At 41.5% G+C, this 123074-nt stretch overlaps 3 protein-coding genes across 3 annotated transcripts; 1 reads left to right on the plus strand and 2 right to left on the minus strand.

Moving 5' to 3' along the window:
- Positions 1–6039: 6039 nt before the first annotated feature.
- Positions 6040–6587, plus strand: LOC133060475 (large ribosomal subunit protein uL23-like). Its single transcript, XM_061147951.1, has one exon. The coding sequence runs from the start codon at positions 6049–6051 to the stop codon at positions 6523–6525; it is 477 nt and encodes a 158-aa protein (XP_061003934.1). The 5' UTR covers positions 6040–6048; the 3' UTR covers positions 6526–6587.
- Positions 6588–17292: 10705 nt separating this feature from the next.
- Positions 17293–87675, minus strand: LOC133060990 (aldehyde oxidase 1). The gene is made up of 35 exons (XM_061149042.1): positions 87531–87675; positions 80635–80692; positions 78338–78434; positions 75090–75198; positions 73373–73499; positions 71132–71193; positions 70062–70151; positions 69354–69434; positions 68651–68795; positions 67863–67955; positions 66638–66789; positions 66340–66433; positions 64564–64673; positions 63411–63595; positions 61911–62073; positions 59792–59884; positions 55733–55902; positions 55260–55386; positions 52722–52844; positions 49276–49372; positions 45816–45940; positions 43705–43838; positions 41658–41745; positions 39615–39701; positions 38594–38785; positions 36433–36660; positions 30315–30410; positions 28322–28450; positions 27554–27628; positions 25947–25999; positions 22797–22911; positions 21977–22042; positions 19591–19779; positions 18930–19097; positions 17293–18044 (listed from the first exon to the last, which is right to left on the minus strand). Exons 1-35 carry the CDS (start codon positions 87573–87575, stop codon positions 17994–17996), a joined length of 4017 nt encoding a protein of 1338 aa, XP_061005025.1. The 5' UTR covers positions 87576–87675; the 3' UTR covers positions 17293–17993.
- Positions 87676–90273: 2598 nt separating this feature from the next.
- Positions 90274–117222, minus strand: SGO2 (shugoshin 2). The gene is made up of 9 exons (XM_061149043.1): positions 117110–117222; positions 110112–110246; positions 107867–108042; positions 106785–106862; positions 105974–106059; positions 102304–102527; positions 98037–101198; positions 95610–95760; positions 90274–92151 (listed from the first exon to the last, which is right to left on the minus strand). The coding sequence occupies exons 2-9, from the start codon at positions 110242–110244 to the stop codon at positions 92136–92138; spliced, it is 4026 nt and encodes a 1341-aa protein (XP_061005026.1). The 5' UTR covers positions 110245–110246; positions 117110–117222; the 3' UTR covers positions 90274–92135.
- Between the last annotated feature and the right edge of the window lie 5852 nt (positions 117223–123074).

Here is a 123074-nt window from a genome sequence, read left to right on the forward strand (position 1 = left end):
TTGGTATGATGCCAAGAATGTAACAGTCTTGTGGAAAATACACTTTACTTCTTGGCTGGGTGCCTCAGTTTCCCCTCATGCTAAAATAGGGATGAAGAATACTGGCCAACACAGCTTGAGTGGCATGGGTCAGAGAGATCAATGAGTCAATCTTTGACGTGTCCTTTGGTCTAATTTGCTCCAGCATCCTGCTCGTCTTGTCAAGGACAGTACTCCTACTGTGTAAGAGGTTCGGGCCTCACCACTGACATGTTTCCCACTGACGGCTCTGTAGCGGGGCTCTGGTTCCTTAGGAGGGTGAAGATGCTCCTCACCATGCCCGAGTGGGCTTCCCAGGTGGTGCTAGTGGTAAAGAATCCACCTGCCAATGAAGGGATGCAAGAGGTGAGGGTTCTATCCCTGGGTCGGGAAAATCCCCCCAGAGAAGGAAACGGCAGCCCACTCCAGCATTCTTGCCTGGGAAATCCCATGGACAAAAGAGCCCGGCCGGCTACAGTCCTTGGGGCCACAGAGTCAGACACGAAAGAAGTGACTTAGAGCACGCATGCAATACCTGAGCTGCAGAACTCACGTTGGGTGCTGTGGCCTTTTGCAACCCTCTTCTAAAGCAGAGAACACAGAGGATACAGCCTGAAAGCTGAGGGGTCAGAAGCTCTCAGAAATGAGGCAGAGGCTCTGACTGGTACAACTAAGGGCCAGCACAGGCCCAGCAGGTATGGGCTGGAAGTGTTGTGGGTATTCACAGGTAAGATGCCAGAGAATGCTTCCTGAGGAGAGAGTCCACTGAGGTCACTGGGGAGGAAGTCCTCAAAGTTAACCCGGGGCGTGACTTCAGAGCTCAGTTTGGATTCAACCAAGACCACAGACCTCGAGAGTATTTGCTATTTATTATTTTGTTCTCCCTCTTATTCTGCTACCACTTGAGGGAAAAAAAACTGAATTGGAGAGATTTGTTGTCAAGTCTTCTGCCCATGTAGACAGCTCCAGCTTTCCTACATCTCATTTCCTATTCTGACATTGGAGGGTCATCTGCTGTTTCATTCACTTTTGGACATTTTTATAATGCAGCTCAGTACTTGAGTTAAAAAATTCCATGCAAACTCGACTTTGAGACTAACACGCCCAGCTGTGTGCCTGTGATGGTGTGGGGGGCTTTGGAGGAAGAAGGACAAGTAGGTGACATTCCTGCTGCCAGCTTCTGGCTCAGTGGTCTGCCAGTGACCTTTACGGCACGTCAGTTTCTTATGGTGTGGGAAGATATTTCTGGCATGAGATAAATCTTTGCCCCCAAAGGGTTTATTATTAATACTGACTCAACATACATAGTCTTGACTAATGACTATTACATAGCATGCCAAATTCAAATATCTAAGTCAAAAAAGCATTTTTTTTTTCTGGCTAGAATTAGCAGGTTGGCTGTTTACGCAGAACAAACATAGAATAGGTAACCTTGTCTTTTTCATTACTTTATAGGAAACGAGATCAATGTGCATTTCCACGTCTTGGTGCACAGGATTCAGATCTTTCCTGGAGGAAGGATTCCTCTGTGAGGCAATTAGATGGTCTGAAGTGACTCAGACAGGGCATCACTGCTCTGGACCATCTTCCCTCTCATTTTTGTGGAAGTGTAATAAGTTCCAAATAGTAATGAAGAAAGCCACAGAAGAAAAAAGAAATTAATAGAATGTTAACATTTCTTTCTACGAAAGGCACAGAGACTTTGACCTGCCATATTTGTCCTCTAAAACTCTAAGCCATGGCCCACACAGCTAAGGGAGGCACCTAAGTCCATATTTATTCCATTTATTCATTAACATCCGCTCTTCCCTGAACTAGATCAATCCTGGCTTTGGTGCTTGCGGTGACTTTTAAGGTGGTGGCAGCAGCCCCATCGACAGAGCAGATGGATACCACGTGGGTGGTGGTGGGGAAGTGACTTGAGAGTTTGCACGGTGAGGCTGAGAAGAATTGGCACAGTGAAAGCAGAGTTTTCCAAAAGAGAAGAGGGAAAATGTGTTTGGGTGATTATAATAGTAATTACTTTAATATATTCATATAATTAGTTGAGCATGTATGAAAGTTGGGACATCATGTAAGTCATTCTGAACTTGACTATAATGACCTAAATATTCTATTACTTGGAACTAAAAAAGCCGTCTCCCCCTCCAAACTATCTTGCTGGAAAATATTTCTGGAGTTGAAATGACCTCTATTTATTCCCAAGTTCCGTTCAGTTTGTCAGTTGTTACGACTGTTTGAATAAACTCATTACCCTTCAAATAATCTCTGGTTATCTGTGATCTTATAAAGACCCAGAGGATATGAAGAAGAAGTTAAAAAGAGACCACCTTGGCGCCAAGTCAGGCTGTAAACTCCGTGAGGGCAGTGCCTAGGATGGGGGAAGCTTGATAAATATTGGTTGGATGAATAATGAGGATAATTGTGCATTCCTCTAAATGTTCAGTCTGCTGAATGCACATGAACTTCATTGTCCCTCTCAAGAGGAGAAGGAGAAAACTTGAGTTTGACCCTGACCATGGTCACCTGTCTGCCGGAGGGTTATTAAGAAGAGGGAAGAGAAGTTTTTCGACCTCTCCTGGAGTCTTTCTTTTACTTTAATTCACACAAAGTCGGGAAAGGGTGAAGTATCTAAAAGACACACAAATCACGTAAAATGGAGATTTTCAAATATAATTAGAGCCTCCCAAGATCACTTCTTTTAAACAAGGAAACATATGATAACTTGAAGAGAATAAGACAACTTTGGGTACCTGACTGACAAAAAAAAGAAAGAAAGAAAGAAAGAAAGAAATCTATAGCTGTTCTTTACCAAATGCCTGAACTTTCACTTCATTCATAAACTGATGATGGAATGAGCAGAAAGGATGTAGTGAACTAGAGCTGATTTTCTGGGTAGATGTGGGACACACCCCAATGCTGTCATGACACCTTTATCCAGTTATATGAATGTGAAAATGTCAAAATGGCAAGAATGCACACAAACAAGGTACTACTGCCCATTACATTTCCAAGGACAATTTTCACATTAAAAAAAGGTTTTTTTTTTGTATTTAAACAGAGCCCTATGTCTTCCAGGGCCCTTCTCTGGATGGTGTCTTTCATTTCTTGCCTGGTTGCAGGCACAGATGTGTTTTTTTGGTCTCCAAATCTGCCCCAGAACCGGTCTACAGGGGGCGCCTGTCTGTACATTGTGATTGAAGTTTAGGAATCAGAACCTCCAAGAAGGCTGACTGTCAGCCACAATTTGGGGCTCTTCTTTGGTGAATTGAGGCTATCTCCGGCTCTCCAGGGCTTGCACCGGTCAACTCTCAGTTTCAAAGAGGGCCTGTGTAGGCAGTGATCACGTGCTCACAGTTGGCCAGGAGGCTGGCCCTGGAGACCAAGGGCCCTCAGCTACATGTGATACTGACCAAGAGGCTTGAGGGTCCCTATAAACATAAGTTTCTCAGAGTGAATCAGGTGTCTGGGAGTGGAGTTCAAAAATTTCATGTTTTAAACAGTATCTCTAGGTCATTATCCTTGCTCAAATTTAGGAAGCATTGTCTTATACCATTCCATTTGTTAGACAAGCCACTTACCTTAATACTATCTATGATGTAAATGTTTTGTAATGAAGCATGATAGGAAGAAACATAACTGTTAATGCAAGTTCATGCACCCAACACACAGTGAAGTCAAACTGAACCATCAGAATCTGCCTGCAATGTTGGGGACTGCCTGTAAGGCAGGAGACCTGGGTTCGATCCCTGGATTAGGAAAATCCCCTGGACAAGGAAATGGCCACCCACTTCAGACAGAGGATGAGATGGTTGGATGGCATCACTGACTCAACCGACATGAGTTTGAGCAAGGTCCGGGAGATGGTGAAGGATGGGGAAACCTGGCGTGCTGCAGTCCATGGGGTCATAAAGAGTCAGACGTGACTGAGCAACTAAACCACCGTCATCATGTAAGGAGATGCCCTGAAAAGACTTGAGCTCCTCAAAGGGATTCAGCAAAGCATTTTTAAAGGCAGGTGAGGGGGCAGTCACAGGGTCTGTGATCGGTGTGGGCACAGTTCTCTGATTGGCCGACGGTGGGGCAGCAGGGTGGTGTCACAGGGGTTAACATTATCAGTCCTTAAGTGCCAGGAGGCCTGGGGCTATGAGCTCATAGTTATCAAGTAGTTCTTCCATTTGTGGCGGGGGGGTGGGGGGCGGGGGGGGGGTTCACATCTGCAAAGTAACTCAGAAAATTTGCATCAAATACTATTATCTATCTTCAGAGAGGAGCTAAAGCAGCGACTATGGAGGAAGGCCTGTCCCTGGAAGGCCCCATAGGATCCTGTTCAGTTACATAAATGCAAAAGAGACTGCAAAGTTTTCACTTTCATATTTGCTTTGATTTCTCAAACAAACAAAATGATACAGTTTTTTTCCCCCCTCAGGTAGAATAATATGTTTACTTCAGGGTCTGGAGTACTTTCAGTGACCACAGCAGAGAAAATGATTGTAAAGATTGAGGCAGTTTCCCTGTAGCTCATTGTTTCTGAATAAAAAGAATATGTTTGTGGATCTTGTTTGCCTGAGTTGATCAAACATCACTGTTGGCAATTATGAAATTATGTAACACTGTATTGTGTTTGGCTTTATTTTGGCAAGACACATATTTGCCTTTGAGAGACTAACCAAGAAGGATTTGCATTTGAAAACAACACTGGTTTCAGGAAAATAATAAAAGATTATGAAATATTGAATATACACTTTTAAAATTCTTGAGTTCACAGAGTCGAATAAAAGGGTTTTAACTCTCATCGCTACCTACAAACCATATTCTTTCTTTGTTCTTCACTCATATTTGAAAAGTTCAAGAAAATAAGACCTTGGCAGCAGGGGACATATAGGATTATGTCCTATAGGACATAATTATGTCCTATAGGACACCCACAGGAAGACATTTGCACAACTCCTACCACTCCCTATTGGTCAGGAGATTCTAGAAGGCTTGCCACCACCTTAGGAGAAGGAACATGGCTGTAGATGTAAAAAATATTCACAGCCTAAAAGTTAAGTTATTGTTGTATAGTCGCTAAGTTGTGTCTGATCCTTTTGCAATCCAGTGGACTATAGTCCTCTGAGAGTTATGTTTTATTTGGAGCAAATTTTTAGGACTTCAAGCCCGGGAGAGGTCATCTCAAATAACCTGAGGGAACTACTCCAAAGAGCTGAAGGGAGGAGCCAGGTTATATAGAAGTTTTGCAAAAGAGGACAGGTAGTCTGAATATCAAGAGATTATTAATGAAAGAAAACCAGATATTCCAGAGGCTACTGGTGGCTCAGCATAAAGAATAGATATCCCAAGATAAAGGGATATTGTCAATATCTGTTGGATCATCGAAAAAGCAAGAGAGTTCCAGAAAAAGATCTACTTCTGCTTTATTGACTACACCAAAGCCTTAGGCTGTGTGGGTCACAACAAACTGTGGAAAATTCTTAAAGAGATAGGACTGTCAGACCACCTGACCTGCCTCCTGAGAAATCTGTATGCAGGTCAAGAAGCAACAGTTAAAACCGGACATGGAACAGCAGATTGATTCCAAATTGGGAAAGGAGAACGCCAAGGTTGTATATTGTCACCCTGCTTGTTTAACTTATATGCAGAGTACATAATGCAAAATGCTGGACTATGAAACACAAGCTGGAATCAAGATTGCTGGGAGAAATATCAGTAACCTCAGATATGCAGAAGACACCACCCTTATGGCAGAAAGCGAAAAGGAACTAAAGAGCCTCTTGATGAAAGTGAAAGAGGAGAGTGAAGAAGTTGGCTTCAAGCTCAACATTCAGAAAACTAAGATCATGGCATCCGGTCCCATCACTTCATGGGAAATAGAAGGGGAAACAGTGGAAAAAGTGGCTGACTTTATTTTTCTGGGCTCCAAAATCACTGCAGATGTTGACTGCAGCCATGAAATTAAAAGACTTACTCCTTGGAAGGAAAGTTATTTCCAACCCAGACAGCATATTAAAAAGCAGAGACAGCCTTTTCATGAAGATGGCGCCGAAGGCGAAGAAGGAAGCCCCTGCCCCTCCTAAAGCTGAAGCCAAAGCAAAGGCTTTGAAGGCCAAGAAAGCAGTGTTGAAAGGTGTCCACAGCCACAAGAAAAAGAAGATCTGGACGTCACCCACCTTCCGGCGGCCCAAAACACTGCGGCTCAGGAGGCAGCCCAAATATCCTCGGAAGAGCGCCCCCAGGAGAAACAAACTTGACCACTATGCCATCATCAAATTCCCCCTCACCACCGAGTCAGCCATGAAGAAAATAGAAGACAACAACACACTGGTATTCATTGTGGATGTCAAGGCCAACAAGCACCAAATTAAACAGGCTGTGAAGAAGCTCTATGACATTGATGTGGCTAAGGTCAATACTCTGATCAGGCCTGATGGAGAGAAGAAGGCATATGTTCGACTGGCTCCTGACTATGATGCTTTGGATGTTGCCAACAAAATTGGGATCATCTAAACTGAGTCCAGCTGGCTAATTCCAAATATAAAAGTTTTCACTATGTAAAAAAAAAAAAAGCAGAGACATCAGTTTGTCAACAGAAGTCTGTCTAGTCAAGGTTATGGTTTTTCCAGTGGTCATGTATGGATGTGAGAGTTGGACTATAAAAAAAGCTGAGTGCTGAAGATTTGATGCTTTTGAACTGTGGTGTTGGAGAAGACTCTTGAGAGTCCCTTGGACTGCAAGGAGATCCAACCAGTCCATTCTAAAGGAAATCAGTCCTGGGTGTTCATTGGAAGGACTGATGTTGAAGCCGAAACTCCAATACTTTGGCCACCTGATGCGGAGAGCTGACTAATTTGAAAAGACCCTGATGCTGGGAGAGATTGAAGGCAGGAGGAGAAGGGGACGACAGAGGATGAGATGGCTGGATGGCATCACCGACTCAATGGACATGAGTTTGGGTGAACTCTGGGAGTTAGTGATGGACAGGGAGGCCTGGCGTGCTGCGGTTCATGGGGTCACAATGAGTTGGACACGACTGAGCGACTGAACTGAACTGAAAGAAATTACAGACTGAAATGTAAACTGTCAACTACAAATTGGCACTTACCAAGAGCATTGCCAAAGACTGAACAGCAAGGCCTTTTGCCATATGCTTCTATGAAGATTTGTGACTTCCTGGTGGTTCAGATGGGAAAGTGTCTGCCTGCAGTGCAGGAGACCCGGGTTCGATCCCTGGGTAGGGAAGATCCCCTGGAGAAGGAAATGGCAACCCACTCCAGAATTCTTGCCTGGAAAACCCCATGGTCAGAGGAGCATGATAGGTTACAGTCCATGGGGTCACAAAGAGTCAGACACTACTATGCAACTTCACTTTCTATGGAGATTGTACCCCATGCTGCCATAGCTTTTGACCTTCAACAACCTCTGAGGGAGTTCAGGGTGGAGTGAGGCACCCTGTGCTCCAGGGAATCTGGTGGGGCAGGTCTTTAGATAGTTGGATGTTTTTATGATTTCAATCTTTGCATCCCTTCATATTTAAAGAAGCACTAAATCCCTTCATAGTGACATTAGATCCTCATGACTAACAAAAAACCTTTTGTAAAATGAGTGCTTAAAAAAAAAAAATGAGTGCTTCATGGTATTGAACTCCCCCTTCACCAACACCTTATATATTGACCTTCCCCCACTGCCTCTTTGGAGCAGTCCCTCAGGGCTATCTGAGATGCTGCCTCCCAGGCTGCAGTCTTCATTTTGCCCCAAATAAAACTTAACTTGCAACTCTCAAGTTGTGCATCTTTTTTTAGTCAACGAAACTAACTGTAGAATTAATCGTAGCTTTCCAAGATGACTTCTCTTCTAGTCCTGCTCGTCAAAAGTTTAGTTAGTTGTAAATGATCTGAAGATTTTACACTGTTAATTTGTGTGTGTTTGAGAGTGGCAGTGGGGTGGTTTAAGGAGACAGAGGGGAGGGAGGAAGTGGGGAGGAAGAGAGAGACACAGAAGATTGTCATAAGGAGAAACTGATGCCTAACACTTGGATGAACACCTGCACAGTTACCAAATGTAGTCATAAGAACTCGATATAACCAAGTGCTTTTCATCTAATAAGCCTAATATTAGGTTGGCCAAACAGTTCACTTGGGTTTTTCTATACCATAGTATGGAAAACTTGAACAAATTTTTGGCCAACCCAAAACATTTTACAAGTAGGTTCCACCTACTTGTATCCAAGAGAACTACAGAGAGATCAAGGTTTATCATGCTCATTGAGTCAATCACCTGTTCACATGAGGGTCACCTAAACCTAATACCTTCCTTCTACCATAGCTCCTTTCTCTTCATAAATTTAGAAGCTCCAATGTGATAAACTTACTTTCCTTCCATTCACAAGGAAAACACATTCATCTGACTCCTTAGAATGAAACATTACACCAGAATAATTGGCTGAATGTTGTGGAGTTACACAGAAAGGCCCTGCTGTGGTGTCCATCTAAGACAGGGGTTGACAATCAAAAAATGGGCCAAAGAACTAAACAGACATTTCTCCAAAGAAGATATACAGATGGCTAACAAACACATGAAAAGATGCTCAACATCACTCATTAGCAGAGAAATGCAAATCAAAACCACAATGAGGTACCATTACACGCCAGTCAGGATGGCTGCTATCCAAAAGTCTACAAGCAATAAATGCTGGAGAGGGTGTGGAGAAAAGGGAACCCTCTTACACTGTTGGTGGGAATGCAAACTAGTACAGCCGCTATGGAGAACAGTGTGGAGATTTCTTAAAAAACTGGAAATAGAACTGCCATATGACCCAGCAATCCCACTTCTGGGCATACACACCAAGGAAACCAGATCTGAAAGAGACACGTGCACCCCAATGTTCATTGCAGCATTGTTTATATTAGCCAGGACATGGAAGCAACCTAGATGCCCATCAGCAGACGAATGGATAAGGAAGCTGTGGTACATATACACCATGGAATATTACTCAGCCATTAAAAAGAATTCATTTGAATCAGTTCTAATGAGATGGAGGAAACTGGATCCCATTATACAGAGTGAAGTAAGCCAGAAAGATAAAGAACATTACAGCATACTAACACATATATATGGAATTTAGAAAGATGGTAACGATAACCCTATATGCAAAACAGAAAAAGAGACACAGAAAGACAGAACAGACTTTTGAACTCTGTGGGAGAATGTGAGGGTGGGATATTTCAAAAGAACAGCATGTATACTATCTATGGTGAAACAGATCACCAGCCCAGGTGGGATGCATGAGACAAGTGCTCGGGCCTGGTGCACTGGGAAGACCCAGAGGAATCGGGTGGAGAGGGAGGTGGGGGGGTGGGGGATCGGGATGGGGAATACGTGTAACTCTATGGCTGATTCATGTCAATGCATGACAAAACCCACTACAATATTGTAAGGTAATTAGCCTCCAACTAATAAAAATAAATGAAAAAAAAAAAAAAGACGGGGGTTGAGGAGGGTCCGTGGAGGATGACCAGCTGAATGGAGGGCGGCCCTCAGGGGTGATACTGGCCTGCTGTCTGCGTGTGTTCCTCCTATCAAGTCCTGTCTGCCTGTGCTCTCAACCATCTTATCATCCCCTTCCTCTGCTACCCTCAGTTTCCTGCTCCCCTCCTTAAGCCAATCTCGAATGTCCATCTCATTCCAGTTCATACACAATGCATACTTCTCCCTGCCATAAGTGATAGCTTATGGTGAGATGTCAGATTCATGATCTCCAAAGAAGATGAATTAGCTTTGGGGCTGGAGACCCTGTCAACCACTCAGAGCTCTTGTGTGACAGAAGTTTTATTACAGTGAAAAGGGAGAGAGAAATCTTCTGACACAGACATTGGAAGCGGGCAGAGAGTGCCCCCTCACTAATCTTAGCAAGGGAGCTATATACTTTTTTAATTGATTATGACAATAAATCAAAAGAGTGTTTCAAGGTTGTAAAGGTCTTACTAGACCTGCTCCCACAATTTACATTTTAAGATGACAGGATTAAAACTAACCATAGAAAGATCTTACCAGACCTACTCCCATAATATACATGTTAAGAAAACAGGATTAGTCAGAAGGTTCTCAAAAGGAGAAACACTGTCCTCAAGCAGGACACAGTGTTATTATATAATCCTTAGTACAGAGTTTAAGCTGAGCTGTTTTGTTGTGTAATCATCAGCCTTGGGCTTAAAGAGAAACAAAAAATTTTATGTGACTAAGACTAAGGACATATCTTTTGGGTGTTAGTTCTAGGTCTTGTAGGTCTTCACAGAACCATTCAATTTCAGCTTCTTCAGCATTACTGGTTGGGGCATAGATTTGGATTACCGTGATATTGAATGGTTTGCCTTGGAAATGAACAGAGATCATTCTGTCGTTTTTGAGCTTGCACATGAGTACTGCATTTTGGACTCTTTGTTGACCATGATGGCTACTCCATTTCTTCTAAGGGATTCTTGCCGACAGTAGTAGATATAATGGTCATCTGAATTGAATTTGCCTGTTCCACTCCATTTAGTTCGCTGATTCCTAAAATGTCGATGTTAACTCTTGCCATCTCCTGTTTGACCACTTCCAATTTGCCTTGATTCATGGACCTAACATTCTAGGTTCCTATTCAATATTGCTCTTTACAGCATTGGACTTCACTTCCAACACCAGTCACATCCACAACTGGGCATTGTTTTTGTTTTGGCTCCGTCTCTTCATTCTTCTGGAGTTATTTCTCCACTGATCTCCAGTAGCATGTTGGGCATATACCGACCTGGATATGATCTTTCAGTATCATATCTTTTTGCTTTTTCATACTGTTCATGGGTTTCTCAAGGCAAGAATACTGAAGCTTATTCTGTTCTCCAGTGGACCATGTTTTGTCAGAACTCTCCACCATGACCCGTCTATCTTGGGTGGCCCTACATGAGCATGGCTCACAGTTTCATTGAGTTAAACAAGGCTGTGGTCGGTTTAATCAGTTTGATTAGTTTTCTCTGATTGTGGTTTTCATTCTGTCTGCCCTTTGATGGATAAGGATAAGAGGCTTATGGGAGCTCCTGATGGGAGAGGCTGACTATGGGGGAAACTGGGTCTTGTTCTGATGGGCAGGGCAATGCTCAGTAAATCTTTAATCCAATTTTCTGTTGATGGGCAGGGCTATGTTCCCTCCCTGTTGTTTGACCTGAGACCAAACTATGGTGGAGGTAATGGAAATAATGGGGGCCTCCTTCAGAAGAAGGTCCCATGCACACAAGGGGTGAATGAAGCACAAGCTGGAATCAGGATTGCCGGGAGAAATATCAGTAACCTCAGACATGCGGATAAAACCTCCTTTATGGCAGAAAGTGAAGAACTAAAGAGCCTCTTGATGAAAGTGAAAGAGGAGAGTGAAGAAGTTGGCTTAAAACTCAACATTCAGAAAACTAAGATCATGGCATCCTGTCTCATCACTTCATGGCAAATAGATGGGGAAACAGTGGCTGACTTTATTTTTCTGGGCTCCAAAATCACTGCAGATGGTGACTGCAGCCATGAAATTAAAAGACTCTTGCTCTTTGGAAGAAAAGCTATGACCAACCTAACAGCATATTAAAAAGCAGAGACATTACTTTGCCAACAAAGGTCCATCTAGTCAAAGCTATGGTTTTTCCAGTGGTCATGTATGGGTGTTGAGAGCTGGACTGCAAAGAAAGCTGAGGGCCGAAGAGTTGATGCTTTTGAACTGTGGTGTTGGAGAAGAGTCTTGAGAGTCCCTTGGACTGCAAGGAGATCCAACCAGTCCATCCTAAAGGAGATCAGTCCTAGGTGTTCATTGGAAGGACTGATGCTGAAGCTGAAACTCCAGTAATTTGGCCACCTGATGCAAAGAACTGACTCAGTGGAAAAGACCCTGATGCTGGGAAAGATTGAGGGCAGAAGGAGAAGGGGACGACAAAAGATGAGATGGTTGGATGGCATCACCATCTCAATGGATATGAGTTTGAGCAAACTGAGAGTTGGTGATGAACAGGGAAGAGTCCATCGGGTCTCAAAGAGTCAGACACAACTAAGCGACTGAACTGAACTGAAGACTAAGGAATGCAGGAGAAAAAATGTTGGTTCTTTTCTTCTCCTTGAGAACTCCAGACCTCTATCTCCTCCTTGAGAGCCCCAGACCCCTCTCTCCTCCTCAGAGACCCCAGACTTGTTATCAATCTACCTAGGAATTGACTCTCTCATAAGGGTGACCTACAGGAAGAAAAATATCTTCTTACAGTCAGCAACAGAAACCTTTGTTCTTCAGCGAAATGCAACTAAATCATGTAGATGTAATGTCTTAAGGTGTGTCTTAGGTGTTAATGTGTGTGCGTGCATGAAGCCCAGTTGAGTCTGACTCTTTGTAATGCCATGGACTTTGGTCTGCCAGGCTCCACTGTCCATGGGATTTTCCAGGCAAGAATAATGGAGTGGGTTTCCATTTCCTATTCCAGAGATGTTAATGTACTTATTTTAAAATTATAAATGTAATGCTTATTTTTTTTTTTAAAAAAAGCAAAACCACAAGATTGTATAAAGTAAGTGTGAAAATTCTCCTTTCCAATTTTCACTTTTCAGAGTTGACTATTACCAGATTTCTCTGTATTCACATAGAATTTTCACATGCATATGTGAAATATATGTACATACATGAATCTAGAAAGTGAAATAAAATTATTCATATTATTTCAACATTTGCTTTTTTTTCAAGTTATGTAGGTGTTATATGCCTCAGTTGCCTCACTTATAAAATGGACAAAATAGTAGCAGTATCTCTCTGGGGATTTCTATGAGGATTCGATCAGTTAATATGTGTAAAGTACTTAGAACAGCACCTAGCACCTAGTAAGTTCTCAATAAATGTTAACTTGTAAAGCTTATTGCCATGATTTATTAAAATGTCCTATTAGTTTGCATTGTTTTCTACTTTTGGCTGTTACAAATAATGCTGCAATGAAAAATCTTGGGCTTTGTCTTTGCACATTTGAGCAAGTGTTTTTGTTGCATAAAGTCTAAGAACTGGAATTCCTGGGTTAAAGGAGATGCATGCTTCTAGGTCCAACTAACTTGGCTTCCAAAAAGTGCACTAATAAAATGAATCCTGTGTGAGAGGGTGGCAATTTCCCAATATCTTTCCTCTGCAGTATTATCCACACTCACCATTTTTCAAATAGCTGGGGGAAATTTCAGTCCATAAGAGGTATTTCTTCTATTATGAGATTTTTCTGTCTTGCTATACATTTAGTATTTGTATTGATTCTTCTGTCCTTTGACTATTTTCTCCTATTAGGTTTTTGACTCTATCAATTTGAAGAGTATTATTATATATGATGGCGTCCCAGGTGGCTCTAGAGGTAAAGAACCCACCTGCCAATGCAGGAAATGCTGGAGATGAGGGTTCCATCCCTAGGTTGGGAAGATCCCTTGGAGGAGGAAATGGCTGCCCACTCCAGTATTCTCGCCTGGAAAATTCCATGGACAGAGAAGCCTGGCAGGCTAGAGTCCATGGGGTCACAAAGACTCAGACATGACTGTGCATGCACACATGCAGGATTATAAACGATGGATACATAATGTGCTATAAATGTCCGGATATTTTATGTCAGTTTGTTAATTGTCCACTGGGGACATCATATATAGCCCTTTAATTTCGAGTATGCTGCACCCACGAGGACGCAGCTCTAGCCTCACAAGCCTCCCAGTTGGCGTTTCACTTGGACCTTCTCTAGGCAGTTCTATTGTCCTATCAGACCAGCTGCTTCTGAGTGGTCCAGATGCGACACGAACAGTGGATCCCATGTCACATGCTTTGCTGAGAGGAACACACTCAGAGGGCAGACCAGAATCACCCTCAGGGCTGCCCTCTGTCTGCTGGTCATCCTCCACGGGATCAGTTTGGCCGTTCTTTCACGCAGACACAGGAAAGGTATGCTTTGTGTACAACTCCACAACATTCGGCCAGTTATTCCCGGTATAACATCTCATCCTAAGGAGTCAGATGAACTTGTTTTGTTTGTGAATGGAAGAAAGATTACATTCTCTACACTGTTATTTTTAGATTTCTTTAGAAGACGGTTCATGTTTTGAACACGTGATATGAAAACCTCCACACGCTGCACCCATTCCCTTCTACCCCTTCCTAAGCCTCTCATCCCTAGTCCTCCAATCTTTCCCCTTCCCTGTTCTACCCAGCTGGCCACACAATCCCCTACTACCCACGAGTCCGAGCAGTCTGCTCTCCCTGCTAAGTGGGTGCTCAAGTGCACCGCCAAGCTCTGCCCGCACCATGTCTGATGCGGGCGTAGTGAAGACAGCACCGCATCTACCTCGCAGGCACAGCCCGAGCCCACCCACTCCCGAACCAAGCTCAGACTTCCTTTTCCGTCAGCTTGTCATAAAGGGTCTCTCACTTCACCACGTAGCCACAGGGGTTTCTGGGAGACATGCTGATGCAACAGCAGTGGGTTAGGTGGTCTGGGTTCCCTGCAGCTGGCTTGTTCCTGCCGTTCCTGCTCGTGCTTGATTCTGGATGTACTACTCCCAGCTTCCCTGACGGCTTCTGGGCTTGCTGGATTGCATATGAACAAGATCATTAAGTTATGGGTGTGCATTTTAAAATTAGAGAAGCACTACTTAGTAGCAGACGGACAAAAGGACGGGTGATAGCACCTTCCAGGCGGAGGTCACAGACAGTCTCCCAAGTGCAAAAGAGAACAGGAGAGGCTCGTAGTAAAAGAGAGGAGTCACGAGATACTGCTGGAGGGATAGGCAGGGAACAACAGGTCCCCAACGGCAGGCTTGCCACCCTAGGGGTCTGGAGCAGTGGTGGGATCAGGTGGGGTGAAAAGGCAGCCATGGCAGAGTTTCAGGCAAGGATGTAACATGGTCATATTGTGTATATGTGTCTGTGTAGCCACACTTTTACATGCAACTTTGGACTTTGGCTTTAATCTGCAGAATGGTTTGGAAGGGAAGCAAAATGAATGCAGGGCAAAGCTGAGGAGAATACTGCAATAGTCAGCTTGAAAATGACGGTGACTTGGAACAACATAGTTGCCATGGGAATAAAGAGTGAGGGGAAGATGTAAGGTACTTCTCCCAGGTGGGCATGACAGGACTCTTGGGCGGAGGGAACAGAGCATCTTGCATCACCCCCAACCCCTACCCTGACCCCATCCCTGCCTCTGGCTTAGCATCTTGTGGATGGCTGCAATGAAGAGATCTGTTTGGGAACGATTCCGTTGGAGGTGATTGTGTGACTTGCAAATGGCAGGGACAGGCAGGTTGGGTTTTCAGAGCTGGACCCTGAGTGAGAGAGGCCACAGGTGTGAAGGCGCCAACAAGGAAGAGGGCATGAGAGACAGGGCTCCCTGGGGAATCCCAGTGTCTGTAGATGGGCTGGAGAAGGGGTTGGCGAAGGTACAACAGGAGAAGAGGAGAAAGCAGAAGAAAGAAAACTCGGGGAAGACTGAGAAGCCTTGAGAGTCATAAGAATGCACCCTCATACGATCTGTGTCATGATACTATCCAGGATGAGCCTTTAAATGTGTCAGTTTAGGTTACTTCTCTTCATTCAGATGAAAAGCCCACGTCCTCACAATGGTCTCCAGGCTCTGCATGTCTGCCCCTCCCCAGGCCTGTTCCAGGCTTGCAGGTGCCATGGTGGTCCACAGGTAGGCAGGCACCCTCCCCCTGCCACTCCCCATGGGGGTAGCACTGTGCCCACAAATGCTGACATTCGCTTCCTCCAGGTACCTGCTTGGCTCAGCCCCTTGCCATCCTCACCTCCGGATGCCTCCAGCTCAGTCTGCCCCAGGTCACCCTCACCACCCATCAGCCTTGACCTGCTCTACTTTCAATATGCCCTCCACACTCGTCTCCTTCGTTCACACGCCATAATTTAATTATATGCCTTGTTTTCTGTTTGTCTCCCTTGACTAGATTATAATCTTCACAAGGGCAAGGATCTTTGTTGACTACATTTACTGCTATGTTTTAGGTGACTAGAGCAGTGCCTGGCACATAGTTGGTGCTCCATGATGATTTGTGGTACAAATGAGGAAATCTGCTCTTTAAAGGGATGTAATGTAACTAAGTGTCACCACAGCAAGAAGGACCTCAGTCTTTAGTCTGAGGCCACTGAAGAAGCTTTGCCATCTTACCTGGCCCTGGGACAAGAGTCAAGAGTTGAGAGTGTGACGGGGAGAAGGTATTACACTCCAGCCTCTAGTCCATACGTCACTGCAGGTGCTTCTGTCTGCCATTAATGGAAATGGGGTTTTTCAATGATACTGTCTTGCTGCTGCTCAGCCTCTTTGAGATTTCCTGTCACTAAAGGCCATTGGGATAAATTTCTTGTGATTCTCACAACTTCTCCATCTTCTCCACATTTTTCTCTTTCCCTTCATATGTGCTTTTTTTTTTGTTTTGTTTTTGAGATGTAATTCACATACCATAAAATTCACTCTTTTAAAGTACATAATTCAGTGGCTTTTAGTAGATTCACAGGCTATACAACCATCATCACCAATTCCAGAACATTGTCATCAGCCAGAAAAGAAACCCTGTACCCATTAACCATCACTGCCCCATCCCCATTTCCCCTTAGGGCCTGGCAACTGCTAATCTATTTCTTGTCTCTATGAATTTGCCTATTCTGGACATTTCATATAGGTGGAACCATACAATATGTGACCTTTAGTGTCTGACTACTCTCGCTTAGATAATGTTTTCAAGGTTCATCTGTGTTGTAGCATGTATCAGAATTTCATTCTTTTGTATGGCTCAGTAATATCCCCTTGTGTGGATATTTTGCTTATCACATTTTGTTATCAGTTAATAGAGTTAGATTGTTTCCACTTTGATTATTATGAATAATGCTGTGAATATTTGTGCACAAGTTTTTTGTGAACATATGTTTTCAATTCTCCTGGGTATATACGTGGGAGTGGTCATACAACAACTACATGTTTAACTTTTTGAGGAAATGCCAAACTGTTTTCCAGAGGACCTGTGCCATTTTCATTTTTCCTGGCAATGGATAAGGGTTCCAGTTGCTTCACATCCTTGCCAACACAAACTATTATCCATCATGTCAGTTATAGCCATCCTAATGTGTATAAAATGATACCTCACTGTGATTTTTACTTCCTTTCTCTTCATGACTGATGAGTTTGAGCATCTTTTCATGTGCTTACTGGCCATTTAGATATCTTTAGAGAAATGTCTATTTAATTCCTTTGCTCGTTTAAAATTTGCATTATCTTTTTATTGTTGTGTTGCAAGTGTTTTGAAATACATTCTGATATTCTGCACACTAGATCTTTATCAAACATATAATTTGCAAGTATTTCCCCATATTCTGTGGTTTGTGTTTTCAATTTCTCACAGTATCTTCTGAAGCTCCAAAGCTTTTAGTTTTGATGAAGTTCAATTTATCTGTTTTTATTTTTGGTTCCACAGACTTCTTACATATAGTACCTACTTGCTATCCATTCTGACAGCAGATGGGGAAAAGCAAATGGGGACAAGAAAATGACAACTTTACATTTCACACTAATAAAATTACTTAGAAAATTGCCTTTTACTAGACAGTATAATCTCTGTTGGTGGATGCAAGGCAACTATGAATCACATACAAATCATCATCTTCCATTCTATTTAGCTGGATGGGTCTAAGTAAGGGACAGAATAATAAAGAATATCATTGTAGAGGAAATCAGTTAGCATTTATGCCATTTAAAATATGGTTTCTAAATTGTTTAAGCATATCTATCAGATTCTAACTAGAACATTTAAAATCAGCATCCTATAAAAGCAATACTCTGTGAAATGATTTCTGAACTGTGAAAATTTGTCTTTCAGACCCATCACCCTAGAGCACTGAGACTGGATGGATTGCTTTGTTGGAAGAATCACCCCATCTTCACCAGAGGTTTGTATTTGATTCATATGGGTACACTCCAAGGAACATAGGATCCAGGTTCATCTCTTGGAATCTGGAATAAAAAGAGAAATTTGGATGTTTGCAACTTGGAAGATGTTTACGACATGTGAAAAAGAGCAGACTTTTTTAAAAACAGGATAAAAACCACCCAGAGGGTGACCAGGACAAGGATAGAGCTGACCATGACTCATGAGAAGCATGGAGGAGCCCAGGAGAGGACCCAGGGTCGGGCTGGGCAGGGCAGCTGGGAGAGTCATCTCAGGCTTGAAGAGGGAACGAGGACAGGTGGGGTCAGCCTCTGCTTCTCCAGATGAAGAGGCGTTCCTGGGGCTTTGGAAGAGCTTTAAGGGGTACCGTGAAGAGCCATCACGAGAGGTTGTATAGAACGGGGCTCTCCCCTCAATATAAGGAATAACATGTTTATAGTCAGAGGGGTCACTCTGAATGGCATGACCTCCTCCCACAGTTAAAAATCCCATCACTGAAAATGTCCATGGAGAGCAGAGATGTTCGCTCGACCAGGGCGTTGCAGGAGGAATTCTTGCTACTGGGAGGAGGGAAAGGATCCGTCCCCCTCTGGGGTTCTGATCCGGAGCTGCACAGACTCCCATGGCTTGGGTAGAGGAAGTTAAGAATGTTGGGGTGGCCCATATTCTTGGCCTGGGTTTCTTGGGTTCAGAGCATAGTTCCTGAACTTCTGACTAATGTGTCCTGGGAAGAGAACAAAACTAAGGAGGAACATACAATTGCTGAATGAAGACTGAACTTTTCTTTTTAAATGATGTAGAAATGACCCCCCTGCAGGCAGGCTGCTGTCTCACTCAATTGTCTTCAGATTCCTGCCACCCTTCTTCCGTGGAAAACCACCATGGTGGGCTAGTGAAACTTAGCTACAAGGACAGGGGAAAAAATGCAGACTTGTTGGAGCAGAACGTACCATTTTTGTGAACTTGTCTTCACAGGCCATCCTAATCTTCTCTGGAGTCAGTGGACTGTTGAGCCTCAGTGGTCCAGGCAGGCCTCTCTCCCGTCGCGCTGCACTTATTGCATCGTGGATGGCGAAAAACACGGAGCACCCCAGGAATATCCCGGACTCTCCCAGACCCTGGCAGGGAAACAAGGCAACTAGATCATGACTCTCTCTCTGTGTATGTGTGTGTGTATGAATGTATGTATCTCATGTACATGCACATCTATGGATACATATGTGCATGTATGCATACATTAAATATTACATATGTAACTTTTTCCTTTAAAAAGCTAATTCACTCTTTTAGCCCAGTATTTCTATTCTGAGGATTCCGGCAGAAGGAAATGACCCCAAAGGGAGAGAGCAGATAGAGGCATGAGGCTGATTACTGGCATGAAGATGAAAAATCAGATGCAGCCTGATGATAATAGTAGTTTGTGTCCACAATCTGGAGTATTTTTTTTTTTAATTTACAATGTTTAATTACTTTAAAGTTAAAATATTTAATCGGGCTTTTCCGCCTATACTCCTGGAAGAAACACCCCAATCAACCAAGAGATTAATGTAGCCCCTCCCTCCCGGCACAGATATCACATAAACACACATTGATTCATGGAGCACAGCTTACCTTAGACGAATACAAGGTATTTGAGTTTTCAGAGGGAGGCAGAAAAGAAATGTGCAGCTCCGTGGGGATGTCACAGATGGCAGGGATTTTATACTGGTTCGGGCCCCGGGTGTACAGGACACCCTGAGGAGAATAATTCAGTTCCTCTATTGTATAAAGTCCCATGCCTTGGATAAATGCGCCTTCAATCTGAGGCAAAAAAGAAAAATTCCATATATGAGAAAATACAGCCAACAGCAGCATTTCAACTTCATGCTGTTTGCCTGAATTTTATAAATGTAGTTTAAGAGGGTCCTCTGCATATTTTGGAGCCTGTCTCTGAAAGTTTACTTACAAGTTCACTTTACAGCATGTCTGAACATCTCCCTGAGTGCTAAGTTCAGTCAAAGATGTGAATTTGAATCTCAGCCTGGCATTAAAGCTGCAGCTCCAGAAGAGCCCTCAGAGAGCCCATAGCCCAAACATCTTGATTTTTTTTTCTGCTTACGAGGCAGGTGAAACACTCTCTGACAGTTTGCCCATAGACCTCAGCACCTCATGGAAAGGTAGCTCCAGTGTTGGCAAAGAGAGGAGAGACTCTCAAGGCTCTGGGGCCCGGGCGGCTCACCCCCTACCCCTCGCTCAGCAGCGGGCTGGCCCCACATCTCTGGACTGTCTCCTCGATCGGAACAGGAAGGGTTTGAGCGGTGTGCTCCTTGAGCTTCCTTTTCAGCTTTAAAAGCCTCCAGTTCTTAGATGTCAGCACATGGATGAAATTACCATTCCATGCAGGCTTCTGATTTCTGGGTCTTCTCTTCCCTTCCTTCCTTCCTGCAGCCACATTTTCTCCATCCTCACTTCTGTCTACTAGCAGAGATGTTCTTCTCTACCACGATGTTAGAACAATCTTCCTAACACTCCAGACCGCTCCCCGGGCCAAGTCCCTTCCACCTGCTGAGTGAAATGCCTGTCTCGGGAGGTTTCTACCAACATGACCTTCTTTCACTCCCTACCTCCAGCCTCACATCCCTGTGACCCAGCTGACCACTGCCATCAGCTTATCCTCACTGCCAGCCCTGAAAACAAGGTGTGCGGAATCTCTGCTCTTTCTTTAGGTTAATTCGCTCCATTTCCCTCCCAGAACACCACTTCCTGCTCATTCTTTGCCCACTTTGACTCCTCCAATCCATAAGTTCTTCCCACTCTCCTGTCAAGGTCCTATTCAGAGGGTCCCTCAGACTACGTTCTCCATTGGAAACAAGAAGCTGAACGGCCCGCTGGTGCCAAGGCAGGTAGAGAAAGTGAGGGAAGCTTCCAGAGAGCGTGTGACTTTCTAAAGACGCAGCCAATAGATTTTTCCTCGTGGAAAGGTAGCTCCAGTGTTGGCAAATTTTCTGTGTATCCAAGAAATGCTAGACAGATGAAAATTCAGGTAAAACAGCTTGTGATTTTTCAATCTCATTAATTATTTCAAATTTAAATTATAAAATATCTGTGGGCAAAATAGGCTACCGTCAGCAGCTGTGCTATAACTATCTGATGTTTGTTATCTCAACCCTGAAGCCAGAGCCCACAACCTTCCCTGGACTCAGCACTAAGTCCTGGATTCTACTTCTGGCCAGCAGGCGTGGGCTTCATGCTGCTACCTCTAGGCTCAGGCCTGCTCTTTCAAGCTCCCCAGTCATAGACTGCACATTTCTTCAAAAACTACCTACAACACCTTTGTCCCCTTCCCTTTTTTAAACAATAAGAGGTTTGAGTTCTATGGCTGTCCTGAAAAGAGAGATTCTGACTAAAGGGAGAGAATAAGAAAATGATGGGTGGGCTTCCCTCGTGGCTCAGTTGGTAAAGAATCTGCCTGCAATGCAGGAGACTACCTGCAGTCCAGGAGACCCGGGTTCGATCCCTGGGTCAGGAAGATCCCCTGGAGCGGGAAATGCAACCCACCCCAGTATTCTTGCCTGGGAAATCCCACGGACAGACGAGGCTGGCGGGCTACCGTCCATGGGGTTGCAAAGAGTCAGACATGACTGAGTGATTCACACACACACACACACACACACACACACACATACACACACACACGCACAGAAGATGATGAACCGGGGACTTCTATGTTGGTCCAGTAGCTGAGACGCCACCCTCCCAATGCAGGGACCCAGGTTTGCTCCCTGGTCAGGGAACTAGATCCTGCATGCTGCAATGAAAGGTCCTACATGCTACAGCTAAGACCTGGCACAGCCAAACAATAAATATTAAAAAATAAACACACACAAAAATATTGAAAACAAACAAATATATATTTTTAAAAAAGAAGATGAATAAGCCAATGGAATGTTTTCCTGGCAGACCCCCCAACAGTGCTGACTTTTATAAACAAGCAGAGAGGCACATTAGTCCCACATACCTGGCCTACGTCAAGGGCTGGATTTATACTGTAGCCAACATCCATGACAATGTCTGTTCTGATGTTCTAGTAATTAAAAACAAGTAAAAATGTTTAGTTTGATGAAGACAACTTGGGAAGACAAAGTTGAGACACATTATATTTCAGGAGAAAGAAGCAACAAAGTTTATTATGTATAACGTCAAAGTTATATAAAGACTCATGCAGCTTAAGTAGTCTTTTTTTTTTTTTGCAAACAATAGGAGGGAAAAATATTTACTTGACTTTGATTCCAGCTGAAGGATGTAACGTATTCGGTTGAATCCACTACAACAAATAGAACACATGCCACAGAAAACAGGAAATGTTTATCGTCCTCCTGATCCTTGTGAAAAACTTCCTGGCCACCACCACACTCTGCCCTCAGAGTCCAGCTGGCTGGGTGAAAGTTTCTGAATCAAGAACTCAGGGTTCATCAGCAAAAACTGCCATTTTAGATTATGCATTTTTAGAGCAGAGGAGAGACTAAATCTAACATTACAACTTGGTAACCAAAAGTTCTCCGATAACCTACAGAGGAGGAAGAGGATAGCAGGCCCAGCCAGGCTGGCAGGGACACCTCTGCCCATTTAAGAGGGCAGGGACATAAAGAAGAGAGGCTGGCAGTTGCTTTCTAACCATTGCACCAAAGTGATTGCTGAGCTCCTATTTCCTTTGGTAATATAGAGAAACCATCCTTAGCCAATTACATGGTGCCTCTCTAGTGCTCAGACAGATGGAATATGTGGAAAATAAATGTATCTAGAGTTCAGCTTGAAGACATTCCCAAATTGGTACTGACCTTATGAGCACCTGTCAGGCAGTCTATCTCAACCTCGGAACAGGCAGCTCCATAAACGAAGTATTCGAAAGGGTGGCCTTCACCTGTCTCCCAGTTTATGTTCGACTCATAACCCCTGGAGGAAACAGAACTTTTGAGGAGTGTTGTTAAACGATCAAGTCCTTTCATTGTAGACCACAATAATGAAACAGACCCATGAGGAGCTGTGCCCAATTTGCACGCCCAGCAAAAAACGAGAGGAGTACACTTTTGATTCAGTGATGTGCAGCACATAATATAAGGAATAAAGCTGTGGAATGAATAAATATTTACTTCTTTCTTATTAAACTTGCTTTGTCTGATAAAAACAGTCTACCATTGACTCCCTAGGCTTGGAAGTTAACTGCTGACCATTTGGATATTCATCCTATTGTTCTTGGTTAATATGGGGTCATGTAATCATGTTGTAATCAGGCTTGGGGAATTCCAAATGGATTTTATACCAAACACTACATCAAAGGTGCACCCTTGCTGGTTTCTCTTTCTGGCCCCAGGATTCAGCCTTCTGTGGGTGGGGTCAGGCCCCCTAGCTCTCGTTCTTTGCCAGTACTCTGGTCTCTCCATCAGGCTCCAAGGACTGCTCTGTTCCTAACTCTTCTTTAAGGACACCAAATGAATGTCATGGCAGAAGAGAAGCATAGGCCAGCAGCTGACCAATACTTTCTACCCTTCTCCTCTCTTCCTAGCCTGGAGGGGCTTATCCCTGTCAGTGCCCTCAGACTCCCACAAGAACTGGCAAAGAGAGAAAATCAGGTGTGACTCTCTGTATCTCTCTGCTCCCTGATGGCTGTCACTCTCCATTAAAATAATTTGATAGGCTGCTTTCCAAAGTTTCTGAGTTCTAGTTGTTCCACATCTTGACAACAAACACATAGATACTGTTAAATTTCTTATTGTTTTTGCCAATCTAGACAATGGTATTTATCTTACTGTAGATTTAATTTGCATCCCTTTTCCTTCATTTCTTAAGTTAAGGAACACAGTGAGTTTTCAACACAACGTCAACCACTTCTTCCTTGGTAACCCCCAAGGAACTCTCTATTACTTCTCACTATGAAGAAAAAGAAATGCAAAAAAGCAAAATGGCTGTCTGAGGAGGCCTTACAAATAGCTATGTAAAGAAGAGAAGCAAAAAGCAAAGGAGAAAAAGAAAGATATATCCATTTGAAGGCAGAGTTCCAAAGAATAGCAAGGAGAGATAAGAGAGCCTTCCTCAGCGATCAATGCAAAGAATAGAGGAAAACAATAGAGTGGGAAAGACTAGAGATCTCTTCAAGAAAATCAGAGATACCAAGGGAACATTTCATGCAACGATGGGCTCAATAAAGGACAGAAATGGTATGGACCTAACAGAAGCAGAAGATACTAAGAAGAGGTGGTAAGAATACACAGAAGAACTGTACAAAAAAGATCCTCACAACCCAGATAATCATGAAGGTGTGATCACTCACACTCACCTCGAGCTGGATATCCTGGAATGTGAAGTCAAGTGGGCCTTAGGAAGCATTACTACAAACAAAGCTAGTGGAGGTAATGGAATTCCAGTTGAGCTATTCAAATCCTAAAAGATGATGTTGTGAAAGTGCTGCACTCAATATGCCAGCAAATTTGGAAAACTCAGCAATGGCCACAGGACTGGAATAGGTCAGTTTTCATTCCAATCCCAAAGAAAGGCAATGCCAAAGAACGCTCAAACTACCACACAATTGCACTCATCTCACACACTAGTAAAGTAATGCTCAAAATTCTCCAAGCCAGGCTTCAGCAATACATGAATCGTGAGCTTCCAGATGTTCAAGCTGGTTTTAGAAAAGGCAGAGGAGATCAAATTGCCAACATCTGCTGGATCATGGAAAAAGCAAGAGAGTTCCAGAAAAACATCTATTTCTGCTTTATTGACTATGCCAAAGCCTTTGGCTGTGTGGATCACAATAAACTGTGGAAAATTCTGAAAGAGATGGGCATACCAGACCACCTGACCTGCCTCTTGAGAAATCTGTATGCAGGTCAGGAAGCAACAGTTAGAACTGGACATGGAACAACAGACTGGTTCCAAATAGGAAAAGGAGTACATCAAGGCTGAATATTGTCAGCCTGCTTATTTAACTTATATGCAGAGTACATCATGAGAAATGCTGGGATGGAAAAAACACAAGCTGGAATCAAGATTGCCTGGAGAAACATCAATAACCTCAGATATGCAGATGACACCACCCTTATGGCAGACAGTGAAGAGGAACTAAAAAGCCTCTTGATGAAAAGTGAAAGAGGAGAGTGAAAAAGTTGGCTTAAAGCTCAACATTCAGAAAACTAAGATCATGGCATCTGATCCCATCACTTCATAGGAAATAGATGGGGAAACAGTGGCAACAGTGTCAGACTTTTTTTTTTGGGCTCCAAAACCACCACAGATGGTGACTGCAGCCATGAAATTAAAAGACGCTTACTCCTTGGAAGGAAAGTTATGACCAACCTAGGCAGCATATTAAAAAGCAGAGACATTACTTTGACAACAAAGGTCCATCTAGTTAAGGCTACGGTTTTTCCAGTGGTCATGTATGGATGTGAGAGTTGGACTGTGAAGAAAGCTGAGCACTGAAGAATTGATGCTTTTGAACTGTGGTGTTGGAGAAGACTCTTGAGAGTCCCTTGGACTGCAAGGAGATCCAACCAGTCCATCCTAAAGGAGATCAGTCCTGGGTGTTCATTGGAAGGACTGATGCTGAAGCTGAAACTCTAGTACTTTGGCCACCTCATGCGAAGGATTGACTCGTTGGAAAGACCCTGATGCTGGGAGGGTTTGGGGGCAGGAGGAGAAGGTGACAACAGAGGATCAGATGGCTGGATGGCATCACTAACTCGATGGGCATGAGTTTGAGTAAACTCTGGGAGTTGGTGATGGACAGGGAGGCCTGGCTGCTGAGATTCATGGGGCCACAAAGAGTCGGACATGACTGAGTGACTGAACTGAACTGAACTGAAATCTTCTTATGACAGTGGGTTAACAGAAGGTACAAAATCATTTTTTGCCAAAAGTACAAACAGAAATGAAACTCTCCTTCCAAATATCGGTGCTGTTTTCCATAGCATAGGATCAAAAGGACTATTTACCTGAAGTATCCAGTAGCTGAGAGACTAATGCTTTCATTAAAAGCAGCCTTCGCCTGGGAAGAAAGAGTACAATGTGATGCAATAAAGATGTTTAAAGTAAGCGTCACTCAAGACTCACACTTTAATTTTACTTTGTGTTAAATAAAGCGATCAGGAGAAAAAACATGGAAGGACCAACATTAATTTATTCCTTTCAGCATTTTCCACCTTCTATAGGTAATTTGTGGTTCAGTGCTTATAGGAACCGCATTTGTTCAATGCATATCACCATAATAAATGACTCTCATGGTATGTTACACTTATAGACTGGACTATAAGCTTGTGAAGAATTTCATCCAGTCACCTGGAAAGACTTAGTCTATTAACAGGGAACATTTTAGGACCAAAAGGTGGTCAGATGTTTAATTTTAATATCAAGTATCCATTTGGGCTTCCCTGGTGGCTCAGCTGGTAAAGAGTCTGCCTGCAATGCAGGAGACCTGGGTTCAGTCCTGGGTTGGGAAGATCCCCTGGAGAAGGAACAGTTACCCACTCGAGTATTCTGGCCTGCAGAATTCCATGGATGGTATAGTCCATGGGGTCTCAAAGAGTCAGAAACAACTGAGCGACTTTCACTTTCACTATCCATAGTAGACTTAGACATGGGTACAATCTTGCTAAATTGTACCATTTACACTAAAAGTTCTCCTGGTTCTGCAGCGTACACAGCTGACTAAGATACAAAATGATGCAATTTAGGTCCAAGTCTCCAAGCCTGAGAAAGAAAAAGGTGAGAAGTGTAACCATCACAGAAGAAAATGGGTTGGAGGAGGGTTGACTTGCTTGCACTCCATCTTTCTCAGACTCTCTCAGGCAGCACTGGGCAGAGGGCAGAAACAAAGATGCCCAGAAAGGACTGAGAGCTCTCATAAATATGAATTACAGAATGAGTCCAACTCTTTGGAATAGCAGGACCATTTCTAAGTAAGATTTCCCAATGTTATTTCTTCCAGACCAGTGCTTTAATGTGACTTAACATCCTAGAACTGTCGGTATGACAAATACCCTCAGTCTCCAGTGGGTATCCATTCCACACCATGGGGTACTTTAAAACCTGTTATTCTGAATAGTTTCCTAGTTGATTTTAGAATGTGTCTTCTTGTCCAACTAGATTGTAAGTAGATCAAAGGGAGCAGTTGACTATATACCCAAATGGCTTGGCTTTCTATTTCTAAATGAGTGCTTATATGACTTTTACTTTTACAGAGTGACTCTCATATTATCTTCCAATTTTAGGAACAGTAGAATCCCCAAAAAAGAGAAAAAACAGATTGACAGCTATTATCAAGAAAACACCTAGATTCCTTAGGAAGAAACATTAATTCTCGCTTAAAACAAGAGGAGCCTTCTTTTCTGTAACAGAGAATTGTCCCAGATGCAGGAGTTCTGCCTTCATCCTATGATAAGATTTCCACACTCTGAGAGCCAAAGGCAAAGGCCTCGGATCATAATGTAAGTGTAATACCTTTTAATGTGCCCTTTCCACTGATATTTGACTAACATATTTCTCTCTCACTCTCCTCTCTACTTTTTTTCCTAACATTATACACAGAAACAGTAATTCTTACCCAATCCTTCCAAGTGCCTCTGGGATTCTTGCTGATGATGGGTTCAAGGCGTTTTAGAAGAGTCTGACAAGCATCCTAGGGATTATTTTTCAGTTAAAATTATGATCATAAACACCAACTTCAAAACCACATGATAAGTGACCTTACATAGGCTTATTTAAGAGGCCCATGGACCATGGAGAAGAGACCAACCCTGTAAGGGGTGATGAGAAAAGTCTCATGGGGGTACGGGTGAAGCACAAGCTAGTCTTAAAGACAGACCACCTAGGATGGGGGCCTTGTACAGCCCTGTTGAGAGCTCAGAACTTAACAGAAAAACTGTTGGCAAACTACCGACCACCATTCGTTAAGCACAGCGTGGTCAGATTTATTTTGTGGGGAAGCTTTCTCTGGCTGCGGGAAGCGAGAGTGAAAGGCAGTGAAACTGGGGTGGACAGACAGAGCCTTGCAATGGGCTTGACAAGAGGCATGAGTCTGAACCAAAGCGGCCATGATACTGCTACCTGGAACCAGAAAGAGAGATTTCCAAGTAGAATGGATTAGGATGTGGGGATCCATGAGTTGTCAGGAGTGAGGGAGAAAGTGGGTGGCATCTTCCACTTGGGAGAGTGGCCAGTGCTGAACACTGATTGAGCCCCCAACCTGGGGGAGGCTCAGTTTTCCCCAAGAGAGTGTGGGAAGGAGACAAGAACTGGATGGATTCTCAACATCTCCTGAGCTCCAGCCTTGATGGATTCATGATTTAGACCCCACTGCAATGATTTTTACCTTTACAGCCAACCCGTTGAGATCTGCCACTACGGACCCTCCAGAGGCATTTGTATTAGGGACGGTTTCTGTGCTTGTTCCCCGGAGGTGGATATTGGACAGTGGCATCCTTAACTCACGACTCACCACCTGGATTTTGGAAGAGATCTTTCACTTTTCTTTGGTTAGGCATAGACCTGTGCATATACCCCATGGTAGCATGTACATGGACCCCTCCACACCCAGCAGAGACCACGAGTCCCTCCAGCCACAAGAAGTCCCTCTTGTCTAAAACCCTGCAGCTGGTCTGGCCCCTGCAGCCCTGAACACACTTTCTTCTTCTTTGACTTTCTTCTGTACCCAATAGAGGAGGTGAGCCCTCCAAAGTCAAGGCAGGAAGAAATGCTTTATAACTTCATCATCACAAAATCAACACCTTTGAGGCCTCTCCTACACCTCTGCACTCTGCACAGTTCTACCAAAGCTGACTTCATCAGAAAGGAGATGCTTTATCCAGATTTCTGGATGCTCCAGAAAGAGAAAGGACAATGGCCTTGTTAAAGCAACAGTGCCAACACGAGATCCCAGAAGTAAATGGTGCCAGCGCCATTGGCCAACACAAGGACTTAGCTGGCCGTTACGTTCTTCCTTTGTGTTTAGTGATGGAGCAAAAATCATACTACGAGTCTCAGCTGGTCCCAGCTTCTCTTTCCCGCCAGCAGTACGGCTCAGTAGAGTCTGCCCACAACTAGGGCAATGGCATAAGTATACAGAGCCCGCCCCGTCACTGGCTCTCAGAGGACTGTCTGCACAAAGTGTATAGGCTTAGAACAGACAGGTTTCTGGTGGCTCAGTAAGGAAAACACTGAAGTCTCACCTCAGAGAGGGAAAAAGCAATGACCAGACAATTCTCAAGCAAGTGAGAACATGAAAGAAAATATATAATCAGCACCCCTATAATCACAAAAGTGCAAATTAAAGCAATAATGAGGTAATTTCATCTATCACATTATCTCGGATTTTTTTTTTTTTTTAAACAATCTGTAACATAGAATGTTGGCTAGTGGTGTAATATGATGGATACTTGCTGGAAAACAATTTGGTAATAAATGCCAAATGATTTAAGACTTATTCTGTGACCCAGTAATTCCATTCCTGAGAACTTATTTTAAAAAACAGTCATTGATTTGATCACAGGCTTGTGGACAAAAGTATCCACTAGAGTGTTTAACAGTTGGAGATGGTTAAGTGAATTATACACACATCCACATGCAACATTAAAAATTATGATTGCAAAAAATTCTTAATGACAGGAGGGAATGCTTCTATATCAAGATAGGTGGAAAAAAACCAAGATACAAAATTATGCAAACAGAATGCTTGTGATTTTTTTGAAAAGGAAAAGTCAAAGTCATTGAAAAAGGAAAAAAGTCAAACTAGAAAACCCACAAAACAGTGATTACTGCTAAGTGGTAAAAGTGTGCAGGGTTTAAAAAAAAGTTTGCTTTTCAAATGTTTTATAATCTGTAATATAATGATTATCAAAATAGAAACAGCTAAAACTTATTCTAAAATAATTGAGCCAAGAGAAAAGTGATAATTTGGTTAGAAATATCAAATGTGTTTTATATCACCAGTTGTTCAGACTCCTACTATAAAAATGGCAAAAAATAATGCAATGCATCAGAATTTACACATCTTTTTATTTCTCAACAAAGGTTCAAAAAAAAAGAAACCCCAACACATTTGTTAATACATTCAAAGGAAAGCAGCAAGTGATCTACAGCGTTCTTTAGCAATAAGACAACCACAGGCTATTCTGCCACATTCTTTTAGGAGGGTTAGTTACAGAACTGGCTTGCTTACCCAGTTTCTGAGAAGAGCTTAGTAGTTGAAGCAGTCAAAGTTAAAGTCTCCTATCCTTTTTATTTTGGAACAGAAAATGTATACCGCTCATTCCTCCCTTATACACACAAGCACACATCCAGCTTCATCCAGTGACTTGCATTCTTACCTGAATCATTTTAGTGTGGACCCCCTGCCCTATTTCAATTCCACCGTGAGTCACCAGCACAGACCCATCCAGATAAACGTGAATCAGGGCAGCAGCCTAAGCAAAAAAAGAAAACAATTGCCATGATCTTTTTGATTGATACTATCATATATCTTATCAAATAGAAGATATTTTCCCTGGAAAGTAACCCCTCCTTTCCATCTCTGCCACAATACACATAGGCGCCTCCCCCATCGCCCTGAGCAGAGCCAGAGCAAGTGGTGCAGGGCAGGGCCGGCCTGCCGCTGGACGGCTGTGACTCTGGGGCAGGTTTATGCTGCTTACGCTACAATTTCCTCTGGAGGGCAACTGAGGCCCTGGTACCTTCCAAGATGCCCCTGACCCAGGGCGGGACAACAATCTAAGTTTAGGGGTTTTGAGGGAGAGGCCATCTGTTTTAAATGCAAAATCATATATAGATTGTTTGGGGGAGAAGGGAAAGACTTGTTTACGTGAACACATATCCCTACAGTTGTAGGTGTGTAATAGAGAAGCAAAAAAAAAAAAAAAAAAAAAATCCAAATAAGATGGGGCAGACAGATACTACTTTTTTTTGCTACAAAATGTGCTGAGCCTGCCTGCAATCATCTTGGCTCAGAATTACAGGGCTTTAGAGTTGGAAAAGAACTTGGAAGTAATATTACCTAACTGCAGAGCTGCCCACAGGGCTCCAGAAGGAAACAAACAGCTAACATAGAATAAAAGGCTGCTATGATCAGAACACCCAGGCTCTAAGCTAAGCATATTTTACAATCAATAGGAATGTGCCTTCTTGCCAAGTCTGCTTGTGCTACACTAGGGGCTATGGAGATGGCTTGGAAGACTGAGAAATCCCAAGAGACAGAAAAAATTGTCAAAGGCTTCTGTCTGAGTCTCCAGAGTAACAGCAATACTAACAGCCACCGGTCCTAGAGAAAATACTTCTTGTGGCTCTACCATGATTCAGGAGGCCTACAAGGCACACCTTGGAGCTGCTCCTTGGGTCAGCTGGGGGTTGGGGGGAGGTGTCACTGAAAGCTTCCAGCTGGATTTCTTAATATCTAAGCTTCTAAGCACAGTGGTATAATGACCTGGGATTTATAAAGGCAAGTCTTCAGAAAATTCTGGTAAACAAGCAAATTTCCATTCAATGAAGCTAAAATTTTACTAAACCTTGCATTACTCATGGGTGTGTGCTAATTTGCTTCAGTCATGTCCAACTCTTTGCGACCCCATGGACTGTAGCCCACCAGGCTCCTCTATTCATGGGGATTCTCCAGGCAAGAATACTGGAGTGGGTTGCCATGCCTTCTTCCAGGGGGTCTTCCTGACCCAAGGATTGAACCCGTGTCTCTTATGTCTCCTGCATTGGCAGGTGGGTCCTCTACCACTCTAAACAACCCTGGTCAAAAGTGAAAGTTGATGAATTGCGTGTCAATCACCGGATATGCCCAAGGAAAGGACTGCATTCCTAGGTGGCTTCTTTGCCCACCAGAAGGACTTTTATAGCCACCTGTGGGCCATGGGCTATCGGGAGAACTGCCTCTTCACTGGCATCTGAAGGTTCACACTACTCCAGTGAACAATGCTCAGAAGGCACCATCATTCCAAGTCGGGCAGTTTGACAGTGAACATGTGCTCTGTCCACCTGATCAGCAGGTGTCAACGAGGGATGTACACAGGAAATGGGGACACGGGAGCACTTTCTCTGAGGACAAAGGCACATACACTCCCCACCCCAGGGGGAAACTCAGAACCTTAGGAAAGGCATCGTTGTCATAATAATCATGGGAGGGCACAACAGAGCAGGTTTTACTGACTGTTGACGGGTCAGTCCTGGAAATACTGTCTTGTGCTCCTGGCCATTTATTCTCAAAACAATAAAGATAAGGAATGATATCCTCTACAGAGTGCCCAGGGCAGGCTTCCCTGGGGGGTTGAGCACCAGACGGCAAGGGTTGGCAGCTGCAGCAGCTGCTCCTGGACTCCACTCTGTGGCACTTCTCTGTACTCTGCTGGAATGTAAAACCCCCCTGGAAGGGAAGCCCAGTGTCCTAAGGCACCCATGCAGAGTAACATAGTACCTCCACTAAAGTTTGATGAATGAATTGGCAATGGTATAGCCATTCAAGCTGTTCCTCAAGCTTGTAAATTCTCTATTTGGCCCCCTTGGCTCTGCAAGCAATTCAGAAGTTGCTTGTGGGTGACATTTGTAGCTGGTACATGTGACTGAGCAACAACTACAGAGGACTCTGCATTTCTTCCCTGTGTGACCCCACGGGCAGGGCAGCCTTTCTCCCTGAGACGGCTGAGTAATTTGTCCCATGCACTGCTGCAGTCTTCTTGGGCCACTTAAAGTATCAAATTTGGTTCAGCTGAGCGGCACCACTGGCTGGTTCACTGTGAGTGCCACAAAGATAATTCCGCCAAGCTGCATCTATGAAATCAGCACAACTGGCGTGCGAGAACAGATGGCTCTCCAATCTCAGCTGGGAACCTAGTCTGTGAAATTTAAGCCATCCAGAAAGAGCTGCTCATGCTGGTGAGATGTGTACTCTGGTAATCCCACAGGTTCCCAAAGGGTCTCAGCCTTTCAAACGTTTGAGTTCCACCTCTGTGCCAGACGGGCTTCCCTGGTGGCTCAGTGGTAAAGTATCCCCCTGCAATGCAGGAGACCCGGGCTCGATCCCTGGATTGGGAAGATCCCCTGGAGGAGGGCATGGCAACCCACTCCAGTATTCTTGCCTGGAGAATGCCATGGACAGAGGATGCCATGGCGGGCTACAGTCCATGAGGTCACAGAGTCGGACACGACTGAGCGAACTAACAGTTCCATTTTTTTTTTCCAGGTGCCGTATATAGGCACTGGGAATACAGAGGTTCATTAGATACTGTGTGCGCGTCAGTGCCCCCATCTACGAAACAAATACATGTAGGTGAGGGGTGTTGGGTACCCTCAGCTGTCGGGAGCACAGTCCTGAAGTCAAGTCCTGGTTCTACCACTTGCTAGTTGGATGTCCTTGGGCAAGATGGTGAACCTCTGTGGGCTTCAGCTCTGCCTTCTATGAAAGAGAACCACACCAGTCAACAGAAAGGAGTCAGCGGTTAAGTGACGTGGGAAATTGCAAATCACTCCACCAAGGGCCGCATATACAGAAGGGGCTCTAGTTCCCTCCCCTGTTTGGTTTTCTTCAGAACAGAGGCTTTCGGTATATGGCTTCCAGGAAGAGCCTGTCTGATCCCAAACTCCTCAGTTCACCTCCGTGATTCAGCCCTGATTTAATGTCTTAAGCACATAAGCTGGTTTTCAGGGAAGGATGGGAGGGGATGGGGGAGGCTGCAGAGCTTCTCAGAAGCCTTTGAGGATGCAACTGTACTGCTGGCAGCTGTCTGATTTTTTCCCAACTGAGCTGAATCCCACTTCAGTTCCCATCAGAAGGTGCTATGGGAACGTGGATGGGGGCCGTGGCAGGGGGAGCTTGATGTAGCTGACCAAGCACAGCTTATGGGACCTCTGAGACCTGAGTTCTAGCCCAAATTCCACCTTTTTCACCAGGTGTGGGACTCTGGGTAAGTTATTGAAGCTCTTGGAGCCTCAGCTTCTCATCATTAAAGTAAAACTACAAATCTTATAGGTTGCCCTTAAGGCTGAATGAAATTAAAATCTAAAAACTTACAACATAGTAGGTGCTCAGTAATTATTGTTATTTTTTTAATCTATTTTTTTGAGAAATTTCTGATAAGGGAAATAAGACAGACCTAAACTATGGAGACCAGATATTAAGTAATGGCAATCAACATCACAGCTGATGGTGACTGCAGTCACGAAATTAAAAGACACTTGCTCCTTCGAAGGAAAGCTATGACAAATGTAGACAATGTATTAAAAAGCATAGACATCAATTTCCCTACAAGGGTCCATCTATCAAAGCTATAGTTTTTCCAGTAGTCATGTACAGATGTGAGAGTTGGAACATAGGAAGGTTGGGTGCCAAAGAATTGGTGCTTTCAAACTGTGGTGGTGGAGAAGACTCGAGAGTCCCTTGGAAAACAAGGAGATCAAACCAGTCAATCCTAAAGGAAATCAACCCTGAATATTCATTGAAAGGACTGATACTGAAGCTGAAGCTTCAATATTTTGGCCACCTGATGGAAACAGCAAGAGAGTTCCAGAAAAACATCTATTTATGCTTTACTGACTATGCCAAAGCCTTCGACTGTGTGGATCACAATAAACTGTGGAAAATTCTGAAAGAGATGGGAATAACAGACCACCTGACCTGCCTCTTGAGAAACCTGTATGCAGGTCAGGAAGCAACAGTTAGAACTGGACATGGAACAACAGACTGGTTCCAAATAGGAAAAGGAGTACGTCAAGGCTGTATATTGTCACCCTGCTTATTTAACTTCTATGCAGAGTACATCATGAGAAACGCTGGGCTGGAAGAAGCACAAGCTGGAATCAAGATTGCTGGGAGAAATATCAATAACCTCAGATATGCAGATGACACCATCCTTATGGCAGAGAGTGAAGAGGAACTAAAAAGCCTCTTGATGAAAGTGAAAGAGGAGAATGAAAAAGTTGGCTTAAAGCTTAACGTTCAGAAAACTTAGATCATGGCATGTGGTCCCATCACTTCATGGGAAATAGATGGGGAAACAGTGGTAACAGTGGCTGACTTTATTTTTCTGGGCTCCAAAATCACTGTGGATGGTGACTGCAGCCATGAAATTAAAAGACGCTTACTCCTTGGAAGGAAAGTTATGACCAACCTAGATAGCATATTAAAAAGCAGAGACATTACTTTGCCAACAAAGGTCCATCTAGTCAAGGCTATGGTTTTTCCAGTGGTCATGTATGGATGTGAGAGTTGGACTGTGAAGAAAGCTGAGCACTGAAGAATTGATGCTTTTGAACTGTGGTGTTGGAGAAGACTCTTGAGAGTCCCTTGGACTGCAAGGAGATCCAACCAGTCCATCCTAAAGGAGATCAGTCCTAGGTGTTCATTGGAAGGACTGATGCTGAAGCTGAAACTCCAATACTTTGGCCACCTCACGTGAAGAACTGACTCATTGGAAAAGACCCTGATGCTGGGAGGGATTGGGGGCAGGAGGAGAAGGGGACGACAGAGGATGAGATGGTTGGATGGCATCACTGACTCAATGGGCATGAGTTTGAGTAAACTCCGGGAGTTGGTGATGGACAGGGAGGCCTGGCGTGCTGCGATTCATGGAGTCGCAAAGAGTTGGACATGACTGAGCGACCGAACTGAACTGAACTGAACTGATGGAAAGTGTTGACTCACTGGAAAAGACCCTGATGCTGGGAAAGATTGAGGGCAAGAGGAGAAGGTGGCGACAGAGGATGAGAATGGTTGGATGGCATCACCATCATCAATGGACATGAACTTGAACAAACTCCAGGAGATAGGGAGTTTGCTCGAACAGGGAAGCCTGGTGTGCTGCAGTCCACAGGGTCGCAAAGAGTCAGACGTGACTTGGCGACTGAGCACCACCAAAAAGGGGAGGGGCACTGAGTGCCCTGCAGTTTCCTGTTTTTACTTCACTTCCTGTTCCTACCTCACAGAATCAGAGTGGCTGAAGAGGAGTCTTAGGGGTCACTGGTGTCCGACTCTTTGTGACCCCATGGACTCTAGCTCACCAGGCTCCTCTGTCCATGGGATTCTTCAGGCAAGAGTACTGGAGTGGGTTGCTGTGCCCTTCTTCAGGGGATCTTCCTGACTCAGGGATCAAACCGGAGCCTCCTGCAGCTCCTCCACTGGCAGGTGGATTCTTTACCACTAGTGCCATCGAGGAAGTGGGTGGTCCCCATGCTTATTTTATATTAAGTGATCGGGAGCGAGCAGATTCAGCTGTTTAAAGCCAGGGCCTAGAGTAGATGCCAGGTCTCCCAATTTCCTAGCAAGAATGCCTGTCACCAAGCTGGTGCAGTAGGCAAAGCAGCTCTCGTCTCCTCTGGAGGAAACCTATTGGACTGAGCACCCCTCTGGAGAAGTTTAACAACTGGAGAGTGCAACCATATCCACCTTCATGGAAAGTTTCCTCAACACCTTTGGACTTGTCTGTTTGAAGAACTGACCTGACCAGCAGCAACGGAACAAAGCCCAACAGGAAACTTCAGGGGGACCACTGCCAGCCCCTTCTTCTTCCAGTAATTCTCCGAGTTGAATTTCTCCACAGCTGCTTTCCTTAGGGGGTAGGAAGACGTGGCCATGCATTCTTTCCAACATTCCATCAGGTTCTTGGTATTAATCTCCTGTTTGTAGGGTGTTTGGTCAATTTCCTTGTACATGTTTATTGTTCGGACCTACAAAAGAGAAGGGAATTAAAAGGGCTGAGGAGGCCATCGGCAGACATAGTCCCCTCCACCCACTGTCCTTCTGGTCAAATTCTACTCATTCTAGAAAACCCAAACTGAGCTCAATATTCCCTTCTTCCTCTACGCAGAACTTCTATCTAATGTGTTAGCACTTAAAACACTTTTGAAGCTGCTCTTGTGTAAGTTCAAAGAAAGGACTCCTTTCTTTATGCTTCTTATATAACTCAATGCAGTCTAGATATGCTGTAGACTCTTTAATTCTAGGTGTACTTGTATCTGTTGAAAGGCAATGCTGAGTTTAATTTACAGCCTACATGATCTACATGATTTATATCTTTCAGATGCTTTGGCAAGAGAAGACCACACACTTTCAAACATGAAAATATTAAAGTTTGTTTAACTAAAACTTATAATTAAGGTACTCCCCTGGTGGCTCAGATGGTAAAGCATCTGTCTACAATGCGGGAGACCCGGGTTTGATCCCTAGGTCGGGAAGATCCCCTGGAGAAGGAAATGGCAACCCACTCCATGATTTATCTTTCAGATGCTTTGGCAAGAGAAGACCCACACACTTTCAAACATGAAAATATTAAAGTTTGTTTAACTAAAACTTATAATTAGGATGAAAATCCAATAAAAAAAATTCTCTCTCAGGACGTCTGAAGCACTGAGTAGAATTCTTTCTGAATTCCCAGATCTGAACTGGCAACGAAGGCTGTTAGTCACCAGTTTTTGAGAACAAAAGGTCAAGTGCCTCACATTCCCAGCTGATAACACTCTCAGCAGTTAGGGCCGGCCACTCTCCAAGCTGACAGGAGCCGTTACAGACCTGTCTTCTTCCCATCTCCCCCTCCCCCAATTCCCAGATCATTATAAAACGAGGACTGGATGTTAGTAAGCTGCTGAGAGAAGGTGGTGTTTTCAAGGATGGCTCCTCTCCCCTCTGTGTTCCCTGGGGATGAAGGGAGGTCATTTGCTGACCCTGCTCCTAGGGCTACCAATGGGCCAGAATATCTGGGAGAGAGGCTGTGGTGAGGTGGCCAGGAAGGGAGGTCAAGGGCCCCCCACAGTTCAAAACAGAAAGATGATGGCTCCTGCCTATGGACCCAGACTCTAGTGCTGGGCCGGGGGCGGGTAGAGGAGATGGATGCACTGGGGACCTGGGCTTTCCAAGCAGCAGCGGGCAAGGAGGCAGGGGATTCAGAGATAAGGTGAGGTGCCAGCTGAGAATCAGTTGGAAATTTAATGCTCACAGGGAACTGTCCATTCCTAAGAGAGCTGGCAGAAAGGGAGCCCAGAGATGATATACTCAAAGAGTGTCTTCATCTAACCAAGAAGGGGACAGAGAGCTTACTGGGAGAAGCCAGTGGCAGAGATGCTGTCTGTTTGCCCTGGTTCTCCTCCTCCTCCCAACCCAACCTCTGAGCAGAAGGCACAGGGGAGGTGAAGGGGGCAGAGAGCACACCATCTTCCCATCCTAACGCCACACCAGGATCCTGGGAAGGGAACTGAGCTTGTGCATGAATGAACATTGGCCCAAGACTTACAGAACCAAAAGAAGACCATTTAAGTAATTGAAATGACTCAAATGACAGCTGCCTGTGATGTTAAGGAAGCGGAGGAAAGAAGACTTTGACAGAACTTGTTGGTAGCAATTATACCCCCAACCAATGGAGACTTCTCGCTACCAATGAATCCAGTGCTCACGCCTCAGCACCCTCTCCCATGACTTCTGAGGATGAACCTGAGTAAGACAAGGACCCCTGAGCTCTAGAGTCCTGCTCAGTATTAACCAGTCAGCTGGGTTAACTCCACCAAATCATGTAGCCCCCATGGACCTCAAATTCCTCAACATGAAGACCTCCAATGGCCCTCCCACCTCTAAAATCCACTATCCTTTGTGAGACGAATTCAGCATTACCTTCTCAGGGGGCAGCCCACATCTGGCTGCCACTTCTGTGATGCAGGCTTCGATGATCAGTCCTGCCTGGGGAAAGCCGAACCCTCGCAAAGCCGTGTTGGATGGAAGGTTGGTTCTGCACGCCCGCCCCCGGCAGCGCAGATTGGGAAACTTGTAGGCATTTTCCAACTTCAGAAGTCCTATCTCTATTACCTGGGGAAATCCAGAGTTGACATGATGAGACCCTCAACCTTCTGGGCCTGTTTTACCATCCTAAGACCTCAGGCCAAAACCAAGAAATGAACAACCTTCTCTGTATCATATCAAACACACTAACCTTGACCCATGTCTCAAATTAAATGCATTTTTGCTGTAAAATGATTTTCAAGGATTTGAATAATTTTTCTTTTCAAGTTATTATTTTTAAATTTTCACATTAGAGCTAATGCATTTTCCCCCCAGGTTTTAAAACTTTTCAAAGCCTTTGAAGCATTCATCGACTCAGTCTACAGAATGTAGTGAATAAGATATCTTGAAAAGCAGGAAAAAAAAAATGTTGCTATTTGATCTAATGCATTGGTTCTCAACAAGGGGCAATTTCTCCATCTTCCTCCCTGGGACATTCGCCAATGTTTGGAAATATTTCTGGTTGTTAAGTCTGGAGGGTAGCTGAGCCACTGACATGTAGTGGGTGGAGGTCACTGATATTGCTAGACATCTTATAATGCACAGGGCAGCTCCTACTACAAAGAATTATCCAGTTTAAAATACCAATAGGGTCAAGGTTAAGGTCTAAAGTTTGCATTTGGGAAAAGAGCTCTAAAATTTGGGAAACACAGAGATAACACACAGATGTAGACTTAGCCAATATCTCTGGGCTCACAGTGGGGGCACCAGTAAGTAACATGTGGCTACCTGCTCCTGGCAACGAGAATATTTATGCTTTTATAATTAAATATCATTTAACCATTGAACATTTTTCTGAATTAAATCATTTTATGTAACACTTTCCACAATGTGCATTTGCTATTAAAACACTTACAAATAATGACTCATCCAGGAAGGCGCCTCCATTGCAATAATGCTCCATATCCAGGGCCAAGATTCTGCCATCGTTCATGAATCCAGCCTGGAGAAAGAGAAAGGAGCTTTGATCCTGGTGCTGGGTGCCAAGTCTCTCTCAAGTGTACTTTGTCACTGGCAAACCCTCTACATATCGATGAACATTTTTTATGACATTGGATTTGACATTTTCTTGGATAAGACACCAAAAGTGTATAGGCAACAAAAGAAAAAGAGATACATTGGACTACATCAAAATTTAAAACTTTCATATATCAAAGGACACAGTCAACAGAGTGAAAAGGCAATCCAGAGAATGGAAAAAAATATTTGCAAGCCATGTATATGATAAGGGGTTAATATCTGGGATGTATAAAGAACTCTTAAAACTCAACAACAAGAAACCCCAAACAACCTGTTTAAAAAGTACAAAGGACTTGAATAGACATTTCTCCAAAGAATATATACAAAATGTGTAATAAGCACATGGAAACATGTCCAGCATCACAAGTAACTAGGGAAATGCAAATCAAAGTCACATAAAAATGGTTAAGATAGCAAAAAGTAAAAGTAATAATAATAAAAAGAAAGGGTAGAGAAAGATATAAAAAGCAAAAGGAAAACCCCTCATTTAACCTGTCACTACAGTTCAGTCTTCTCCAAATCAACTGCATATTTGACCTCTCATTTTTGCCATTAGTTCTTGGAATTCTAGCTTCCATCCTCGTATTTCCACCAAAACCTTCTCCCCTAAAGTCAGCGATCTTGTAATTTCCAAATCTGGTGTCCTGCACAAAATGCATTAATACTCCACACACTTTTCTCATATAGGGCCTGATTCATCACAACGCTCAGCATCATTTGGTGCTGCCAGAGGTCTTTTAAATAAATATCTTCCTTGCTTTTAAAATGTATTCAATGTTTCTAAACTTAGTAAAGTTCATTTTAATGATTTTTGTTGAATGGGACCAAATTCAAACCAAAGTCAAGGGCATGAACTATGAATTCAGCAGTTTAAGTTTGAGTCCTGGTTCTGCCACGAAACCCACTCTATGATCTCAAGCAAGTTATATAACCTCTCTGACTGTCTGTGACATGGCAGTAAATAAGGTAATGCAGAAAATCACAGGTAAGTGACTGAAACCTAGCAACCGTCCTAAATATAAATGATTGCTAATATTATAAATACTATTAATATCATCTCCTATCCTCACACCACCCTCTATCAAAACATATTATTTTCTCATGGTCTTAATCACCACTACGCTGACAGTTTTTGTAATTATAATCCAGTCTTTTCAATAGAGTCCCATATCGATGAAGGACATTCCCACAACAATATCCCGTGGTCACTTCTTTCTGAAATACACAAATAAACTCATCACTGTCCCTCTAGACTGTTTCCTCCTCCAACTTGGCTCTTTCTTCTAGAAACCTCTCAGTCATGCTTGTGGCTGTTTTTCTCCATTTTATTTTGCTAAGTCTGTCACCAAATTCTATTTTATTTTATACCATAATAGCTCTGGGACCCATTTCTTTCCACATCTTACTTCATAGCTCAGACCCCAACTGCTTCAGGTCTGAGCACATCAGCTGCCTCCTGGTGTCTGCCTGCCTTCATCCTCTTGCCTCCCTCAGCCATCCTGCCTAGTGCCATCATTTGATTATAACGCTATTGTTATGGAAATTACTCTATTTTTACCTCCCATATATAAAAATGTGGGAATAGTGTGATTATCAGATCTACTTTCATGGAAGTATGTACATACGTCTATGTTTCCAGTTTTGCAGTCTGTAGCAGTCAATTACCAGCTAGTAATTTTTTTACAAACTGACATCTTTGGGCAAAGCAGAAAAGCTTCACTGAACCAGCCAGTAATAGTGAGCACAAGGAAGAAAAAGTTGAAGCACAGTCTGTTGTTTTGCTCCTTGTTAACCCCCACTAAAGAGTAGCCAGATGCTGCCCTCTGCTTTTCTGCAATGTTATATTTCAACACAAGCCCCCACCCCCACCTCTACTCACTTTATACTTTCCAAGGTAAGGGTGGCGGCCTCCAGTTATTAACATGTCTTCTCCTCGTTCTAGAATACAGCGGACTGGACGACCATGCCTAACACAGAAGCAAAAGAATCAGGAGAAGTAAACTCTTTTACCAAATTGGAATTATCCAGTGTTTATGGAACTCCTCTAACGGGAGCCTGAGTTCAAGCCACACACATCACAGAGCAACAGAGTGACCCCCTGAGCCCGGCTGTGCGATTCTCAGGCAGAGACCGTGGCATCCCCTCCTTTGGGTCAGGGAACAGCATCTGGCAATCACTAATCATGCGAGGGGCTCTAGGGTATTGCTTTGGGGTGGTTTCCCACTGGGACGACAACCTCCGTGATGGGCAAACAGTCCCAGGGCCACATTAGAGATGGTTACAGATGGAGGCATGGCATCTGGTCCCATCACTTCATGGTAAATAGATGGGGAAACAGTGGAAACAGTGACAGACTTTATTTTTTTGGGCTCCAAAATCATGGCAGATGGTGACTGCAGCCATTAAATTAAAAGACGCTTACTCCTTGGAAGAAAAACTATGACCAACCTTGACACCATATTAAAAAGCAGAGACATTACTTTGCCAACAAAGGTCCATCTAGTCAAAGCTATGGTTTTTCCAGCAGTCGTGTATGGATGTGAGAGTTGAACTATAAAGAAAGCTGAGCACCAAAGAATTGTTGCTTTTGAACTGTGGTGTTGGAGAAGACTCTTGAGAGTCCCTTGGACTGCAAGGAGATCCAACCAGTTCATCCGAAAGCAAATCAGTCCTGGGTGTTCATTGGAAGGACTGTTACTGATGCTGAAGCTGAAACTTCAATACTTTGGTCACCTGAAGTGAAGAAATGACTCAGTGGAAAAGACCCTGAGGCTGGGAAAGATTGAAGGCAGGAGGAGAAGGGGACAACAGAGGATGAGATGGTTGGATGGCATCACTGACGCAATGGACATGAGTTTGAGTAGGCTCCAGGATTTGATGATGGACAGGGAAGCTTGGTGTGCTGCAGTCCATGGGGTCGCAAAGAGTCGGACACAACTGAGCGATTGAACTGAACTGAACTGAACAAATGGAGGGATTTGGGAGGTGTCTGACTGCCAAGTACTCCCTGACAGGGCGGGTCTGGAATCAAGGTCTTCATGTGTCATGGGACAGAAGAGTTGATCTATATTATTTAGTAGCAGAGAAATTCAGCCTTCTACGTGTGCCTGCTCCAAAGACAATTTTGTTTGGTTATGTGTTGACACCCTTAAGGGAAAATGGTACTATAAATAAAGGTAAGCATAACAAAGGGGCTTCCTTGGTGGCTCAGCAGTAAAGAATCTGCCTGCAATGCAGGAGCCAAGGGAGATGAGGCTTCCATCTCTGGGTCAGGAAGATCCCCTGGAGGAGGGCATGGCAACCTGCTCCAGTATTCTTGCCTGGAGAATGCCATGGACAGAGGAGCCTGGAGGGCTACAGTCCATGGGGTCGCAAAGAGTTGGACATGACTGAAGCGACTGAGCACACATGTAAGCATAAAAAAAGCAAAATACCCATTTAAGTTAAGGGAATATATATATACACACATTTTGAGATATATTTTATATCTTATTATACATGTATATGAACCTTTTGAGATATATGTATATATCGATATATAGAGATACACAGATCAATATAAATATCTATTGCAAAAGGTTGAACTAACCTGTATATGTATATATACATTTATATATATATACAGGTGCTAAGAAGTAATCTCATCTTTCCAGGATCACTTCTGTCTACTCTACAGACACATTTTTTAACTGTGGTTTTTATTCTTTTCAGTAACTGATCTTCATTTTTGTTTTTATACTATGTAGCTTGAGAATATAAAATAAAGGAGTCATAATAAGCCAGCGGTTTATGCATTCATATATTATATGTTATTTTAAATAACCTTAACTCAGATTCTTCCTCAATGCTGAGATTCCACAATGTTGAGAATATTCAACGTGACCTCATTTGATTTTTAGTCTATTGAACAGATTCTTTCCACTTACTTGTTTGCAGCAAATGCGGTGATGGCTGCCAGGATGCTAGTTTTTGTCACCTTCCCCCCAAAGGCCCCGCCAACACGCTTTACGTGACACATGACCTTGTTAGCTGAGACCTTCAAGACTGAAGCAGTTATGCCCTGTGAATGATAACAGTTCTCATTAATCTGACTCCTATGCAGCAAGGGAGTGGGTCAGTCTTACATGTTTTGATTACTTATGTATGTGATACACAAACTCTTTGGCTATACTAAATAATGGGATGATTTCCAAAATCCTAAGCAGGCATCTGGACTGATCTCAGTAGTATTTGGCTGTAAGGACAGTGCCAAAACTATCATTTATATTACATAGTCCTTTCAATGGGATTCCCAGGTGGCACAGCAGTAAAGAGACCGCCTGGCAAATGAAGGAATTGCAAGAGACGCTGGTTCAATCCCTGGGCCCAGTAGATCCCCTGGAGTAGGAAATGGCAACCCACTCCAATATTCTTGCCTGGAAAATCCCATGGACAGAGGAGCCTAGTGGACTAGAGTCCAAGGGGTCACAGTTCACAAAGAGTTAGACACGACTGAGCATGCACTCAGCAAAGGAAAAAAAAGTCCTTTCAATATCAATGAGATATTTTTGTGATGATAAAATTAAAAAGAAATTTTTTTCCCTCATGAACTACACATAAGGTATCCTTTACAGACTGACTCCTAGAGATATGTTTCCTGCAGCAGTGAGATTTTGTGGTCTTCCAAGCCTTTCTCAGACTGGGTCTTCTCCTTGCACATCACTGTCTCTACTGGAGAATGAGCATGTCTCACTTCCCATTTGGATGAAGTTGGCTAGCAGGTCTTCCCTGGATGTAGGTCTTATTCTTCCTTGCCATGCTAATGTCTGAGGTCATTAAGTCTTTTTCATTTTACTTTTTTTTTAAATTGGAGGATAATTGCTTTACAATATTGTATTGGTTTCTGCCGTACAATGCAAATTGGTCATATATATACATATATATACATATACATACACACATGTGTGTATATATATATCCCGTACATATACACACACACACATATATACATATACATATATATATATCCCGTACATATATATATATGCCATACAATGCAAATTGGTCATATATACACACATATATACATATATATATACACACATATATATACATATACATACACATATGTATATATGTGTGTGTATATATTAATATATCCCCTTCCCACCACCCCCCCATCCCAGCCTTCTCGGTAGTCACAAAGAGCCAGGCTGGTGTAGGTGGGGAGCCCAAGAAGAGTGAGGTGATAAGCCCAAGGTCACTCAAGCAGTGAGGAGCAGAACAGGACTGAAATGGAATTCTCCCAGCCCTTCTCAGAGGCCTCATTCTCCACATTCCTACTTGCTCTGGTAATGACACTGGCTCCTTGTGACCTACTGAATCAAGACCCCAGTGTCAATTCCCCTTACTTTCACCCTGATGCTTAAACTAGCCACCCTAGGCACACCTTCCATTCCAGCATGGGCAGTCTGTACTATTCTTCCCTCTTTATATGCACACTGTCTGGCCTATAGGACACAGGCAAAAAGGGTTTGCCAGAGGGATGAATGAATGGATGAATGAACGAACAAGTGGCATTTGATCTTGGTGTGGAACTACCTGGAAACGGCCTCTTTCCTTGCCATCTACAGACAAACTTCATTCTCACTGTAAATCCAGATTTAAGACTTCATCTTCATGGAATTTCCCAGATGATTCTAGGGCTTCACGAACCTCCATTCTCTTAATTCTCCCTCCTCTGTAAATTCTGACTTAGCTGATTTAGCACTTGTCTGTATTCTGCTCAATATTCTTTCCTAATTGTTTCATGTGAATTAGATGCCAAGAGTATAGCAAAAGAGACCTGCTGGTTATAAAGTTACAGGTCCACAAAGAGAAGACCATCATACCTTAAAAGTTGTAAAGGTGTATGGATCTTAACACCTAAAAGGATATGGCTATTAGTACTCTAAACTCCTTTAGTTTCTAAAATGACATTTTAACCTCTAATTGTTCTTGTTGTATCTTGTTGGCAGAAACCACTTAGCCACATCCCCTCCATATGGCCCCACCTTACCTGTACATATTTAGGAAACTGAGTAGACACGTAGATATCAATTTCTTGATCCTCTCCTTTGGGAACAACCAGCATGCTTTGGGTTTCCATATAAAAGTGTTCTTGACCTCCCATGTGTATTTCACCTGTTAGAGGAAAATACACCAGAATCAAAGAAGCTGTCTGATAGCACCTCCCTAAGTGTTATCTCATCATGGAGAAATTCCAGCGACAGTGCTTCTGCTTGGGCAGCAGCCTGCCTGGTGAAGGGCCACAAACAACAATAGTTAGCTTTTATTGATAACTAAGAGTTCTGCAGGGAAATTTGTTATATCTGCCAATACAGTAAGTCACAGATTCCTAGGGATGAATGTGTGACTTTCCAGAGTAAAATACTATGGCAAGGAGAAGTCCAAGACAAGATGGAGAGATGTACTTCTCTCTGTTCTTTCTTGTAAGTGCAGCTAACTATCCTGGACATTATACATAGTAAAAGAAACAGAAGAAGACTCTGGTAGGCACAAGTCAGATGTGACTGAAGAGACTAAGCATGCATGTATATTATAAATATGGGAGAGAAAAGGGATAAAGGGGGAAGGGTTTTTATAATTTACTCAAACTGATCAAGTGTCACCACCAAATATACTATAAATCTAACATCTAGAACTACCACTAAAAAAAAAAAATTCACAACGAGATACACTCAAACCACTATACATAAATAAAAATAGAATTCTAAAAAGTGTATGAGTGACCCATTGGAAAACAGGGCAAAAAATAAAAACAGAACTAAAAAAAAAAAAAAAATACAACTGTGTCGGTCATTATGTTAGGTGGAAAACAGAACTTTTACAAATTAAAAATGTATCCAATAAGAGTGATTTATAAATTATTTGAGAGGGATTCCCAAGAAAATCTTTTATATGAGAATCTGGACTTCCTATCTTATCCAAAATCTGAGTAAAGAGAGTACAGAGGAATAAGTAGATTCTACTTCTTTAATAACATATAACGATTACAATGTCAAGAACCCGGATCTCAATTTCAATTGAAGTTTTTATCAAAAGTGTACATCAAAAACCCATTTGTCAGTAGGATCAAATCCATGGTATACAATATTAGTGATTCCACCTATCCACACAGAATTAGTGGTTAAGGTTAAAATATACAGAGCTGAAAAAATATTAGACAGAGTTGTTTCTGCTTAAACCCATCAGGTGGGCAATATTTTAAGACCCGGTGACACTGTGCTGCCCACCCCACAGCCCTGGACCCACGGCACCCGCTCCTCACTCTCCAGTGTGGCTCACAACTCTCCAGGCTGAAAACCAATTTGTTCAACTAATCCCTGAGATAAAGTGTCATCCCAGGGTGGGCTTAGGAGTAATGCCTTCAGGCGTATTTACATTTTAATGAGTTCCTTAAAGACGAAAATCCATTAAGATATGGAGTCTCTCGTGCTCTGCCAATAGGACCGGGTATGGGGAAGATCATTTTAGTTTCAGAGTTCTCCCGCAAATCCTGCCATGGAGATTGTTATCCACTCTCTCAGTGTAAAGCCCAACCCAGCTAATGGGGTTTCACAGAGATGAGTGAGAAGCACATAACATAGAGGAGAGAAAGCTAACTTCAGAGGTGAGAAACTCAGATAGATTTGATTCCTGGTCAACTTCACGTCTCTCCAGCCTTACTGGGCTCATTTGTAAACCAAATTCTTTAAAGTCCCTCTGGGATGTGGGTTTGATTCCTGGGCTGTGAAGATCCTCTGGAGAAGGAAATGGCAACCCACTTCAGCATTCTTGCCTGGGAAATCCCCTGGACAGAGGAGCCTGGCGGGCTACAGTCCATGGAGTCGCCAAGAGTTGGACACGACTAGCCAGTAAACAACAACAAGGGCTATGACACAGCCATTATGTAAGGCTGTGTTACATACATATATATGTAAGATACACATATCTTCGCAGTTGGTAAAAGTCAACAATAGCGCCATTCCCTTCAAGAACACAGTTCAAGACTTGATGTGATGCTCAACATATTTAATCTTTTAAATATTCTATTTTTTTGGAGCATCTGTTTTCCTAATAGGCAGATTAAGTACCATCATGATTAGTATCTCCAGTTATCTCTCATTGAAACAAGTAGTCATAAATTCTTCATCAAAATGACAGTTGGAGAGTAAGAATAAAATTCCTTTGAGTCAAAAGAATGAAAACTTAAAAGTAGTACAAATGTCCATCTTACAGCTTCTTGTTCACTTTTATATTTATCAATAGGGTATTGGGCTGTTGTGCAGTTGCTAAGTCATGTCTGACTCTTTGTGACCCTATAGTCTGTAGCCCACCAGGCTCCTCTCTCCATGGGATTTCCCAGGCAAAAACACTGGAGTGGGTTGCCATTTCCTTCTCTAGGGGATCTTCTCGACCCAGAGATCGAACCCACGTCTCCTACATTAAGGTCGATTCTTTACCACTGGGCTCTATAGGGTATGGACAACTTAAAATTCAAGAAAGAGATAGATTGAACAACTTAACCTAACTAAATGAAACAATTAAATAACATGTCAAGGACAAACACAATAATCAAATTCTCACACAGAAACATATTAGGGAACAAACAGTGCATGGACATATTATGGAGCAAGTGGAGGCACTGTGTCAATATCAGTATTTCTAAGATACTCTCACCATGAACGCTGTGCAGAAATTCTCCTTCCTTCTCTCCCACAAAATAAACTCACCATTGAGTGTTTGCCAGATTTTACTAATCCTAAGAATCACCTAGAGCACTGTTAAAATTTGTGAAAAACAGATTCCTAAGCTGCCCTGGATCTTCCAACTCCAGAATTCCAAGGGGCACAGGAATATACATACATACAGAGACAGGCAGACAGGCAAAGAGACAGACAGACAGGCAGACAGGCAAAGAGACAGAGGCAGAGAGATATACACACAGACACAAAACAGTAAAGCAGGTGTAGTGAAATGTTTATTGGGGAATCTGAGTAAAGGATACTTAGGAGTTTCTCTAATGTTTCTGCAACTATCCTGAAATTTAAAACTATTTCAAAACAAAAAGTTACAAAAACTTTGTTGGAAAGCTCAAGTCAACTGTTTTCCAAGAGGGAAATTTAATTGCATATACATGTAATGAAAGGAAGTCTGCAAGGAAGTAGGGGAAGGAGACACAGAGGGAGAGAGGAAAGGAAGGAGAAAGCAGAGATGGAGAGGGGCGAAGGAGAAATCAGAAAGGATGACAGAGAAAGAAACACGGGCTTTGGAAATCCTTACAAAAGCTATCAGTCCCCAATGTTTCATGGCGGCTGCTGTCTAAGATGACTGTGGTCCTGCTCCTTAACCACTCTGGGCCTCAGTTTCCCGACCTTTGGGAAAACAGACGCCATCTGTATAACTAACACCTGGAGCCATGGCAAGGGACATCCAGGACTGCTTCCTCTCTCATCATTTGTTAAAGACAGTTTTACCTTCAAGAATTTGATCCACCACTTTAAATGCTTCATCCACATTTCCATACTCCAGTTTCCTCTCTGGCTCAAAGAAGGACTTGTTTTGTATAGCATCCTAGGAGGAGAACAGAAAAGTGAGCCCCCCACCAGCCCCACAGCAGCGGCCACATGTGGTGCTGCATCATCTGAGTCTGGGCGGTGCTCTTCTTGCTCTGGCATCACATACACCCTCATCAGGACGCCATGAGCTGGATTAAGACCCATGCTGCAGAAAGACTCTCCATGGAGCAATTGCAAATGTCCTCACTGAGTCCAAAGAAAAGAAAAGAAAAGAAACTGCTTAGAAAACACCTAGCACCCAGGTGGTGGAACTGTTTCCAGGCCAGTTATTCTCTTCATTCCACAGCCCGTGTTAGACAGCCAGGGTAACAAGGTGCAGGGACTTAGACCTTGGTCTCTGGACCCAGGTGGAGTTGTGTCCGTCTTCTGATGTACTAGCTATTTGACTGTGGGTCTGTTACTTCACCTTTTTGAGCCTCATCTGTAAAATGAAGGTAGAGTTGTACACACAGTTCCAATAGGGTTGTGGAAAGAATAAAATGAAATGAGGCATGAAAGAGCTTACATGACATATAACAAATGTTCTGTTAATGCTACCTGAAGACACTCTAGTGATAAAGACATGGTGGCCTTGACTGCCAGTCCCAAGATTCTCCTTTGGGGGAATGAGTCCAGCATTTACACTTTGGACTTCCAGCCCTGGAAGTAAGATTCCAAGTCTAGAGTGGGTACCACAAATCCACTTATATCCTGGTTCCTAATGGCTCCCCTGGGTGCCTATGAAGGACTATAATAGTAAGTACACATTATCAGGGATATAGCTAAAAAAATCTAGGTTGGTTTTCCTACCTATCCTTGGGAATTCATCTTGCTGTAATCCCTCACTCCGTGGCAAATGTGACATGTCAGCTCCTGGGAGTATTTCTACAATGGATTATTGTCCATCCATGAAATTCCAGCCTGGTGGCAGCTAGGGATTCTCCAAACTTTGGTCCCCTTTGGCCACCAGTAAGTGTCTAGACCTATCAATATACCTTATGGATATGCTATTGTGATCCTGCCATTTCCTCCACTCAAAAAGCGGGTTGGTTTGTTTCTACTACCACAGGCCCAGGGTCTTTGATAGAGTGTTTGCTGATGGCTTCTATTGTTGATTAACTGTGTGACTTTGGGTGACTCAGCCTTTCAGTTTCTGCATCAGAATGGGGATAATATCAGTTTTTGCCTCATAGGATTGTTGTAAGCATCTAGTGACTTATGTAGGAAAGCTGTTTGGAAGCAGGTAATCACACAGAAAGCTCTAGGTGTTAGCTATGGTCACGTTGTTGGCTGTGACAGTTGATAAGAGATTCTGGTTGGGAGCACAGCTTTCTCACCATGGTTATCAGCCTGACTCCTGGCGCCAAGAGTTTTGATAGCATTTCCCCATTCAAGCTATTAAAAATTCAAAAAAGCATAAGCTAGGTTAAACATGAGTGATAGTGATGGAGATCCATTTGTTTTTATCCTATTTTAATTGATAACATACTTCCTACTGGAATCAATTAATATGATTTTCTTTTTTTTATTGGAATCAAATTGCTTTACAATGTTGTGTTAGTGTCTGCTGTATAACAAAGCACATGATCTCTTATTCATCTAAGACTCAGATATTCCAGGTTCAAAACAGAAATTAAGTTTTACACATCCAGTTTTTTGTTTTTTCCCTTTGAGTTTAGCCTTTTGCTGCTTGCTCTTTGAGTAACTCAGAGGTAATTTCCTGAATATTTCTTGGTCAGGAAAGTGATAAAAGAACTGTAGTATGTAAGGAACAAGGCATATTTCCTTGCTATACACTTTGATTAACTCTTCTTGATCTAGTTGATTGATCTCGAAGAGCTTAACCTTTGGCAGAAACATGAGGTACTTCTTTTCCACGATGTCAAAGCTTGGTGTTTGATAGTGGGATTCTTTGGCAGACAATTTGAACTGTGCTGGTCCAAGTTAGGGGTGGAGGTGGAGGTAGGGCTGGGGGTGGGAAGAGAGTGGTGTCTATTTGCTTTCGGAATTTTATTTGGCTGGAAAGCAGGGTGCAGGGCTGGGGTAAGGGAAAATACTTAGTCACTGGAATTTGGCAAAGAATTACAAACAAAATTTTTGACAAAGTATTATGCAAATAAATTCTTACTAAGAATTCTAACTCTAAAACAAAATGTTGGGGAAGGAATGCATAAAGTCAGCAAGCATACGAGGCAATGTATGAATGAAAAGGGTTTAAGATGAAAACAGAATGAATTTGAAACTGGCCAGGAAAATTTGGAAAGCCTAATCACTCTCTGACTCCAACTAAACTTTTTTATTTTTGTTTCCTTGACACGATTCTTTTTTAATTTCAAAACACTGAGGACATTGTCCAGAAACAAATTCTGTGTTCCTTGGCATAAAGCAGCATGATAGGAAATATACCCAAGGCCAAGTTCTCCTGGAGACACTAATCTTGTCCAACTCATTTCCTTATTTTCTGCCTCAGAGCGTGCTAGTCACCTAGAGAACAATTTATTCATTATGTTGTGGAGATAATATTGTAGTCCCAGATTACATTTGGTCTGTATGTGCTGAATCTAACCTATTCATGCTGTTTTCCCAACTTTCATGCTTTTATTACTTTGTAAATTATAAGAACCAATGAAATATATGCAGAAGAATATTCATTTCATGGCGATGTCTTAAAACCTTTATAAATTTCAAAATCGCTTTTAAGAAATAGGATAGGAAATGCAATTCCCCAATTTGTTCAAGTTGCCAAAATAGCTGCAGGCATCATAGGATCTGTTTCTCATATTTACTCAAGATATGCATTAAAGGATGTAAAACTAGGGTCACAGTATATGCTTCATGGAGCTTCTTGTTGGTTTTCACTATATACCTAAAAGAGTCCCAGTGAAGGTGCTATGGAGTCCTGGGTGCACCTTCTCTTCTAGACATTGCTGGTTGCCCATCTGGCACTCTTTTCACCTGCCCCTTCCAGACAGTGCTCAGATTGCTCTTGAGGTCCCCATCACTCCCCATACAGCCCATGAACCTCAAAGAAATCTGACCCTCCAGCAGTAACCAACAGCCCTTGCCTGTCATGAATCCAGAGAGGGACACGTGACCTAAATGCCTGATGATGCTGGGCCCCAGGACTCGTGAGGTGCTGAGCCGATGGTGTTCTCTCTGCCATCCTATGACCACATGAGATAAAGCCTCATCATGGGGAGCAGGAAGGAGAGTCGGAAGACTAGCTTTCTTGCTAATAGTGGAGGAAAAACAAAGCCCCTGTGTTTCGGAAGCCACTTTGAGTCAGATTTTGTTTCCTGTTTCTGGCATTTTAACTGATACACCACTTAAATATGCTCTTCTGGCCCCACCCTTGAACCCATTACCTCAATGGTGAGGATCAGCGGCTCCAAATCTCGGTAGACAATCTTCACTCGCTGGGCAGCTCGCTTTGCCTGGACCTCGGAATCGGCTATCACGGCGCAGAGAAGCTGACCCACACAAGACACCTGCAATACAGAAGAGACTTCTAGTTCCAAGGAGGGCAGGCAGCAGGTCCTTTCCTCCTCTTCATCTTCCTCCTCCTGCCAGCACAAAGCTAGACACACAGTGGCCTTCACCGCAGTGCCGTGGTTGAGGAAGGCTTCCGCAGAGAAGTCGTTTGTCAGAGCTGGCCTGCTGAGCTCTGGGAAGTCTCTGCCCTGGGAGAGCAAGGACTTTCTGCTCCATCACTGGCAGCGGCGGCTGAAGAGGGACTGGTGTCATGCCGCCTCTCGTAGAGCAGACTCGGGCTTTGACGATGCTGGAGGGCTGTCTGGCCGAGGAGAGGCAGTCCCATGGCTTGACCGGGGCTGCCACACTGCGAGCCGGGCCATTCTGAGAGGAGACTGCTGCTTCACGACAGGAAGGACCAGAAGGTCAAGACCATCTCACCCAGAGAGGAAGGAGGGCGGGACAGTGGTCTCTGCCCTGAACTGGGGAGCACAGGTGTTTTCAGGGAGAGACATGATTGTAGGAGCCAAGAGTGGGCTGGGAGCGGTCACCATGTCACCTGCAGGTGGGGCAGGCAGACGGCCTGAGTTCACCCAGGGACCAGGGCAGAAAGTGGATGGGGAAACGCAGAACCAAGGCCCTGGAAAAGTGAAACAGTCAGGACTGGAAGAAGCCATGGGACCAGTGGATTCTCTTTCCCACCTTTTATTGTGATCCAAGTCAAAACATAATCACTCATTTTTCAGATTGACATTAGATTATTAGGACTTTTCTACAGTAAGCATCTAGTACTTTTATCACCAGATAAAAATGGTAGTAAAAAAGAGTTAAATCCAGGCACAGGCGCGCACACACACACACACACACACACACACACACACACACACATGTATTTGTTGGGTGTAGGTGGGTGGGGTCAGTGGGGAGATGAATGAAACAAGACTTGCAGATGTTAATCGTTGTTGAAGCTGGATGATGGGTTTATGGAGGTTCATTGTACTCTGCTCTATTTTTATGTGTATTTAAAATTTATGCAATGAAATGATTTTTTAAAGATATAGCATGATAAGGACAAATGTTAATATAGGAATGAAACTAACAGAGACAATCATTCACAATGGCTCTGCTCTCTGCTCTCCACACACATGGGATTTGCCACATGACCTGGTACACAGGTACACTCTGAGATGCTCAGAGTCAATGTGCCCACACCTCAGGGAGTTGTGCTATTGTGTGGCCCAAGATGGCTTTGCTTGTCTAGTTAACATTTATGCAAAAGTCATAGTTCTCATCATCTTCTGCCAGGACCACACAGCCCTGCCTTGGGAGAGTTCAACCTTGACTTCAGACACCCAGTCACCAAACTTTCCTTTTTATCAACTAAGCCTCCTAGCGAGAGCCAGAGGCAGAGACTCTTTCAAATGATGGCACTCTTTTGGGTGAACACTGAATGGAAGTTAAGCAGAAAACCTTCTGGACCCTGCTCTGGCTGCATTTCCTCGTGACTTCAGATACAGTAGTCAATGTTTTTTATCATTTGAAACTTTCAAGTGGCAATAGTGCTATCACTGTTCCTCTGCTTATTTACCCTGCTTTGTAGGAAGCAGTATGAAATCTACAGATGAATCAGACATGGGCTCCTACTCCAGACATTTTACCAGGTAGAGGAAATAGATAAGACATTGAAATAAATAAGCTCAGTACAGGGTAGAAAGTGTAAATACAGGTTCACTTTGCCTTCTCCTTAAGTTCTGCGAGGACAAGGACCACATGGGTCTTGTTTACCTGCAGCAGGTGCTCACTTAAAAGATGGCTGTTGAATACACAGTGTATGAACGAATGAGTCAGGGTGAGTTCAGAGAGGGAGACAACTCCTGGGTTAAAGGATAAGGAAAGGCTTCATAGCGGATATCACTTGAACTTGGACATTGGACACACCAAGACTGGAACCATAGCAAGGATTCTCAGGGAGAGGATCAGCAAATACAAGTTCTCGTTATTCTCCTCTCATTTATCCTTTTCTAACTATTGAAAACAGCACATGATCTTACCACCATTAGGAGAAAATATAAAACACTCAAGTGTCTTTTATATAACTAGCCAACTTCTTTACTTAGGTGGAATATGAATGTTTTTGAACTAACTCACTATTAAAATACAATGATTTATAATAAGCATTCAAAGAATATTGGAATCCTTTATGATGTGCCAAATTCAATGCTATCTTTAAGAAAATATGAACTGCCAATAACTGAGGAAGTTACTTTTTTTCTTTTTTTTTTGGCCACACCGAGAGGCAAGTGGAATCTTAGGTTCCCAATAAGGGACTGAACTCACACGCCCTACAATGGAGACTTGGAGTTTTAATCACCAGACAACTAGGGAAGTTCCTAAGGAAGTTACCTTTAAAACAGAAAGCAAAAATGCAGTACCTCATCTGTTGACAGAATTTTCTCAGAGGCAGTTAAAAAGTCAATGGTGTTGATGTCTGGAAGATGTTCCTCAGTCAGGATGTCTACCACTCCTGGCAGGCTGAGAGCTTCGGACAGATCGATAGACCTAGACGACAACACACAGAACACGGCCACTCAGAGCAGCCCCACGGCCTCCAGGCCATGGAGAATGTGCTTAATCAGAGAATAGGATACACGAGAGGAAGATATGTCCAAAAGCCTTACAGGAGTTCTATGCCACACAATCGAGAAAGAATGTCTGGGACAATGAAGTTTTTCTATGGAGGGACAAATTGTAGTAAATCGTACACTTCGACCCCATTTCATTTCAAACCTACATTGGACATTGCCAACAAATAGCTTATCCTCTTCAGACAATTGCTTTTCACTAACATGACTTAGCCCTCAAAAGCAATCATCATTGTTTGTTGGATAAAAACTTTATCACTTACACAATCTTAGCACGAGCTCTTGAACTTGTTACAAAAGTCAAGAACAGTTCCTGGTCCACCACAGGCATGTCATCACAATAAATGGCTTCGCCTGTGGCATGCTTAATACCAGACAGGTGCATGATGGGATGGCCAACTGGGTCTTGACAAAGCTGCTTTAGGTCTGCATTCTGTGTAATTGATAATTGACATATCATTTTTATAATCATATTATGCACAACTCTACATAATTTACATTCAAACCAGAATACTTCTGAAAATAAAAACATCACTATTAATTACACCAGGACAGTGAACTTATTTCAGTAATTCAGTAGGCAAACTGGGATGTATAGCCATGGTGTTATTCTTATTTTTTCCCCCACTATTTTGAATATAGACCACAAATATCTTTAACACAGATTCTATTTGTGTAAGTAAATGAATATAAATCTTTCTTCTTGATTATATAAAATTACATCCTTTTACAAATGCTCATGTATATCCTTAACTTTCATTATCAAAATTATCTTACTCTTGTAGCTAGGCATGTCATGTGTACTATTTGCAGAAAAGCCTAATTACCATGGTTGTAGAAAATATCAAGTGCATTCAATCACAAGAGCTTTTCTTATTTTCTATTTTGAGTGAGGAAGTCTTACCAGTGGTAAGACTCATCACTTAGACAATCCTGATAAAGAATGAAGACAGAGGAAGCTGCATTTTGAGTAATGATTCATTAATGTTACTCTTTTTCAGAGACCCATGGAGTAAAATGTTTGCCACTGGCTTTATAAATACCTCTTACTGTCTGAGCTACCATAAATACCTTACATGTGTATCATTAACCAAAATTAAATTAAGAAATACAACATCTCCTCAAGTATTTCAAATATGAGAGAATTGTTAGCTTTCTTGGTTGCTTATTGGAAGAAGATTGGAGGTATGAAGAAAGAAGAATTAAGAGACATTCCCTAGTGGCTCAGTGGTAAACAATCCGCCTGCATTGCAGGAGACCAGGGTTCGATCCCTGGGTCGGGAAGATCCCCTGGAAAAGAAAACAGCAGCTCACTCCAGTACTCTTGCCTGGGAAATCCCATGGACAGAAGAAGCCTGGAGTGCTACAGTTCATGGGGTCAGGAAAGAGTCAGACACAACTGAGCAACTAAACAGCAACAATAGAACAAGTTCAGAGACTAGGGGCAAGGCTAAAGCTGCCACAGGAGCTGCTGATGGAACTGTGGGAGGTGGAAATTCCAGGAAAATTGCCAGTCAAGCAGCCACCATCTAAAGGCTACTCTCTGAAAGGAGAAGGCAGCTCTGAGGCCTGGAGTTCTGCCCTGTGAGGCAGTGCTGAGCCGTCCCATCCACACTTCACTGGATCAGCCTTTCACCCGGCACCAGGGCTGAGGCCAGATGCCCAGAGCCTTTGCTCTGGAGGACTTGGGCACGAGGTTGGTCAGCCAAGGTGAGGCCCAGAGAGAGCTAAAGGAGGCCTCTTTTTCCCATCCCACCTGTTGCCCGACACTGCTGTTCATGGGGTCACCCCAAGCCTGGTTGGGGCAGGGACTCTTTCTTTGAGATGAGGCTCACAGTGATTATAGTGCATGGCAGGAGGGAAGAGAGAACATTTCACCAACAAAACACCTACTGGTCAAGGCCTTTCCTGGGGGGAAAAGAAGCCATGGAAGTTGTTTCTAAATCAGTATCATTTAAGGCAGGCGGCGCTAATGGTAGACAACCTGCCTGCCAATGCAGGAGATGGAAGAGATGAGGGTTCAATCCCTGGGTTGGGAAGATCCCCTGGAGGAGGGCATGGAAACCCATTCCAGTATGCTTCCCTGGAGATTCCCATGGACAGAGGAGTCTGGCGGGCTATAGTCTGTAGGATCCAAAGAGGCAGACATGACTGAAGCGACTAGCATGCACGCATGGGAAATTTTCTAAGAGTACATGCTTTCGTATTTGAGCCCCAGAATGTGCAGCTGAGAAAGCTTACACGTTGCATATTGACAATAAATGAGATGTTCAATATCACCTAGAATGGTGTGTGTGTGCTCAGTCATGTCTGACTCTTTGTGACCCCAGGGATGGTAGCCCTCCAAGCTCTTCCGTCCATGGAATTTTCCAGGCAAGAATCCTGGAGTGGGTTGCTATTCTCTTTTCCAGGGGATCTTCCCAACCTAGGGATTGAACCCACATTTCCTGAGTCTCCTTCATTGGCAGGTGGATTCCTTACCACTAGTGCCACCTGGGAAGCCCTGGATGCTCTGAACTTATTCCTATTTCATATAAAATGTACTGTTTTACAGCAAAATATACATTTACTGATTAACATTTATTGTTTTAAAGTCCATATTTGTTTCACTTAAATGTAAACTTCAATTTCGTAGTTACTACAATACAAGGCACAAAAAAATTAGTATTAGCTGAGCTTTTGTGTGTGTGTGTGCTCATTCTGACTTTATATAAACTAGAGAGCAGAATAATGAATATATGAATAATGAATATATGAATAAAAATAATTTAGAACTTGGCCTAGGTACCATTAACTAAAGGTGGCTAGTAGGTCACAAACGTAGAGGAAGGGGGAAAATGAGAGAACATTTTACATATTCAGGCAATATGAACATATTATATAAATATACATAAATATGAAATTGAGCTGAAGATGTAACACTTTTTTAAATGTAATGACTCTACTAATGAAAGAGTATGTATTTGATTACTTGCTTGTGCTTGTTATATGGCTAAACACACCATGGAGGAAAGAACACTGTCACCTCTAACAGGTGATCTCTGATTTGGAGAAAAAAAAAAAAGCTGGTCATGAGTGCTGAAGTTCCTCTAGCACAGTGGGTATTTGTGTGTGTGAAAACTCAGAAAAAACAAAAACCAAAATCAAAACATCTGTGTGAGAAATACACTACTTCCAAAACTTGGTCTTGCAATCTATAGTAACAAACTATGTGAAGATTATCAGTTTTCTTTGAATGATTTGAAAGCCCATTCACTTGTTGTTTGTCCTGTGGTTGTTGAAGCTTATTCCATGGTCAAGGCAATGTTAAGGTATTTATAAGCCAAACATTGCAGTAACTGTATTTTACTCTGGGAAAAAGGGAGGCTATTTTTGACTTTCAAAATGATCACTTTCAACACTTTCAATGGAGTTTGGTGTATTTGATTTTTGAACATACTGAACCTAAAAACTGAAGAGGTATACATCAACTTCATTGTTCATTACAACATACTCCAAAGTTTTATAACTAAGTCCAACAACAGAGCCAATGAACTGAATCTATTTAAAAAGAATGTTTTAAAAGCCTTTTCACGTTCTTCACTTAATAAAACCCTCAAGGTAAAGTTCCTTGCTAATAATTTCAAGGAAAAGCACGCTGATCTTATCCAGTTGACCAATAGGATGACTTCAGGCGATACTCTTACGACATTGTAGCTGACAATTCCATTTGAAGATTATGAGAAATTCTGTTCTAAAAGCTTTCATTAGGAGAGCTTGAAATTAACTCTTAGAATTTATGCTTGACTCAGCTCTAAAACTCTAATTCACAGAGAAAACACTTGGAGAAGGGGGACTGGGAGAACAAAGTATCACCACATTCAAACAAAATAAACCAGTAGCTCTTTCGAAAAGCATCACTGCATTTTCATCAGTCTCCAAGGGCTCTGTGAATAAAATCAAAGCAGCCCACAGCCCTGATACAGAATTTACTTTGGTTGTGTTCTAACTTCCATGAGGCCAAGGGCAAGGGCATGTGGCAGACTAGGCAGCTTGTTCATATCAGTGGTACAAAGCCACAGAACAAAACACACATTTGAACTCTTCGAGTTCAAAACAGACATTTAAAAAAATAACCATTGCTAGCTTAATTATTAATCACAATACTTCACTGATTTTGAAGTTTTAATTAACACTAAGTAGGCTGTAGGTTCATCAGAAGGGGAACTCAGGTTAAAAAGTCATGAGAATCACTGAGAGATAAGTGGGATGTCCATATAAGGAAGCTTTAGCCTTGGTCTTTGGAATTTAAAAAAAAAAAAAGAAAGAAAAAAGTCACTAACCTGGTACTTTAATGTACTCCAGTAATGTCTGGAATGAAGATCTTCTAAAGCACTCTCATACTTGCCTGCAAGGCTAGGATAGTGAACAGGGTCCTGAAAAGTAGAACCATTGTAGATATTTAAAATATGCCAGAACGGTCTTGGGAGAGAGGCTAGCATGGTTCTTAGCTCTGCTGTGAAGTCTAACCTTTATTAAGTATTTGCCTAATTCAGAATCCTGGAAGTACAAGCAGGGTTCTCCCTGACCTCTGGAAGGTCCATGCATAGGACCACGTTTTATGAAGAGCTAAGTGAGTATAGTAGATCACTGACCATGTTTCTTAGGATTCTTTCACATGCCTTCCTAAATGATTTGAGGACTTACAAACCAATAAAGCAGGAAGGTAGAAGCTAAGTAAATAACTGGAAAGGAAGAGAGGACTTAAACCAGGAAAAGGTCAGAGCAAAGGTGCATCATTGCTAATGAGTATCAAACTCTGTTCTGTGTCCCCTGGGCAACCAGGAAGGAGGGGAGATGCTGGGGCTGCCTCTCTGCCACAGCCTCCTAGCAGGAAGCCTTCTAGGGCCCCAGGAGGAACACTTCCTAGAGCAGAGGAAACCTGGGTCATTTGGTCTTTACACAAGATTTTAAACAGTGCACCTAATGGTTCTTTTTTTCTATTTTTTAGATTAATTTTTTGGAGTATACTTCTTTATAATGTTGTGTTAGTTTCTATTGTACAGCAAAGTGAATCAGCTATACACATGCAGAAACCTCGCCTTTTTTGGTTTTCCTTCCCTTATAGGTCATCACAGAGCACTGAGCAGTTTTCTATGCTGTGTGTAGGTTCTCACTAGTTATCCATTTCATACATAGCAGTGTGTACAGGCCAACCCCAGTCTCCCAGTTCACCCCATTCCCCTTCCCCTCTTTCTACCCATAAGTTTGTGTATCTCCATTTCTGTTTTGCAAGTAAGTTCATCTGTACAACCTAATGGCTACTTTTTACAATATAAAATTTTTAAGAGAAAATTAAAGCCAACAAAGCCTATTATTTTGAATAGTAGAGAAATATTAATAGAGGAAATTGAATTGAATATAAAAGACTATAAGATGGAAGTTGTCATTTATATCATTTGATTCATTCAATAAATTATATTAGTTTGCTATTACTTGGAGGAGTTGGCTTTATTTTTTCTCTTTGGATAACCTGGTGACAATAAGCCACTTATATATGATTTCAAGCTTCTATTCTGAAAACTTTGATATGGCTGCTCTGGTTTTTTGTTCTTCTCATGTATAATGAGAAGATACCTGCAGAAGCAATGATAAGAGAGAACTTCGTGTCTCTAATTTAAAGTGATCATACTTTTTTATGATCACACATACTTTTTTTTTATCACACATACTAACTTCTGTACCACATGAGGATTGTTCATGGCTTCTGATCTAGTTTGGTCTGGTGGCTGTAGTTTAGGATTAATGTGATCAACATGGTTCAAGTTCCCTTTGGGTATAGCAAACTTATTCTGAAATAAATATTTTTTTTGTTGTGTCCTTCCTAGTCAACAGTCTTGTAAACTCTGATTGTTTGTCATAAGGCAGACCAGGTGCAAAAATGCCCAGGTGATTACTACGATGATTATTACGCAGTCTTCACCATGGTTCTCTGAAGTATTAGGGACCATATGAAGCATTTTCCTATGATAACCCATTACTCAGTAACCTTATGGAGAGGCTTCCATCACCATCTTACAAGTGAGAGAAACAAAGTTGAACCTAGAGAAGAAAGCCAAACATGCAAAGGTAAACCTCAGCAAGTGGAAAAAACACTTTTCTGAGGGAAAATATATTCAAACCAGTAACAAGTTCTCTGAACACCATCGAGACACACAACAGATCAGAAAAACAAGTGAGTGGTGTTAAATCAGATCCCACACAACTCTGTGCTTGACTTGCAATTTTTCCCCAAACACACACCCCATCAACAGATGGCCTGCCATATGCCCTGCAAGCCGGTGAGTTTCTGATGTGGGTTGTCTTTTCTACTCTATTTGATAGCTGTTTGGCAGTTCTGCTTTGGGCATTCTCAGAGGCCCCCAGGCCTGGGAAAGCAAATGTGCGGTCAGTTCCACTTACCATCCCCTTCAAAATCTGTGACACTTCCAGGTAGAACTTGAACAGGAAGCTGACGATGAGGGTCCTCTTGAACTCCACCCTCCCACCTGGGGCTGAGCCTGGGAGGGAGACTTCGTCCAGAATCAGCCTGCAAGCTGCATCCAGCATCTCTTCATTCCAGGGCCTGTGAGGTTCAAAAGAGGATTCCTAGCCCAACAGGACTCAGTACCCCACAAGCTCAGCTAGCAGGGAAGACAAAGAGCGACAGTTTAATGAAAAAAAAAAAAAAAAGAGTACAAGCTCCAGAGTTAGGCAACCCGCGTTCAAATCACAGTCCACCACGCTCAGGGTGCCTGACCTGGGCACACCACTTCATCACCTGTAAAAGGGCAATCATGGTAGAATTCACCTCCTGGAATGGTCATGAGAAAGAAATGACAACTCGTGTTAAGTCCTCGACCCAGGAGTAACTGCCCCTTATATCCCTAGAATGTTGACTGCATGCTAAGTTCTGTTTTAATTCTGCTTTATGGGGCTTACTGCTGGCTCAGTCTGTAAAGAGTCTGCCTGCAATGCAGAAGACTTGGGTTTGATGCCTCAGTTGGGAAGATCCCCTAGAGAAAGGAATGGCAACTTACTCCAGTATCTCTGCCTGGAGAATTCAATGGACATAGAAGCCTATACAGTCCATGGAGTCGCAAAGAGTCAGACACGACTGAGTGACTAACACTTACTTACTTAAGCACCTTACATGTATTCATTCTGGGAGACATGTATTCATATATATGCATTCATATCTGGAGAGAGTGAAGGATAGGGAAACCTGGCGTGCTGCAGTCCATGGGGCCCTAGAGTCAGACACAACTGAGCTACTGAACAACAACAATGTATTCACCCACTTAATCCTCTCAACTGCCTTGAGGCATGAGATATGATTATTCCCCTTTGACAGATAAGGAAACTGTGGTACTGTAAGGTTAAATAAGCTGACTGAGATCACATAATTTATAGGAGTTGAAATGAGATTCTAACCCAGGCAGTGTGGCTCAATCAAGATCATGGTTTTAACCATTAGTTTATTACTTCTGAAATGGTAGTCAATACCTAGTGAAGGCTTAAGAAGTAATGGCTATATCTATAGTCAAGTTATTACCTGTAGAAATAAACAGCCAGGTATGCAATACACTTAGCAAGTTATTGTAAAGCAAACTCCCATAATCGATCTTTCATTATGATAAATTATTCTCTCACAATAAAGAATGCAGACTTACTCATTTTGTTTACTGTGTCTCTGTATCAATACTATTGGGAGATGGGTACACACACACACACACACACACACACACACACTGTATGGTGCACACTTCAGGATTTGCTAAGACACATGGAAATAATCATGAAACCTTGTTGGAATTCCAAGTCATTAGACAGAAAGGTGGTAAGCAGTTTTCTTCTTGTAATTACATATCACCATGGAAAGAGTCCCTTGGTTACCTGGAATCTCAGGACATGATTCCATACCTTCCAATGAGTTTCTGGCAGGAATTCTTTGCAAGGATGGTGGTTGGACCAACGCCTCCATATGCAATGGATAACTCTCTGATGATGCCATCTCCTTTTCCAAAACACACTCTCATTCCTGAATTAACTATTGCGAGCGCATTCTGTTGTCGCTGGGCTTGTCGGAAGGCTGACACAAACTCCCACTAAAAGCAAAAGTGAAGTGGCACTGGTAGAAACACACAGACGGACAACTATGCACCAGGCAGTTTGAATGCGTTGCCTCATTGGATCCTTGCCACACTCTCAGGCTGAACCGTGTCCCCTCAAAAGTGGCATCTTGAAGTCTTAGTTCCCAGTAGTACCTCAGGATGTGGCTGTATTAGGAGTTAGGGTCTTTAAAGAGGCAATTAAGCTAAAAATGAGATAATTGAGGTGGGCGATAATCTAACACGGTGGTGTCCTCATAAGAAGAGGAAATTTGGACATAGACACAAACAGAGGGAAAACCATGTGGAGAGACAGGGAGCAGATAGTTATCAACTAGCCCGGAGAGAAGCTTCAGAGAAAAACACCACCACCACCACCTTGATATCAGACTTCTGGCCTCCAGAAGTGAATGTAGTTAAGTCACTGAGGCTGTGGTTCTTTGCAGCCCTAGCTAGCAAAATCATACACCTTCCAAGGCAGGCTCGATCATTCTCATTTACAGATGAGAATCCAAGGCTCAGACTGATTCAGTAGGTCTGAACTAGGATTTACTCTTGAGTCTGACTCCAAAGCCCTTCTTCCTACCAGTAAGTTCTATTGTAAATTTACAGCTTCTTCAAAACCTCAAGGTATAAGTAGAGGTATAGTTTCAAGTCTTACTTGTGACAAAGCCTCACAGTACAAAGAATTTTTAAAAATCTGTAGGAAGCTAACTTTAGAGCTTGGTTTCAATGAGGGGAGGTAGGGAGGGAGAGAGACAGGATGGAGAGAAAAGCAGATTTTAAGGTCTCCTGATTCTAGGAATGATGGAGAGTACTTAACACAAGTGAAAAATATTTGCAAATCCTCATATTCTCCACTACAAACTCTCAACACCTTTTTTTTTTTTTAAACTCTCTTATATGTTGGAATTAACAAGCTGTAGGCTCAAGGTAAAATGAAGAAATCGAAAGGACAGTCTCACCTTCCTTGAATAGGGGATGTTCACTGAGATCAAGATTTCTTCAGGCTTAAGATCGGCACTTGGGCACTTTCTAAGAAACTGCTCATTTAAAGGAATCTGTCGTTTTCCTTCTGTGGAAAGAAAGGACACTTTCCTTGGCATCTGTTCTTTATTAAACAATCAAACTCCCAAAATTTGGGAAATAATTCTACCAAATACAGGAAACTCATCAGGAAAAGAAATGCTCTTCCTATGTTTAAAAAATCTTTCACCATGGAATGGTGTCTTGCAGTGCTTCATCCCATCTAGGGCCCATCTTTTTTAATTTTTAATTTTTTGCTTTTTTTGCTTGATTATAAATAAAAATATCTAGGTGAGTAGCCCAGCGGTCAGGCAGAGAAGGACCTTAGAAGTCACTTCCTGAACAGTACGATTCATTTTGAGAAGAAAGAAGATATTAGTATCTCTTTTGATATTCTAATCGAGTCACTCAACAAACATTTATTGTGTATAATCAAGAACTCTACTCAGTACAATAGTGAATAAATTGCCTTTAATGAATTTTTACACTAGTGAGATGTTTTCTTAGCACCTAAAGAATTTCTGTTCTTTAATCAATATATTGGAGGGAGGAACTATTTAAAGCTATAATGAAATAGGACTTTGAGATAAAAACTAAGAAGCTTTTGATGTTTATATTTATATCACAAAACCTAATTCTCCATAAATGATTTTTTTAAAGGATGTTATTTAGATTGATAACTGAATATACATCTTTTTTAGAACTTTATTTTTTAATTGATGGAAAATTTTGTTTTGGTTTCTGCCATACAACAACACGAACCAGTCACAATTACATACATATCCCTTTCCTCCTAAGCCTCCCTCCCCTCCCCCAATCCTACCCCTCTAGGTCATCACAGAGCACCAGGCTGGTCTCCCTGTGTTATTTAGCAACTTCCCACTAACTATTTTACACAGGATAGTGTATATATGTCCATTGACAGATGAACAGATAAAGAAGTTGTGGTACATCTATATAATGGAATATTACTCAGCCATAAAAAGGAACAAACTTGAGTCAACTGTAGTGAGGTAGATGAACCTAGAGCTTCTTATACAGAGTGAAGTCAGAAAGAGAAAAACAAGTATCATATATTAATGCATTTATGTGGAATTGAGAAAAACAGACTGATGAACCTAGTACAGAATGTACATCTTCTTCATTAAGGTAATTTTGTGGTTTAGATGATATGAAGAGTTGGCATTTAACGATACAGGTAAAAGAAAGTTAGGATATATTTTTAAATAAAAAATACAGATTTATAGAGGACCAATTGAATCTTTCTAATAATTGTTGACCAAATTGAAATAAAAGAAATAAATGAAAAAATCTTAGACTTAGTTTCAAAAAACAAAATTCAAAAAAGTATAGGATGAAGCTCAACAACTGTTCAATAGAAAAAGACTTGCAAGCTTCCATCAATGACAGCTCAAGTATGAGCCTAGAGTTCTCTTCACTCTTCAGATCACAGCAGGACACTAGCCAACACTGGCCAGGCGACCAGCATGGGAAAATATCTACCAGAAGTCTTCAAAAGGAAGGAGATGAAGACGTTAGGTGCATACACAATTAGGACCAGACTGACCAACTTTCCAAGCATCCAGAATGGGAGATGGAATTATTAATATTAGAAAGAATGGTAATTGTCAAAACAGGACTTCCTATAACCCTGGAGAGGCAAAAGGGGAGGAGGAACAGGATTTAATAATCCCCAGGAAGGCGGGGTCACTCACCTTTTGACAGCAGGTTGAGGGTACAGTTGCCCACAGCCAGGAGGGGGTTCAGATCTGAATCTGGATGCCTGCTTACTATGTGGCCGCCTAAAGACTTTTTAAAATAATGGGTTATTTTCACTCCAGTTGTGAAATTATAAAGACACAAGTGGTAAAATAAGAATCAAGCTTATTACAAGAACCAAAGCTTTGGAAAACTATTCTTTTTGTCTGTTCTCAAAGAATGAAAATGTAATGATTTGACAGGAATGGTCATTCAAGGGACACGCACTAGCTATTACTGTCATCGAATACATACAGCCATATTCCTGATCTGGGGCCCAGCCAGAGTTCCCAAATGTTTCAGGAGAGCGTGGTACATCTGTGTCTTCTCCTCGGGGAGCTTCCGGGTCACATTAGCCAGGATGTCCTTCACCTGAGCCAGGCTGACAGCGGCACCTAAGGTCAGCCCTGAAAGGAAATCATTTGCAGAGAACACAATGTGATCACTGCTGGCCTGGAAATGTCCATTAGATTTTAGACTGCAGATATGGGATCTTTATGCTGGATACATGTTGCCCTGCTTACTGGTGGTCATGGTGGGGATGGCAGAATAGTGGTTGGTAATGGAGGTGGGCTTCCCAAGTGGTACAGTGGTAAGGAATCCATCTGCCAATGCCGGAGATGCAGGAGATGCTAGTTTGATCCCTGGGTTGAGAAGATCCCTTGGAGGAGGAAATGGCAACCTACTCCAGTATTCTTGCCCAAAAAATCCCATGGATAGAGGAGCCTGGTGGACTACAGTCTGATGGGTCTCAAACATTTGGATACCACTGATCCACTGAACACACACAAAGGAGGAGTTAACAGTGGTTGTAATGGTGGGGGTGAAGATGTTGGTGACACAGTGGGGGTGATAGTGGTGGAGGTGATGGAGGCTAAATTTTTTGAACACTCACTGTGTCAAGCACTATGCTGAATACTTTACAGAATCTTCTTGAATTCTAACAAAGCTTTGAAATAGTAATAGCCCCATACAAACTGAGGTTCAGTTAAGTATCTCGACTAAGGTCTTTCAATTAATATATGACATAGCCAGGAATGGACTCCAGAGCCAGACTTCAAACTCACATTTCACTGCCTCTCATTGTCATTACATCAGTTTCCTTTATTGAAATGGAAAAGCCAGTTTAGAAGCTGCATAATACATAAATTTGCTTTGGTTATCTACCGTGCTTCTGGAAAGCAAAGACTCATCTTTATTGTTTATCCAGCACTTAGCATGGTACCCTTCACTGAATAATTGCTACATTTCCCTGAATGGCAGACATAAAAGTTCTTCAGTGAAAATCTGACTATTCAGACAGTATCTCCTCTAATCATAGAGGATTCTTCCCTGAGCCTCCTCCAGAATGTGATCGTCTTACAGGGGAACCTTTCTGTATACTATAATTATGAATGATTTCTTCTGCATGTCTACTGAGCAAAGCAAATAAACTGATTAATGCATTTTAACTAAGAAAGTAGGGACCCTGAGGACTCACCATTATCTGTATAGTTTACAATACTCAGTTCTTCAATTCTATCAGGAGAAATTATAACTGGGTGAAAGATGCCTTTAAATTTCATGTCAGGGCCTGAGGATTAGAAAAAAAACAAGCAAACGAGGATGAAGGAGGGGCTAACTGTCTTTTACTTTTTGAAATTGTGATTAAAACTGATGTCCTTAGAACATATAAAAATGACATATCTTCCTATAGCTCTGTTCATTGCTAAATCACACACACAGAAAAAGGACAGATTTTCACTAAACTTGTGGAGCCCTCTGGACTTGTCAGTGTTAAAAGTTGCTGACACATCCAAGTCCTCTTGGGGCATATTCAGAATTCTCCTTGGGAAGACTTCTGGGAGACTCCTCCAAGAAGCATGTAGTCAAACTGAGTTTACAATGGACACAACAGAAAGACCCTGTCACTGCAATTTAAGAAAACCTACTATATCCATTGAGACACCACTAACAGAGGAAACAGTAATTGCAAATCCCAGCCCCAGATCAGACTCCACATGGAAAGACAGGACAGCTGATGCTGACTTGTTACAGAGGAGGACTCTGGGGTTCAACTCTGTGTACTGCTCCGGTTAGAGTGACAGGAATTCACTTATGTAATGCAAGCTGTGAAAGTCTCTTGAGCAATCCTTGAGGGAAGTCAAGCATAGATGATTTAAAATGTTATTTCAGACTGCTTTTCCCAAGAGCATGCATATATGAGGTTTTGCTCCCCGAAGCCCTTTTCCTCAGTTTTCTTCTAGGAAGTCCCTGGTTTCTACGTACCCACAGAGGTGTTCCCCATGACAACAGGGGCCTGGGGATACTTGACTTTGGCTTCTAGAAGTTCCTTCAGGGTCACAGGGGAAATCCACGTCATTCTATCACTACCAAAAATCCTGGTCTTTTGTGTTTTTTTCTCAGCCATTGTCTATTGAAAAAGCAATAAAGATTCAAGATCATCTCATGATAACACTTCCACCGGGTTCTGCTGTCTTTATAGGAACAAGGAAAGGAAAGAGAGATCTCTTTAAAAAATAAAATAAGAGTGACCTAAAAGTAGTGTTTACTAGGAATTAGAGTATGGGACAAAAATGTGACAATATTTTACTCCTTCTGGAGACTATATCTCCTGTTGGTTCTTTTATATCTTAAAAGAACCTATTTCAATGTTTAAAAATACTTTGCATATTTAATTTCATCAAAACACTTGACAGAAGAACAAAACTCAGCAAAACTGGAAGAAGAAAACATGTCTAAACCTCCAGATGCTGTGATGTCATTTCAGGACATTTTGTGATAGATACTATCTGCTGATTATTACATTCAACTGTTCCTCCCTCGATCCCACACTCTTTAGACTGGACTGCGAATGGCAGATGGATATTACCTACTTGCCAATCAACTTCCAAGAGGATCCACAGCAAATATCCTTCTTCACATTTCACCATGAATTCCTCTGGCATGAGTTCAACTTTGCCTTACTTACCATTAGCTCAGGAGGAAATATCAGCTCTTGAGTTGGATCCAATGGCAGAAACTCCTCTTCTGAGAAGAGTTTCAGACTTGTCTTAAAAAGAGAAAGTACCACAAGTTGTTGTCATCAGGCAGCTCTCCCTACTTTAAATCCTTTGTGGAATGAGGTCAGATGAAGATAGACAGAGGACGGACAGACAGAAAAGCCCGCTGACCAGCCCTGGGACCCGGCCTCTAAGCCAAGGCTCTCACACAGACCCGGCCGCTAGCGACGGAGCGCCCTGCCGGCGGGCCCCCAGCCCTGCGCATGCTCCCTGGGGCCTGGGGGCCGCAGAGCAGGCAGCAGGCCAAACACAGCGGCGAACCGGAGCCTCCCCTGAATGCCCTGCCGCCTCTCTCATCACTCCCGGCCCTTCCACTTCCCCTCACATCTCCACTAGAGAAAAGACTTGAAGCACATTTTTTTTAAAACTGAGAGACACTATGAGATCAATGTGTTTTCCCTCCTACAGACAGTTGTAAGTGACTGAGAGCAACGTCTGGAGTGAGGGGTGAAGTTGTTAAGATAGATTTTTTTTTTTTGAGAGAGATGGAGTAAGAATGGGGGAGAGGACGTGCTGACACACCTCAAAAGCTTGCACAGCCATTTTTCTTCCTAAAAGTAACTTGGTCTCTACTCCTGTCCTGGGAAAATCTTAAAAAGAATTTACATTTCACTGACCTCATTTCCTTCCTCAAATTCTGGTAATCCATTTATTCCTTGATCCAAACAGCAAACTCCATTTTCTTTACTTTGACAGCAGCCAGAAGTCTAGAGGGTGAGAAAAACAAATAACCAAGAATTTATTGCTGATTCTACTAAATATTTTTTCAGCTTCATTGAGCTATGATTAACAAATAAAATTATATACATTTAAAGTGTACAGTGTGACTATTTGACATTACATTATATGTATACTTTGTTAAATGATGATCACAACCAGGTTAATTAACACATCCATCACCTCACATAGCTAAAATTTGTGTGTGTGTATGTGTCTATTTTCTTCACAACTTTCAGGCACACAACACAGTATTATTACTATAGCCACCATGCTGTAAAGATCTTATAACAAAATCTGGCACATAACAACAATGGTTGATTTAATATTTTATTAACAACAAATAATTTATTATTAACAATTTATCAATAACTTGGTATTAATAATTTATTTGTTGGTAAAATATTTTATTAATAAGTATTATTATTATCACTCTGTTCTTATGATGCACTATTTCATCATTTAAATTTCAAAAGCTCATCTTATGTGCCTCATTTCAAGGTTGTTTATTCATCTGTTCATTCAATAAGTGTTGATTGGGGGCCTACTCAACTGACACATTGCTGAAGCACCGAGCAGATCGCCTTCTGGTGAAAAGACGAAGGAGTAAATGGGCAGTGACACCGCCATATGACCAAGGCTGCTGTAGGGGTGCTCAGAGGGCCCCAGAAGCACCAGGATGGGGCACCTAATCCAGACAAACAGGTCGGGAAAGGTCCCTCAGAACAATGACCCACAGCCAGTGTCAACAGGCTCAGGCGCTTATCGTGTGGTTACCAGGGCAGGCTCAATGACCCAGGGTAGGTGCCCTGCCCAAGATCAAGTAACCAACAGCAATTACAGACCTTGAGATAAGAAGTCTTCCTGCATTAGTAACAATGGGCTATTCTTCTAATCACATCTGCTACCCCCTACCATTTTATTTCACCGGGGAAAAAATATACTCAATAATGTGTTCCTCTCTACTCACTTTACAGAAAGTCTTGCAGGCATCGATTATGGGCCTGTATCCAGTGCAACGACACAGGTTACCTGGGGAAAAACCCGGTATTGTTAATCAAGGAAGCTAGAGACAGGCACAGTGGCCAAGAGATGGATGGAAATAAGGACCCCACCCAAGAAAGAAGCGCTGTTTGACGTTTCAGTCCACCAAATCCACAAAGTCAAATGTTTTCTTTTTGTCAACAACTTGGGATATTTGGTTGATAGTCTTGTGGCAGGGTCTAACAATTCAGCTATTTGTATTTTCTCTCTGCAAACAGTCATTATATCCTCTGCTTGTGATAGTTGTTCAAAGAACACAATGATTTCAAGCCAAAAACTCTTGGTCTACAGCAATATTTGGAAGTTAATTTTCACAACCCACATGGGCATCAACAGATAATTAGATTAAGAAGATGTGGTGTTAAAGAGAAGATGTGGTGTGTGTGTGTGTGTGTTGGATTATTACTGAGTCATAAAAAATAATGAAATACTGCTATTTGTAGCAATGTGGATGGACCTAGAGAATAATATGCTTAGTGAAATAAGTCAAAGACAAATACTATACAATATAACTTATATGTGGAATAATAGAAAATAATACAAAGGAATGTATATACAAAGCAGAGACAGACTTATGGACATAGAAAACAAACTTGTGATTACAATAGGGAGAGGGAAGTGGGAGGGATAAATTACAAGTATGGGATTAACAAAGATAAACAATAATATTTATATAAAATACAGAAGCAATAAAGACTTACCGAATAACATTTTCTTATAATAACCTATGAGAGAATATACTCTGCAAAAATACTCAATCACTATGCTATACACCTGAAACTAACACAATACTGTAAATTGACTATACTTCAATTAAAAATTTTGGTTTTCAATATCAGTAAAAGACAATGTAAAAAAGCTAAATTTTGATATTTTTTTAAAAAAGAGCTAAGCTTCAGTTGATAAAAACATCAAGGGTATTATATAGAAGCAAAGGCAGTTTTTAAGCTTTAGAAGCAATGGGTACAACAGTTTATTTACAATAAATCATTAGGCCAGCGTTTCTCTACAGTGGTTCATTTCCCATGTTCTCCTCCAACCCCTACATCTGGCATCCATTCAAAAAACAAAGCCACTAAAGCAGCCTCTCTGGGGCTGGATCCCGGGAATCTTCATTCTTAACAAATTCCCATGTAAGTCACAAGCACCCTAAAATTTGAGAACCTCTTGTCACTTGTTTACATAACAAATGGCCATGAGATCAAATGCATAATAATATCTAAGGTAAATAAGGCCAAAGACCAAAGGCCAAATAAGTCCAGTCTGTGTCTTATGTACCATCTCCCCTTTCTACTTCTGTTTAGTCCTGTCTTCCCTGGAACACTTCAGCAGAGGAATTAGCACATGAGCTTTAGGCCCATGAAATACAGCAGAGAAATAAAGTCCCTGGGAGACAGGAGACAGACAGCCATGGAGGATATCACCTGAAATAGCATTTGGAAGGCTCTTATTCTTTAGAATTATTCAGTCAGTTCAGTTGCTCAGTCGTGTCTGACTCTTCACGACCCCATGGACTGCAGTATGCCAGGCTTCCCAGAATTGTTCAGAATCTTGATAATGAAGACTCCTCTAAGACCCAGCACCAGCTCCACACACACACACTGAGTTCCTGAATTTGATAAACTAGCTCCAAATAAAGGCAGTTCTTTGAAATAAGCATCACCAGAAGATGTCAGTTTCTTTGATTTCATGTTGCATTCATTAGGAGCCCTCTGATGGTACCTCTGAGAGCACTCACCCCAGTAGGAGAGAACTGGAGATAACTGAATTCCTTGGAGGGTAAATGAATAAACTGGTGTTGTAGTTATTATTAAAATAAGCAAACAATAAGCAAGGAGGAGACCCGTATAGATTAAGAGAGACTTGAGAAATGTCTCAGCCAAGTGCAGTGTGTGGGTCTTGTCTGAAACCTGATTTGAACAAACTAACTCCTCCACTTATTGGTGGTATAATTTTTAGTAAATTACTCTCTCTAAACCTCAGTTTCTCCATCTGTGAAATGGGAGATATTAATAGTGCCTACTTTATAAAGTTATCGTAAAGAGTAAATGAAGTTCTGTTTATACAGCATTTAATGCAGTGTGTGCCACTTGGTAAGTGTTTAACAGCTAGTATCAGCACCATCACTTAGAAACTAGAAGTTAAAGCACACACACATATAACCTACCGCCAAGAGCATCATTTAGCTGACTCAGGGTTGGCTCCGGATGGTTCCTCAGTAGCACGTATATGGACATAACCATGCCCGGGGTGCAGAAGCCACACTGTGTACCATGACACTTGGCAATCCTCTCCTGCAAGCACAGAAACATTAAAACGTAGAATCTTGGGCCCGACCCGGACCTACTGAATCAGAACCTGCATTCAAACAAGATCCCTGAGTGATTCACAGGCACATTAAAGTTGGAGAAGAGGCCCCAGAAAATCCTTCTCAGCTTTGCTATCTCTCCCTTTCTTGGACTGGGGTAGCCATGATGACTGATCCTCACCAGCTTTTTGAGCTTCATTCAAAAGTTCTCAGCCTTCAGAATTTCAGGGGGAAGCTTTAAAATCTCCAAGGTCCAAGCAGCACCCCAAACAATCTCTGGGGGTGAGTCAAAGACACATATTTTTAAAAGATTCCTGAGTATTTCAACCTGTAGTCCAGAAGGGGAATTTCTGAGATAAAGGAAGTTCTTCAGATAACTGAATTATCTTCAAGTTGAAAAAAACTTCAAGTATCTCCTGAGTGCCTTTATCTGCCCAGTAAAGCCCTAACTGGAGAAGGAAATGGCAACCCACTCCAGCATTCTCGCCGGGATAATCCCATGGACAGAGAAGCCTGGCAGGCTACAGTCCATGGGGTTGCAAAGAGTTGGACATGACCAAGCGACTGAGCATATAGCCCTAGTGCTTTAGCATGCAGGAATTTGTTTACAAAGTGCCATCATTAATCCAAACAACAATCAAGAAGGAAAGATTGCCTTGATTTTTCTTCCAAATCTCCCTGCCTCCCACCCCAGCCTGTTCTCTTTCGAGTCTAACGTCAACGGTTTGAGCCCATTTTGGAAGCTGCTGTCTGGCGACCCTGCTGCCAGGAACTGGGCAGCGGGCACTAAAGGACGGGGTGTTTTCATGCCTCCGAGCAGCCAAGTCTCACAAGCACATTCAGGCAGAATCTGCTCCCTCTAGGTAACAGGGTTTCCTAGAAAATAAACCGCAGCCAAGATTGCCTGAAGAATATGAAGCTTGCCCATTTTCTGCACTGTGCCTATCTTTCTCCTCTCCTCTTAAGTGGTACTCATTATCTTAGACAAAAACAAGTAGCAACAGCATCTTTCTGGGCAGCATATAAATAATTGAAAGAGTCAGGAATCTGAGGTGTCCTTTCACTTCAGGCAAAGTTCTAACAAGGAGTCTCCTTAGGAGAAAAGCCTTACAATTCACTGACAGCTACCATTATATAGCTTCCAAATAAGTCCTAAGTTCAACAAATCTTTTTGGTAGCTGAGTTTTCATTCAATTTTAAAATCATGTTACACTTCCCTTTATAGAAAAAAAAATAACAAGATTTTATCCCCCAATGCATAGATGGCTCTCTTTTCTATATAAGTTTGGAAGATATAAAATGGGCAGGTCTCATTTAACTAGAATATAGAAAACAACCCAGTGATGTCAAGATTTTTTTGTTTTTTTTTCTTTTTAGGAAAGAGTTTTCTAGTCTTAAAAAGTATTTTTCTAACAAGTCAGTCACATGTCCCAAGTTTCATTCCTGCCCGCCCCCCCCGCCCCCACCATGTCATCTGTGGGCTGTGAGCAGGTAGCAGGGCTAATGTCAGAAACTTCTCGAGTGATTAACGATTTCTGAAGCACAGAAACCCCATGAAGAAGAGGCCCTCTCTCACCTGGACAGGATGAATCCTGGTCCTGGTGCTTCCGATGCCTTCTACTGTGGTGACGGCAGCCCCGTACAGAGAACAGATGGGCGTCAGACAGGCGTTGGCTGGATAATGTCTTCATATGAAAAAGAGAAGCACAAACTACATTGTATCTAGTGGGAAAGCAGCTCCTCCAATAAGGCAGGATTTATAAGATATCCCAAGTTTGGCCTAGACACTTTGCCCTTAGTTCATGGCCATTTTGCAGAAGAGTCTGAGGGTCAGAGTGAGTTGCTCAGGATCACAGCTGGAGTGTCAGATGGGATTCAAATCAGGCTTCCAATTCTAACTCCAGAATAGTTTCCACTAAATCTGTTTTTTTCTTTTTTTCTCTTGAAGGAGGGGCTGACATTCGTTTCTCTAGCCACATGTGACAATCACTTGGAGCATATTCCATCTTCCAAGAATGCCAGGCCAGGGGTTGCTTGGGAAATAAAGTTAATTTGATATTTTGCCTCAGAGAAGAAACAGAGTGTGGAACTCAGAACTCCTCAGTCCCACAAATCTACGGCTAGAAAATGTCTAACTCAAAAAGACTCCTAAAATGTCCTCATTTTACCAAACAAAATTACAGATGGCCAACAAATACATGAAACAAATGTTCAACCTCAATAACAATCAAGAGAGCTTCAAATTAAGCAATGAGAAATCATTTTTATCAAAGAAAATGACAAAGATTTTTAAAAATTGTAATGCACTAAGAATGCAAAGGTTTGGGGAAATGGATTCATAGACTGCTGAAAAGAATGTAAATTGATAGAACTGCTCTGAGAGGAATCTTGCTGGAAGCCATAAAAATTTAAAGATGCACTCATCCTTTTACCCTCCAATTCCACTTCTATGGATCTATCATCAAGAAATCATCACAAACATAATATAAACATATATAGATATATGAGTGCTCACTGATACACTCCTTTATAATAGTGAAAACCAAACAGTAATCTAAGTCAGCACCTTTTGGTGATGGTGATATATATGGTAGCACATATACAGCCATTAAAATTATATTTATTATTTTGAAAAGATATTCATAAGAAGTTTGCCAATGGAAGTTTGTAAACTGTACATGCAGTTCAGTTCAGTTCAGTCACTCAGTCATGTCCGACTCTTTGCGACCCCATGAATTGCAGCATACCAGGCCTCCCTGTCCAATACCAACTGCCGGAGTCCACCCAAACCCATGTCCATTGAGTTGGTGATGCCATCCAACCATCTCATCCTCTGTCGTCCCCTTCTGCTCCTGCCCTCAATCTTTCCCAGCATCAGGGTCTTTCCAAATGAGTCAGCTCTTCACATCAGGTGGCCAAAGTATTGGAGTTTCAGCTTCAACATCAGTCCTTCCAATGAACACCTAGGACTGATCTCCTTTAGGAGGGATTGGTTGGATCTCCTAGCAGTCCAAGGGACTCTCAAGAGTCTTCTCTAACACCACAGTTCAAAAGCATCGATTCTTCAGTGCTCAGCTTTCTTTATAGTCTAACTCTTACATCCAAACATGACCACTGGAAAAACCATAGTCTTGACTAGACAGACCTTTGTTGGCAAAGTGATGTCCCTGCTTTTTAATATGCTGTCTAGGTTGGTCATAACTTTCCTTCCAAGGAGTAAGCATCTTTTAATTTCACGGCTGCAGTCACCATCTGCAGTGATTTTGGAGCCCAGAAAAATAAAGTCTGACACTGTTACCACTGTTTCCCCATCTATTTGCCATGAAGTGATGGGACAAGATGCCATGATCTCAGTTTTCTGAATGTTGAGCTTTAAGCCAACTTTTTCACTCTCCTCTTTCTCTTTCATCAAGAGGCTCTTTAGTTTTTCTTCATTTTCTGCCATAAGGGTGGTGTCATCTGCATATCTGAGGTTACTGATATTTCTCCTGGTATCTTGATTCCAGCTTGTGCTTCTTCCAGCCCAGCATTTCTCATGATGTATTCTGCATAGAAGTTAAATAAGCAGGGTGACAATATACAGCCTTGACGTACTCCTTTTCCTATTTAGAACCAGTCTGTTGGTCCATGTCCAGTTCTAACTGTTGCTTCCTGACCTGCATACAGGCTTCTCAAGAGGCAGGTCAGGTGGTCTGGCATTCCCATCTCTTTCAGAATTTTCCACAGTTTATTGTGATCCACACAGTGGAAGGCTTTGGCATAGTCAATAAAGCAGAAATAGATGTTTTTCTGGAACTGTCTTGCTTTTTCGATGATCCAGTGGATGTTGGCAATTTGATCTCTGGTTCCTCTGCCTTTCTAAAACCAGCTTGAACATCTGGAAGTTCATGGTTCACGTATTGCTGAAGCCTGGCTTGGAGAATTTTAAGCATCACTTTACTAGCCTGTGAGATGAGTGCAACTGTGCAGTAGTCTGAGCATTCTTTGGGATTGCCTTTCTTTGGGGTTGGAATGAAAACTGACCTTTTCCAGTCCTGTGGCCACTGCTGAGTTTTCCAGATTTGCTGGCATATTGAGCGCAGCACCTTCACAGCATCATCAGTATGCTTCCATAAACACACACACAAAAGAAAGACTGGAAGGATATCAGCAGTAGTAGTGTTAGTCACTCAGTCGTGTCCGACTCTTTGCGACCCCATGAACTGTAGCCCGCCAGGCTCCTCTGTCCATGGCATTCTCCAGGCAAGAATACTGGAGTGTATTCCCATTCCCTTCTCCAGAGGATCTTCCTGGCCCAGGGATCAAAACTAGGTCTCCTGCATTGCAGGCAGATTCTTTACCATAGTTTGAGCTCGAGGGAAGACCTTAGAAGGATATTATTCACTTATAAATAAATGTAAACGTTGAGTGCCTACTATATGCTAGGCAGAGTGACCAGGCAGTAGGACTGATTGGTGGGCAAGACAGACAAAATCCCTGCCCATGTAGAGTATTCTCACCGAGGGACGATGGACAATACATGTGTACTTGGACAATACTTACACACAGCACACACATGCTGAGAAGTGCCATGAATACATTAGTAAGGGAGCAAAGAGCTGCAGAGGTGAAATGGGGCGTGGTGTGGGGGAGGCAGTCAGGGAGGGCTGAGAAGGAACATTTGTGCTGGAATCTGAATGGTTTGATGCCCATCACTGCATTCCCAGTGTTTACCACAGTTCCTGTCACATAGCAGGTGCTCAGTGCATATTCACCAAAGGAAGGGAAACAACAGAGTTGAAAGCTACACAAATTGAACTACATGTGGACTTTGCAGCAACGTACCTTATCTCCTTGGTAGTGGGGTTATATCGTGATATCATCACTGTGCAGGCCCCGCAGCCTCCCGCTCCACAGCCGTATTTAGTTCCTGTGAGTCGGACTGGGAAAACCTAGTTAAAGATAATGTGTCTTCCAAAATTTTCTTTGTGAAACAGCTCTGACCTTAGGAGACAACACCATCAAACACTCTTAAATGTGCAGTTAAGTTTGATACTTATTGATCAAATAATGTATGTATATCTTAGCTGCTACTATCTACAATCTTATAAATTCTTGATTTTCATTTGTGTGTATGTGATTTGTTCTGTTTTTGTTTGTTTGGCTCTTTTTGCTGCACTCCAGGGCACACGGATCTCAGTTCCCCAACCAGGGACTGAACCTGTGCCCTCTGCAGTGGAAGCGTGGCGTCTTAACCACTGGACAGCCAGGAAAGTCCCCCATTTGTGTGTTATGTCTAGTCTCTTCCTTTTTAAAACAACTGGACCTCAGGTTGCCAAAAAGAGGGCCAAACTTAAAAAAAGGAAGAGTCTAGACATATCAATGGCCTTGAGGATTTGTAGGTATGAGTACCTCGCATATCTGTTCTTTCCTTATGTGTGTCTTAGATGACATATAAAGAAAAATGTCAAAGTGTAATTAATTCTTAGAATATTTGTGTCATGTTATCCACATTTGCTATATTTCTCTGTTCCTCAGTGGCAGAAACTGCTAGTTGTTTCCCCATATCTTTTCTCTTATTCCTTCTTGGTAGTAGAAATGCTAAATTTTGAGCTACACATGTGGTTGTCTGGAACAAAAAAGGTACATTTTCTCATCCTCTTCTGATGCTTGGTGGGGTCATTAACAATGTTGACCACAGAGATAGAGGCATAAATGCTCTGTACAACTTCCAGGAAGGAAAGACCCTCAAAGGGAGAGGGTTGCCCCTCCCTCATCCCTTACATCTACTTTTGTGCTAGAATTCAGATATGATGGCGGGACCTCAGTTAGTCATCTATGACCATGAGGAGAAAGCTTCATGCTGAGGAGGGTGAAGCAGCAAGACAGAAAGACCTTGGCCCCTGGTAAGTTTGTGACATTGCTTTGTTGGCCTGGATTGACCTACATTTAGGATTCCTTTATGTAAGTATCACAGCCGTGAGAATGTGCCTCAACATAGAGACTTCCTCCAACATAGAAGAAAACTGACCAAGAGACCCAGCTGCTGCACTTTGACATCTATCACCCCACTGTTCATCAAGGTCATGACTCCCATGGGCTGCTTCCCACTAGTGGCCCTGAGCCATGGAGATGTGTGGGAGTCCTTGTCAACCACCCTCAGTGGCTTTGATGAATCTGCCTTGGGTTACATGCAGCCTGAGACTCCTCCACTCTGCCTTCTCTCTCTTTGTTCCAGGTCTAAATCTTCTCTGACTGCCCCTCTATTTCACTCAGGCATCTTTCCTAATAAAACTCTTGCATATTCAATCTCATTTTTTGGTGTCTGCTTCCCAGAGAACCTGAAATAACACAATGAGAAAGAAACAAAGTTCTGTTTTATTTACTGCTATTGGGATTTTCTGTCACTCACAAATGAAACAAATTTTAAACATTACACTGGTACCATGGATAACCAGGAAATTAGTATTCATTACTTTTATGCCCCAAAACCTTGAATGACTTCCAGAAAATTGTTTTTATGTTTTTGTTTGAGTTTTGTGCTCTTTGGGGAATTTCACTTTCTCTGGGGAAAAATGTACAAATTCCCATTGTCTCACAAGTTTGCATACAATGTAGTAGGGTTCACAGATTGCTGGAAGCCCACTGGAGTTCATGAACAGCAGGATAAGAATCCATTCCTTAGATGATTTTTACTTAGGAAGTTTTTTCAAGGTAACATTTTCAGGTTTAATCTCTCCATTGTTCTTTCACTCCCACTTGAGGAGATTTCTGTGCTCTCTTTTTCTAATGGGCATGATGATTAGTCCTTGAAGTTAGACGAGCAATACTGTGACTCTTAATTCTAATGGATGCTAAATTAAGCTATGTCAGCATCTGTTGCTTTAATTCCTATTGCTATTCTCCATTTTACCCAATATATTTAATGCCAAAACAGAAATTAGAAAGAACTTGATTCTCTGATGAGCACAACTGTGCACTGTCCACAAAACTCAGGTGTAGGACTTTCTCAAAGTCGGGGATATGACTCAGTGTGGCTCTAAAAAGATACTTAAAATATCACTTGATGAAGATACCAGGGTTATACACACATACACATACACACACATACACACACATACACAACTCAAAGCAAAGGATACGCTTCTTCCTCAGATATGGCAATAACATTGTTTCAGGATCAACATTTTTCTCTATCACCTGTACCAAGAGAAAATGAGATTAACACACAAATTTAGGACAGTTAGAATATTTACATGGGTGGCTCATGATAATTTCATGAAGATTCATATTAACTAACTCTTATATTCTCAACTTGACATAATGTTTGTGGAACACCTGTGATACACAAGTCATCTCTCTTAAGCGTATGGTCTAAATCTTGAGCCCCACCACCACATTGCTACTGTCCGTGGTGCTGAACTATCGCTGTTCTCTAAGGCAGTGGTTGTGTCCAGGAACAAAACACTAGTGACTTCTCTCCAACTTCTACAAGGTCTGAAGCAAGTGGGGGAAAAGATAACAGCAGAGTTGAAAATAGCAGACGGAGAGGTAGGGGAGGTCTTCTGGACCTCTGAGAAGTTGATACAGGCTTTTTCTTTTTTAAAGACTTGTTTGTTTATCATATTCAAAGAATTACAGTTTCCAGAAAGAGATCACGACCATCCATTCCTCCCAAATCTAAGGGACAAAAGAGAAGATAAAATGCATATGCCAATTGATACAGATATGTGCAAGCAAAGGCACACATAAGGAGCAAGTTTGTGTGGGCAGTCTAGCAGCATGGCAGTTAAAACAGCAGCATCTAATGGATGGCATGATTGAAATGTCATGATTGGCTATGTTTTCCAAAGTGATCATGTTTTCCCTTTCTGAACTGCAAACTTGGATTTCTTTTAAATTCATAAATAGAAGCATGGTTTTCTTCACAATTTCAGAACTAGAGTTCATCCTTCACTCATGTTATACCAATTTTCCCTACTGAAAAGCAGGTGAAATGCATCTTATTCTATAGATGCATCCTAACCCTCAATTCTAAGTGGCCATAGGCCGGGCAAAGTGAGGCAGGTGCCAATTACCAAGGTTGGAACTGTACCCTAGAGGAAACTGCAATATAATATGGATGAAATGATTTGTGTGTGTGTGTGTGTGTGTGTGTGTGTGTGTACACATGCTGCAATACAAGAAAACTGTGAAGTGCCCTCAGGTATCCCCAACTTAATTGGCCCTCAGATGGAATTCTATATTTTATTTCCCAAACTTACTTCTTCCCTTCTTTTCCTGAACTTGTTTAATAGACCACCATCTCCTAGGTCAGTCAAGCTTAAAAAGCCTGTGATATTTTCTATGTTTCCCTTCCTTCAATCCACCACAATCAGCATCACCAAGTCATGGCCATGTACACTTCCAGAACAATTCTCTAAACACCCTTCACTTCTCCTGTCACTCCCTGAAATCCACTCTTATTACCTCCAGCCTGAACAATGATAACAGCTGCCTAACAGGTCTCCTGCCCGCATTCTTGGTACCCAGGATGCCACCCTCTATACCACTACCAGAGTGACTTCTCTAAAATCCAAATCGGCTCATCTCCTGTGTCTGCCTAAATCCAACATTGACTCCTGGCTGCCACGCTGCTGTGCTGGGAATTCCTGAGTCACTCAGGGTGCTTGCTAAATTGAAACCCTTATCAGATCAGGATTTCCAGGAGAGAGAACCAGAAAACGTGCATATTTAAGAAATACACTGAGTGGGTCTTCAGTGAATTTCTACCAGCTTCTGAAATAGGAGAAGAAATTCAAACTCCTTCCCATAGCTATAAGACTTCTTGGATAAACTTTCCATCATCTGCCACCCAACCCATGCACCTTGAACTCTGGTCACATGAACTGTAACCAGAAGTGGCTGGTCCTAGTAGTGAAGGGACTTTTTTTATCTTTGGCTTATAGGATTCCCACTGCCCTGAAAGTCCTTCCTCTCTTCTCTACTTGTGAGAATCTTGTATGCCATTTGAAGCCCTGCTCAGATGTTCTCTCCTGTGGGCTGTGCAACCATCTAACATTTGCCTTCCACTCTCTGCTCCAAGTAGCCATCCTCCTCTGTGCTCCCATGGTCAATGTTCACACATCTTTCACAGAACCTGTTACCCTACATCACAATTATTTGTGTATGCATAAGCCTCTCTTGATCCTGAGAGAAATCACCATCCACTATTCTTCATGTCTAACACTGAACTAGGTGCTGGGGGTATATGATAAGGATGCAATAAATGTTAATTAATTTAAATGAATAACTTGATGTGTATAATTTGCTATGAGAACATTAAGGAGGGAGGGATGATATCTCACAGGTTGGGACATAATAAAAAGAAGAAAAGAAAGAAAAATGGAGAAGAGCCAATAATGGTGGCAGAAACTTTTAGTTGTCTCTCCTAGCAGGTTTCCTTCCTTCCTGATGCCTGGAATAAAGATGAAATGGTTAGAATGCCAGCAGCTACTTCAGACCCTCAGGCAACATATTAATGGCAACAGGGGAAAGAGAGAGAAGCAACTTGGATCTCAGATGAAGCTTCTGAACCAGCCCAGAATTCTCTCCAGATATCCTTTATGTAAAAGTAAAAATGACTTGTACCTTATTTGAACTACTTAGTTTTGAGTTTGTGTTATTTTCAGCTGAAACTAATCCTAATTCATACATATGATGGTGAATCCACAGAGGCCCAATTTTAAGGGAGAGATAGGATCTGGGAAACAAGGAAGAGTATTTTAGACTTGAGAGATATTTGTGTTTTCATGAGGAACTAATGGAAGAGCAGATTTTGCTTGTTTGCGTATTTGTTCCAAGAGCTGTCTCAAGAGATTGGAGTCTGGCTCAAAGGACTACTGACTTGAAATGTGTTTATTTTTCTTGATTTGGTGATTGGCACATTTGGAGGAGGGAAGTGGGGCAGGGATCTGGCATGCACCCTGTCTTGGCAGGTCTTGGAGTGAAACAGGGAGGTCAGGATTCAGATGGATTCAGATGGTGGCTGGGGGTGGGAGGCAATGAGGAAGGGAGTTATCCTTACTGACTCTGGTTGGAAGAGATGATACCAGCTCTCAGGTCAGGGTCATTGCATGTTCTTATCTCAACAAAACCTTGCATGTTACAAGGGGAGCATGAGTCCCTGCGTATCTCCACTGGCTCTTTGGGAGATGTCAAGTTCACATTACACACAGCTGAGAAATGGCCTTCCTCTGTGCAGGGCTCATGACTTGTGCGGGGGCGGGGGTGGGGGTGGGGGGCGGGCGGTGCTTGCCAGACACAAGACAGAGGCAGAAAGAGGAAGGAAAAAGGAGATCAGGAGGAGAGAGAAAAAGGGGAAAAGAGCAGAAAAAAGGAAAGCCAAAAAGAGGAAAATGGGCAGAAATGGTGTGTATTGTGGGATATCATAGCCTTGGAATTGGGAAAGAGGTTGGAGGGGATGACCAGTGAGGACACTTGCTGGAGGCCACAAAACTGCTGAGTGTCAGAGCAGAGAGTACAGGATTCAAATCCATGCCTAACTAGTTCCAAAGCCCACATATTTGATCTCTACACCTCACTGCCTCATAGAACAACTTGTTCCAGTTCCTGAGATACATTGTGATGTGGCATCTAGGGCATAATTTATTTATGGGCTCTTCCTCCTTCAACTCCAGATAAGTGAACTGGGTCACCTACTCTGGAGGCTACAGGTGAAGATTTCAGAAATCTCTCTGCAACTAGGTCTCTGATCAACGTACTCAGCCTAAGCCCCTGCCCAATGACACATTTTGGTGACTTGGGAATGAAAGTTTAAGTCACTCAGTAGTGTCTGACTCTTTGGGACCCCATGGACTGTCGCCCGCCAGGCTCCTCTGTCTATGCAGCTCTCTAAGCAAGAATACTGGAGTGGGTTGCCATTCCTTTCTCCAGATCTTGCTGGCATAGGGATCAAACCTGGGTCTCCCACTTTGTAGGCAGATTCTTTACCTTCTGAGCCACTGGGGGAACCCAGTGACGTGGGGGTATGCTACAAAAAGCACAGAGCAGAGGGCAGTCACATCACTCAGTCTCCTAACTGGCTTCAAAGCTGCTTTTCAAGGGCAATACTCTAATCCCAGAGGTTATGTTTGACTTCATGACCCCTCTTCCTGGTGGCTTTTTCCTCTTTTATCAACAGCCCCTCACTCTCTGATTCAGGGACTTTATTCTAATTCTATCCATGTGGCAATCAGGTTTGCTTGCCAGGATTGAGGCACAAACCTAACAGAATTTGGAAGAGAGGGGCAGGAAAGAGAAAGGGTGACATAATTTCTTTTAACAGGGCAACTGCAAAAACAAAATCAGTATTTCTAATAGGCACGTTCCAAAGGATCATAGGATGTTTGGCCATAGGTAAAACAAACCCACAGATAAGAACCAGCTTATTTATTTTTAAAAATCAATAGAGTACAAACTATTATTAGCTGTTATGTTAAAAAAATTCCACTACAGTTTGTTTGGGAGCAGGGGAGGGAGGAGGGGGAGAAGAAGCTAGACTCAAACACCTATTTCCTCCTTTAACCAAAACCCTTACCATCACCTAAAAAGCCTGAGTCATCTGGCCCCTGGCCACATCTCCAGGCTCTCTAGTCTCCTTGCTGCCCCCTGAACATGAAGAAATCCTTGTCTCTGAGGATTTCTGCACCTCCATTTCCTTGGTGTAGAGTGCTTTTCCCTCAGACACCTGCTCCTCACTTCATACTGGTGACCACCCAAATGTCAGCCCCTCATCCGTTCGGTCTTAAACATCCATGCTGCCTGAAGCACTAGCTCACATCCATTCTCTGTCCCCCCACTCTGCCTTGCTTTTCATCCTGGCATTTATCACTGCCTGACATGACACATTTCCATTTATTTATATGCCTGTCGTCTGCCTCCCCAGAGGGACTTGGTCATTTATGTGCTCTGCTGAGTCCCCTGAGGACACTCAACACCAGCATGTGCATGTAGGTGCTCAGTCATGTCTGACTCTTTGCGACCCTAGGGACTGGAGCCCGCCAGCCTCCTCTGTGCATGGGATTTCCCAGGCAAGAATACTGGAGTGGGTCGCCATCTCCTCCTCCAGGGGATCTCCCCCTACCCAGGAACTGAATCCCCATCTCCTGCATTAGCAGGCGGATTCTTTACCACTGAGCCACCTGGGAAGGCCCTACTGGCATAGAGCAGGCCCTTAAATCAATGGATTAAAAACTCACTACCATTATTTGTGAAGTAAGTAGTACTATCTCCTTTTAGCAGAGGAACTGAGGGTAGGTTACGGTGTCTCCCTAGGAGTTAGAGCTGGAATTGAATCCTTGTTTGTCCAAATAAAAAGGCCACAGTTGTGTCTACTGCACCATTCAGTTATGCAAAAGAAGAAAAAATGACACCATAAGACCTCTTCAAACTCACCCCCCACCCCAATCCTTATCATGGTTCACTCTCATAGCAGTCCTGTGAGGAGACCCTAATGGCCTGCCTTCAGGAAAGTTCAGGAAAAACAAACTCATCTTATCCAGTGTGAAACTCAGGCAGCAGGTACAGAGGAAAGTTTTATACAGGACCTAGAATTTACATGATTTGGGGAAATCCTCTTTAAGAAAAATGATACAAAATCCAAATTCAAAATTAAGCTCAGGGCTTTAGAAGAGGCCTCACAAGTGAGAGGTCGTGATATTTGACTTTCCTTAGCTTCCTGGTGCGGAGAAGGCAATGGCACCCGGCTCCAGTACTCTTGCCTGGAGGGTCCCGTGGACGGAGGAGCCTGGTGGGCTGCAGTCCTGGGGTGGCTAACAGTCGGACACGACTGAGCGACTTAACTTCACTTTTCGCTTTCACACATTGGAGAAGGAAATGGTAACCCACTCCAGTGTTCTTGCCTGGAGAATCCCAGGGAAGGAGGAGCCTGGTGGGCTGCCGTCTATGGGGTCGCACAGAGTCGGACACGACTGAAGCGACTTAGCAGCAGCAGCAGCAGCTTCCTGGTGAGTCCCAGGGTCAGTCGGGGAAAGTCAGGCTCTCCCTGACTCAGACACACGGATCACTGGGGCTCTGAAGGCCCGTATCACAGCCCTTGCCCCATTGTTTGCTTTTAAGGAAGGCTTTTCACCTTCTTGGGCTTCCCTGAGAGCTCTGTTGGTAAAGAATCCAACTGCACAGCAGGAGACCCCGGTTCGATCCCTGGGTTGGGAAGATCCCCTGGAGAAGGGAAAGGCTACCCACTCCACTATTCTGGCCTGGAGAATTCCATGGATTGTACAGTCCATGGGATCGCAAAGAGTCGGACACGACTGAGCCTCTATCACTTCACTTCACTTTCACTTTCTTGCTTCGGCATCCCCCTTGCAAAGTGCTGGGACAACATGAAGAGTAAGCGGTCTGTGGCTTCGTGCGTGGGGGTGTTTTTAAAGGATTCTCTGGGGGCTTTGCTGCCTTCAAACCTCAGGCTATGGCTGGAACTGCCCCCGGGGATCTACGGAGCGAACTTGGCTTCTGAGAGGATGGCCGCCGCGCCAGCAGGGGACCCAGTGAGGACCCTGGAGTCCCAGAGCCGGACATGGGCTCAGCACGGCCAAGTGCTGTAACTTTGGAGACGATGGGAATGAGAAGTCTTGGTGAATCCATCTCTGCGGCCCTGTCCTGACTCCAAACTGCTCTCCGTTTACCCAAACACACCCAAGAGCCGAGGCATAACGAAAGACGTTCCGGTCTGCTGATGGGTTTGACAAGGGGAAGATTAGGGAGTACTGACTCTGCTGAATAAGAACAATCATTTCTCTTGCTGTTGATGGGGTGGGGTGGGCTTGGGAATCAGCCCCTGCGTCTAGGAAGGAGAGGGAAAACGAAAATCAGGAAGGCGGGGGCCCAAAGATCCAGACAGACCTAGAAAACGCTTCTCTTCCCTGCTCCTACGGTGCAGGTGGGACGCGCAGCAAACCGCGTGCAGCCCAGGGCCCGGCGCCCCAGCACCTGAAGACCCGGCGGGACAGGACGGGCAGCGCGGGAGCGCGCTCACCTTGCGGCCGTTCACGTAGAAGAGCAGCTCGGCGCCCCCTTCCATGGTGGCGGGGTCCGAGGGTCCGAGGATCCGAGGGTCCGGAGGTCCCCAGGAGGAGTCGCTGGCACCGGGATCGAAGGAGCCTAAAGTGCAACCACCCTCGAGGGCTCAAGTCCCACTTTAGATGAAAAGTTCCGGGAGCGCCCTGCGGGGAAAATTCTTCCCCCATCCGAGAACGTCATCGCCCGGCTCCCTCCGCGCTGAGACCATTGGCTGGGATCTTTGGGCGCGGTCCTAAATTCCTCGCCCAAGGCGCCGGGGCGTTTGTGCTGCCTCTTAGCAGGTACTGCAGGTCCTGTGACGCCGCTTCGGTCGTCTTATAGTAGTACATTTTAATGGCTTTCCAGCTAGATTTGAAGTCCGGGAACGGTAGGAGGTTTTTTTGTATCTGCCGCTCCGCAGGCAGACCATGCCTGCCGCAGTCTGTACTTTTAATAGCTGATAAACTATCACATTTAGTCCGGCTTTGCAAGAGAGGCACTTAAGGGCAACAGAGGGTTTTATAACTTTCTCTCACACTTTTAGATATAATTATTGCAGCTTTAAAAAAAAAAATATCGAGCTACCTTGATATAAACTATTTTTAAAGTTTTATCATTACTCTTAATTTGCCCAGTAAATAACCATAACGTTTATTTGATAAGTGTCAGTAGTGAAGTAAACCATCTCGAAAGACTTTTAAAAAAATAAAACTTGGAAAATACTGAAAAGCATAAAAATAAAAGTCACTTGTGTCCACAACTTAGAATTTAACTTTCTGGTCTACTTTTACATTTTTGAAATCTGCACTATAACACCTTTTAAAAATTCAAATGGATGCAAGCTCTTTCCCAGACTCTCTTTAACATACTTAGAGCATTTTGCTATCTCATTTATATAAACATATATATTTTATTGTGAAAATTTCTAAAATTTTGTACATAAAATACTACTAGCATCCCCATACACCTGACTCACTGAGCTTTAAAAACATTGAACGTTTTGCCACCCTCCCACATTTTTTCTGGAATATTTTAAAGCCCAATTTCAAACACATTATTTTACCCCTAAATATTTCAATATGCATTAAAATGTTTTTTCTTACAAAGCCAAAATGCCAACATATAACAAAATGAATATTAACATCTTTAAATTTACCAGGGTCTTAAAAAAATGCCTTTTCCCGTTTAATGTCCTTGTTGTCTCTTTAACCTTTTTAAATCTAAAATAGTCTCCTCACCCACTCCTCCTTTTTAATGCTATTAACATGTTATTTTCTTGGGCTCCAAAATCACTGCAGATGGTGACTTCAGCCACAAAATTAAAAGATGGTTGCTCCTTGGAAGAAACGCTATGACCAACCTAGACAGCATATTTAAAAAGCAGAGACGTTACTTTGCCAACAAACGTCCCTCTAGTTAAAGCTATGGTTTTTTCCAGTAGTCTATGTATGGATGTGAGAGCTGGCCCGTAAAGAAAGCTGAGCGCCAAAGAGTCAATGCTTTTGAACGGCCATGTTGGAGAAGACTCTTGTGAGTCCCTTGGACTGCAAGGAGATCCAACCAGTCCATCCTAAATGAAATCTTAAATATTCATTGGAATGACTGATGCTGAAGCTGAATCTCCAATACTTGGGCTGCCTCATGGGAAGAACTGACTCACTGGAAAAGACCCTGATGCTGGGAAAGATTGAAGGCAGGAGGAGAAGGAATGACAGAGGATGAAATGGTTGGATGGCATCACCGATTGAATGGACATGACTTTGAGCAAGCTCTGGGAGTGGGTGATGGACAGGGCAGCCTGGCGTGCTGCAGTCCATGGGATCGCAAAGAGTCGGACTGAACTGAACATGTTGAAGAAGAAACCAGGTCAGTTGTCCTATGGAACGAATACGCTATATTTAATACGGCTGGTTGCTTCTCCCTGGTGTTGTTTTTCCATCCTGACTTCCAGTATCTTGTCTGTGGGTCTAAAGCCTTTGATTAAATTCAGATTCAATTTTTTTCACTTCTTGGGTTTTATAATTATATCTCTTTTTTGCTTATGCCAAAAATCGTGATTCTAAAACCTTGACATAATTGCTTTATCTTGTCCTTAGATCTATTTCAAAACAACCACATCAATATTATGACAGCAATAAGATTAGTGAATAAAAGTTTAAGATTGATGCTGGGAGGGATTGGGGGTAGGAGGAGAAGAGGGTGACAGAGAATGAGACGGCTGGATGGCATCTCCGACTCGATGGACATGAGTTTGAGTGGACTCTGGGAGTTGGTGATGGACAGGGAGGCCTGGCCTGCTGTGATTCATGGGGTCGCAGAGAGTTGGATACGACTGAGCGACTGAACTGAACTGAACAATTTTTAGAGTATACCCTAATAAAGATACACATATACGTTTTTCTAAGGTAGGTTATCTGTTGAACACCTTCCCCCTAGAGTCCTGGAACTCTTCCTCTAAGTCTTTAAGTTTCAATAATTCCATTCTTTTCTTTATATTCCCTCAGCCCGAGATGGTGGATGCTTACCATAGTGACTTCCTCTATTATACACCACTAGCCCCTTTTGTCTGTTCAGGTCTTATTCCGATCTCTAGAATATGATCAACAATTGATAACTGTAGTTTTGGTCTTGGCTGAACCATAACTAATACAGTCTCCATCAACATCAAAAGTCATCTGACACTCATTCATAATCTATTAAAAAAGCACTGAATAAAATAGTAATTGATAGGTAATACTTTAATGTGATTATAAGCATACACAACCAGCTTATTCCATAGCATCTTACTTAATGGGGTAAAGCCAGAGGCATTCCTATGAAAATCAGGAACAAGACAATGATATCCACCATTCTCACTGCTATTTTACACTAAATATAAGGTAGCAGCCATGCAGTTACATAAGAGAAAGCAGTGAGAGGCCTAAGAATTGGAGAGAAAGGAGGAGGAAAGATAGCCTGGTTTTCAGAATATATATATCTGGAAAATAGCATAAACAATAACAGAGTTTAGCAATTAACATACAGAAATCAATAATCTTCATATATACAAGTGATAATCGATTAGAAAAGAGACTCAAAGATTCCATTTATATGTATTACCAGGAAAAAAGAATGGAAAACTTCCATGAGGGAAGTTTTGAAACTCCCTTAAAGTCCCTATAAAGACAACGATAGAGGGGCATAAAAAGACATAAACTAGTAGAGGGAACAGAAAATTGAGAAATAAGTTTAAGTGTATATGGAAATACAACATTGAAAAATGTGGCACTTCAAATCAGTAGTGGAAAACATGGACTTTTTAATTAATGGACAATCCTTTGGGAAAAGGTCAAAAATTGTGTTCATATTTTACCATAAAACAAAATCCACATGAATCAGAAATTTAAACATCAAAACAAAATGAAACCATGGGTAAATGTCTTTCTTAAATCTGGGAACAGGAAAACTTTTTAAATGTGACTGAGTTCCAATAAAAGATTGTAAGTCTGATACATACAATGAAAAATAATTTGCATGGGAACAACAACAAAAAAAGACAAACCTCATGGAAAGGAGGAAAAAATAGAAACACTAGGAAACCAAATACCAGATAATGACAGAGATTCAAAGCCTTAAGTAATAACAGTACAGGAAAGGAAAAACTGTTAGGGTGCCAAACCCTAGAGCAGTGTAAATTATTCCTTTAATAAAACATCTAGCCTCCATTCAACAGACACTGTTGGTAAATGAGTAAGTTCTGTGGGACTCTGTAGTCTCACAACTGTTTTTCAAAGTTTGGTCCTAGGCCAGTCTGCCCCAGAATTATCTGAGGTGTTTGTTAAACAAAATGCAGATTTCTTGGGCCTACTCGTTTAGTTGCTGGATATAAGAAAGCTTTTCCATCTAGGCAGAATAGATTTTTACTAATCATTTCAATATAGTAAGCTATGTTTGTTAATCTCAGGTATGAAGAGGATTTACTACTTTTTAATACTGGAATAATAAGTGATCTTTAAAGTTACAAAAACCAAATTCAAAAGCACCTGAGAGAGAAACCCACTCAACCAAGTCATCAGATTACGTATAATGGAAGTAATACAGCAGCTGACAGTAAACAAGTAATTTTGAAAGTTGAAGAATGAGGGTGAGAGAAAACTGGCCAGGGCAGAAGGTGAGTTTTAAAATCTTATAGGTGTTCACATTTACTGAATGGTTTTTAAAACAAAATAAAACAAAACAAGGTCGTTTTGGTGTATAACAAGATAACCAGTGCAAAGTATTTATAATACATTTTATTCAGTTAAAAGGTTAATAGTTATTGTTTAGTTAAAGGTTGTTTGGTTGAAAGGAGATTATATGAGCAGGAAGATAAGTTATAAGGTGACCAAAATAACTTAAAGTGCTTAATATTACAAAATAGCTGTTTTATGCATATTACCTATACATAAGAATAAACATTCTACAAAAAGGCAAGAGATGGGAAAAAAAAAAAAAAAAAACAGAACTTTTCATCATGCTTTTCATCTTCTTGATCCTAGTTAGATCCCTGTTTTGAATTGCTATGGTTTGAGAATTCAGGAAAACCAGAATGTATAAATTCACCTCATCTTCTCATCTTCCTGCAAAGTAGAAAAAAGGAAGATTTAACAACCACCTAAAGCTAATGCTTTTGCTGCAAAGTATGGAAAGGAAAATCGCTGCATCATAAAAATAAAATGCAGATTCCTCAAACCACAAGCTGCGTCACATATTTAAATAGTCTATGATCGGGGGAATTACAGATGAGGTTTTAGAGAAATTAATCAATCCAGATTTTATACATTACATGTTTTACCATATATTTCCTTTTAATTATGAACTGTAGCATACATATAAGAATATATGAAAATGTACAATTTAAAACCAGTCAAATGCTGACACACCAACATCCAGGTTAAGAAATAAACTCTTACCTCATCTCACAAGCCCCTGGTGTGCTCCTTTCTGGGAGACAAAATCAAAGCCCTCTCATCTCCCAAGAAGTGACCACTATTTTGAATTGAATTCATCAATCCCTTGTTGAATTAGTAACAGGAATAGTGGACATTCTTGACTTGTTCTTAACTTAAGTGTAAATACCTCTGTTGTCTCCCCGTTAAACAAGATACTGGCTTTAGGGTTAAGGTATGCAAGTACAATTCATCATTTTATGAAAGTATCCTTCAATGTCTATTGAGTATTTTAATCATGAGTGAGTACTGAATTTTGTCAAAGGCTTTTTCAGTATCTATGAAAAAAATCATAAGCTTTATTAATATGGTATATGATGATAAGTTTTCTAATATTAAACAAACTTTGCATTCCTGGAATACACCTTACTTGGTGGGTTTATGTTTTTCATAGCATGGTGTTAGATATGCTTTTGTAATTGGGCTGTGAACACTTAAGAGGAACATGTATTCTCTCTTTTCAGAGTGTGGAGTTTGATATGTAAACTGTAAGATTTACCCTACTAATTATGTTGTTTAGATCTCCATCTCCTTACTAATTTTTTGCCCATTTTATTTGCTTTATATTGAATAGTATATAAAAATTTATTCATGTATTTCTGTCTCTATGTATCTCCTATAGTTTCTGCTTCATGAAAGTAGTTGTTATGCTATTTGGTATATAATATTACAACTATTATATATTCTTTGTGGATTAGGGCTTTTACTATTAAAAATATCCTCTTTGTTATGTTCAGTTCTTTGGGACTTAAGAGATAAAGACTTTAAAAAATATTTGTATCACCTTCCTGATAACTGCCCCTATCCTCAGTGCCTACGATGACCACTCCATAACACATTGTGAGCAGTTTTCATCAGGATTTACTCTCACTGGGGGCCTATCAAAAGCTATGATATGCCTGCTGCATGCCACTCTCAGTCCAAAAAGAAAAAGTGGCAACTGGATTGTTGTCATTCTTAGCATTTATCCTGATGTACATTGTGTTATTTGCTTTTAAAAAAATTTACCAACTAAACTGATTCCCAGATAATCTGCATGCCCAGTAGATCTAAACTAAAATAGAACACTAATTCATAAGAGCATTTTATTATATTTAGTTTAGAATAGGTAGCTCTTTTAAAAGAATTTATTAAGTATTACCTAGCTGTAAACAGGAATGAGAACAATCTCTCCAAATTGATATGGAGTGATTTCTGGAATGAAATGATAAGAAGCAAAGCTCCCCAGGGCAGCTAGGTATACTTACTACCTTATGCAAGAAAAAGGAGGATATACACATATTTGCTTATTTATGCAAAAGAAATACACAACCTAGAAACAAAAGGAACTGGTTATCCACAGGAGGTAATAAAAATAGGGTAGAAAGAAGGAGTAATGGGAATAGGGTAGCAGGGATGAAAGAAGTGACACTTCTCTGCAGCTTTGGAAAACCATCGAGCAATTCCTCAAACAAACACGATGGTTCAGTGAGTAAAAGAATCTGCCTGCAATGCAGGAGACACAAGAGATGCAGGTCTGATCCCTGGGTGGGGAAGATCCCCTGGAGAAGGAAATGGCAACCCACTCTAGTATTCTTGCCTGAAGAATCCATGGACAGAGGAGCCTGGTGGGCTACAGTCCAAAGAGTTGGACACGACAATGTAAGTGTGCACACACACACCATATGACTCAGCAACTCCACGACTAGGCATATACCCAAGAGAAATGAAAACGTATACACACAAAAGCCCACAAATGTTTGCAGCAGCATTATTTATAATAGCCAAAAAGTGGAAACAAGTAAATTACCATCAACAGACAAATGGATAAGTAAAATGTGGTGTATTTTCAATAGAATATTTTATTCAGTCATAGAAAGGAATGAAATACTACTCATACATGTTCATCAGGAATGAATCTTGAAAACATTATGCTCAGTGAAAGAGACCAGTCACAAAGACCACATATTGTATGATTTCATTCATATGAAATGACTGAGGAGGACATCTATAGAGATAAGAATTAGGTGATCAGTTGGTTGTCTAGGGCTGAGGGATACAGCAGTGACAGCTAAAGGACATGGGTTTCTTTCTGAAATGAAGAAGTGTTCTTAAATTGACTGTGGTGATGGTGTACATGTCTGTGAATCTACTGAAAAACCACTGACCTGTACACTTTAAATGGACGAAATATATGGTATGTGAACTGTAGCTCAAAAAAGCTGTTTAGAAAAGCCCTTGGTCCTTCATTTTTGACTGGCTGCTCTTGCACACTCTCTTACACTACTGACATCTGCTGGTAATGCCTTTAATTTTATAAAGAAGCAAATACTGAGACAATTTAAAGAGAATATTTGAGGATATTTCTATCCTTTTAAAAATACCATCCCAAATATCATCAGGTTCTCTGAAATAGCCATTTATCCTTGGAAAAAATAGGATTTTTGAATTAAACATATGTAAAAGGCATTTGGACATTTTTGAGATAATCAAGGAAATGGGAATAGGGATTTGCTATTACATGACAGTGAAGAATTATTGATAATTTTTCTAGTTGTGATTACTGTTGTCCAGTTTTATTAAGTTCTTATTTTCTATATATGTATATACAGAAGTGTTTTAGGAATTAAATGACTCAATATTAGGGATATGCTTTAAAGACATTACAACAGAAAACAGATGGTAAAAGTAAATATAGTAAAATATTGATAATTCTCAAAGCTCAGGGATGGATAAATGGCGGGTGTGGGGGGAATACTTTTCCCTCTCTTTGAGGGTATGTTTGAGGTTTAAAAAAAAAAGGGGGTGTTACACTTTGAGACTAAAGGACATATAAACCAACTCTGAATTCTTCTAAAGACAAGGTAGAAAATAAAGAGAGGTAACAAAGAACGAGGGGTTTGCAAATTATAGGCAACAAAAAATGTTTAAGCCTGTTAAAAGAAGGCATTTCTTCAAATCTTACCCACATCTTACTATGGGTATTACATGTCAGCAATAATGTACATCATTCATACTCAAAACTGTTCAAATACAGGCAGGAATCCTTTTAAAAGCATGTATTTTATAGCGCCACACTGAAATTACTTTTATGTCATTGAAATACTCACCCTTTGAGACTTGGCTCCTTTAAACAGAGAGGAGTACACCTTCTTCTTCGGCTTGGCAGCTCTGAAGATAGATGATCTACCTTGTTTTCAAATTTAGCAGCGGTATTTGAAACAAAACTGGTATTTGTCAAGTCTTGTAGCATTCTAACACCTGAAAAGAGTATTGTTTTCAAAAATATTTTTAACAATCTATATAGAGATATTGGAATATATATAGGATATTTACTGGTTTATAAATGATTGGTATCAAATGTTTCAACTTAATCAAGTTATAACTTTGAACTTTATAAAAGTAGCACTGAAATTATCTGTAAATCAGGTTTTTTTTTCCTAGCAATAATGAGAGGAAGAAACTTACTATTTAAAACAAACTATCAAAATAGTAGCCTGTAATGTTTTTATACTAAAATCATTTAGGCTGATAGAAATTCTTTATGATTCAATTCGATGTCGATGACTGCTCACACTATGAACGGCAACATGAGAAACAGGTGAAAGACAGCTTACCAATCTCTACAATGTCCTGCAACTCGAGACCTTTGCACTTCTTTTGAGTCAGTATTCCTTTTACCTGGAACAGTCTTATCCATAAAAATCCTAGTGTTCTACATACATCTATTGAAATGTTACACTTCCGGTAGAAAACTGTAATTGATACAGGAATTGTCTAATATTGCAACATTTCCAATAACAAAAGAAAGTGAAACTTGCTCAGTCCTGTCCGACTCTTTGTGACCCCATGGACTATACAGTCCCTGGAATTCTCCAGGCCAGACTACTGGAGTGGGTAGCGTTTCCCTTCTCCAGGGGATCTTCCCAACCCAGGGATCAAACCCAGGTCTCCCGCATTGTGGGCAGATTCTTCACCAGCTGAGCCACAAGGGAAGCCCAGGAATACTGTAGTGGGTGGCCTATCCCTTCTCCAGCAGATCTTCCCAACCCAGGAATCAAACCAGGGTCTCCTGCATTGCAGGCAAATTCTTTACAAACTGAGCTATCAGGGAAGTCCTTAATAACATAAAAACATTAATGTTAAGAGGAAAAAGTGAGGTAAGTAATGTTATATATAGTTTGATTTCAAATATATATTTTAAAATGCATAGATTCACATCTGCATGCATATGGTAAAATGTTGACCGCCGTTCTTCTGGGTGATTGTTTTTCCTCCTATTTTCTGATTCTCTACTTTCAATTTTCTGCAATGAGCATTATTTTAATAACTGGAGAAAATAGGAAAGAAACACTAAACCTAAAAATCCTATCTATCCTTTCAGGGCCTAAAGTGCTATCTGTTTGATGACGCCTCTGCAGGTTTCTCTAGCCAAAACTATTCCCCATCATTACATCCCTTCATATGTGTGCTTTTATTAAAGCATTTGCCATGCTTAAACACTGTACTTTTCCATACATGGATGAGGAAAGGGATGTGGTATTCTTAATTTTTAATCCTCTAAAATACCTAGATTAATTTTTTTTTTTTTTTGGCTTTGCCTAGTGCCATGTAAGATAGTTCCCTGACTGGAGATGAAACCTGTGCACCCTGCAGTGCATCTGTGGAATCTTAACCACCAGACCACCAGTACAGTCCCTAGAATAATGTTTTGATCATATTAAATGTATGCTGTTGGAGACAGTCCCATCCTTAAGAAATCTGCAACTGTCTTTGGTAAAATCAAACTAGGGCAGTTCATTATTGTTGTTGTTCAGTTGCTAAGTCGTGTCCAACTCTTTATGACCCCATGGACTGCAGCACCCCAGGCTCCTCAGTCCTCCATTATCTCCTGGAGTTTGCTCAATTGGCTTAGATAGTAAAGAATCTGCCTGCAATGCAGGAGACCGGGGTTTGATCTCTGGGTTGGAAAGATCCCCTGCAGAAGGAAATGGCAACCCACTCCAATATTCCTGCCTGGAGAATTCCATGGACAGAGGAGGCTGGTGCACTATAGGTCCATGGGGTTGGACACGACGGAGTGACTAACATATAGCAGGTATACATACATACACATATATATATATATATATATATATATATATATATATATATATATCTCCATTGAGTTGATGATGGTGTCTAACCATCTTATGCTCTGCTGCCACATTTAAAACACTCAATTTCCTTCAAAAATATGAAAAAGGAAATCATCTGTCCAGTGTCATCATCAGACAACTTTGTGCTAAAGGCCAAATACATGAATGTCCAAGCCACTCTCATTGTTACCTTCTTAAAGTATTAAGCTTTCTTTAAATTCCTCCATATTGCTTCTATAGATTAGGCTACATACTTATATATTATTTTAAAATTCCATAAAAATCAGTTATAATAGGAAATGCTTTACTGGCTAAATGAATATATATATATATATATATATATATATATATATATATATATACAATTTTAAAACTTCATCACTTCAGGTATGGACCTACCTATTTCTGATCTTTGTGTTCTCTGGTCGACTTCAAATTTCATGTCTTTCATCTTCTCATGTACCTCATCACTTACTTGAAAGATGGGCGAGCTCTCTGGGGCAAAATTTTCTTTCAGATTTTTATTAGAAGAAATACTCAAAGGTACTGAACCCTCAAGAACACTGTTAAGGGAAGAATCCTGTCTGCTAGGTGAATACATTTGAGATAAAGATATCAACATTTTTGTGTAAAAGTCTGGTTTAATTTTGACAGTTTCCACATTTTCCAACTTTTTCCCCTTAACAGTGTACTCAGGTTCAACTGACATTTCCTGAATGGTGTCGGATATCACCTCCATTAGTTCATGCCTATCCAGAGAAGCATCTTCGAAGGTCTTCCTTTTCTTTGATTTGGATGTCATCTTATTTACTTTTTTGACCTGGCACTCTCCTTCCTTCGTCACCTCCGCAACGTGGATCTCTCTCTTTCTATTCAGAGTTTTAGTGCTTAGCCTCGGACTCCTATGTGGTTCCAGGTGGTCTCCAGGGTCAGAATCTGCCTCATCAGTAATATGTTTTAAACCTGGTTCTAAGACAGACATCTGTGAAGGACCTGTCAACTGCAAAACAGGCATGTTGTCACTTTTTGCCAAAATGTTCTTTGCCTTGTCTGATTCTTTCCCATGCTTTTTAATTGGTTTATAAGGATTTGAAATTTCATCATAATTTTCTTTCTCGTAACTGTTGATTTCCATACAGTATCCACTAATAACAGCTTGGCCTTCAGGTCTTTGTTTATTTATTTGAAAATCAAGATTTTTTGTATAGCTTTCTTGGCCATGCACATCTTTACCATTATCCTCATATATCTGGCACATTTCAGAAATTATTTCTGTCTTCCGATTTACTTTCTGCTTCTGCTTAAGGTTCTTATTTATTTTTGATTCATTCTGCTGAGTAGGTTGCTTATCAGTGACATGCTTTGTCAAATCCAACATATTCTGGGTCTTATAATCATATAAATGTCCATCATCTTTGGTGGAAAGATAAACTGTCTGAAATTCATGTGTGACTTTTAGGTTTTCAGAAATGGTTTCTTCATTATTTGGGGTTAGGGAGAAGTCACCTTTTTCTGAGTCACATATACCTTTATTGTTAAACTCATTTTTTCTGTTCATTTCCAAAATTATTTCTGTCTTCCGACTTACTTTCTGCCTGAGTCTCTTATTTATTTTTGATTCCTTTTGCTTCCCAGTATCAGTAACACGCTTTTTCACCCCTAAAAGGTTTTGAGTCTCATAATCACATAGGTTCCTATTAACTCCAGAGGGAGGGTCAACTATCTGAAACTCATTGGTGTCTTCCAGGTTTTTAGGGATGGTTTCCTTATCTTTTTGGATTAGAGAAAGTAAGTTATCTTTTTCTGGGTCAAGCCTGCCTTTGTCATCACTCTTATATATTTGGTTGACTTCAGAAATGATTTCTGTCTTCCGACATACCTTTTGCCTAGGCTTATCTATTTTTGATTCATTCTGACAAGCAGGTTGTATATCATGAACATACATTTTCACCCCCAAAACATTCTGAGTGTCACAATCATATATGTCTCTACCGTCTTTGGAAGAAAGAGTGGGTGTTTGAAACTCACGTGTGTCCACTAGGTTTTCAGGGATGATTTCTTTACCCTTTTCTGGGCAGTACTCACTCGTGTTATCTAAATGATTCACTGTGGAAATTATTTCTGTCTTCCGATTTACTTTCTGCCTAAGAGTCTTATTAATTCTTGATTCATTTTGCTGCACAGGGTATGCGTCAGTGATTTTCTTTTGCAAACCCAACACATTCTGGGTTTTACAATCACACAGGTTTCCATTACTGACAGTGGAAAGAACAGATTTCTGAAACTCATTTGAAACATCCAGGTTTCTAGAGATGGTTTCTTTATCCTCTTGGGTTTGGAAGGAAAAGTTACCTTTTTCTGGGCCTTGCACATCTTTAGTATCATCCCCAAGTATTTGGTTCATTTTAGAAATTATTTCTGTTTTCCGATTTATTTTCTGCCAAACCTTCTTATTTATTTTTGATTCATTTTGCTGAGTGGGTTGTGTATCAGTGACATGCTTTTTCAAATCAAACATATTTTGGGTCTCATCATCACATAACTTTGCATTACCTTTGTTGGAAAGATAAGCTGTTTGAAATTCATTTGTGACACCTAGGTTTTCAGAGGTGGTTTCTTGAACCTTTTGGTTTGAGAATAAGTTATCTTTTTCTAACTTATGAATCACAAATGTCTGTCTAGAAGCTTTACTATTCTTACAAGCTAGAGAACTTGGACCCAAATCAAATTTACCATCCTGTGGGAATTTATCTGAACTTTGGGAGAAAGAGTATGTTTCCTCTTGCTCCTCTGTTACATGAATTCTTTTCTTTTTTTTGTTACACTGCATACTTTGTTTGTCACCCTGATCAAAGCCATTAGGAAGGGTTATTTTCTTCAGCGTGTTCAACTGAGTCATCTGTTCATTACTGAAGATAAAATTTGGATCTCTTGAATCCCCTTCACCATCCAGGTCAACAGATCTTCTTTCTGGTCCACTTTCAATTTTTTCCTCAATATTGGCACCTGAACTATTTTTAAGTTGTCTCTTTGATCTTTCTCTCTTTTTTTCAGAGCTTGGATCTTTCACTTTTCTGAAAGTTTTCATTCCACAATCATCTGGATTTTTCTTTCTTTTCTTCTTAGTGCCTGTTGAAACTGTAACAATTTTGCTGACTTCACTAGCAGTTAAATCCATGTCATCATCATACACAGTTTTCTGCAACTGAGAGTCATCATTACCCTGAAGTGGATTCATGCCTTTTGCAAGAGGTTCACTTGCAGATTCAGATGAGGCAGGAAGGTACAATATGTTTCTCTGCATTGTAGTATTTGTTTCATTAGTGTAATCTTTTATCTCATTATTCCAATTTAATACTGGACTTGAAACCTGTTGTTGATCTAAATCTGTTACACAGGGAGTGTCTGCAGGATTATCTGACTCCCAAGATGAAACACGTTTTTTCCTTTTAGTCACATTACTAGGAGATGACTTCTCTTTTTTGTGGCTAATCGCCTGGGCATTTTTCTTCTCACTTGTTGGAGAGCTCCTAGAACTTTGGTCTGAGTGGGAATGGTTTTCTATAAAATCAAGAGAAACAAAATTCAGAAATAAGTAGTAACAAGTAATTTATTACTTTCAGAGAAAGGATTTCTGACAATGCATTCTGTTTAGATAACTTACATTATGAAGAATCTATGCTGATAAAAAATAAAGTAGAACCGACTGGAGTAGTCATAAGTCAGATTTTACATTCCTATCTACAGAAAATATGTACTGGGAATTCACTCTGCCTTGGCCTCAAGAGTAGAGTGGAGAATAGCCAGCAATAAAACCATGAACATTATTAATGTAAGTTTCTAAGTGGGAGGAGGCCAGCAAATGAACCCAAATTTAACAGTGATAACTCCAATAAGGCTTACTGTCAACATGTTATTAGCAAGAAGCTAAAATTTATAAAATTATATACACACACTCACATACATTTTTAGAATGGAAAATAATTCAGACTCCAAATTCAATATAGTTATGGTTCCATATGCCAATCTGAAATTCTAAGGAAGTGGCAACCCACTCCAGTACTCCTGCCTGGAAAATCCCATGGACGGAGGAGCCTGGTAGGCTATAGTCCACGGGGTCGCAAAGAGTCGGACATGACTGAACGACTTCACTTTCACTTTCTTTCACTTTCATGTCAAATATATAACCCAGACTACATCACAGGATTATTACTTTAAAAACCATTAAAATATGTGTCACCATTTTTCCTTGCTCAGCCATTACCCAGGCTCAAGTTTTTGCTTTACCAGTATTGGTTATGATCTTGAAAAAGTCACTACACCTATCTAAAGTCTCAATTTTCATATCTATGAAAAGGAAAGGATGTAACTAAATAACATACTTTTAATTTATAAGCTAAAATACCACAAAAAGCTCTTTAGGCCAGCTCATTTCCAAATACTGTTTCCAAAGTAATAGTATTAGCCACTGTGGACCTCACATTTGTCAGCATTTACTTGTAAATTAAGTTTTCACCAGAAATTTTAAATGGTATAAGTTAGTAGATCTGTAACATAAGAAATCTAACTTATTAACTGTTTATACATGATAGCCCTCAAGAAGAAAATCTGATGAATGTTAACTATTTAATACTGATACTCAAAATGAACTTTAAAAATCTCTCACCTTTGGGAAGTATATCAACAATAGAAGAAACATGTTCTGAATCATTTACACTACAAACATTCTGATCATTTTCTTTAACGAATGGCAATCTCAAAGTATTCTGAGTTGATACTGGTCTTGCTGATACCAAAGAGGGACTATCAGATGATGTCTTTGATATGGTGCTGTCATCACACTGTATTTTCTCTTTTTCTTCATCATCGTCATTTGAAGTTACTGGAACCCTAAGGGCAAGTAAGAATGAATGGGTAATTTTGTATTTTATAAGAACTATTTAGAAAATTACTTGGATAATTGTTTCTACATTCCATTTATTTACGAACCAACCACAAACCCACTTTGCGTTCAATGAAGGCAATTAGCAGGCAATAGGTAGTTTCTAATAGAACAGAACTTGGAATAAAACAGGAATGCTTCTTATCCTCTTTTCTCCAGTGGTTCCAAAAGGAGATAAATGATATAATCCCTGGTTGAGCTATTAGGATAATAATACTAATGAAATGAATAAAGTTCAAATATACTTACAAATATTCATGTATAATATTTACAATTTTCCTGTAATTAATTCTATGGAAAACCCCTAACTCTTCTTATACAATAGTATGTAAAGTTTTGTGTGTTATAAAATTTGCTGTTTCCAAAAGGTATCCATATAAACTAAAGCCATATTCCTAGAATAATTAAATCTATGGGGGGGGGAGGAATACAGAAAGCTACAGAAATAATTAGACAAAATGACTGTTTTGAATTCAAAGAACAAAGAGTATGTGCGTGTGTGCATGCTAAGTCCCTTCAGCTGCGTCTGACTCTTTGCAACCCTACGGACTGTAGCTTGCCAGGCTTCCCTGTCCACGGCATTCTTCAGGCAAAAATCCTGGGGTGGGTTGCCATGCCCTCCTCCAGATGCAGGGATCGATCCTGTGTCTCTTATGTCTCCTGCATTGGCCAGCAGGTTCTGTACCACTAGCACCACCTGGGAAGCTCCAATTAGACAAAATGACTGTTTTGAATTCAAAGAATAAAGAGTAATAGACTCCAATGATAAAGATTTTTGCCTTATATGCCAAATTACAGATACTTAAAAATTACTGATGATGATAAAAATAAATAGAAAATATTTGTTAAATATTTAAAGGCAACTATTAATAGAATAACCATTGGGAGGAAATGTCTATACCACTTGAAGAAACAAGTTAGTAAAAATAAACAGAGGTGAGGCTCTGCTTCAGGTAATGGCCAAATAGTTACTATTGAATCAACTGTATCAAACATAAAAGATATAAATTATAGAAGAAATATAAAAAGCTACTTGAAGTCCCTGGAGAGTCTACAAAAATCAACTAGGCTCAGAAGAGAGGTTGGCACTTTGAAAAAGAATAAGCTTCCCACTGCTTACAAACCTCAGTCAGTGCCACATTTTCTAAAAGTTAGAAATCTAGTTTTATTAGTATTAGTTCAAGGTCAGAATTCAGGACAACTACAACTGCTGTAAAGTATGTGCGATGAGAGAAATAACAGGACAAGTGGAGAGGGGAGTCCCAAATTTTGTGCAAATAGATATACATATATAAATTGGATTCATCCAAAGATAGCATTAAGAGAGTGAAGAGGCAAGTCAGAGGGTAAAAAACTTTTGAAATGCAGAAAGGATTTACACATGGTGTATAGAAAGAACTATTGCAAACCTGTTTTAAAAAAAAAAAAGATAACTTGATAGAAAGAAAATGAACATATAAACAGATGCTTAACTTCATTAATTATCAAGGAAATTAAAACTTCAGTGTAATACCTATACACTGGCTAAAATGAAAAAGATGGACAATAACAAGTGTTGTTGGAGATACGTAACAATAAAAATTCTCATTTATTGCTGCTAGAAATATAACTTGGTATAATCCCTGTAGAAAACTGTGTAACAGATTATTCCAAAGCCAAATATATAAAAACCCAGCAATTCTAAACATACACCTAAAAATACCTAATTCTAAATATATACCTAAAAAATGTGTACATATATTAATCAAAAGGCAGAAACACAGCAGAATTACTTAGACCAAAACTAACAACAATAAAAAGAACCAGAAGGATGGAAACATTATGGAAAAATCATGCAACGGCACAGTACACAGTAGTAAGAAAGACTGATCCACAACTACACAGGACAATAGGGATGAATCGCACAAACACAAGGCTCAGCTAAAGAAGTCGGAGACAAAAACCATGCATCCTGCATGGTTTCATTACATGAAATTCAAAGCTAGGCAAAATTAATTAATCTACAGTGTAAAAAGTCAGTATAACATTTATCCTGGGGTGGCTGGTGAGCAGTGACTGGCAAGGGGCACAGGATATCTGAGGTATGGGCAATATTCTGTTTCTTGGTCTGAGTATTCATTATACCACAGTGTTCACTGTGAACATTCACCATTCTCTAAAGTTTGCACTTTAAAAAAATATGTATTATACTTCAAACAAAAGTTTACTTAAAAAAAATAAAAATTTTCTGGAGGGAAAGTTAACACTTAATTCATAAATTTATATGAAATAATGCAAGTATAGTAACAGTCAAGATTTTCTTGAAAAAGAACTGAGCACCTACAAGACAATAAAATGTACCATTTAAAACTAAATTTATTAAAATGTACAGGTGCAGTGTGGCACCAGTACAAAACAGAGAACAAAGGCACAAACTGGAATGAATGATATAATGATACAATAGATATAAGCATTTTTTTTTACTATGGTACAGATACCACTTCAATACATAGGTATTTCCTTGTACACCTGAATAAATGCATTAAACCTGTAATTTATATAACAGACGAACACTGTCTGAAAGAGACAAGACAATTCTGATCAATATTATTAACTCACTGAGTCATTTAACATCTCTGGACCTCAATAACTGTCTTTAAAAGTGACAGGTTTGAAATAGGGTATTTACTAAGATAGTGAAAAGTGAAAGTGTTTGTCACTCAGTCATGTCCAACTCTGTGATCCCATGGACTGTAGCCCTCCAGGTTCCTCTGTCCATGGAATTCTCCAGGCAAGGATATTAAGATTATAATTAAATTATTCAAGAAATGGAAATTTTGGTCAGGTGAAAAGTAATGATGAAAGTTAAAGTCTGAGTAGTATGCAAGATAGAAAAGGTAGAAATAGTTATCAGATATATCCAGCAAAAAACATGAGGCTAGTGGTGACCTGGAGGAAAAGAAGGAATTGAAGAATAGCAGGATTCTATAGATGACCATGGTTTTTGATTGATGGTTAAGTTTCCTTGGAGCCCTAGAAACACAACCTACCATATAGCAGGATACCACAAACCATCTCATTTCCACCTGAACACTGTAAGACACACAGACAATGACTGTTGCATGAAAATCTAGGCACTGAAACACTGTAATTCAAACACTGTAACTCAAGCTGGACCTGTGCCACTTTCTTCTCCAGAAACTATGGGAAAGCTGAACATTATTTCAAAGTCTAAAACTGAATTTCATTAGATGATATCTTTCATTTCTTTCACTGGTGCAATGTTGATGAGTATGTCTTTATTTATTTTTAAATGTTTTTCTGTTTCAAGGAAGCAGACCAATAAAAACTACTCAAAGTCCAATTCATGCAGAAGTGTGCAAGTCAATATTTAAATAAGTTGTGAAGCAATTACCTTGCAAATGGAAGACGTGTCAATTTGCACTGTTTACTAACCCGTTTCTTCTTGCTACTTGGCGGTAGAAAGGGACTCTGATGGAACTATTTTTGAAAAGAACAAAGAAAATGAAAATGAATGAAATTTCTAATTTCATTAAATTGTGTTTGTCATTAAAGTACCAAATTATACAAGGATATTAATAGTAATGGAACAATTCTTGTGTTCAGCCTTCACTAGTTTAATGTGAATAATAAGATGATAAGGTTAAACACAGTTCATCCTTAATCACACCATACAAAGATAATCACTACTAATATTTTGGTATATAAACTCCCAAACTTTATTCTACGCCTATGAATAAATACACACGTGTATACCCATGCATACACCCATGTATACCCATGCATACACAATATTTCTACATATTCAGTTGATCTTTGAACAACATGGGGCTCTAGGATCTACCTCTATTTTTTTCCTTGAGTTTTTCAATTGTGTCTATCTTCTAAAAAATACCAATTCTTCTCTAATTTGAAATACTACTTTTCTACTAAAATCGTTTATGTTTTTGAGTCTGTTTAATCCTGTGTTCCACTGAGCTGTCTAGTCTTGTGTTACTTTTAATCAAAAGTTAATTTTCACACAAAATTTTAATAACCAATTATATCAAATAACAGTGTACTGTTAGCCAATTAAAATTAGCATTATCTCCATTCCTTTGTACAAAGTTCAAGATATAAATCTAACCTTGATGCTATGTAACTAATATCAATTATCTTCAGTAATGCTAAAAAATATTACACTATTTAGCATAAATTCTACTTACCTCGGAAAGAGTGCTCATTTCAATTGCAGTTATCAAGTTATTGTTCATGAGTGCTTCTATTTCTATAAGCTTCTTATTCTGAAATAAAGAAAGACCTTTTTAATCACTTAAAATTTTGAGTTTACTATATTTTTATGAATACCATCAGTTGAAAAGACTTAAAAAATACTGAGATCACATTGAGCTAAAAAGGTGCTGCACTGTGTAGTTGAAACAGACATAGACACACACATATATTTTGAATGCTTTTGAGCTATCAACTATAAATTTTCCTGCTTTTTTTCTGGACACACCACATGGAATGTGGGACCTTAATTTTCTGACCAGGGATCGAACTCACACCCCCTGCATTGGAAGTGTGGAGTCCTAACCACTGGACCACCAGGGAAGTCCCTTCCTACATTTTTCAGTCTTCTCATAGTAATATAGCATGTGGCAAGTGACCATGGGCTGTCAGTCATAGGAATTTCACCTCCAATAAGTATAGTAAATCATTTTTCCATTTTAAATTAATTTCTACTCACTCTGGAGTTAGAGTTACAGTTGTAACCTAGCTGAGCACTGGCTCTTACTGCCGTATCTGTGGACAGAGTTGGAATTTGGAAGGAAAAGCAATGACTACAATCTTCATTTTACTGATACTCAGCTTGTAGCCAGTGGAAAGTTGCCATTGAGGGAACACACTCAAGAGAACGTCCCTCCTTTCAATTCACTGGAGAAAACATGCCAATCTTCTTTTTCTTTCATTTTTAAAAATTTATTTATTTTTAACTAAAGGATAACTGCTTTACATATTACATTGATTCATTGATTCAATCTTCTTAAAATACTTTAATGTATCAAGTTTGCTTATGATAAGCAATCAAATGTTGATCAAGGTATTATACTAGTTTGCAGAGCAGCAAGTATACATTTAGAATGTAGATTCAAGACACCTATTTCATTACCCATTAACAGTTTGTCCATTAACATAGCACAATCTTTCAATAATTTTTTTATACTAATTACAGATTTAAAAAACATTTTTGGAGCTTCTACAATAATAGAAGTTTCAGAATTCAAACACAATGTAGTTTCCATACCAAATTATTTAGCTTTAGACGAAGAAATGTGTTCTCAAAATTCAGTTTATCCACTTCTTTTTGCAACAGCATCTTTTCAGTTGTAATTCTTCGAGAATTCTCTCTCTCTCTACTAAGAGCCTGAGCTAATGCCCTGTTGTTATGCTTTAAAGAAATTTTGAAAATAGAAGAATTGTCTGTAAAAAAAAAAAATTGTAAGAGTTAATACTGAACATCTTAATACATTTTCATATTTCTTAATAAAACTATTTTAAACAAAACTTATTTCACTTTGTAAATTTTAGCTGAAGGTAGAAGAGGATAACAACACAGATATAGTTTTGAAAAAAAAAATGTACCCAGAGTTTGGAATTGAAGAAATAAAAGCTAGATAGAAGATGAACAAAGTTGAGAGAAATGCAGCATGTCTGTGAATAGAGTCAGGAGTAAGAGGACTCTAGTACAGACAGTGCTGCGTGTGTTGTGCCTAGCTGTTCAGTCGTGTCCGACTCTTTCCGACCCCATGAGCTGAGCTCACCAGGCTCCTCTGTCCATGGGGATTCTCCAGGAAAGAATACTGCAGTAGGTGGCTACGCCCTTCTCCAGGGGATCTTCCCAACCCATGTATCGAACCCAGGTCTCCCGCATTGCAGACAGGTTCTTTACTGACTGAGTCACCAGGGAAGCCCAAGAATCCTGGAGTGGGTAGCCTATCCCATCTCCAGGGGAACTTCCCAACCCAGGAATCGAACCGGGTCTCCTGTATTGCAGGTGGATTCTTTACCGGCTGAGCTACCAGGGAAGCCCATAGACACAGTATTCCAGTATTCCAGATAATTAGATCAGTCACAAAAACTAAATCCTGGTACTTGTTGTTCTACCTTCCTTCCTATCTTTGATGAGGAGGTAGGATAGAGAAGCTCTAACTAAAGATGTCCCAGAGAAATTAGGGGATCTGTGAAATTAGGCAAATTTGTGAAAATTTTAGAGTCAGTTTCTGTGGCACCAGAACTGAACACATTAATGCTCCCAAAGTCCATTTTTCAAAACCTCTAGTGAAAGGGAGCATACTTACTGTAATGTTGGACAGATTATCTAAACCCTGTGGGACCTTCTACTTCTACCCCAAATACCTGCTTATTTCTATGCATCTATTGCAATCTATACTTGATCCCTTCTCTTTACAAGCACTATGTAAATATAATTTAATTCAGAATGCTTTCCTGTTTTTAGCAAAGAAATTTAATTGTGAATTCCTTAGTAAAGCTCACCTTACACATAATGTTCCCTTAGTACACCTAAAGCATAATTATATTTTCACAATTTTGATTTACATGCCACTATTCAATAACATATCTCACTGATGACAGTCATCTTTGACATATCAAAGGGCAATAAGACTAGAACCAGTTCAGGACTTGTAGAAGCTAAAGGATAATAACATTTTCCTGTTACATTCCTCAAACTCCAGTGTATTCCTTCATAACAGTGGGTGTGCAGTGGTCCTGTCAAAGAGAACAGGAAACTGCCACTACAGAAAGTGGTTTGATACAAAGGATGGTCCTATAGACCTTGGAAGGATCAAAACTATGAGTGAAAGATACTCAGGAGGCTTGGCTATTTCACAAGGCACAATTACCTTCTACATGTGCTAGAGCAGCAGGAATCCTCCTCCCCCAATTAGGCTAAAATGAAGATGAATCATTGAGATCATTTTCTGAAGTAATGCAAATTTATTTGGGGGCGCTTCCCTCACCTTCTTTTTTTGCCTTCCAACATCTTAACTCCAAAATCCATGAAACCCCATCTCCAAAGTGCTCAGTGCCCTGATGATGAGCTTTGGTTATATAAAATCACCCAACACTACACTATATAGTCCAGCCACCCCTAGATTACCCATCATCCAAATGCTACAACATATCAGAAGGACAATCCATCATTTTTCTCAAGTTCTTTTTCAGAAATGTCACTTTGAAAAAAAAAAAAGAAATGTCACTTTGGTATTTTCTTTGCAGTGTAGGAGGTAGTTGCCTTGGGCCACCCACCCCCCAGCCTCACTGCTGAAAATTCAGCTGTCATGACTGACAGTAAATCATCATAAGCACCCCCCAACTAAAAGGAGTTGAAAGAGACAGGAAGGATTAAATAGAGAAGGTATCATTTAATAAAACAGTCATTTTCTATACTTGCTAAAGTACCAAATACTATATCTATTCTCCAGAAAAAAGTAAAAATATGAATATACTTTAAGACAAATGACACTTACTTATTATTCTTGTTTTTATTTTTGAAGCAAGAGAAACATTCAACTTAGTAGTCTTTGAAATTCTTCCATCTTTCACATGTTTCTTAATTCCTGAGGTAAAAACTGAACTAGTTTCCATTGCTGGGTACTCCATCACTGAAGTAAAGAAAGAAAGAAAGCAGAAAATCATAGTATTAATTAATAAAGGGGAAAAGGGCAACTGATAAATACATTCTAAGAAGTAAGTTATGACTTAAATAATATGCTTTGTACATAAAGTGAAAGTGAAGTCGCTCAGTCGTGTCCAACTCTTTGCAACCCCATGGACTGTAGCCTACCAGGCTCCTTCATCCAGGCAAGTAGTGGATTTTCCAGGCAAGAGTACTGGAGTGGGTTGCCATGCATAAGTATTTGCAGAACCCTAAAATCTGAAAGTATGAATATAATCAAAAATGGTTTAAAAGTAGAATGCTAAAAAGGTAAATGACTTTGTTTTTTCACTCAAACCTATATCATTATGGCTGCCTGCCAGGAGCTAAGCTAGGCACTGGGTAGAGAAAACAGGATCAGGCTGTATAGGAATGCAGTTATAGAATGTGGGCACAGACTATACTGTGACGCAAAGTAAGAAGTGTAACCTTAGAGTTTTGAACAGAAGAGATATACCTAAACCTACGGGGACTGTTCCCACTTCATCCTCAGATATGCATTCCATTTTCTGCAGCCTTTACAGCAAAACTCCTTTAAAAAAAAAAAGTATCTATAGTCAGTTTCTAATCTTCTTGTAACTCTACTTCACTCAGGCTTTCACTCTATTCCAACAAAATGAGTTTTGTCAAGGTTTCTAATGACCTTCATACTGCTAACCTAATGGTCAGTTCTCAATCCTCATCTAATTTGATTTAACAGCAGCATTAAATGTGGTTAATTTATCCTTCCTCCTCAAAAATGATATTTTGTTGGCTACCAGAACACCACAAATTCCTGTTATTTTTTTCCCTCTAGCTAACTAGTTGCTGCTTCTTAGTCTCTTTTATAGATTCCTAAGCTATAATAGGTTCTCTTCTTGGATTTCTTTATCTACCCTCACTCTTCCAGTGAATTCATAGTCATGGTTTAAAATACCACCTAGATGTCAAGAACTTCAAAATTTACGTCCTCTGTCTGAAACTCTTTCCTCAACTTCCCTGATTCATATCATTTTCTACTCCACAACTCCACTTGGATAACCAAAACAGCACATCAAACTCGGCCTACCCAAGCCTGCCCAACTCAGAGCCTTCCCCATCTCAACTCTGTCCTTCCAGCTGCTTTGGTCAAAAATACCTCACATCCCAATCTACCTTCACGATTCATTTAGACTCTGACTACTTTTAAGTATCTCCACTGCTATCAACCTAGACTCAGGTACTAACATGTCTCACCTGAATTATTTCAATAGCTTCTTTCCAACCCTACTTCCACTCCTGCCCTCACTACAGTTTATTAATCTACAGAATCTAAAACTCTCCACCATCTACTCTTCATCCTATTTCTATAATTTAAAATCCTCTTTTTCTCCTCCTTGTCCATTCTTCTCAAGACACAGTGGCCACCAAGATCTAACTGCTACTGACATATGCCTGGCATTCTTCAGCTTCAGGTCTTCTGTATTGAAGTACCCATTCCAGGGTGACTTACCATACAGAGATTGAGGTACAGTCATTCCTTGGTACCTGCAGGGTACTTGTTCCAGAACCCCACAGATACCAAAATCTATAATGCTCAAGTTCCTTATATAAAATGGCATAGTATTTACATACAACCTACATTAATCCTTCTGTATAGTTTATATTATATTTATGTTACTTATAATACCTGATACACTGTAAATCATAGTAAGTGCAATATAAACGCTATGTAAATAGCTGCTCCTTTGCCCCTGGATGTGGGGGTGTCTCCTCAAAGTCGTTCCAGTGCCAGTGTAGCTGCCGCTCGAGCACCACTCCACCCAAGGGCAAAGGAGAAGCCCCAGCAAGATGGTCGAAAGTCGAAAGTGAAGTCACTCAGTCGTGTCCGACTCTTTGCGACCCCATGGACTGTAGCCTACCAGGCTCCCCTGTCCATGGGATTTTCCAGGCAATAGTACTGGAGTGGATTGCCATTTCCTTCTCCAGGAGGGGTGAAATCTCATTTAGAATCAAACCCCACACCCACCAGAGACACTCAGAGGGCTCAAACCTGGTGCGCACCAGGACCCGAGGCCCCACAGAGACTGAGACAGAACTGTGAGTGTCTGCTGAGGAGGTACGGGTCACAGTGGCCTGCTGCGGGGGCAGGGGCTCTGGGTGCAGTAGACCTGGGTGTGGCATAAGCCCTCTTGGAGGGGGTTGCCATTAACCCCACCATAGAGCAGCCAGAACTTACCCAGGACTGGGGACAGACTCTAGAAGCGCACAAACAGAACCGTGTGCACACCAGGACCCAGGGGGAAGGGGCAGTGACCTCACAAGAGACTGACCCAGACTTGCCCATGAGTGTCCAGGAGTCTCAGGGGAGGCGTGGGTCGGCGGTGGCCAGCTGCAGGGTTGGGGCACTGAGTGTAGCAGTGCCTGCATGGGACCTTTTGAAGGAGGTCGACATTATCTTCATTACCTCCACCATAGTTTGGCCTCAGGTCAAGTAACAGGGAGGGAACATAGCCCAGTCCATCAATTGAAAATCGGATAAAAGATTTACTGAGCATGGCCCCACAACATTAGAATAAGACCCAGTTTCCCCCAGTCAGTCTCTCCCATCAGAAAGCTGCCACAAGCCTCTCATCCTTCTCCATCAGAGGGCAGACAGAATGACAACCACAATCACAGAAAACAATAATCTAATCACATGCACCACAGCCTTGTCTAACTCAATGAAACTTACCCATGCTGTATGGGGCCACCCATAGATGGAAGGGCCATGGTGGAGAGTTCTGATAAAACGTGGTCCACTGGAGAAAACAATGTCAAACCACTTCAGTTTTCTTGCCTTGAGAACCCCATGCACAGTATGAAAAGGCAAAAAGATAGGACACTGAAAGATGAACTCCCCCGGTTGGTAGGTGCCCGATATTCAACTGGATATCAGTGGAGAAATAACTCCAGAAAGAATGAATAGACGCAGTCAAAGCAAAAACAGCACCCAGTTGTGGATGTGACTGGTAATGGATGCAAGGTCCGATGCTGTAAAGAGCAATATTGCATAGGAACCTGGAATGTTAGGTCCATGAATCAAGGCAAATTAGAAGTAGTCAGAGACGGCAGGAATGAACATTGACATTTTAGGAATCAGTGAACTAAAATGGACTGGAATGGGTGAATTTAACCCAGATGACCATTATATCTACCACTGTGGGCAAGAATCCCTTAGAAGAAATGGAGTAGCCATCATGGTCAACAAAACAGTACGAAATGCAGTCCTTGGATGCAATCTCAAAAATGACAGAATGATCTCTGTTCGTTTCCAAGGCAAACCATTCAATATCATGGTAATCGAAGTCTATATCCCAACCACTAATGCTGAAGAAGCTGAAGTTGAACGATTCTGTGATGACCTACAAGACCTTCTAGAACTAACTTCCAAAAAAGGTGTCCTCTTCATTATACGGGACTGGAATGCAAGTAGGAAGTCAAGAAACACCTGGAGTAACAGGCAAATTTGGCCTTGGAATACAGAATGAAGTAGGGCAAAGGCTAACAGAGTTTTGCCAAGAGAACACACTGGTCATAGCAAACACCCTCTTCCAACAACACAAGAGAAGACTCTACACATGGACATCACCAGATGGTCAATTCCGAAATCAGACTGATTATATTCTTTGTAGCAAAGATGGAGAAGCTCTATACAGTCAGCAAAAACAAGACTGGGAGCTGATTGTAGCTCAGTTCATGAACTCCTTATTGGCAAATTCAGACTTAAATTGAAGAAAGAAGAGAACACCACTAGACCATTCAGGTATGACCTAAATCAAATCCCTTACAATGCTACAGTGGAAGTGACAAACTGATTCAAGGGATTAGATCTGATAGACAGAGTGCCTGAAGAACTATGGACAGAGGTTAGTGATATTGTACAGGAGGCAGTGATTGAGACCATCCCCAAGAAAAAGAAATGCAAAAAGGCAAAATGGTTGTCTGAGGAGGCCTTACAAATAGCTGAGAAAAGAAGAGAAGTGAAAGGCAAAGGAGAAAAGGAAAGATATTCCCATTTGAATGCAGAGTTCCAAAGAATAGCAAGGAGAGATAAGAAAGCCTTCCTCAGTGATCAATGCAAAGAAATAGAGGAAAACAATAAAATGGGAAAGCCTAGGGATCTCTTCAAGAAAATTAGAGATACCAAGGGAACATTTCATGCAAAGATGGGCACAATAAAGGACAGATATGGTATGGGCCTAACAGAAGCAGAAGATACGAGGAAGAGGTGACAAGAACACAGAGAAGAACTGTACAAAAGACATCTTAATGATCCAGATAACCATGATGGCGTGATCACTCACCTAGAGCCAGACATCCTAGAGTGCAAAGTCAAGTGGGCCTTAGGAAGCATCACTACAAACAAAGTTAGTGGAAGTGATGGAATTCCAGCTGAGCTATTTCAAATCTTAAAAGATGATGCTGTGAAAGTGCTGCACTCAATATGCCAGCAAATTTGGAAAACTCAGCAGTGGCCACAGGACTGGAAAAGGTCAGATTTCATTCCAATCCCAAAGAAAGGCAATGCCAAAGAATGCTCAAACTACCACACAATTGCACTCATCTCACATGCTAGCAAAGTAATGCTCACAATTCTTCAAGCCAGGCTTCAACAGTACTTCATCCGAGAACTTCCAGATATTCAAGCTGGATTTAGAAAAGGCAGAGGAACCAGAGATCAAATTGCCAACATCTGTTGGATCATCAAAAAAGCAAGAGTTCCAGAAAAGCATCTATTTCTGCTTTATTGACCACACCAAAGCCTTTGACTGTGTGGATCACAACAGACTGTGGAAAATTCTTCAAGAGATGGGAATACCAGACCACCTTACCTGCCTCCTGAGAAATGTGTATGCAGGTCAAGAAGCAACAGTTAGAACTGCACATGGAAGAACAGACTGGTTCCAAATTGGGAAAGGAGTATGTCAAGGCTGTATACTGTCACCCTGCTTATTTAACTTATATGCAGAGTACATCATGAGAAATGCTGGGTTTGATGAAGCACAAGCTGGAATCAAGATACCAGGAGAAATATCAATAACCTCAACTATGCAGATAACACCTTCCTTATGGCAGAAAGCAAAGAACTAAAGAGCCTCTTGATGAAAGTGAAAGAGGAGAGGGAAAACGTTAGTTTAAAACTCAACATTCAAAAAACTAAGATCATGGCATCTGGTCACATCACTTCATGGCAAATAGATGGGGAAACAATGGAAACAGTGAGAGACTATTTTTGGGCTCCAAAATCACTGCAGATGGTGACTGTAGCCATGATATCAAAAGACGCTTGTTCCTTGGAAGAAAAGCTATGACCAACCTAGACAGCATATTAAAAAGCAGAGACGTTACTTTCCTGACAAAGGTCCGTCTAGTCAAAGCTGTGGTTTTTCTAGTAATCATGTATGGATGTGAGAGTTGGACTATAAAAGAAAGCTGAGCACTGAAGAATTAATGCTTTTGAACTGTGGTGTTGGAGAAGTCCCTTGGACTGCAGGGCGTTCAAACCAGTCAATCCTAAAGGAAATCAGTCCTGAATATTCATTGGAAGGACTCATGCTGAAGCTGAAGATTCAAATGTTGGCCTCCTGATGCAAAGAACTGACTCCTTGGAAAAGACCCTGATGCTGGGAAAGACTGAAGTCAGAAGAAGGGGACTACAGAGGTTGAGATGGTTGGATGGCATCACCGACTAGATAGACATGAGTTTGAGCAAGCTCCGGGAGTTGGTGATGGATAGTGAAGCCTGGTGTGCTGCACCCCATGGGGTGGCAAAGAGGCAGACACCACCGAACAACTGAACTGAACTGAAATAGTTGCTCAGCAATTGGCAAAATCAAACTTTGCTTTTAGGAACTTTCTGGAATTTTCCCCAATTTTTTCCATCACTGATTCAGTTGGTTGAATGAGCAGATTCAGAACCAGGATGGAGCACCGACTGTATTATAAATAGTGGTTAGACGGTTTCCAGTTCTGACATTTAGTGCCCCAGTTCTAATATTTCATAGCTATGTGATCCTAGCATCTCCAACTCTCAATTTCCACACTTAGACCATTATTTAAAAAATGTAAATAAGGGCATCTCACTGTAGGCACTTAATGAGCCAACGCGTATACAGTGCCTAGTATTGGACATAACACACAGCGCTCACTAACGTTACCTATGTATTATTACTCTGGCTAGCATCTCGGCTATCTTTAAAGCAGGAGCTACTCGGTTCCACACCCAATTCTACTGAGCTGAATTCCTCAGGTATAAAAATCACTGTCCCTACTGCCTACCGAAATCCTACCTGTACGTCAAGACCCTACCCAGTTCAAGTTCTAAGCTCTTCCCAGTCTTCTATCACCCCTTCGCCGTCAGTCAGCCTCCCTTCTAAAGGAGCGCTCCAAAGGAGAGGGCTCCTTCGAGAACTTGGGTAAGCAGTCTCTTAACAGTCATTCAGCCTATTTACTGAGAGCTCACAGTGAACTAGATATCGTTCTAAAAGCAGCAGAGTAGTCATAAGGACAGAAATCCCTTCCTGCCAGGAGCTGGCCTGGCGGCTCGCCTCCTCACAGAACCGAGCGCTCAAATCTCCAGGACAAGAGGCAGCGACTCAGATACGACCCAGGGCCTTTCCCAAGAAGAAGCCCCTCGGAGACGGAGCTGAAGTCGCGGATCCGGAGACCTGAGTGGGCGGGGCCGTGGGCCGCGGGCGGCTCGGCTGACCAGAGACCTCGGAAGGCAGCGCACAGTGGTTCGGCTCGGGAAAGGCATTGATACCGCCAGACGGGGGGACCCACATCAGATGTCATAGGTCACTGACTTACCGCTTTTTCACGGTGGGGGAACCAACACCCAGCTCCCGGAGCCCGGCGTTCGCGGCCAGGGTTTGAGTTTAAACTCCGTAACCGTTAGCGTTAGCCGCACCAGCCAATCAGGTCCTGAGAAGGAGGCGCAAAGCACCTTGGTTACCAGGAAGTGGGTCATGAAAGGGGTGGGACCTCGCCGTGGGCGACTAAAGGGGGCGTGGCCAGGCAAGCCAGGGCCCACCCAGCATGGGTGCAAAGGGCTTCTTTAGATTTTGAGCTGGTACTGTTACACTGTCTCCTAATGCGTTTAATAAAAAGGAGACTCCCCTTTGACAAAACCACGTTTTTCAATCAGATGTTTAAAAGGCTTGGCAGCCACCTGAAGCCGGTTGGAAGGTTTTCATTGTTTATGACGCTACTGTAAAACTGCCTGCCCACATTTTACCAGTTTTTCTGCATCTTTGCAGTATGACGCCAGCAGGGTTATTTAGTTTCCACTTAAAAGCCCTCTCCAGTTTTTCTTTTAACTTTTCGAGGGGAACGCGGCAAAGAAATTTGAAATGCTGGATCTCATTAATACTTAGGTCTTATACTAATGGTTTGTTTTAGCTAAATATACAAGAAAGGCATTTTCCGTTATTCACAACGACACAGGAATATGTATTATTCACTTTATGTTACAGGTGAATTAGCTTAGTTTTCTTTAACAAGTGACTTTCATAATCTGGAAAAACTAAACAGAGAATAAAACTTTCTCTTTGTATTAGTTTGAAAATGAAAATAGTTGGTTAAATCTAGGTTTTACTAGTTAATTATACAGTGATGTAATCAACTTTATAGCCATGTCAATATTTTGTTCATTTGGAAACATTTGAGACTCACAACTTTTCATTTTACTTTATAGAATCTAGATAAATGATGCAAACAATGGTTTTGAATTAGATCTTTAATATATTTCAAGATCAGTCTCCAAAGATATCTAGCTGAGACTTCTGTAAGCAGAAAACTTCAATAATAGTGGTTTAAAATGAAACTGATTATAGAAATCTCTGCATATCTAGAGGTTACCTAGCACTATGTCTTGTGTGCTTAGCTTGACACATTCAAGTGAGTTCAATTCAGTCGCTCAGTCATATCCGACTCTTTGTGACCCAATGGACTGCATCACGCCAGGCTTCCTTGTCCATCACCAACTCCCAGAGCTTGCTCAAATTCACGCCATCCAACCATCTCATCCTCTGCTGTCCTCTTCTCCTCCTGCCTTCAATCTTTCCCAGCATTAGGGTCTTTTCTAATGAGTCAGATCTTCTCATTAGGTGACCAAAGAATTGAAGCTTCAGCATCAGTCTTTCCAATGAATATTCAGGACTGATTTCCTTTAGGATAGACTGGTTTGATATCCTTGCAGTCCAAAGAACTCTCAAGAGTTTTCTCTAACACCACAGTTCGAAAGCATTAATTCTTCAATCCTAATCTCATATCCATACATGACTACTGGAAAAACCATAGCTTTGACTAGACGGACCTTTGTTGGTGAAGTAATGTCTCTGCTTTTAACATGCTAGCTAGGTTAGTCATAGTTTTTCTTTCAAGGAACAAGCATCTTTTGATTTCATGGCTGCAGTCATCATCTGCAGTGATTTTGGAGGCCAAGAAAATAAAGTCTCTCACTGTTTCCATTGTTTCCTCACCCATTTGCCATGAAGTGATGTGACTGGTTGCCATGAGCTTAGCTTTTTTAACTAAGCCAGCTTTTTCCCCTCTCCTCTTTCACTTTCATCAAGAGGCTCCTTAGTTCTTCTTCGCTTTCTGCTGTAAGGGTGGTGTCATCTGCATATCTAAGGTTATTGATTCTTCTCCATGCAATCTAGATTCCAGCTTGTGCTTCATAGTCCGGCATTTAGCATGATGTACTTTGCATATAAGTTAAATAAGCAGAGTGACAATATACAGCCTTGACGTACTCCTTTCCCAATTTGAACCAGTCCATTGTTCCATGTCTGGTTCTAACTGTTGCTACTTGACCTGCAAACACATTTCTCAGGAGGCAGATCAGGTGGTCTAGTATTCCCATCTCTTTAAGAAATTTTCACAGTCCGTTGTGATCCACATAGTCAAAGGTTTTGATATGGTCAATAAAGCAGAAATAGATGTTTTTCTGGAGCTCTATGCTTTTTTTGATGATCCAACAGATATTGGTAGTTTGATCTCTGATTCCTCTGCCTTTTCTAAATCCAGCTTGATTGAACATCTGGAAGTTCTTGGTTCATGTACTGTTGAAGCCTGGCTTGGAGAATTGTGAGCATTACTTTGCTAGCATGTGAGATGAGTGCAATTGGGTGGTAGATTGAGCATTCTTTGGCATTGCCTTTCTTTGGGATTGGAATGAAATCTGACCTTTTCCAGTCCTGTGGCCACTGCCGAGTTTTCCAAATTTGCTGGTGTATTGAGTGCAGCACTTTCACAGCATCATCTTTTAAGATTTGAAATAGCTCAGCTGGAATTCCATCACTTCCACTAGCTTTGTTTGTAGTGATGCTTCCTAAGGCCCACTTGACTTTGCACTCCAGGATGTCTGGCTCTAGGTGAGTGATCACACCATCGTGGTGATCTGGATCATTAAGATGTCTTTTCTATAGTTCTTCTGTGTATTCTTGTCACCTCTTCTTAATATCTTCTGCTTCTGTTAGGCCCATACTGTTTCTGTCCTTTATTGTACCCATCTTTGCATGAAATGTTCCCTTGGTATCTCTAATTTTCTTGAAGAGATCCCTAGACTTTCGCATCCTATTGTTTTCCTCTGTTTCTTTGCATTGATCACTGAGGAAGGCTTTCTTATCTCTCCTTGCTATTCTTTGGAACTCTGCATTCAGATGGGTGTATCTTTCCTTTTCTCCTTTGCCTTTCACTTCTCTTCTTTTCTCAGCTATTTGTAAGGCCTCCTCAGACAACCATTTTGCCTTTTTGCATTTCTATTTCTTGAGGATGGTTTTGATCACCACCTCCTATACAGCGTCATGAACCTCCATCCACAGTTCTTCACGACTCTATCAGATCTAATCCCTTGAATTGATTTGTCACTTCCACTGTATCATCGTAAGGGATTTGATTTAGGTCATACCTGAATGGTCTAGTGGTGTTCTTTCTTCAATTTAAGTTTGAATTTGGCAATAAGGAGTTCATGGACTGAGCCACAGTCAGCTCCCAGTCTTGTTTTTGCTGACTGTATAGAGCTTCTCCATCTTTGGCTGCAAAGAATGTAATCAATATGATTTGCTGCAAAGAATATAATCAATCCAATTTTGGAATTGACCATCTGGTGATATCCCTGTGTAGAGTCTTCTCTTGTGTTGTTGGAGTAGGGTGCTTGTTATGACCAGTGTGTTCTCAGGGCAAAACTCTGTTAGCTTTTGCCCTGCTTCATTCTGTATTCCAAGGCCAAATTTGCCTGTTACTCCAGGTGTTTCTTGACTTCCTACTTGCATTCCAGTCCCCTATAATGAAGAAGACACCTTTTTTGGAAATTAGTTCTAGAAGGTCTTGTAGGTCATCACAGAACCATTCAACTTCAGCTTCTTCAGCATTAATGGTTGGGGCATAGACTTGGATTACCGTGATATTGAATGACTTGCCTTGGAAAGGAACAAAGATCATTCTCTGACCCCGCGCATCAGAACAAGACCCAGATTGCCCTGTCCATGGCCCCACCCATCAGAATAAGACCCAGATTCCCTCACATCCAGCCCCTCCCATCAGGAAGCTTCCACATGCTCCTTATCCTTATCCATCAGAGGGCAGACAGAATGAAAACCACCATCACAGAAAACTAACCAAACTGATCATACAGATCACAGTTTTGTCAAATCAATGAAACTGTGAGCCATGTCATGTAGGCTCACCCAAGGTAGATGGGTCATGGTGGAGAGTTCTGATAAAACGTGGTCCAGTGGAGAAGGCAATGGCAAACCACTTCAGTATTCTTGCCTTGAGAAACCCATGCACAGTATGAAAAGGCAAAAAGATAGGACACTGAAAGATGAACTCCCTAGGTCAGAAGGTACCCAGTATGCTACTGGAGAAGAATGGAGAAATAACACCAGAAAGAATGAAGAGATAGAGCCAAAGCAAAAACAACACCCAGGTGTGGATGTGACTGGCGATGGAAGTAAAGTCCGATGCTGTAAAGAGCAATATTGCATAGGAACCTGGAATGTTAGGTCCATGAATCAGGGTAAACTGGAAGTGGTCAATCAGGAGATGGCAAGAGTGAACATTGATATTTTAGGAATAAGTGAACTAAAATGGACTAGAATGGGTGAGTTTAACTCAGGTGACAATTATATCTACTACTGTGGGCAAGAATACATTAGAAGAAATGGAGTAACCCTCACAGTCAATAAAAGAATCCAAAATGCTTGACGCATTAAAAGCTTAATATATTTTATTTTATTTTCAATTATTTTTATTAGTTGGAGGCTAATTACTTCGCAACATTGCGGTGGGTTTTGTCATACATTGACATGAATCAGCCATTGAGTTACATGTATTCCCCATCCTGCTCCCCCCTCCCACCTCCCCCCCCCCCCCCCCCCCCCGATTCCCCTGGGTCCTCCCAGTGCACCTGGCCCAAGCACCTGTCTCATGCGTCCCACCTGGGCCGGTGGTCTGTTTCACCATAGATAATATACATGCTGTTCTCTCGAAACATCCCACCCTCGCCTTCTCCCACAGAGTCCAAAAGTCTGTTCTGTACATCTGTGTCTCTTTTTCTGTTTTGCATATAGGGTTATCATTACCATCTTTCTAAATTCCATATATATGTGTTAGTATGCTGTAATGTTCTTTATCTTTCTGGCTTACTTCACTCTGTATAATGGGCTCCAGTTTCATCCATCTCATTAGAACTGGTTCAAATGAATTCTTTTTAACGGCTGAGTAATATTCCATGGTGTATATGTACCACAGCTTCCTTATCCATTCGTCTGCTGATGGGCATCTAGGTTGCTTCCATGTCCTGGCTATTATAAATAGTGCTGCGATGAACATTGGGGTGCACGTGTCTCTTTCAGATCTGGTTTCCTCAGTGTGTATGCCCAAGAGGGGTATTGCTGGGTCATATGGCAGTTCTATTTCCAGTTTTTTAAGGAATCTCCACACTGTTTTCCATAGCGGCTGTACTAGTTTGCATTCCCACCAACAGTGTAAGAGGGTTCCCTTTTCTCCACACCCTCTCCAGCATTTATTGCTTGTAGACTTTTGGATAGCAGCCATCCTGACTGGCGTGTAATGGTACCTCATTGTGGTTTTGATTTGCATTTCTCTGCTAATGAGTGATGTTGAGCATCTTTTCATGTGTTTGTTAGCCATCTGTATGTCTTCTTTGGAGAAATGTCTGTTTAGTTCTTTGGCCCATTTTTTGATTGGGTCATTTATTTTTCTGGAATTGAGCTTCAGGAGTTGCTTGTATATTTTTGAGATTAATCCTTTGTCTGTTGCTTCATTTGCTATTATTTCCTCCCAATCTGAGGGCTGTCTTTTCACCTTACTTATAGTTTCCTTTGTTGTGCAAAAGCTAAAAGCTTAATATATTTTATATGTACCTTATTTCAGAGTTCAGAGAACATAATGAACCGAATACTTTGTAAACTATAAAAAGCTCTTGAAAATGTAACTTCTTATGTGTGTGCATGCTAAATCATTTCAGTTGTGTCCAACTCGTTGTGACCCTATGGACTGTCGCCTGCCAAGTTCCTCTGTCCAATGGATTCTCCAGGCAAGAATACTGGAGTGGGTTGCCATGCCCTTCTCTAGGGGATCTTCCTGACCCAGGGATCAAATCCACATCTTCTGACTTCTGCATTAGCAGGCAGATTCTTTATCACTAGCACCACCTGGGAAGCCCAAATTCTTATTATACACAACCATAAAGTCAAAAAGTGTAATTGAAAGGGCTGAATTTAACCTAACCTCAGCTTGTTTTAGG

This window comes from Dama dama, chromosome 8 (assembly GCF_033118175.1).
Source record: "Dama dama isolate Ldn47 chromosome 8, ASM3311817v1, whole genome shotgun sequence".
NCBI lineage: Eukaryota > Metazoa > Chordata > Mammalia > Artiodactyla > Cervidae > Dama > Dama dama.

Excerpts from the sequence above, each read along its gene's own strand:
- LOC133060475 (XM_061147951.1), top strand. The coding sequence starts at position 6,049 with ATGAAGATGGCGCCGAAGGCGAAGAAGGAAGCCCCTGCCCCTCCTAAA.
- LOC133060990 (XM_061149042.1), bottom strand. The coding sequence starts at position 87,575 with ATGGAAGGGGGCGCCGAGCTGCTCTTCTACGTGAACGGCCGCAAG. Across the intron at positions 66,434-66,637 it reads CCCAGATCAGGAATATGGCT|TCTTTAGGCGGCCACATAGT; the intron begins GTATGTATTCGA and ends TATTTTAAAAAG. Across the intron at positions 26,000-27,553 it reads GAGGCACTTGGAAGGATTGG|GCGAAGGCTGCTTTTAATGA; the intron begins GTAAGAATTACT and ends CTTTCTTCCCAG.
- SGO2 (XM_061149043.1), bottom strand. The coding sequence starts at position 110,244 with ATGGAGTACCCAGCAATGGAAACTAGTTCAGTTTTTACCTCAGGAATT. Across the intron at positions 102,528-105,973 it reads ACACGTCTTCCATTTGCAAG|GGTTCCAGTAACTTCAAATG; the intron begins GTAATTGCTTCA and ends ACTTGCCCTTAG. Across the intron at positions 101,199-102,303 it reads TGTTGATATACTTCCCAAAG|AAAACCATTCCCACTCAGAC; the intron begins GTGAGAGATTTT and ends TTGATTTTATAG.